We start from the raw sequence: 144179 nt of genomic DNA, 5'->3' as shown, positions 1-144179 counted from the left end.
TTTGGTTAGATGTGAGGACATTTATTGAATCAATGCTTGTGTCTGTTATTACTGTGGGTGACCTTGGTTCTTTGGTTCTGGGTTGTTACCTGCTCAATTGCAGATGGGTCACATGTTAAACCATTTATTTATAACCTCCAGGCTTTTAATAGATCAGATGTGCTTCGGTAAAACGTCAACTCGTTTTTCAGAATTAATTTTAGGAATTAAGCACATTTTAACAAGGTTACAGACGGTAACTGAAAACAAGGACCCGCAAGATTGTCTTGGCATTAAAACTATACAAAAATCATAAATCAGTCTTCACATTTTAATATTCTATTTATAAATTACATTAATATTTTTTTTATTGATATTAACATCAATATTAATATAGTAGTTTCTGAATATCCAGTAGTCTTCTGAAGTATTTACTTTTCAGCATTCAAACAGACAAAGCTTTCTTCTTGCAGATCCATTGATTCTTCTCATCACAGCTGACTGATTTAAATCCTTGGTTTTGGAGAGAGATTGCACAGTGACCATCAGAAGGAGATGACTGGTCGATCCAGGAGCTGAGGAAAGTAACAAATTTGCTCAAGGTTGATGGACACTGGTACATTGTAACTAATTTATTCCAAATTTGGCAAATATTTTAATTGTCTCTTACTTATTAGTCAGATTCCTTCCATCCAGCCACTTCCATTTCCCATCTTCAACTCTCAGGCCAATCCAGTATCCTTTGTTTTCATTATTTTGCCAACTCTTTTCACGAATAATTTTCTGAAAACAGAGGGAAAATGATCAGAGATATTTAAATACTTTGCTTAAACCGCTGACTGAGTTCAGATCTATTTAACTAAGTCTGTAATAAAGAGTCTCTCTGTGCTGTCATTACCATTTCTTCTTCATTAATTGCAACAGCCAAATCTGAAATCTTTCCTCTGCAGTCTTTTCGAGCTTCTTCCCAGGTTTTCCATTCACCTTGGTCAGCATTATTAGTTGCATAGCAGCTGGAATTTAATCCCCAGCCCTTCTGACAAGCGTTACACTTTCTGTCTGCAAAGATGGAGATCAATTAATAAACATCACTGCATATTGCTGTTAAATTTGGTATTATTGTAGGTAATGTAATTGGAACATACTGTTATTTTCTCGGGGACAGTAGGCATCAATGCTCCACTGAGCTCGACTAACATTGAGCTCATCCCATGGTGTCGTCATCTGTTGCGTTTGTTCTGTTAGGTTTTTCTTCTCTGCCTCCAGGTCCTTATTCTGAGTCTTCAGCTCCTCATTTTTCCCTTTAAGTTTCTGGTTTTCTTTTGTCAGGTTTGTCACCTCTTTATCTAAGACATTAAAGACTTGAGTCAGGTTGTTCATCTGGAGTGTGAGCTTGGTTTGGTTCCTCTTCAAGTCTTCATTGTCTGAGCTGAGTTGGTTGTTGAGTTTTGTCAGGTTATGATTGACAGCATTTAAAGTTGTTTGGTTTTCTTTCAGTTGGTTCAGCTCAGTTTCATCAATCTCATAAATTAATGTGACATCTGCAAAATTAAAATTTGTTTTTTAGAATATGGTGGATCTCAATTTATTTATTTATTCATTTATTATCATTTTACTACTGTTTAAAGTATTTCCTCTTCTGTTCTAATTAAACGTTTTTAGTTTAGTCTTTTTTAGATTTATTTAAATCTTTTAGTATGAATTAAATCCACTCAGATAATAAAAAGTATAAAATGCATTTTTATTGGGAATTCATTTTTTAAATGCAGAGTCCACAACTACATTGGTTGTGTCACCAGTTACAGCATAAAGACTTCCCCTATGACTGCTGTTGTATTTCCTTGTGTATCACCTCACCTTAAAACCAATTATGTTACTATAGAACATTTCCAATGTCAAATAACAGCTTTGTTTGGGATAATTGTATCTTTAGATACATTTTGAAACATTAAATTGAATTAAATGAAACATAAATTGTAAAATATTGTTTAGCATAATTTTCTGTGAAATTTCTTGCTAACAGATCTGCAAAATCAGAAAGAGAAAGTACCATAAGTGTGACTGATGTATGAATGTTTTCATACTTACGGTAGACACTGACTGCTATGATGCCCAATGCCAAAATTATACAAAGCATGCCCAAACAACAAGCCAACTGCTGATAGTGGCGACATCTACGGTTTGATTTCTTGTCGGGCAAGAATTCTGCAGAAGCTAAACAACAGATAGAAATATATAATTTTAGCTTTCTGAATAATTTTAAGTTTTATAAGTTTTATAAGTTTTATTCAAAGTTACAATTTGGTTTTGTTTTGTTTCCTTTTGTCTCACTGTCTCACAGCAGAAAAATACAAATCGCAAAGGTTTTGATGAGGCTATCTTGAAAATTTTCTGTAATTCATATGAGGCAATCAAACTGTTAAAAGCACTTGTTTTTAGACTTTAAAAACACAGAATAGTTAGCTTTTAATAATGCACTTCATAAGCACTTAATGCTAACTCAAAATCTCAAGTTTGTCAGACAAATAGGCTGACACTTCCTCATTCTTTAAGGAGTTGGACTTGATTATCACTTCTTACATATGTAACAACAAGAATCCTAGAATCTCAAAACTACATCTACATAAATCCAAATTGAAGGGAGGTCTGAGTTTACCAATATTCAAACATTATTATTGGGCTTCAAATGTAAAAGTGCTGACCTTCTGGCACCAGACATTCCCATCATTTAATCAGCTTAGGCATTTTGTCCAACTTAACACAACTTTTTTAATGTGCTCCTGAGCCCTCCTTATTCCAAACATCTGATTTCTACAATTGTACATTTGTTTGATGACAGTGTTGAGGCGTGGATTACGAGGATAAGAGACGCTTGGAGGGATGAACTGGGTATAGAAATATTGGAATCAATGTGGGACAAGTGCTTATCCAAAATTAATTCCTGCCCTTTTAACAGCCGACATCAATTAATACAATTTAAAGTTGTCCATCAGCTACACTACTCCAAGGTTCGACTACACAAAATGTATTCTTCAACTTCCCCCATATGTGACAGATGTAAAATATCAGATAGAATACTGGCTCATGCTTTATGGCATTGTCCCTCATTGACTAATTTCTGGTCAAGATTATTTGATTGGTACTCTAAAGCTTCCGGAATCTTCGTCTTGCAGTTTTTGGTTGCATACATTCCAGAACTATTCCTGCAACTACGCGGGTACCAGTCGATCTTGGAATGATGGTTGCGAAAAGACTTATCCTAAAGGAATGGAAGTCTGATGTTCCTCCCTCCTTCAATGTCTGGCTCAATTACATGCTATCAGTCATACAAATGGAAAATATTCGATACCTACGAACTTCTGCAGTAAATGTTTTCTCAAAATCCTGGACTCTGTTTTTTAATTACCTTGGGAAAGCCCTGGTTATATGAACATGTGTCATGGCACTGTGGTTTCTCTGTTTGTTACAAATGCATGATATTTGATTTACTCTGGATACTGGTAGTTTTTATTATTACTGTGCTATTTCTTGTCTTCTTGCCCTGCCTTAGCACCTGAGCTGTATTTATTTGTTTGTTGATGGGGTTTTCTATATTGAAAAATTAAAATAAAATATTGCAAAAGAAATGTTTTCAGTTGCATGGGTTTTCATTTGACTACTCACCATTTGTGACAGGAGTTTGTTCTGTTGCCTTATTTTGCACCTTTACTTCATCATATACTGTTTCTTCCTTTTTAACTGAAAGGTTTAAAAATGAATTAGTAATCACAAGTTATCAAATAACAGGACATTCTAATGCTTATTTCATTATTTGGACTTAACATTACAGTATCTTTAATCCATGTTTTCCCCCTGTCTTATAACTATTGCCTAAGAGGAAGAAAGGATCAACTGCCTTAAAAACCTCTAAATATGCTTCATTACATTCTTCTGAAATCTTTTTTCTTTTTTTGGTCACATTGTAATCTTTGGTGGAGGTTGCTTAAATGGGAAGTGAAAATATTAGTGTGTGGCTTCACATCCATTATACTGAAAATATTACATAAATACCCTGAGTTGATTAATCTCTTTTTCTTTCGCTTTTTCTTTCTTTTCAAATGGACCAATATGGCAAGGCCGGGATGGTCCACTTGGTAGAGTGAATCCATTGGGCATCTTTCTTGGCCTTTAGACAACAATTCTGATGGCAAAAGAACCAGGCGGGGAAAAATGAAGAAATGCTTTCATGTTTTTCATTTGACTACTCACCATTTGTGACAGGAGTTTGTTCTGTTGCCTTATTTTGCACCTTTACTTCATCATACACTGTTTCTTCCCTTTTAACTGAAAGGTTTAAAAATGAATTAGTAATCACAAGTTATCAAATAACAGGACATTCTAATGCTCATTTCATTATTTGGACTTAATATTACAGTATCTTTAATCCATGTTTTCCCCCCTGTCTTATAACTATTGCCTAAGAGGAAGAAAGGATCAACTGCCTTAAAAACCTTTAAATATGCTTCATTACATTCTTCTGAAATCTTTTTTCATTTTTTGGTCACATTGTATTCTTCGGTGCAGGTTGCTTAAACAGGAAGTGAAAATAATAGTGTGTGTCTTCACATCCATTATACTGAAAAGACTACACAAGTACTCTGAGTTTATGAATCTCTTTTTCTTTACGCTGTACATTTGAAAGGCTTAACTTACCTTCTGATCTTTGTTGTTGGTTAGGTTTAAATACAACTGATGCGTAGTTAACCTCGTCCTCTGCCATCCTTACAGTCTTTCTGTTTGGTTTTTTGTGACTCGTAGATGGAGAAGAGTATTGTATTTGAACCACAGGGCATACATGAGAGAAGTTGTTTTTTCCTGAGTTATGTTAAGTCTGTTTGTAACACCAACTTCTGCTTTTGGCTTTAAATGTAATTTGCATACATGTCTGGCTGGAAGAACCTCAAACACTTTACAGTGTGATGAAAGGATAATACTATTACTGTGAGCGGTGAATATGTTGTTAACAGATAACTAATGTGTACCTTAGACATTAAATTTTGATTTTATATAAACTGTGAAGCAAAACAATTCAATTTATCGTCCCTCTGTGCTGTTATTAGTAGGTTTATTTCCAACTTGGCCCATAGACTATATGTTTCTTCCTGTGGTTCGGCCCAAGAAATTTTTTTCTGGCATCGGCCTAATTATGATTTCTTGTAGATGGTGACAGGCTCTCACTATTTTGTAGCTGTAGAAGTTCATAGTTACCAAACCAAAGCTTGATTCAACTTTTGCTAACACACACATTTTATCTTTGATCTTCCTTGTTCCATAATAAGGTTATGGATTTCATAAGCTCATATTATTTTTGCATTATCAGGGTTAACGATTCATATACGTCACTGTGAATTTAGTCAGATTTATTTAAAGAAAAATGTGTATTAACTGTTGGTTAGGGTTTTCAAGATCACTTGTTTCAGTCTGCTTAATACTGTGAAGTCTAAACTAAAAACGTATTGACACTGAGTCCTTTAAAGGTTTAAATTCCTAATAAAGTGGGATACAGAGGAGAGGGAAGTATGGAAGGTTCCATGGCTCAGCTCAAATTCAGCTAGAAAAAAGTGCCAGTGGTGAAAGAGTTAATTTTATAAATTAGATCACTGCTTCTCTCTCTGCCCTTTCACTGCTATATCCACCCCTGCTACTCCAACCCTCTATCTCATTTCATATCTGCTTTCCTTCATCCCACTTAGTCACTCCATCCATCTTCCTCTCCTCTCCCCTCCCCTCCTCTCCCTTTCCAGCCTTGAGTCTCCACCCCCCTCCCCTTTTGTCCATGTGCCCGGCCCCTTCATTAAGCCTAGTATGAAAGGAAACCCTCTTGCAGACAGTCACATTTCAGGGGTCTCCCAGAAGCCTCACTCTCACGCTGTCTCAGGCCTGGATACAGGGATATAGGCAGTTGCCAATTTCTAATCAGCATACCTTTGAGTGAGGCTTCAGTTTTTCATATCTCTTATTTTTAACACTGACATGGAGCTCCACAGTTTACAAAGGACCACCCACACCAACCACCTGGGTGAGGAGAAGCAGCAAATGCTGAACCTAAATCGACGACTCGGGACCTACCTGAACCGAGTTAAACTCCTAGAGGAGGAAAACATGCTGCTTGCAAAGGAGATACAAGCTATGAGACACAATAATCAAGGTGCTTTGACACGCAGAAGAGGCCTGGAGGAAGAGTTGCGGCAGGCAAGACTGGAAGTAGATGCAGTCTGGAGAGATAGGGTCCTCACAGAGCTGGAAGTTGGCAAGTTGACTGAGGAACTTCAAGCGCTGGACTTGTGGAGACAGAGGGAGGCTGAAGAAAAAGTGAAGGCCAAGACAAAGCTGGAGCAAAGCAGGAAGGAGTTGGAGGAGGAACAGAGGGCACAGATTTGGCTTAGAGAGAAGGTCAACCAGCTGGAGCATGAGATGAGACTCCTGATCCAAACACATGGGGAGGATGTAGCCCACCTGGAAGCCACACTGACCCATTCTAGAGCTACATTATCTTACACATTTTCTCAAAAGGGCAACCATACACCGAATCTCCTTCAGCTGGGGCATGAATACTCTCAGAGTGCCACCAGAGCATGGCAGGAGGCAGCAGAGGCTTATCAGGACCAGCTGACTCGGTTAGAGGAGTCACTTAACCAGGCCAGGAGCCGTTTGACCCAAGTGGGTCAGGAGAAACGTGAGAGCCAGCTGAAGCTCCAAGCCCTGGAGAAGGAGATCATCTCAGCTCAGGAAATCAGACAGCATCTGGAGAAAACTGTTGCCCAGCAGACAGACAAATACAGCCAAGAGATGCAGCAGCTCCAGGTGAGTGAAACAATCCATACATGTTGGGATGCAACAGTTATTACAACAGTTGCAATAGTTGAATGTACATGATATTCAATCCAATTATTACCCTTTGAAACTGAAAATTGTTCCGCATATTCACACATTAGGCAACTTCTGACTGGTTGGAAAAGAATGCCAACAAAATCATTGGGTGTTGGTTGTGAAATATGCAATAAGTCATTGTGGTTAATGTCACAGTCTAAGATAACAAATGGACAAACCACAGTGGGATTTGAACATGTGACTCGTGACAGCTGGACAAAATAGAGTCTGTGGATATCTACTGTCACTACATTTGACTAGCCATGTCCTAAGAGATCAAATACTCAGTAAAAAGAACAAGAATACTAGATACATTTTATTTGAATATAGATTTCCCTGGAAATATTCAAGGCCTCCAGCAAAATACGCAAGAAGCTCCACTAAAGGCTTTTGGAAGCATTTATGAGTCCTCTCCCCCCCAAGGGATTTTGCTCCCTTGGCATCCACATTTTATATGCTGATGAAATGAACACATTTGGTTATGAAAGCAACTGGGGGCTACGTATTTGTAGGCTGGGGTTGATGGGATTAGTTCTGGGTCACAGTTAGGTCTGAGGGGTGAAGCACCTACACTAAATACTTTTTATGGCATTTCTTTTTCTCTCACTGAGGTCCCAGATCACTAGCAGGCAGTTATATTGCTTGTAACAGTGTGTAAATCTAAAAGCACGCTAGTGTGATAAGTAAAACAGGTTGAATAACTTAGATGCAGTAATAATAAAAGCCTGTAAACAACCCACCACATATAACAAGCAAAAGAACAAGGAGATTTATTCCTGCTTAATATAGCACAACACTGAATTCTTTTCCAATGCTTTTTTTTAACCTCTTCCTTTTCCTCTTCTGCTTCCTGTTTTGGCAGGAGCACTTGGAGTCCTTAGAGGTGGAGAAGCATGAGCTTGGTCAACAGATCAATCATATCATAATGGAGAACCGAGGCCTGACGCAGCTGAAAATGTCTCTAGGTCTCGAAGTAGCAACATACAGGTACACTGAACTGCCTGTTGCACTGTCAATTCTAAAGCACCTTTAACACTTATTTTTCTACCCGATAGTAGAAGTAGAAGCTAAAGTGTACTTTACCTTAGAATTTTTTTTACTATTTTTTTCATGAGTGTGTAATGTATCAAAAAAAATGGGTTACTTTGCACATGGAGTATCTTTCAAAGTGAAATAAAGTTTGTCTTGTGTGCTTCAGTAACAGAATATAAGATTAGTGGTTACAAAATTATCATATTTATCTCTGTCAAATTTATTGTGAGTCATTATTTCATCAGCAGTACTACCTGATTTCGCAATGCCACTATTGCATGAGGTTCACACAGTTTGCAGAAGGTCTTCTGTTTTATTTATTAATAAAGAGACTGTCTAATGCTGTGTCTGCCAGCCCCCCTTCCTTCTGTATTATCTGTGGCTGAAGATGCTTCATGCTCTTTGTGATTTAAAATGAAACATTAGACTGATCTGCATACGTTTTCTATTTAAAGAAGTCGGCCTGTGCATTGACTTAGACGTCCCGTATCCAGGTTGCTGTTATATAGCATCAGTGCTTTACAGTGCAATGTAAAAACAATATTGCTTCACCAGGTAGGGTGATCTGAAACACTGAGCTGCTTGATGTCAGACAGTTGGGGCTGCACCTTGCAGTTGATTTTGACTTGCTTAGAGGCAAGTGCAGCTTCATGTGTTTTTGATAGGTGTTCGAAGAATCTCACTAAATGGCTAAATTATCATATTTCCAAAATCAGTTTTCAGAAAGAGTCTTTGTCTGTAAATTGGTTATTAATGCACAAAACAATCAGTGTTTTTGCTTTCCTGCAAAACTCTAAGAATGAACCAAACTGACGTGGAAAAAATATGATTTAAAGATTTACTTAAATAGGTTTTGAATTGCAAACCGACTCAAACTCCACATGCATACAGCTTAGCTATTAGCTCAGTTTACCATGTAAACGATGAGTTGCATGATTAATTTAACCCACTTAGAAGCTCAGTAACAGGGTATATGTTGTCTCTTCCAGTAGTTAGAGAAACTGACAAAGGAAAAGATGCCCACGGAGGGAGCAGCCTGTCTGGAAGGTCATTTCTTTGAAGCAGCAGCCTCTGTTGCCTTGAACTGAGTAACTTATCCATTATGAAGCTCTATAGCCCACATCCCCACCCCACCCTCAAAATATTGACCCTCACCCTTTAGTGAGAAGCTACCAATTTCTCAGCTATGGGAGTCTAGAATTACAGCGTAGGGGAGCAGATGGAGACAGGACATTACTAGAGGACAAATCTGAATGTCATTTATACCATGTTCAATTGTGATTCTATGCCAAAAAGAAGAAATTATTTTGTAATAGAGCTAATTATTTAAGTATGTGTTGGAATGGAAACAACAGTGGTTCAAACATGAGAATGGAAACAGTTGTATTAGTGCTGCATGAGCTGCTTGTAAAATCTGCTGTCATCGTATGTGTGTTCATGAGAGTCCCCCCTGTTGTTGTGTATGTGAGGAGGTTTGTGGACTGCAGATGGCTCCTCAATGGCACTGCCTTTCCTTCATTACCATAACAACAGACCTCAGTCTTTTCTTTCTGCTTGAGAACAGCTAGAGTCTCCCTTCGCTCCTCTTCCCACCCACAGCTCAATGTGCAGCATCATGTTTGCATCCTCCAAATCTTATCCTGGAACCTCAGGACGTAATTGTGTCTTGTTGTCCATCTCCACAGAGCTTTGCTGGATGGTGAAAGCCTGAGGGGAGACGTGTCTGTGTTAAATCAGCCAAGAAACATTTCCATCACAGGTAATTAAAGTAAACTGTATTAACACATCCGCAGCATCATCACCACTGATTTTACCTCTGGCTTGTTTAGAACCACAGCATGTCACATTAATCCTCTTGCTTTTGTCCACTCTTCTTACTACTTTAAAACTCATCATTTTTCTCTAAGTATAGCTGAAATTATTCTAAGTAAAGGCTCCTCAGAGAGGGAGACATGTTTGATTCAGTTGTAATCGCGTTAGTCTCACTGGAGACTGGTGCTGGTGGGGGAGGGGGGGGGGGGGGCTTGACTAAAAGGGCTGAGCTGAGGTAGGCACTTTGGGTCTTGTAATGCAAGCCAGCTATGACAGTCCCCAAAGGTTATTGAGCCATATGGCTTTGCTTTCCAGTAACTTAGACAGCAGAGAAAGGAAACTGCGATCAATATCTCCCCATTAGTGTCCAAACCCGGTTGACAACACACAATACACATACTCAATACACATTTAAAAACGCATTGTAGATGCCAGTTTTCCTCAGAAAAGTACACACACTGACTAATGTTTTGTGGAGATACCTCAGCATGTAGAAAAACTGTCAGGATTAAAGGATTAGGTTAGTAACATTTAAATGACACGTGTTGAAATGATTGTTGTACATCATTATTATTACAGTAGCTAAGGTCATTGTGTATTCATGAGCTGCGCTCTTGTCTTCCACAGATGCAGTTTTCAGTTCTCAAGGGGTTAAAAAGAATTACCAGACTCAGCTGTCTGCTAGCCGCAAAACCACTTCTCTCTCATCAATTCGCAGCATAGCAGAACCAACAGTAATGTCTACCACTCTATTTTTAAGTAGAAAACCTGTAACGTCAAATGAAACACCAAAGACTTCAGAGAAATGTCCTGATGCAAGAAAGGCAGAAACATGGGAAACCCCTTATCCAAAAATAATGCAGGATGGAGCTGTTGAAAATTTCAGACCACAGGAAGTTTGTGAAAAAGTCACGTATGCTGAGCCTTTGTCGCCTCCTAATGAGCCAGAAACGAATGCTAAAGCACCATCAGGGGACGAGGAAGCAGACTGGAACGATGTTGATGTTAAATGCTCTGATGAAAGGCCAATTGTTGAGTCAGTTGTCAGTTGTCAGGTTGAATCTACCCTCAGCACTGAGCAATCCTTTAATGATGAAGTTGGCCGTCACCAGTTTACAGCACCCAGCTATACACCATATCATGCAAATTTGAAAGAAGAGCCCAGCAGTTTCCCAGATGAGTCTGATGAGGATGTAGCTTTGTTAGGGGAAGCTGAAGAGCAATATAAGCAACAGGATCCACTTGATGCATGTGTAAGGGAAGTGTGTACAGGCAAAGATACAGGGCATATTCAAGAAGAGAGTTCAGATTCTGAAACAGAGGCAGTGCTTGAACCGACACCCGAATCCAGGCCTTGCAGCCCAGAATCTCAATGCGTTTTTAACCAAGCTGTTGATAAAAATTTAGATGAAAATGTTACAAATGATGTCGATCCAACTGAAATAAAACAAGAAATAAGTTGTTCTATGATAGAGACAAACCAAATGGATGTCGAAGATAAATTATACCCTGATGGAGAAGAGATGGATACATGGGATAGTGTAATAGAGAGGAAGACTGATGTAAAGACAGACGATTGCAATACAAATGATGAAGTAAAAGGACAACATGCTGAACCAGAGGAGGACATATCAGCAAGAGAACAAGTGAATGAGCAGAAAGGAAGCATTATGCAGGATTTTGCTACAGTTGTACAGCAAGGCAACATTATGACTTCTTCCCTGATTGACAAGCAAGCAGATGACCAAGAGCATGCTGCATTAGAGCAAGAACTCGTTCCACTTCCTGATAATGAAGGAGATGATGATGATGAAGACTCTCAAAATGTTTCCATGTCTTGGAAGACTGAGGTGGAGGGTGACAGTTATGCTCAGGATAACACTCTGGCTGATACTCGTCCTCTGATCCGATACAAAAGCGATGAGACTGATGCCAACACTCAGGCGTCACACATGGATGAGAGTGAGTCCAGTGAAGGTGAGCAGGAAAAAAAGATCGGAGAGACAGGAACTGGAACGTGGAGTGAAAGCAAGGCAAAGAAATTTGGAACAATGGAAGATCTGTGTGAAGAAGTTGAGGGAGAAACAATGGATGATGAATATAATCTGAGTTACACTCATATCAAAGATGGGGATGATGATGACGGTACAACTGTAAGTGAGCGCGTTATCCAGGTGAATGATAAAGAAAGTGCAGAAGAAGGGATCAGAGATGGCCGTGAGGGACATTCAGATGAAGAAACTGAAGAACTAACAGAACACATGGTACCTGCAAATGTAGCCTATGACGAAGAGTTGGAAACGGACAAACTTGTGGAGCAGGAATTAGAAAATCTGTGCACAGACAGCTATAGTGCTCACTTTGCGCAGCAGCAAGACGGCGACCAACTGCTATACACGAATGACGAGTCTGACCGTGAGATAACAGAGGAAGAAGAGGACATGTCTTACTGTGAGACTGGAACAAAGGTGAACCATGAACTTGTATCTTCCACTACAATTATAGATCAAACTTCTGAAAACCCAAGTGTCAGTGATTTGGCGGATATGACGCATCACATAGACACTGTGGATGTAGAGGACATCCACTATGAAGATCAAGAAGTGAAAGATACCCCAGAGAAAAGAGAAGAAGAGGGTGGGCCTAATGTGTCCATGGTGACGCATGCTGATATAGCAGAAGATCAGTCTGGATTTAGCAAATTTATGAGCAGTCCTGAGATGGAAGAAATCAACAACTCAGTGGATCCAAATTCTGTGTTACTCGTGACAACAGATGAGGAAAATGTGCAGGATATGGCAGCTCAGGATGAGGTAAAAGATGCTTTCCCTCTTGAAGTTATCGGTCAGTCTCAAGAACAAGATGAGAGTGATAAAGATTGCCAGGAGCTTCCTGAAGCTGAATGGGAAGTTCTAGGAGACCCAAGAGAGGATTCTGAAGCCAGGGATGAGATTGAATATGATGATAAATGTCAAAAAGTGCCAGAAACCACAAACGAGGGTGATGTTATACACCAGGAGGAGCCCCTTGAGATTCCCAATGAAAGTACAGCTGATGAAAATGGTATTTTTAAGGCAAATGATCCAGCAAACAATGGGCTCAATGGTCTCTTTTCCTCTGGCATAAAGAGTGACTTCTGGGTGTCCTCTTTAGAGAGCGGTGCCACCGGTGAACCAGCTGATGCCTGCAATGAAGCAGCTGAGCAAACTAATGAGAATCTGGGATTTGTTGACAACCTAGTCTGGGAGATTACAAAAAACCAGAATGCCTTTAACGGCAAGTCCAGGGTGGATATTGAGTCAGCGCTCACTACTAAGAGCGAGCACGAACAAATGGATAAACAAGTAAAGCAGGTGTTGGGTAGAAATGTTAGCGAGGGGGAGTTGGTTCATTCTGAGGAGTCTGAAGCTGAAGCTGAATTGTGGTCATCTGGAGAGGAACCAGCATAAAATTGTGTGAAGTTTTAGATGTAGTGTTAGTCAAAAGTGTGTTTTCTTTAAAACCAAAGTTGTGCCTTGGTGCGCTCCTTAGTGACGCTAACCACCAATGTGCCAATTCTGTCTACAAACATACTGAGCATTTGCTGTGTTTCACGTTTTCCTCATTCCTAATTGTTTAAAGGTTTCAGTCAATTAGTGTGCATGCTGTGGAAAAAGATTGGGGGCTTTTGCATGAGGGAACGGCACGATGAAAGAACAAAGAATGTCATTTGAAAGTCAAAGCATTTATTGATTGTTTGCTAATCTGATTGTACTGACTAGTGGGAATCAATAATAGCAGAAGGGTAGAATTACTTGTCGAGCTACTATTCAAAGAAACGACAGGCAGCTAGTGTTTCTGTTAGTGAGTTATTTCATTTAACTAGACCAGAGTTGACTTGGTGCATGTTTTACACATGTAAAATGAATAACTGGTGGTAAAATGGCATAAATCAGTTTAGATAAGCAGATAGTTGTGTTTGTATTTGGCTGATCTCAAAGAATAAAGGTTTTTCCATTCATGAAAATATATAATGCACTACGGTACAGTTCCAGTTCCAAAATAAACAATAGCTTCTAGACATTCTGTCTTTTTGTCTTTTTGAACTTATTTGCTTGCACAGTGCCCCTCATCCATGTATTTAATTCCACATCACAATGACATTTTTTACTGGTGTAAATATACTCCTACTTATCACTAGTAAAGGTTAAAGCTAAACTGAAATATTTTAATGGTCAAGTTTGTTTTTGGTAAACATTATTAACATCTTATTAGCCTTTTACAAAAACATATCAGTTAGCACCTGAATTTATTAACTTTTTACACATTTTTAAAGAACCTTCCTGCAGGCTAGAATCCAACATAAGAAAATTAAGCTTTTAATAACAAATAAATGACCAGTAGATTTTATTTGGGTTTAAATCAGATCAAACAAAAAGCTGTTTGATGTGAATGAGACAAGCCTCTCAAAAGTGCTGAACTTTTCCTTTAGAGTACAGCTGTATTCTTAAGAGAAGGTCAAGAAAAGCAGCTGCTTGCCGCCTTCCAGCAACATCCATCTCCATTTCCTTTGGGGTTTGCATAGAAGAAGGGAGTAAAGCTCGTATGTGCCTGGACTTGGCAACAGCCCAGTTTTCACTGACCTCGAAGCAGGCGAGACAACAAAGCACCACCGAGGGTCTCCGCAAGCATGCAGCCATCCCATGAGGCGACCAGGGGAAAAGTACGAAAGAGAACAATGTATGACCTCATCTCCTCTCCTTCACAACCCCGCCCCCACTCCCCCTACCCCCCTCATGTCTTTCATTAGTCAGTTTACCGAACAATGATGGCTATTTCAGTGGGTGCTCGCCTCCTCACTGCCCATATCTGCCCAATGGGAGATTCAGTTAGGAAGGAAACTGCGGACGGTTGCATTCAGGATGACAAAGCTGAAGAGCTGGAATGGCATTACAGCAGCTGTCTGGCATGCTCCTATTCTCCACCCATCAATAGAGCTGTTCTACCAAAGACATTCTCTCTTCAGTCACTAAATAAAACTAGAAGAAATGTATTAATCTGTTAAGAGGAGAACAGCAAGAGCAACTACACATAAGCTGAGACATTCGCTAAATGGAGTTGATTTGGGCGTGTGTCCCATCTGTGCATTAATTTCACTTATTTCACTATTTCATTATTTAAGATCTGTTACAAAGCTATTCACATAGCATAGTTTTTGCTATTTGATGACTACAAACCACATTATGTTTAATAATTAAAATGTGACATATTGGTATCTCCCCTTTTTAAATTTTGACGTTGCACATATGCAAGTGTCTGTGTAGTTAAAGTAAGCCTGTCTCTGTTTTCAGATTTGAAGAAACTTGGCACAAATCAGCGGTGACCACTATTCATCTTCGTGGTTGGATTTGTCTTTTGATGGCAGCATGAATCATTATATTCCTTGGCAGCTTAACATAGAAAAACCTTGTTGCTGAGGGTTAAACATACTGTCAACAACATGTGTATACTCCATTCCAAGTTTTGACTAACAAGCTCCCTAGTGATCACAATCTGGGCTACTAATGAAGTATTGTTGTGTTTGAGGTAAGTTATCAGCACAACTACAGCATGTTTGGGTACCCCGCAGACCATAAGAAACACAAAATACTTTTAGAGCCAGTTGTGGTGGGTTTAATTTGTGCTGTGTTCCAGTTTCTTGCAAACTGAACCACAGGTACTTTCTCTGGATTTCTGCCATAATTTTATTCTCTAAAGGGCAACTACCTTAAAGGAATACATACAATTTGAGTGAAATTCTTTGTTAGTTTTAACACTGGTAACCAAAGGTCCAGCTGTGACCAATTATTGATTATTGGTCACTGTTGATTAACATGGGGGAGGTGTGTTTCTACAAATCCATTATAAGAGAATTGAACTCTTTGTGGTAGTACTTGCACACATGTGCCCCAGTTGTCATCTGCTAACCACCATCCATCTCCATTGATTTACTCTTGATTGGTATGAATAATGGAGGAGCCAGCTACAGAGCCAGACTGAGAAGGAAGAGGTTTCTCCCACTTCAGACCACCTTTACATCATGAAAGACATCATGGACATATGAGCCATATAGCCTAAGTAAACAGATGGTGCCAATGTTAAAGTCCAGCAAGAGATAAATCAACACTCATCCATTGTGTCACATGCAGCTGTCTTTAAAATAAATGCATGAGACACAAGCCAAAGAAATTCAAGTGTCTGTTTTCTGAGGTCATAAATTTGCTTTTCAAATTCAAACAATCAATTTAATATTGCTATTAGATATTATGCTATGCTATCTTTAATTTTATCCTTAATCAATCCCCCAAATGGAAAATGGTGATGTGCACAGAGCGTTAACTTGCATAGTATCAAAGGATGTCATCAATAATATCAATGAATAGTTTTTCTCTGGGGACCATAAATATAAGCACTGAATCTTGCTCAGTTGTGAGATGTCTTGCTGTGTTATTCAGTGCTGAATAAATTATCATAAAACAATGAAAAAGGTGAAACTGCTGGTTCAGATTCTCAACAGAGAATCTCTCACCCACTTTACATTTTAAACACTTTCTCTACGCAGTTGTTTTTTTTATTGTCACAAACTAAAGAAATATTTGTCCTGTTAACACTCAGGCCACTGACCTCATAACTGTAATTTATTAATGTGCTACAATAATTTAGAAACCAAAGCTAATTTGCTTACAATTAGTCTAACCTGATCATCACATAAAACATAAACTAAATGCTTAAAACACAAATCCCCACACGTCTCTGACAAGCTTAAAACCCGACAACTGAATAAACAACAAAATCATGTTACCGTCAGCAGAGATGAGTTCCAGCATGAACTTCCTGTTAATTAACATATACAACAATGCCTGTATGCAAAATTTAAATGGTAAATGGACTAATTCTTATATATGATGTTATATAACACTTTTATACTCTGAGCACTCAAGGCTCTTTACACAATTTGCCTCATTGGAGAGCAGAATGGAGCAGCCAGGGATCAAACTACCAACCTTTAGTAGATGACCTGCTCCACCACCTGAGGTAAACCTACCCCACTTATACAAGCTAAAGTCATGCAAACCAACTCCTTAAACCCAAACTGCAAACTCAAGTTGAATGTTTTTAGCTGGGTGGGGTCAGTATTGTGCTGCTACTTCTTGTTACACTTCTGGAGATCAGACCATGCACAGTATGTTAACTTTCTATGTTTTGTTACATTGACTAACTCATAAGACCCTCTAAAGCCAATATTATTAGTAAGTCATTAGGTTCTTGTTGCACTCCAATGATCTATTTTTTATCTCCTCTAAGTATTACACTTGTTTTTCATTTTCTCCACCTTGTTCCTCTAAAACAAATATTCCATATGCATCTCAACCCTGCTCTGTCCTGCCTAAACAGAAGCATCTATCTGTGTGTGGACAAGGCTTAAAGACTCTTGAGCAAATTATATCACTATCATATCCTACCTATCAAACCATCAGGCTCCAGGCAGTGTTAAAATAGAACAGAAGTTGCACCGCGCTGTGCAATCTGCTGATGACAGCTGCAAGTTGCTTTAATAATCTAGGATGAGTGAGACTGCAGGAATGACACAGGAATCAAAGCTCTAAGCCTCCACGAGAACAATATTAGCAAAAGTTGTGACCTGTAGTTCTGAGTTCATATTCAGCTGGTTGAATAGTAGTAGAAGCTATTGTAGTCTTCACAAAATGACAGATTCAAATGTCCATTCACTTTTTAATAAAATTATATTAAATGCTTCAGAAACCATTTAATGTGATCTCATCTGATATTATACATATATACAAGAATTATACAGTCCTACAAATTACATCCATATCTCCATATTCATTTCATGTTTCTATGAGTTGATTATTAGATATTATAATATTTTATGTCCAGTTCAGAGTTAGGTGAATGAGGCGTAGGCAGAGGAGAGGTGGTTCAGTTCCTCTATTGATATAGCTTTGTGTGTTTCTGCCAGATGTCCACACAGTAATTCAGTTAGTGCGCAGAAAGGAAGTTAGACTTTAGCTGCCCGACAGTCCACTCCCATAAACACAGAGACACATATAAGAGGTAAAGGGGAAGAAGCTGAGTCATAATTCTTTCACTTCTCATTTTCTGATCAACCTCAAATTACACTCTGAACACAAAATTTAAAAATCACACGTATAGTTTTTTTTTTACTATACATATTCAAATCACACAGTGAACAGTAAGCTCTAGAAAGATATGATTACAGTCAGAAAATGGCTGCCTTCATGACTCAGCAGTAGGAAGTGGGGTTGTATGTCTCGCAGACAATGCCTGGACTGTCCAATATGACTTTTGACTGATCTGTCTGAGGGCGTGTGTGGTTATTATTAGCAGCCTCTTGAGCCAGGAGAATATGAGTCTATCTGAGACATGCACCTGATCATTGCTGTGGACAAGCCAGCTGAACGTGCCAGATGACAGCCTGCGGTCAGTTCAAGCAGTCCTGAGTTGGGTTGGTTGAGCAATTGTGTGGGTATCCCCTTTTTGTCTCACATACCCAACCAACTATTTAAATGTCTTTTTGTCCTGAAGCCCATTCGTAAGAAAAAAGGAATGCTACGACTAATTACAGACATCACTACTCTACCCCCTGACAGAAAAAGCAGGCTGTGATCTTCCTCTTTATCACTTTAGTGCTGTACTGTACATTCATATAAAGAAACATCTTAAAAAACATATTTAAAAAGAGAGAGAGAAATATCCATATTGGGGTTTATAAAATACACATTTACTTGGTTTGTACAAGCCTGGTACTATATATCAGCAATATTAAATACTGGCATAGTTTCTTTAACACTTTGCTTGGTACAAATTTTTGATGATTTCATGTTAATGTGAACTAAAATCACCTTGTTGAATCTATGCCACAAATAATTAAAGGAATTCTAAAAGCAAAAGAGAATCCATCCCATTATTAGCAATGTGTACCTCATAAAGTGTCCAGGGAATGTAGCGATCTGTTGTGCAGACCTGTGCAGACTGGATTTCTTCAAAGTGGAGAACACTAAGGCTTTTCGAGTGAGGAACTACAGGTTTTGGCACTTCTGCGATTGCGTCATTTATCCCTCAGGTTTATTTCTTGAAAAAAAAAAAAATACTCAGAAAAAAGTTCATGTTGGCATGTTTTCACGTTGAAATCATTTGAATTCGTGGGCACATTGTGATCTACAGTTACATAGCTACATGCAAATGCTCCTGAAAGCAGCTGTGTAAGATGCTGCTATTCATGGAAAGTAGCTCCACATATTTGACCTGGCAGATTTTTATGCCAGATGCCTTTCATGACACAATCCCCAAGGGAATTGGATCTCCTCTTGAGACTGAAGCAGGTGTGTTTTTGTTAGGCGAATGTGTGAATCCATACAGTATGGCGCCACCAAGTAGCATTATTGCTTTCCAGATACAGATGTTAACACAAATTGTTAACTGTGGGATATATATGTGCAAAGCAACAGCTGACTATGGATAATATAGACATGTGTAGAAACATTTATTTAGCTGTATTGTTAATTTGTTTCAAATATAATTTTATACGCTCATCACATCTTCCAGATGTACTTCCAATCGCACTTTTGCAAATCACTCTGCTGCACTCTCAGTTTGTAGGCTGCGAAATAAAAATAGACTTTAACACACTGGCAAGTAGAATGAGCTTGGGAAGGTGTGCGTCTAATTATTTCTCTTGTGTTTCTGAAGCTCATTAAAGTTGTCATACATTGTTTTTCCTGTAATCGCCAAATAATCATCCTTTGATACCACATACTGTAAAGCTTTGTTTACCCATCATCACAAAGCAATTATCTTTGATTTTGAGACATATGTTGAGATGAAGGAATAATTGCTTGTTATATTAAGATAATTGGACAAATTGTTTTCTTGCGATTTAACTCCAGGAAATCAGCATGTTGTTTTAGAAAGTCAAGTAAGTTCAAATGTACTAACATATTTTTAAAACCCTCTTTAGAAGTAGATTGCATCCACTAGGCAGGCTGCTTCTTATATTTAATGGTTAAAAGCTTCAGCTCAGTGTTTAGTGTATTGTGCCACTTTTCTTGGAAACAGATGACTTCACTTTAAACACTAGACTGGAATCAACAGGGAGCAGGAAACCACCCTGCCAAATTGTTCTTAAGCACCATCCATCCATCTTCTTCCGCTTATCTAATTCAGGATTGTGGCTGAGCTAGGGCCTGTCCCAGCTGTCATAGGGCAAGAGGTGGGGTACAGCTCGGACAGATCACCAGTCTATCACAGGGTTAACACAGAGAGACAGTCAACTATTGAGGCTCTCATTCACACCTACAGCCTATTTAAAATCACTAATTAACTTAACATGGATGTCTTTGGACTCTGGGAGGAAGACAGAGTAAGTTTCCTATTCATGTATATATGCGATTAGTCTCAGATGGCTCAATATAAATAAAAGAAATTTTCTGAAACATTTAGCTTTATCTGTCCTTTATCATTGGGTTCAAATGTGGAAAAACCCCACAAAAGCTGTGAATATTTTTCCTTTGCGGAGCAGTCACACATCACATTTTATTGCTCTGCACTTAGTGGCAGTTACAGCACTGTGCAAAACTCTCAGGCCACCCCTCATTTCTCTATATATACACTTTGTCGCATGGAGTCACACAAACCACCTGCAACTCAACACCTCAAAGACTAAGGAACTGGTTGTGGACTTCGGGAGGTCTAGAGCAGGTCCACTGCCGGTTCAGATAGAGGGGGAGGAGGTGGAGGTGGTCAACAAGTACAAGTACCTCGGGCTGTGGGTGGACAATAAACTGGACTGGTCATGCAACACAGAGCACCTGTATAAAAAAGCCCAAAGCCGACTGTACTTCCTCAGGAGGCTGAGGTCTTTTAACATCTGCAGGAAGCTCCTGAGGATGTTTTACCAGTCGGTGGTTGCTGGAGTACTTTTCTATGCTGTGGTGTGCTGGGGGAGCAGCACAGCAAAGAAGGACTCATCCAGGCTGGAGAAACTGATCAGGAGGGCTAGCTCTGTGGTCGGCATGAAGCTGGACACTCTGGTGACAGTGGCAGAGAAAAGGACATTAAAGAAACTGATGGACATTATGGACAATGCCAGGCATCCTCTGCACACGGCCATTAACAACCAGAAGAGTCTGTTCAGTGACAGGTTGCTTCTCCCAAAGACAAGAACTAACAGACTTAAAAACTCCTTTGTCCCACACGCCATCAGACTGTTTAACTCCTCTCTGGAGGGGAGAGGGAGGGGAAACAGGAGGACAAAGGAGGGGGGAACAACTAAGCTGTAGTGCCTCTTCACCTCACTGTGCAATACCTTTTGTGCAATACTTTTGTAAATAGTCAACGGTGCAATAGACTCAATACTTGAAATGTGCAATTCACTTGTATTTTTATTTTTATTCCTATTTATTCTATTTATCCCCTTCGTATATTTTATTTATATTGTCTCTGTATTTATATATATATATATATATGTGTGTGTGTATAACTCTGTAACTTCTGTCGGTGCTGTGCTTTTTTGGAAATCGAATTTCCCAGAGGAACCCACCCGAGGGATTAATAAAGTTCTATCTTATCTTATCTCAAATACTCTTGTATTTTTTCTAACTTTTGTACAGTACTGTAAGTCCATAAGTATTTTGAGAATGACACGCACTCTGTATACTGTCACATTGTTTTTAAAATGAGAACTTAAGATGTGTCTGAAACACAGACTTGTAGCTTTAATTTAACAGGTTTTAACAAAACTGTTGCATTAACTGTTTAGGTATTACAGCCATTGCTATGCAGACATCTACACTTAATCAGTCACTGATAACAAAGAAGTTTCATCCAAGTGTTAAAATCACTCCATATATTTAAAATCATATTGGTCTGTCCTGTTACTTTTAAGCCTCTGAAAACTGGAGACAAACACTAATACCAAACACTCTGGTGCCCTCTAGTGGTGGCAACACCATGATGCATCAAATCAGACAAAAAAAAAAGGAATCCAAATAAGTTACACAAACTCAAACTTTTTTCTGTAGGTCAACTCGTCTATTTAATATATAAAATACGGTAAAACATACGCAAAAAGGGGAGGGTAAGAGGGGACCAATGGATACTTTGGTACAATAACAAACACTTTTTTTTGTAAAAGCAGTATAGAATTTGTAATAACATATCAGTGCATACTTTATTTATGAAAATATACACAAATTGTATATCATTCTCCAAAAACAAAAACAAAATTATCTTTACAACAAAAAAGCAGACTAGCCGAACACAATATATTAGCTATAATTTATTTAAACTTTTTTTTCTTTAATTTCACTTTTTTTTTTTATGTAATCCTGTGTGATGTGTTTTTGTGTCAATATTACATTTTATTTCCTATAACATGATTCACACTTCTGTTGTTTTGAAACGCCCATGCATTGACATAATTGTGTCTGGTCAGAAATAAGTTAGACGTGTCACGCTGCCCCACCCCCTTTAGACTCAGAGGTTTGTACATTGGACTCAAAGTTTTGCAGCATTGAAGCGATTTGTCGACTCAATCAGCGATTCCATCCACAGCCACACGTGGAAACTAATATCACTACTCGTGTGTTGCTTGTTACGTGTTATAAAAATCGTGCAACATTAGTAACACCCTTGTTGAAGAAGAAAGAAAAATCCCAAAAAATGAAAACAAAAATATATTTATAGAATATTCTTATATAATAAAATAAAATTCCAAAGAAAACAAGAGGTCTAACCTACACAAAAAAAACAAAAAAACAAAAACAACAACAAAAAAAAAAGAAAAAGAAAATGCAGAAACCTATATCATCATGACAGCTACTATCAGTGTGGCTGTGGTAATGATGATAAGAATAATAATAACAATAATATCAATTGTCAGAGAACAATTAAAAACAGACTGTCACCAGCACAAATTAACACTGGAAAGTGAGTGAGACTTCTAAACATCATTGTACAGGAGCATATATCTCTCTTTCAGGGGGGGATGCAAGTTCTTAGAACGGCTTCTCAGCACGATTGTCTGTTGTGTGATTACAGCGACCCCTAGTGTTGTTCTAAAGAACATGTTAGGGCTTCACGAGGGCTCTCACCTGCCTGCTCACAAACAATCTCATTTCTTGGACGAAACATAACAACTTGCAGACTTTTTTTGTTTCTCTTTTTTTTTTTTTTTGTTCGAAGCTCAGGGCACAACAGTCTTAACTGTCAAAGTGTTTACGCTCTGGGGATTTATGTTAACTCTGCCAAGCACTCAGAAAAGCAATATTGACACTCAGACTTGTCACAGAGGATGAATGTGTGTGTGTGTGTGTGTGTGTGTGTGTGTGTGTGTGTGTGTGTGTGTGTGGGGGGGGGGGGGGGGGGGAGTGAGTGAGTGAGTGACAGACGGAGAAAAAGGAAATGAGAAATCACTGATGAACTGAAGGGCGGATGATGGCAGTAGTGTGTGGGATGAAGCTGCAAGTCGAATAGAGTTGGGAGGGGGGTTGGTGGTGGTTGTGTTTCTCATGGAAATGACCCCAAAATAATTTGACTTGTCATTTCAGCGCTGACACCCGCTATCTGGACGGAGTAAACAGAAGAGGAGTGTGTAATGAAATGTGTGCGTGTGTTTGTTTGTCTGGGTGTAAGATTAAGCTTCCAGAGAGGAGGGGAGAAAAAAAAAAAAAACCAAGTGAGTGACAGGGGTGAGAGAGAGGTGACGAGGGCCTGCCCATGAGAAGGATGTGGTGGCTGGATGCGGTAAAACCTAAAGTCGACAAGTCTGCGTTGGATTTGGGAGGTAGTCATTAAAAGATCAAGAGTCATTCTGAAACCTCCGGCTTAGCGACGAACGACACCCAAACGCCAGTGCTTTTAACAAGCAAATGGACGGAGGCTGAGAGTGCTTTTAGGAAAAATAAATACATGAATTTGCACTTTTGACCACCACGTTTAAAAAGAAAAAGAAAAACCTAAATCAACCGTTGCCACCTTTATAGAGTAGAAAAATTACATCCTTCACTTCTCTTTTCCTTCATAGTCTTCTTAAACTCTCCATAATATAAAACTGCAGCCAACCAGTGACAGGCGAAGGAGAGATCCTTTAAATATAGAAACATGGCTTTTAATTGGAGGAAAAGGTAAACCTCTAAAAGGAGAAGAAGGAAAAAAAAAGAGGGATCAGGGAAATCCTTGGCTTGCTTAATCATAAACTATGTATTTATTCTAGAGTTTGACTGATATGGTGGTAGCGGATAATAATCTTTTGCATCAAGTTGCACAAAATACCCAATATTTGGCAGTCGCTGCACGAGGAAAAATTCCAGTAAAGTTTAATTTAGCTAAATGATACAATAGGAATGGCATTTTTTTTGTTTTTTGTTTTTACTAATCTTTAGTTTTTAGCAGGTTTCAAATAAATGCTTCCATAAAAGATTCATTTGAAAGATGAAACTACATCAGCAATGACTTTGAAAGATTTACAATTAGTAACTGAATTTGACGTAGACAGTGCTACACAGCTATAAGAAAATTTCTGTTCCAATTTTTATACAACATAACTCTTTTGTTTGAAAAAAAAAATGTAAACAACTCCTTAAATTGGACTTATGATCCTTTTCCTTGCTTTCTATCCAACGTATGCAGCTCACACTAAACATATCCAATCCTTTCAGCCCTAAATGTTCGATTTTTGTTTTCTACTCTTGGTTCTTTACAAAGCCAGTTGCAGCAGTCATTTGAGACACAAAGCACTGGCCATGGCCACCTACCTGCTATTCCAAGTCTTTTTCTTGTGAGGGGCAGGCAAATAGAAAAGAAAAAGTAGTTGGCTTAAAGGGAGAGGTGAGGCTGCTTTCACAGAGTTGATAAACTGAGGGTCTGCAAAAAAGATATACAAGGATTTATTTGAACTGTGAGTCATGCAAAGCTACCCTGATAAACTTTAAGTTTGAAAATCTGGAGCTGGAAATGGGAATAAGAAGTCTCATTTAAAAAACTGCTTCAATCTATTAACTTAATATATTGACTCTTGCAATTATTGAATTATTAATTTAATTAATTAAATTGCTCCAATTAGGCAACCACACTGAGACCCTTACTGTAGCTTGTAAATTACTTAAATTAAACTACATCAAAAGAGAATTTTGAGAAATAAATAAAAATTGCAATATGTTACATGTACCTGCCATTTTTAGGTTGTTATCCAGCCAAATACATCAGTCTAACTCTAGTGTGTGCGTGCTGTGCGTGCGTGTCAGAGGTGGGAGTTAAGGTAAAGTGCCCTCCATCAGCAACAGAGTCCTAATCATTGCTCACTCTAAACAGTCCGAGTCACCACGGCTACGTCTTCCCTTCCTGCCTCTACAACACCCTCTCTGGGCTCGTCCACATATTACACTTTATATACACACATAAATAATAATAATATAAAAGAGACAGATCCACTGAGAATCAATGTTTGTTTGTTTTTGTTTTTTTCCACTTCCTTAAGGGATATCCTGCCGAATATATAGTTTATATATACAATCCCTGTCGTCTGGTCTAGTCTCTTGCCCCAAATGCAGAGCTGCCCTTGCTACCGCCTGAAGCTGTTTAAATATATACTTGAATATGATTTTTTTTTTTAACCTTCAAAAGAAAAAAAGAACCTTATCCCTGTCACACAAAAGCCACAAAGGTTACAGATTGCTTATATACATGGTACCTCACGATTCTCCTCTTTGAACATCAGCTATCTATTCAAAACATGAATTGCTCACAAAAATAATTTCACCTGTGTGCGTTGCAGGTGTGTGTTCAAGGATGAAATTGAAAGTGAAGATTTATCCAAATTCACTTGGTTAAAAAAAAAAAAAAAAAAGCAAAAAAGAAAACAACCAGTTGAGGTAACAAACCCGTATACACACACACGCACACAAACAAACCAAACACACACCTTTCTCAGCATCTGTAGTTGACACGATGTGGGCGAAACGAGGAGAATCTGCGTCATGTGTCGTTGAGCTGTGGCAGCTCGTCCCTGATTCAAAGAAAAGCAGTCTTTTACCTCGGCAACAAATCGCGTTCCTCGTTTTACAGCTGGTCTGCGTGGTTCTGATTAAATAAAGACCCCTGGTGGTCGCCATTCTTGTACAGGACCCAATGCCGGCCATGTTGATGGAGCCGCCGACTTGACTGAGAAGGGAGGCAAGTTATTCTTTTAGTGTCTTCATATTCAAAATGAATCCAAACTCTAAATGTCAACAGTCAAGACAGAGGGACAAAACTCCACGCTTTAAAAAAAAGAAAAGGAAGAAGAAGAAAAAAAAAAAAAAAAAAAAGAGCACAGCTGCTCCTCTTAGAAAACAAACAAAAATCTAGAGTGATAGCAATACAACTGTGGATGGGCGGATGTGTACATCGATGTGGACTCGTTGGTGGCACCGTTTTAATACAGCGCTGTCATATTTGATCAAAACCTACCAGACAGTAAAGATATGAAGGTGAGAGATTGCCACCAGCCGTGAATCATGGCAGGGGCATGCTGGGAAACCAAGTTTGGCTTGTCTGCTTTTCCAGAAACTGTCAAGAAGTCCATGTGGCCAAATTTAATCAGGCCACAGTTCCTAACCACTGCAGCCTGATTACAAACTCATTCACTTCTATCCGAATCCAGCTGAATGATGCGCAGCATGGTCTTTTTTTTTGATAAATAATTCCTGGTCTTGTTGGGTTTGGTGTATGTCAGTGAGAATACATTACAGTTCAAACGTGACTGCACATTGCTATACGAGTGAGTGTCCACATGTGCGAGTATGTTAGCATGCTTGTGTCATGTATGTATCCATGTGAGGTTTACTGTGTAGACAGCAAGTTACTGGGTTGGTGGTGGGTGGATTTTGTCTGTGCGTATGCAATGTGGATATTGGGGCTGCTGGAGCTGGTGGGGCATGTACACAGTCCACAAGTACACATCTCCATCCTCCATCTGTCCATCGATCCGTTTATGTGACCCAGGTGTCCAGTCTCATTCTCTTGACGTTGGTCCCATCCTGTTCTTGAGGCTCTGCTGATGAGGGCCGCAGAAGGACCATGGTGGGCTGCTGGGCTCCGGCGCCGACCTGGTGGTGATAATCCAGACCCCCACCTCGACCCTGGGTGCCATCGTCTCGGTCGCTGCCTTCATATGAGCTGCCGTTGCTGCTGAGACTGTCAACAGGTGAGCGGCCTTGGCCTCCCGCTTCAAGACGCAGAGTACCAGGGTAGGCGATGGACACCAGACCTTGTCCCTGGAGTTGACTCTGGCCCACTCCAACTCCAGCCACCCCACTGGTGGAGCTGGGAGTGCTGCGGTCACGGTTTGGTGAGACGGGTTCGGACTTGATATTGACGTTGGGGTTTGTGTTGACTGTCAGCGCGGCACCCTGTACTCCCACTTGCCTGGAGAAATGACGGATAGAAGAAGAAAGAAAAGAACAAGAAGCATTATGTCAGTATGAAATTACACAACTACACGTATTATCCATCAAAAGTACATGAGAGCAGATCTTCATTAGACAAAAGTTTGCAGGGATGGAACACAGAGCTCAGCCAAAACTGTAAAAGAATGGTCGCTTTAAAATGAATGGATCAAAGAATTCAGTAAACATATGCTGGACTTGTAAAATGAAAAGCAGGATTTTCAAGCAAAAGGCACCCAGGTAACACTATACACTCGGAACACGAAGGCGTGTGTGGACTTAAGCACATGGAGAACAAAGACACAAAGAACAGATAAGGCTACATTTAAGGGCACATTAAAGCAAATTCAGTAAGCCATGCAGCTGAAACACTCGGATATTAGGTTTGATCCCATAAGGTCTACAGCTGAACATCATACTGGAGCATCAAAAAAGATACTCAAGTCATTATTCAGTGGATGCAAGTAGCTAAACAAGAACATCTGCATTTTGTATTTGCTCTGTTTTATATCTTTGTTTGTGATACAACAGCTATTAAAGGGCCTAAAGAACATGTTTCCTAAAATAAATGAAAGAATGACACATCACACATTTTGAAGGGTTTAAATATGATAAGAAGTACGACAGAAATTAAATATATTTTAGTTGTCGTTTGCTAAAATTATGTTTATTAAAAAAAACTGGGAAAATCTGTTGCAGTGTAAAAATATAAAAATATTGGAATTGAAATGTTTTTACATGTCTATTTTAAAGTTATATTTTGTCTTTGCTGTACTTTGTATTTTATTCTTATGGGAAAATTTTAGGCACACCAAGGAGCAGTGCAAACCAAGACTACAATTAACACACAACCTGTAAGGCTTTTGGTTCAGGGTTTTTTTTTAATTTATTTTTTTAAACACTATACTGTTATACTATCCTGTCATACTTGATCTGGTAAGGTTGCTTTCCTCCATGCCTGGGCCACTTCCACAGCTCTTTAATGAGCAAATCTCCCTTTGTGCTTGTGGATTTTTATCTCCATCTGTCCATTTTTTCTGCCAGGTGCGCCCCTGATTCCTTCTCAGAAAGCAGCTAACTTTTACTTTCCCTTGTACTCAAAAGAGCATCTTTTTCACAAGGTCACAAATTACGCATCCTCCACTCTTCTATTCTGTTTTCGTGTGCAAGGTCATTGCCATGTTCGTTTTTAGCTGCATATGCCACAGAGCATCTTTCCCGGCCGATATGGTCCATGCTATGAGAGCGGCATCGGTATTATATTCAAATAGACAACTAAAGCAGCAGCGTGATCTTCCTTCCTTAATGGCTTTTTTTCATGCTGTCCATAATTTTTTTTAGCATTAAAACCAAAATTTATCTTGTGCTGTTCGTTCCCCCCGGAACATTTTAACATTATGTCACATTTGATTTGACTTGATTATTATTAGTTTACAAATCTATCAGCAGTTCTCTTAAACCTCCAAGTAGCGCCAACCAAGAGCGTCACAGTAGAGTGTAAATTATGCTCTATTGTTATATATGATAAATTGTATTTACTTGGTGTTTTGTAAGTTAGATCAGCATAAAACGTGTTTTCCAGATAAACAGAAAATATTTAGATTCACACGTGAAATGTTCACAGGTTTTCAAATGAACCAATCCACACCTAACTCCTTGACTGCGCTGCCCTAAGATCTTCAGGACAATTATATGCCAAAAAGCTTTCGTCTTTGTCACCATCTCTGCTTTTACCTGCCAAAACTCTTTGATCAGCACCACCTCACCCTCCTCCGCTGGCTGGAGGCTGAGTCGAACCTGTCACTGTGGCTGACACCGACTGTTGACGCTGCGGTGTGGCTCGCTCCTTTTAACGCAGTCGACATGATTTTTTGGATTGGGCTCGTTCTATCTTTCCCTCTCCTCCAGCTTGACATGGTGGATCTGAATTTGAAGCTCCCAATTACTGCGTTTCGCCCCTTGGGTGTGTTCTAATATGTCATATCATGAGCCATCTGCACCACTGTATCTCTAATATTCCCTCAATTACTGGCAGACTGAGAGGGGAATTTAAGATAGGACTCCTCCAGGCGATCTGGGTCCGTGGCACTCAAATGTGCTCGCTGTCTTCCTCTGTCTGACACACACTTAAAGTTGTGCACTCTTCCTGCCTTACATAAAAATGCTCCTTCCCTCCCGTACTGTCTTACAAACACACCTACACACACACCTACACACACACACAACGACACAAATCCCTTGGTAGGACGATGCTCACGCCGTCTCTCTCGTACCCACTTCATCAAACCTGCGTGTCGTGGCTCGGGACGGTACAGGTAGATGGATGATGGTGCCACAGGGGTGCCGTTGCTATGGCGAGTGAAAACGGCTGAGTCAACAGTCCAGTGACAGTGATGAAGGCGAGAGCGGCAGGCTACCCCCGAGCACTAACAACATGGTGAGCACAGCCAGAAGCAGACACTTGGTTACAGTGCGGTTTGTTGAGCTGCAGCCGTGTTTCCCAAAATGCTCTGCTTTTCTCAGGATGAGAATTGGGAAGAGAAAAAAAAAAAGTTCATCTTTTCAAGAATTTTAACTCCAATCAGACTGTTGACCTGTGCACTATCAATGAAATACTAGTCTATTAATACTGCTGATCTTTTTAAGGGGTGTTACAGATCAAGATCAGTTTACTAATCACGAGTAGGCCTACTCATCAGCTCAGCAGGGGCTTTTTCAGGACTGAGAAATTAGCCCTGGTGATGTAACAGTGATGCTATCAGTATTACTTTGGCTTAACAGAAACATTTTACAAACTGAAGTACAGAATGAAGGAATAAACAGGTACTGGCGTAGCTGACTTCTTGACTATTACTTTTGAGTTCAGCTTTCTAAATGGTGTTCTGCTGAGGATGTCCATTACTGAATCTTAGCTCCTCAGTTAGTAATTGCAAGCAGTTCCTTTGTCAGATTAGTTTAGTTGAACCATCTTGGTGGTACATTAAAAACAAAGGAAATATTATCTGCTTGACGCCATGATACTTTTGTTTCTTTCTTACTACTAACCACTGCTGTTTTGGAGTTAAAGTACCAAAAGGTTCCTTTGTGAAGCAGATATTTTGGGAAAGCGGCATGCTGCAGCTGTGTGGCTTAAGTGTAAAGAGTACTATACCAGCAGAGGCCCTCCTCCCTACCAAAGAGCAAGTTGGGCTGAGAAGCCAAGCTGTGGAGGGAGGTGGAAAAAGAGACAAGCAAGTTTTAAAAAGCTAAAACAGCAGGGAGACAGTGGGACGGAGACCAGTCATGGTCAATCCAGACACGCTTACGACAAAAAACAAAGGGCCTTAACAGCTGCTTCGGTCAGGCTGGGATGTTGTTAGAGGCAGAGTCGTGAAAAGCAAGAAGTGCTTAAGCCTGTGCTGAGAAAATGTGATCCACATGCAAAGCACTTTTACAGACACTTTCAGTAAAACTGAAATGGTTGAGTTTCCTAAAATGGGATCAGGCAAATTGGCAATCTGTAGTACAAACTCTCCTTAAAGGAATATACCACTAATTTTCTGTGTAGTTTGCAGAGACCTTTATTCTTAAAGTCATTTTTGAAATTCTATTCTTCTTTAACTTTCTTTTGCCTCTGCGTCAGTTGTGAAATTGTAATAAATTCATGCTAATTAGTCTGTTTATTAAAGTCTGCTTATTAAAGTTGAGTCCACGTGGTGCCAAAAATCAGCTTGCTGTTGCTAAATAAAGATTTCTGAGCCCCATAAAGTAATTCTGCAATTTAACAATCTAACATGTGACCATCTTATATAAATGTAATGGATAAATAAACAAATTACCCACATGGCACACACTTAATAGAAATAAAATTGTATTTTTATTGTACAGGTAGAGGGATGTAAAATGAATCCCCCGTGGTTTCTAATCTAGGGTTTGAGAAAATACTGATTCCCACCAGGAGGTTTAACTGCTCATACTCTGACAGCATGTACACACCATGCCCTGCCAACAAACAGTGTGTCCTCTCAGCAATTTATCAGAGTGTGCACCGTCTCCAAAAGTTCTTCCTTTTTTTCAGTTTGTGTTTACGAGTTAGGAAACAAGTATAACGAAAAAGAAAAGCTGGGCACAAAAAAAAAAAAAAAAAAAAAAAAAAAAAGAGTTGGAAACCAATAATTTTTTTTAAGCTCCGTACTGATTGATTAGTAGCTATGTACATTAAAACATCACTTGTGTACTAGCAAACAGCCACCCCTGAAAGTGGGTCTGTTTGTTTCCTGTGAATGTCCCAAACGGAGGCTGTGTCTGCTGATAACACATCGACTCAGTGAGGAAACAAACCATGGCGACATGTCCTGCAAAACCAGTATGCAGAGACCACTTCTCCATAAACACAGACAAGCTGAATGCAAGGCTGCGCAGCGAGGGGATTTAGGGGCAGCCGTGACATTAACATTTAGATTAGGAAGTCAGGTCGAAGATGAGAGTCAACAGGTGTACACCAAATTAACTGAGCCTGACCAGGAAAGCAGGAAATAAGCAGAATGACAGAACTAGTGGAAGAAGGGATGATTAAAACGAGGGAAATGGAGAGAGTAAGTTGACAGGAATCATTTCCTTGTGAAGCCTGTGGTGAGGAAAAGTGTGGCCGACAGCGAAGGCGAGGCTCGCAGCCAAGCTGTCAATCACCATTTGATTGGAGGAGCTTGTTTGCTCGCTGTGAGGCTGCGGTGTGATGAAATCAGAAACAAAGCAGAGCAGTCTGGACTGCAGAAGAGCCCACGTCTGCTCATGCTGTCCTTAGGAAGGCACGATTTTCCGTTTTGCCGAGAGAACAGTTTGGCAAGCTGGGAAAGCATCCCACATTTTCTGTGGTGCTTGCTTGTTTTCAGTGGCAATGATTCTGTTATTCTGATCCCACACACAACACTGTAAATCCGCCTGGTGTCAATTCCAGTGTCACACCTGAGGTTGCTGAAACTCTGCCACAGTCAGCATCTGGGCGGCATGATTATGCAGAAAATGGGAGATCCTGCTTTTTCGTATTTTGAGGAATGTCTTGGTTTTTTTATTATGAAAGAAATCCTTTGTTAGAGTAGCTCAAAAAGCGATGAAACATGGCGATCAAACAATTAAGGAATAGAGCAAAGCAAAAACGCCAACTTTCCGCAGTTCCATGAGCTCAAACGTAAAACTTCCTGCTCCTTCTGTTTCTTTTCTTTTTGCAAATACTTGAACATACTTGAACTTTGAGCTTTTATCTTCCTACAAAATTCCTGAAAATCATTAGTATGTTAAGAATATTTTTGATATGAAAAATGCTCCATATTGCTGTCGGTATAAGAAACAGTTGTTGTATTATTACAGCCAACGCTCAAGGAAATCACTGCTGGCTGCTTTTTCAGGATCTCCAAGTGGTTCAATTGATTTGTTTGCAGAAGGATTTCATACAATCTGGACTGCCATTTGTTAACATTTACAAGGCGATATGAAGAGTTCTGCTGCATATGAGCTGGTGGTGACTGTTAACTATATGCTGCTTTTTCAAAGATGCTCAACCCCCTGGAGTCACAGCTGTTGTATACACTAACAAACAACCCATTATCATATTTTCCTGGATGATTTTCAGCTTGTCAGACAGAGGAACAAATAACAATCTCTTTCCTGACAGCTAGAATTATTCTAAGTGTCTTTAAAAAAAACCCAAAAAAAACCAACAAAAAACACATTTCTCTTATTTGTTTTATTTTGAATCTGTTTTGTGATCAAGATTCGAAGCCAATGTTTAATTGAGCTACATACATTTTGAACAAGAGGATAGCAGCACTTTAACGCCCTTGTCTGTGTGTATACGAGTATTTTACAGGGAATTAAATATCAACTGGAAATAAACACGTCTTTTTTTTTTTTTTTTTTTTTTTTTTAAAGAAATAGCTGCACTTGACAGTGATTCTATACCGTCGAGCTCTAAATTATTCTTTTAGTCCCACTAGTGTAGGAAATTCAGACCAACGTGTACCTGAGCAGTTCAATCTTCTGTCTGACTGTCAGCTGAGAGTGACAGCTAAATGGCTGAAAAGTAAAATTTTAATGCACTAACAATGCTGGTGGCGCAGAGCTGTGCGCTGGTTTTGTGTTAGGAATTGAAAGCAGCACCCAGAGACTACTTCCATTCAAGAACATAGCAAGTTGCTGCTGCTGTCACACTGAAGCTTCTTCCTCTTTGTTGATGACACTTCCAAAGAGCTTCAGATCTAAGCTTTAGGTGGCATAAAAACTCCTAGAACCAGACTAGTCAAATGATAATCTGAGAGGGAAAAAAAGGTGCTTTTGCCTCAGCAGAAGTGAATGAGCGGTGATACACGGAGAGAGCAAAGCAACAGGCATCACATCAAACATACAAATGGAAAGAGAAGACTGGCTGATATTGTGTTTGTCATGTAATTGCATCAATTTTGTATTTCTTTTGGTTATTTTGGTCACAAACTGTCAAGTTATTATAGACTCATAATTCACTGTGGGAGTATAATAATTTGACAGATAAACAGTGTGGCAGAGCACCAGATGCTATCATGTCATTCACCTCAGGTTAGCAGCAAAATTGGAGATGCAGTTAACCATCTCCGCATTCTGTTTCTCTGCACCCCACATGCTGTGGAGAAAAAGGGGGGGAGGGAGGACAAAACAAGAGGCAGTTACAAGCTGCTCCCCCACCCGCACATTAACCTAGCAAACCCAGAATGGTCACATAAAGACTTAGTTGTACCAACTTAATTTGTAAAGTAGAAATGCAGTTGATTAGACTCAGGTAAAGGTCACATCAGTTCTGCAAGTGTAAAAATAATATCGTGACATTTCACTTTTTAAATCACTTTCATGGTCTTGCAAAGCACCAACAAAGGGAAGATAGGTTAAAAAAAAAAAAAAAAAAAAAAAGCTAACCTCGGTTAGAAGGACTTACAAAGAATGTCTCAATAATAAAGAAACATACTCCCAAACACAAACACTGAACTCAAAGAACGGACCCACCTTTGTAGCTGTGTTTGCAAAAGTAAGTTAGTTGTTTTAAACCTAAGAAACTTTTTAAGGAGCTGTTTTTCTTCATCAGTTGTCTGCTTCCTGTACTGCACTGAGCTGTGAAAAAAAACTGTTTACAAAGTAGCTTTTGAGTGCTGTATAATCAGTTAAAATATGATGGCTTGATTCAGCTACTAATGGTGTGTGTCTGCTCTGTAATGACCTCGCTTGTTTGGAATTTATAAGTTCGTCTGACTCGTTATAGATCTGGTCATCTGAAGGAGATAAGAACGTCCTTAGAGCACAATTTAACCATGCAATGCAAATCGAGCCTAGTGTGTCTGTTAATACGCACCAACATACACATTATTTTTGTTTTGTTTTTTTCAAAGGCAGTCTGTGGTTTCACAGATGCATTAGAAGTATCCATCACTGGATAGCCATCAAGACACCAAGAACAATGGGACTACTAAAGTAAGAAGACGGACCATCATTCTAGTGATGATTCCAGGCTTTTTTTGCTTTACAGCAAAGCAAAATATAAGGTCTGAGGGCACTCAGACCAGCTGCAGGGATTTATTTTTTAATTACAAATTAGCTCAAATTCTTCAGGGTAAACTTTGTTCTAAGAGTAACCTATTAGCTGGAAAATTAGGAAGACTTGAAAAATGGGAACGTCCAAGAGTGAGTCCACCTTTAAAGTTTTAAATCTAGAGTGCCACATAATGCAGCTAGAAGCAAAGCCTTGCAACCAGAAGCTAAAGACTGGGACCGCAGTGGGAGGTGGAGCTGAGCAGGGGGAAGTATCTAGGTCACCACGAAGATGAATAAACCGCAGCTTGGGTGATGTTACAGCTTTGTATACGACCATGTGCTATGGTTTGTGTAATGGATCATGTGACATGTGTGGCTCTTGTAAAAGTTTTACTGCTCAGGTATTTCAAGGAGAAGGTTAAAGGTTGTAAGATTAATGGATTCATCTCATTAACGGTGTTTTATAGTAAGAAAAGGGAGCTTACACCAAGTTGCTGAGTGATGCCAAGCTCAGTTGCTGTTGCTGCTGTTGCTGTTGTTGCTGCTGAGAGACTGCTGGTTGCTGTTGCTGTTGCTGTTGCCAAGCAGCCATGTTGCCAGGCACCAGCCCCGGTGGTGTGAACGTCTGGAGCGCTGTGAGATCTGCGCTCGTCAGCTGGTACTCTGAGATTAAGGGATGGAGGGGGAGACGCAGAGGGAGAAAGGCAGAGAGAGGAGACGGAGAGGAGGGGTGAGGGGGATTGTTTTACATCATACAACTTTCGGGTGCATCAATATTAATCAGCGCTAATCCATATTAATGGAGACCTTTGAAGTAGAATCACTCCAGAAGCTCTCACACAATGAACAAAGTGAATATTCATAGTGGTTTGTGGCATCACACTACAAGACTTCCAAGTTTTGCTGCCTTCCACAACTCACCAGTGTTGTAGGCCGTCTGCATGCCGGAGAAGGGCGCTAGGAGACTGGGTGTTGCCACGGAGACCACTGGTGTGGTGAGTGGCTGTGCCACCTGGGAGCCGCCTAGTCGTTGAGCATTCTGGGAACACAGAGAGATGGACAGAGGAAGCTGAACATTGGGGCATGTGAAGTAGAAGAAGTGATTCTAAAAACAAAGTCTGCATTGAGCTACTGACAAGTAGCAAGTTGATTTTCATATGCAACATTTCCTCTTGGTATAAACATCTGCAAGTCTCTCTCTGCACAGTGTAGTTAATCCATGCTAAAACACTTGCACTGTTAAATTCACAACCAAATCCTTCTGATGTTTTTCATGTTGAGGAATCTCTGATAAGACACGCAGTATTTGAAAGAGAGGGTTTGGTTATAAATCTCAGATGGATGTTTTAGCCAGAATGGTTTCATAGATCCAGTGTTGCGGCTCCATGTCGTGAGAAAACCTGGTCTGGATCCACAACAAATCATCTCTTTTTCTCCTTATATGGACTGAGTGTAGAAGTTCACGGCACATGACTTCATCCATTTTCAACAGCAATAATGATAATGGTTAGCATGTGCTTTTCACTGTACAGCAGAGTGGAAGCAGAGACTGTAATGTACCCAAGGTCAGCTACTACTTAAATAATTTTACTAAAACCACAGCTTGCTCTACTTCTATTTCAAATAAAAACAGACACATTATCTCCTGCATTCTACTCTGTGCTTTACAAAGTACAAGTGCAGCAACTCTAATTAACTTCCAGCTCTGAGTTTTACTGACACTTTAGAGGTTTTATTAAGAGATAGAAGCAAAGAAAACCTAATAACTAAAATCTAATATAATAAACATTTAGTTGATTTCACTTGCGCCTGTGCAGGGCATTGGAAGATTCATTATTCACCATGCCACAGCCAGAAGCATATCCGCTTCCAGCAAGAAAATCCAAGCACCTCAGTTCTCTCTGAGGTGTTTTAACTTTTCTGTGACACTTTAACATCGGCGTGCAAGATGAGAAATGTCTCGCTTCTCAAGGTGGCGTTGGCACGGCAATGCTGTCGCCAGGGCCGGGTGCTTGTGTTATGTAGCATCACGGTGGAAGGTGTTATGAGAGGCATCGCTGTGCCGGAGAATCATGCTGACAGGAACGCATGCATCGACAAGGCTGACAGAAGAGAGACGAGAGGGGCTGAATGTGTGTAAGGACGTGTTTTTATTTAGTGCGTGCATGTGTGTGTGTACAGAAAGGAATGCAAGGCATGAATAAACAATGTGAGGTGTGCGTTTGCTCTGAGGGGTGGGTATTGGTATATTTATGCAAGGAAACACCCGTGAACCTGTCAACATGCATGTGTGTGTGCGTGTGTGTGTGTGTGTATGTGGACTGAAGAGGTCAGCGTATCTGAGTCTAACACGTCCATCTGTGTTCCAGGTTGGAGACTTTGTGAGCTTTCCTCACTCTGATCCTCAGAGCATCGACACTCGGATGAAACCAAACATGCACATGCTGAGCAGCTTTCACACACAGCAGAGAGTCAGGTGGTTGCTCCGGTTCCCTTGATGTTTTCTCTCTACAGTCTATTTGTGCTTCACAAATGTCACTTTAGGCTAGGCTCAACTGTCCCTTAAATATACACATTTTAAAATTCAATTTGCTTTCAGGTTTTCCTTCGCAATAATTCGCAATAATACTCCATCAATAACAAAAACTGGAAATCGTGAAAATGCAAGTGCTAAAAGACCAAGACTGTTTTCAATATATTTCAATTCAAAGGATAAAAAGCACAGTCTTTGTAAAAGAAAATACCTGGTCTCAAATGTTTTGGTAATATTTTACAAAGAGTACTGAGATTTAACCCTTTAAAGAATGAACCATGAAAAAACTGTCATGAAATTGTAAATTTTTTTATAAAGAGTGATTATTGAACCTTCAGCCAAATCAAAAAAATATAATAAATAAATAAATAAATATATTAAAATGCATTATTTATTTACATTTTTATTATAGTTGCTATATCTGGCATTTTCTCCACACAATCTATTGCTTAATCGATTGCTTTTCTTCTATACTATATATAAACTTTTTAAAAAATTATATCAAACACTAAGTTCTAAGTTCATTTTAGGTTATGTTTCCCAGACTCTTACGACCTTTGGTAAATACACATTAATTTGCAGTCTTCCAGAGAGTTGTTTAAGGAGACGGACAACCTGTCATGTTTTTATGAATCTTATTTTAGCTAAGAAATATTAAAAAACCCTCCTGTTAAAAGAAGATTTACACTTTTATGATTTGTGCACAGATTAAACATACACGATAAATTCTATAACACAGCTTTAGGGATGTTTATCACTAGTGTGCAGCTAAGCTTAGCTGATACCACCTTTTTCCAGTCTTAATGCCAACCTAAATGGAAGCTTCATATCACATCTTAGAAAGCAATACAGAGATTATCATTAAGCAGCTTTTGGATGTAACTTTATATTTACATAGCATCACATAGAAATGTTATCCATCTTTTCATCTGACTCTGAAAGAAAGCGTTTTTTTTGTTTTTTGTTTTTGTTTTTTTTTCCCCACTGGTCAAACTCTGCCTCGTGATAAGCTTGTAGCTAATAAAGTCTAAAGACGTTTAAAATAATTAAACAGTGCCTTTTAAAACTTTATGTTCTGCATAATTGAGAGCGCATCTCATGAAAAGCTTTTCAGTCTAGTCGTATTGTAGCCATCAATATGCATTTAGTTCTCCGTTTAAGAAAATGATGTCTGTCAAATAAATGGAATATTAAAGTCATTTCAGTCCTTGGGCCTAATGAATTAAGCATGCAAGGTATGTGGTTATGCAGAGCCTGCCTTTCTTGTATTGTGTATTGTTCCGAGACTTTCCCTGACAAACTTGAAGTTCAAGTCAAGTCTTGTAGGATTGAAACATCACAAGTTCAAGTCTTTTCATGACTTTAATCAAGCCATAAACTCTGTTGGCATTTACAAATCTTGTGGTGAAGCTTGTAGTGAAGCATAACCCTTACAGTCAAACTCATCCAGGAAAAGAAGCAAACAGATGATTTCTCCACCGTCTGTGTGTAGCTCTGATGCTCCAGTGGCTTTACACCTACTCTTCTCATAACACCAGTGCCACTGATTCAACCCTGAAGTGATGCGTTTGCTGACCGTGTCACACTCATGCTCGGTGAGATCACACACCACATCCATGAGCCTAAAACTCTAAAAGTCTATTCACCTCACTCACCAACTCCAGCTCTTCCTCAGTCTGCACGGCCGGTGGAAGAGGGGAGAGTAAAAAACAAAGGGCTGTTAAGTTTCTATAAAATCTAACTGGTGTAGAGATATGAACATGTTATGGTTACTTTGAGAATAATTATAGAGATGCATATCATGGTAATAAGATACTGAAAAGTGAAGGAGAAAGACTGGATCCAGAAGTCAGCTGCGGATCTGTCTGTCTGCCTTGTTAGAGACTGTACACCATGTATGGATGGACATTGTTGCTTTATTGTGTTTACAGATTTCTGGCTGTAGTAATAGAAATTATGTAATAGTGAGAAAGTTAGAACCATATTTAGAGAAGGAGAGCAGACATTATTATATTTTAAATTACATAAATTATTTCACTTTCTGGCCATTAAAAGGCACAGTGGCCACAGCAAAAAAGGAATCTGTGAACATGTCACACATGTGAGAACCACGTGAAACATTTTTATTTTCATCTTCTAAGCCTCTCAGTTATTCCAGACTACTGCCGAGTCCATCACCTGCACAATCTTCTTGTAGACTATTTTCTTCAGCCTGATGAATGTGGACAGGTTGTTCGCATCGCTGGAATAATTAATAACCAGAGTTTTCATATAAAGTAACTCCTCATCTTTATAGTTAGATTTAGAACAAAGGAATCTAAGGGTAAAGTGTTTTAAACACTTCTAATTCCTGCTGTCAGAACTCAGAAATGTTCAAAGTTGGGTTGTGTCAGTTGTCGTTTTTAAGTGACCCAAATAATTATTACTTCAGCTGCCAATGGCGAGTCCCCGCAAAGTTGTGCAGCAGCAGAAATAAAGATGAAATGGTTTGGCAGTTTCACTGCATGACTCAAACTGGAAGTGGCTAAAGAGAAGTAGCAGTCGTGGAAATATGTTTTCATGATATGACACATACTGCTGGAGGCAGACAGGAGGTCCTCCTGGACAGTGACTTGCACAAAGATCCTGACAAAAATCTCCCACTGTAGCATTTATGTCATTTTTGTAATACATTTAAAATCTAGATTCATCAAGTTGCTCATTCAACATTGTGGAGGTTTGGACTATCAATGCAAACTGAATAGGATAGAAAATATGAATGGTTCACCCACGAGGCAGGCCCCTATTGTATATATTATAGGCTTCATCAAAAGGCACCGTAACAAAAAGAAAGGAAAGATTACTGATACTCATCATTGAGAGACTGGCTGTATTACATTTGAGAGATTAAAACACCTGAAGCCTTCATCGCATAATTTTGACTAATTCTGAACTGAAGTGCTGCTTCCACTCATGATCTCCTTACCAGCTGCATGAGGCTCTTGCCACTCTGTGAGGTGATGACCCTCAGGTCCGGCTTACGGCTGTTGACCATCTGAGGGCTGGGTGGAGGTGGAGACTTAGCCGGGACTACTTTCCCCAGGCTGTTGCCATTGGATACAGAGAGGAGGCCTGGGGAGGCCCTGGCACTGATGTAGCCATTAGCTGGAGAGAAACAAATAAAGAAAGTGAGGTTCAGTGCAGAGGAAGTGTAGAAGAAGGTTGTGTGTTTGTCTGTTTTGATGCTTTTTATGTTTCTACCTGTGAACTAGTGACTTTTTGTGCTTGTCTGCCTGGATGTGTATATTCAGCTCTGCATGCGTGTGTGAGAGAGCTCTCATTAGTGAGTTGATCGCTCTGTCGCACCACATGCTCATCATTGTTTCTGTACCTCAAACAGCTTTTTTCTTTGCAAGATGATTCTCTGCAGCTTCTTCACATCAAAACCATGTCATGATCTCTCCAGATCTATGTTATTTCTTTATTTCCATGTTCACACTCACTCTCTACACATTTCCTCTTTTACTTTTACGTGTCTTGGCACTTGGTTAAAAGAAAAACATGCAAATCTTTCTGGACACCTGCCATCTGTGAAACACTGTGAAAAACCCCCACTTCCTTAGAAACTTAGCTTTCATTGCCACTGAATTATTGCTAAATTGGTCTCTATGACACAGTCAAAAATCTTCCATGCAGTTTAACGATTACACTGTACTTTCAATACTGTGACTGCATATAATGTACATGTGTAAAACCATTATATTGTATTTACACACATGTAAATTATTACTTGTAGCAATACATGATATTATAAACTGTTTTTTGAGAAAAACAAAATAAAAATGTTTCTTTTATATAAACTAAGGTCCATAAGGTTTTGGAAAATAACAGTTTTTGTCATTTTTCTTCTGTACACCACCACAGTGAATACTCTGAAAATCAGATGAAGGGACAAGGCAATGTATACAAATGCATTTAATGTCCTTACAATTCATGCAGTAGCTTTTTAAAAAACATCTTTTTTGCATCTCATTCACCAAAATTGGAAAAAATGATCATTACAAAAATATTTACAGACCTAACTATTAGGGGTGCAACGATATTCGTATCGATATTGAACCGTTCGATACAGTGCTTTCGGTTCGGTACGCATATGTATCGAACAATACAACATTTGTAATTTATTTTATCAATTTTCCTTCTGACGATGCTGTCTGTGTTGAGCGCTCAGTGAATCTGTGTTCGACTACTCCGCCTAGGCTGCACTGTCGAGCGCAGATCCACTGAGCGCTCAACACAGACAGCATAGTCAGAAGGAAGAGCGCAGGGCAAGCTAGCGAGACAGAAGTTAAGCTCTCCTTGCAACAGGCAAATTGAACGTCATTCAGATCTGGCGTTTGGAATTATTTTGGTTTTCATGTGACGTATGACCCTGAAGGTAAGCGCGTCATGGACTAAAGTAAAACAGTATGTTGAATGTGCCATGCAATGCTCAATTACATTGGTGTGAACTAGTGTGTTAGCGCAGTTAGCTCGTTAACGTGTTGGCCGTCTAGCCCCATGCACGGAGTGATCGGCGGTAGCTCGTTAACGGAGATTTGCCGTGTTGTGGCGTTAAGGTCATTTCAACGAGATTAACCTGAAAGCACTAGCGGGAACACAACGAATATGACTGCACATTTACGCCGACATCATCCTAGTGCAAAGACAAAAACAACAAGCATGCTACTAACTTTAGCCGAGTCATTTAGACAGCTGTTAGCACATGATTCTCCTTATGCTGCTGAGAATATAGCCCAGAAGAAGCGGATAGTATAGCTTTTATTTTGGAAAGAGACATTTCTCTGTAATAAACTCTCTTTTCCAAAGATGAGTGATTCCTCAATCAGATACAGGGCTCGCAATATCGCTAGCCCGACGTCCCGGAGCTAGCGATTTTTTCAGTCGGGCTACCAAAATCTATCTCTTCCCTGCCCGTCGGGCTATTGTAGGAAAAATATATGTCAATGCTTTTGCATTCTTTCGGAAATGTAGCTGGGTAATTATGTCATTGGCATCGGTGAGCCACTGTCAATATGTGACATATTGAAGTCGCGTTTGAATTTGCGCTTGTTTTTTTGCTTTCACTTTGCAATCGTGCAAACTGTGTATAGAGAGCGACAGCACTGATCTGTGAGTGATGATAATTTGTGCACCAATTCCTCTGACATCGTCTTATTAATCGTTAGCTTACTATGCAAACATGACAAGTGAAATCTCCCGCAGCTTACACATGTGAGAGGTTGGTCGCGCAGAGAATCGCTGAGCTTATGTGAGTGAGTGTGTAAAAGCATTTCAGTTCTGCTGAGCCAAATAAGACAGGTCAGGGTGAAGAAGTGACAGCCAAAGAAAAGCTTACCACAAAACGGAGAAGTTATGACAAATCAGACTATGAGGCAAAAAGAAAGTGCAGCTTTATGGTTTCATGGACAAAAGAATTTCTGTGGCTGCAATATGATGAGCTAAATAACCAGGGCTGCACATAAGTGGTCCGCAGGTGCGCATTCGCTGTCAAAATAAAAAACACGCACAAGGGTTAGGGTTAAATTCAAAAACTGTACTTTTGAGTTAAAATATATATTTATAATTTTAATAAATGACAAATTAAAAAGGCATGAACATTTTTTTGTATCGAAAAAATATCGAACCGTGACACCAAAGTATCGAACCGAACCGAACCGTGAATTTTGTGTATCGTTGCACCCCTACTAACTATGTGTAAATTGATCTAAGGGACTTTATATATAATATTTAACTTCATCTCTTAAGGCTTTCCTTCCAAATCATTTATTAAAATGAACAGATGTCAATTTGCCAAAAAATGAAGAATTATCCAATACACAAGATGCTTAAAAGAGTGCATATTAAGAAATTAAACCTGTTCTGATCTCACATGGAAGTCTGGTAATGTTTGTTTTGTGTTTTAGTTAATGAGAAATGTATGAAAAGTCAAAGATAATTTTTTAAGGCCATCTAGTCCAGATGAGTAGCTCACTGATAAGTTTTTAATAATTTCAACAGTGGAGCTTTACAAGGTCTTAAATATGCACAATACATTTAATTACGTTTAAGGTTAAATGAACTGGTTTTAGTCTTTTCATGAGGCTTGTTGACAGTATTCAAAGATAAAATAACTTCTGGTTTGCAGTGTAAAAGTTCTCTCCCCCTTGTTCTTTTGATCTTTAACGTCGATCAGGGCATTCCAGTAACATGTCTGGCCACATTACAGCATGCTACACCTGTTGAACGCACCCTCCTTTGAAATGGCACAACTGCCACATTCCAAACCTGAACACTGCCACACAACAGTTACTCTAAGAAACAAAGCCTGATTCGTGACGTGCTTCTGTCACAGAAAAACACTGCACGATACAATCCTGCTTCCTCTCCCATATTTACGTTCTTTTCTATTAGTAGGTTGTGTAGTGTATTTAAGATGGGTGTCGTTGGGGTTTTTTGTCTACTGTGTTTACCTTTGTTGCCTATTCATGTTAAATCAAGTTTAAAAAATTAAAACAAACGATGGATTTGGTGGTGATGTGGAAGATGGAGGATATCTGCTTGTCATAACAACAAGGCTCCAGCAGACAGCAGCCTGTTCGAGGCTAAAAGACAAGTAGGCTCAAACAGAGACTCAGTCACAGAGTATATAAAAAGGGGGACAGCAGGGACTTTCCCAGCCCTAACACACACACACACACACACACACACACACACACACACAGTATTCCCCTTGGACAGACAAGGGATATGTGTGATAGCAGTTCTCCATGACGCTGCCTCCAGACACAGTGGCATGTGACTCTGCTTCATCTCAGTCTCACACACACACCTCCCATAAACGAAACCTCACAACAACAACTAGAAGCGAACACTACCTCTGTTATCAGCTCAGCGGGAGGGAGACCGGGCAGAGAGGGAGGAAAGAGGAAAAGCACAATAGGAGCAAAGGAAGGAGTAATAGAGGGATAAATGGTGGAAAAGGGAAGGAGGCTTGAGAAGTTAAGGCAAAGCTTCTTAATGTGAAGCACCTTTAGACATCATGTGAGACAAAGAGACAAAGAGCTTTATAAAAAAACAAAAACAAAAGAAAGATATGAAGATGAAAAGTAGACCCTGACAAATAGATTTTAAAAAGAGTAAAATATGATTAAATATAACCTAAATAGGATTAGATGAACATTATGAAAGAAAATAAAGTTACAATACAGCTATAGTGCAGTACATGATAAGACCAAATTTACCCAAATTAAATTTAATCAGAGGCAGAGGCAAATAGAAAAATCCTCAGACTTGATTGAGCTGCCGTAGACTTGAACTTATCTGAGACTTTGTTGAAAATATATGAAGGAAAAAAACCCTGAATGCTGAGTCTTCATGTTTAGTTTTGACTCTGGGGATATTAAGCAGACCTGTTCTTGTCCTAGAAGATTTGACAGGTCTGGATAGTTCCTGACAGAGCAGTATCAGATTTGTTCTTTGGCCCTAAAACATGATATAGACAAAGAAAGAAAGCTGGAAACAAAAAGAGATAAAGCAGAGCTTAAATAATTGCACTGTATAGTATTACCATATAGTTTATGTTATTTCCTCCAAGTAGGAAAACAAAACAAATCTTCAATAACCCCTCAAAGAAAAGAAAATGATCATTACAAGAAAAAAAAAACTATTAGCCTTTAAACTGAATTTCAAGTGTGAAGAAGGAAGGCAAGAAATGATAGAAAAAAGGAGAATTAAGAAATTACTCAGAACTGTGGGAGGGAAAAGAGAAAGGAGAGAAGGAGGAACCAGTATGGTCAGGAACAAAGGAGACAGGGAACAACCAAAGAGTAAGGTATATGGAAAAAATCATTAGGAGGGAAGGAGAGACAGGACAGAGAAGGTACTGGAAGGACATGTGAATGCTGGGAGGAAAAAAAGATGTTGCAGAATGCAGCAAGGTAGAAACAGATGGAATGAGACAAGCCAGGAAGATAACAGTAGAGGATGTCAGAAGAAGGTACTGTAAGTCAAAAGACAAGAATGAGATGAAGCAATACGAGATGATAAAAGAAGAAAAGGATGGTGGAAGAAGTAGGACGGGAAGCAAGGAAGTAGACAAACTATGACCACGACAAGAGGACAAAGGAAGCTAGCAAGGAAGAAAGAAAGTGGGCTTGAAAAGTCATTTGTAAAGAAAAGACAAAACAGGATAAGGATGGAGATACTGAAAGCAACAGGGACAGAAGAAGGGGGGAAGAAGGAGGAAAGAAAAGATGCCAGCAGGTAATGAGGTAATGAGACAAGAAGCAGAGGGCATAAAGTGACCACATATTAGATATGACTGAAACAGAAAGGGAATACAGGAGGAGTGGCAAGAAAGCTACTTAGGAAAAAGGAATGAAGCACATAGGGATGAAAGGGTATCTGGTTACAGAGGCGGGGGGGTGGAAATAAGTAGCAACAGAGGAGGAGAAGATAATAAGGGAGGAGTAGAGATGAACAGAAAGGCTAGGAAAGGAAAAAAAAGCATTTAGGAAATGAGGGACAGAAGGTAGAGAGGTAATGCGAAAGGAAAAAGAAGAGTTTGTTTTTCAGCATCATCTGACCAGTGAGAACACCTGTGTCCTGTTGACGCACAGTGAACCCTCATTACATCAGGTGACTCGGGGAAATTCTGCGATCCTCCGTGTGTTTCATGCTGCACAATGTGCACCGAGCACTTGTGCATGTCTCTGATGGAAATCTGTTGCTGTTCACATTGTGTTCATGGCTCTGTGTAAACAGAGAGGGTGGTGGAGTCGTGGCGATCCAGAGTCAGGAGTTACAAACAATGTGAATACGAGTGTGAGCCTCTGCTCGAGTTTGTGACGCGTTTTTCACTCGCCCTCAAGCCAACTCCAAATCCCCTTAGAGAAAATAAAGATGGAGTGCTGAGATGCTTGTGTAGCCCTGTATGTGCATGGATATCTGCTTACACTATACTAGACAAGTGTTGGTTTTAGCTGGAATTTGGAGATGCAGATTACTGACACATTTTTGTGTTTACTGAAGTCATTTTTACAAGACTCCAGACGCATTCTTGTTTGGACACTAAGGGATGAAAAATGGTAAATTGTGGAAAAATATGTAACAGCAAGGAATAAAACACAAAGACAGTATAAAACATGGTCCCCCATTTCCTTGGAACTCTGAATTCTGAAACATCAACATCAGCTTTTTGAATGCTGCCATGCTTTCTTTTTTCATTTTGTTTTTTTTATTTTGAACGACAGAATTTAACTATTCAATTCTTTTTTTTCTTAATTACTGGAAAAACAAAATTGAGAAAATAACTTGAAATTTCGAGTTAGGCATCTTAAAAATTTGTGTTAGCTCTGCCAATCAGGAATCTCAGTGAAGGAAGTAATTTCCTTGTTACACGGAAGCAAATGGTGCAGACACGCACAATCAAAATCCAGGTAACATGGAGATAAGCTTCCTTATTGGCAGCACTAACTCGAGATTTCAAGTTTTTAACTTAAAATTTTGAGATACCTTAGTGAAATTTTTCAATTTTCTTGGAATTTGGAGTTAGGCATTTCCAAATTTTGAGTTATTAATTCAAAATTTTCTACTATAGATATAAATATATATATTTTTAGTGGTGGAAACAAGCTTCCATATTTACCTTATGTGGATTAAATGAATTAGAGGAGCAGATTCTGATTAGGAAGCCTATGAAACAACATGGCCACACCATAACTCATTAATTCAAGTGGATGAGTTACAAAAAAACCACCCCAATCAGAGCTGTTATAAAGGGGGAAAACAATGCAGCATCTGCTATAGGCATGCTTTCAATTGTTGTAAAGTCTGGCAATTTAACACAGCAGTCTATAGCAGACTTCCTTTTGGAGTTAGCCGCAAGTGGTCAAAAGAGAAATGTCAGTTTTTGCCACGTCCTCTTGCCTTCACTTTTCAGCTTTGGAGGTTGGCCCTGACCTTCAAAATGTACTTTTAAAAAACTGAAATCTACAATACAAATAAATCTGACTTATTTTCTAACATAACCAGCAACACAAAACAACTTAGCTTTACACGTAACTGTGAAAATCAACCGAAGAAGTAAAGGATGTATAATCCCATATTTCTAGCTGTATCTAGTAACAAATAGAAATTTGTCTTGATCTGCTGAGGTCTGGAGCTTTCTGCCTTGCCCACAGAATGCATTTGAATCGAGGGCACAAATGAAAATGGAAAAATGAAAAAAAGATAAAAACCTACAACTAAGGTAAGGCAAAAAACAAACATACACATTTTTAGAGGAAAAAACTGCCCTACTTACAAAGAAATGTGAATTTTGAATAACAGAAAAGAAATTCTTTTGTGTTTATCTCTGGTCTTTGTTTTAATTCCATGCTTGCTTGTTTTCTACCCTCTCAGTATCTCTTTTACATTCTAATATAATAACAAACAGAAACTAAATAATTTTTATGTTTTCCTAAAAAGAACTACAAGAAAAATGTTAGACTTAACAGAAGAGTTCAAACTTGCAGATTTGTTTTTGTTTTTTATTCCAAGCAGTTAAAAATAGCATACGCTTATTGAGTTGTGGACCCCGTGTTTTCGTGCCGAGTCGTGAAGTGACTGTATTTTAATACTTCGTGTGTTTATATTTATTGTTTACACTGAGCATCCAGAAGCTCACATGAATATAAGTCCTATTCTGAGCATGAGTCACAGAACCGCTCTGAGACATCTGTGGCTTTATTTGTGTACGTTGACTGTTCGAATGCACTTTTCCATATACTTTACATGTGTTCTTGTCAGTGTCCGGGTGAACATGTGTGACTACCGTCAGTGTGTGTGTGATGTCTCTTATTACGCGAGGCTGGGCGTGGGAATGTGTGGAATGCTGGGTGACGTCAATGGTGACATTCCCGTAGCACTGACTCCCTGGACAACAGCTGAGAATGACAGATTCAAGAGGAGGGGAGGGGAAGAGGAAAAAAAAGAGGGGAAGAAGGGAGGAGAGAAGAAGAGAATGGAGAAGAAGAGATAAAAGGAGTAAAGCAGAGAAAAGAAGAAGATGGGAGAAAAATCTGAAGAAGTGAGGAACTTGAAAAGAGTGGGTTGTACAAAAAAGTAAGAAAGTAAGCAAAAAATAAGACTCCTAGGTATAGAAAGAAGACAGAAAAACTGGGATGAGGAGAGCAGCCATAAAGTGAAAGAGGAAACAAAAGATCTGGAAGAAGGGAGGGAAAAAAATAGGTAACACTGTCAGGATGGTAATGGGAGACACAAAAGATGAATAAAAAAAAGAAGAAGGAGCAGGCAGAGAGTGATTAATGAGATGAAGGAGTGAGATGGGAGGACGGAGTGGAGCAGCCATCCGGGTGGATCAGGTAACCTTAGATGAGTTCTGGTACAATGAGGTTTCATATTTCGACACACGAAGGAGTCGTGATGTGTTTACAGAAGTCCTCGTGGTCACATTCATCCAAATCGAAACACAGATATCCACCTACCTTCTGAGGGTCAACTCAGCACAGCCATTGACAACTAAACAAAGGCTTATTCTTACAGGAAAAATACAATGTGTGAAGAGTTTAATAAAGTTAACAATGACTCATTTCTGAAATACTGTTAAAAACAGCTCTTTGATCTTCAATAACAAGTCCAATTTACAGCATTATTAGTCAGGACATGACTTTAAATGCTTATTTATTGAATGATGACTTGCTTTTAGCAACACTTGGTAAAAAAAGAAAAGTCTCCACACTTTCATTAATAGCTTTGAAAAACTAATATCAATATTGAGCCTTGGCTTTCGAGTATTCCTCTCATACAGTGCAGGGAAGTTAATATAAATGCATTGATTCATTTTGGCCCACCTTACCCTGAGACAATGCGTTTATCAAGTGAATATAGACAGGAAAAAAGCTCCACACCTTTCCACCATATCTATTACTATGGGTTTGCTGGCAGTATCTTTCCCAGCTAATGGGATTTAAGGGGAGAGCTCTGGCTAGTGTCAAAGTCACCTCTGAGGAGAGTCCTTTGCCAAGACAGGGGACAGTTGGATCGGGGGGTGGGGAGGTGCTGAAGGTGGTGGTGAGCGGGGTGGGGCGGTAGATTATTCTAGAGAGAAGATGAGGGGGAACAGCTGAGAGAGACAGCATGAAAAGGGGGGGAGGGAAGCAGTGCAGCTAGAGGGTTGAATTGCGGGTGAGGGGTGGTGGGTAAGCACGGGAAGTGGTTTAAGTGAGGGGAGTTAAACAGGCTGCTCTTTTCAGCGCCAGATGACGTTGGAAAGGTGCGGGGTGGACGCCATTAATCCTATTTTTCAGATTTCCAGAACAAGATTTGACTGGTTGTTCATTTTTTTTAAGCTTGCCTCATTACAGACCATTGAATCACTCCTACGATTTGTTCAGTGATTAAAACAGATCTGGTCTTGTGATCACTGGAGTCTGTTTCCCTTGGTTGGAGAAACAATCAATCAATCAAAGCTTTGTAGGTCAGGATTAATATACAGTACAAATGCTGAGCAGACGTCCGATTCCACTTTTATATTAAGAAGACGACAAGAAATGATCCTAAATGATAAGAGTCTTAGTTTTGCATGGATGGAAAGAGCTTCATTGACAACGACTGTTAAACTGGCTAGTGCTTAAGTTATTACACTCTAGCTCCCAGCTAATCACGTTCTGACACTTTGCTTGTGTCCGTATGTGACAAATACTATTTTAAAACAGTGGCTATACTTTTATTGTTGATTTCTAATATTAGAAAGAACAAAAACAAAGAGAAGTGATGCATGGCACAATCATTGTTTTAATTTTTTTTAAATTTGATAAACTTTAGCTTTGTTTTGGTTTGATTTGCTTCATTTCCTTGGTTACCGTCTCACGCCAGTGACAAGATCAACAAAGCATTTTTGCCAGATGCCGAGGGACTCCTACTGAACTTCACTGGACTAACCCGCACAATTTAAAGTGGCATGCAGTTTGGCATATGAAGTCTGTGGGTGTAAGTGCGTCACAAAAGAAACAGTGACTGATGATGTCTACGTTAGATACTAAACAGGAAACGGAGCTGACAGAGAGAGCTGGTCAGTATATGTTGTTGTTCATTTCTTTCACTGTGATCCTCTGATGCACTGAAGGGTCAATAACAAAACAGAAGATGCCCGTATACACGCAGCCTCTGTCCACCAATCAGGATGCAGCATTAAGTGGCCATAATTGGTGTCGCTTAGCATTGCCAATCAATATCCAAGTGGCAGTTTCGCCCATTTTCAATGACACTTGTGTTATGTTTAGAGGGACATAAATCTCTAAACTCTCTTCTCAATGTACCACAGTACTCACGATGATGAAACCAAAATTAGTGAGACTGACTATTGATCGTTTGGGTCAAAATAAAGTAGAAATAAGACCCTTATCACCCTCACCAGGTGACATCAGCACAATGTCAGGCTGAATAAATGAAGTGAAACAACACGGCACTTTAGTGCGATTAGCATAGCTCACACCACCTTTTAAAAAGGACAGTTTACCCACAGCAAAATAATATCGACAAGAAAAAGCATCACATTCAGTACATAAAAAATAGTGGAAAATTTTAATTCAATTAAAAACTCATTAACAGTATCATAATTTGAGTATTTTAACATGCTATCGGGTGTTTTACATTTCTTTTTTTTTTTAAATATCAAAGCTGCCAATTAAAAGTGAATGACTGTCATAATAATAATAATAACAATGACAACATATTCAGTAGTGGATTCAATCTTTTGTATTCAATACCTTGAGTTGCACCACAATTTAAGCTGCCATAGAAATCATGAATCTGAGTAAACCTGAACTTACAGTTTGCTTCAAATACATTTATCAGTACTCGGCTCAATTTTCATAATTCATTAAACTGGCACTAAAAATGAAATTTCGAACTCACTTTGAGATTCATGTGTCACATTAAAGCCGGTAGACCCCAGACTGGCTTTCTAATATTGCCGAAGATTTGAATTTAAAAAACAGCTGAGAAGCTTCACAGAAGTTATTCTGTAACATCGACAGTTTCTTTTCCTCTTTTTAAAGTCTCTGCTTGCCTTTCTCCCTCACAACCTGAAACCCATTCTGTTCTTTGGACTGTTGACAAGCAGCTTGTACTGTGACCCTCAGCTGTCGCCAGTCAACAGGTGTTTCATGCTTGTGCTTGCATTTGTGAGTTCGTGTGTGTGCGTGTGTGTGGCTGTTTGAGTTGGCGTCCGAGTTGTGTGAGCCTGCTGCCACACAAAATATTCTGCATTGCTCTGTCTCTACGTCAGTTTCAGAAACCATGTCTCTTTAAAGAGTCCAGCCAAAATACAGAAAGCAAAGAGGTGTGTGTGTGTGTGCGCGTGTGTGTGTGTGTGTGTGCGTGCGTGCGTGCGCGCATCTTTGTACCAAAACTGGGAAGAAAGGTAAAAAGATAAAAGAAAACATTTACTTACGGACTGGACTCGGGCACGCTCCATTAGAGTTCCCCAAGTCTCCCCCTAACAGAGCACCTGGGATAATAGGAAAACACACCACGGTCACATAAATAACGCTAAATATTACCTCACATCAAACAGTTAATCTGAGTAGCACTAATCTAAAATGATGCATGAAAAATGAAATCATTAAATCAAGTATCATTAAAAAGTCCTACTGCAATCGATGCTCATTTCACTCACTGAAGGACCATAATTGGTTTCAATTCTGCATTTCCAGTTAATGTTTAAGTGTTAGTTTCATTACTTCTCAATGGCACTTATGTGATATTTTGAAGGGAAAAACTCTGAAAGACTAAATGCTCACCTAAAGCTAATATTATTTAAAAATGAAAGCTCTTCATTGGGAGGAAGACAGTCCATGTTTACAGTGTATTTAACTGCCAGTCAAACTCTCTTGTTACATATTTAAGATCATCAGAATAAACAAAATGTTATATCCAAAGGTATTTCCTCATTCTCCTCATAGGATTACTATGAGGCTACTGGAGTGCTTAGAGACATTATTCTAATGTTAATTTACTATAAATGTGTGAATGTTGAAGCAATTCTACTTTAATCATAAGTAGATGAGTTCTCCTTCTCACGGTTATTGATCGGCACAAACCCACAGTGATATTAACAAAAATCCTGACTTTGGAAAATAAACATCAAACACATTTTACCCTTGCAGTGTAGGTTTGAGAGATTTATCTTCAGAGATTCACAAGCCGGTCTTTAAAATGCTCTGTGTCCGATAACACCAATGTGCGAACATCACAGCATCATATGTGCTGCCTCCTGCACGCTCTATCCAAGCAGCTCTCCCGCCTAAATCACACAGAGTATTTCCAGTAGCGCGAAGGTGTCTGAAGCCGACCATTTCCTGCTGTCTGTCACATGTGAGCAAGGACAACTGTGGAAAATACTTTGCTCTGATTCTCCTGAAATGTGCATGTGTGACAACTGATTTTTTATTTTGTTTTGTTTTAGCTTAGCCCCACCAACAGCGCATCGCATCAAAGTGAATATCATTAAAGAAGCTGTGTTGCTGCTAAATGTTTAAAAAAGCAGGTTTGTAATAACACAAACTTGTGAGAGAGTTTTTCAGTATTTTTCCCAAATAACCAAAAGCATAAAACGCATAAAATAGTAATTTCACTGTTGTCATAAAATTAAATCTCATGTGCTTTGTCTCTAAGCACAGGAAACCGAGACATTTTTATACACTGCAACAGCTACATACATTTATCTTCATTCTAGCAAACATTATGCTTGCTTTTTCCTCACATCGCAGGCAGCATTTTTTCTGCACTGACACTTATTTTCCCTCGGTTGGTGCAATTTCAGTTCTTTGGCTCCAATGCGCTTTAGAAATTTGGGGTCATTAGGGGTGACTGAAAAAAATCTGGCTGGACAGACACATGGAAAAACACCAATAAGCAAAGACAATGAACCCAATGCAACTCTGATAATGTGGGATGCATAAAAGGGTACAGCGATGTATTTGCACTGCTGAGGTTATGAGGAGTAAGGGGAGGGGAGGAAAGGGGCGTCCATTACTGCTACGTGAAACCCACTTGCCTCAGAGAACGGCATGTTATGAAAGATGCTGTAACTCGCAACAAATGCATTACATCACCTAATTCTGACTTGCAATGAGATTACGCTGGTCGGAACAAAGCTTGATAAGTAACCTTGTCTGAGTCGCAAAAATGGGGCACAAATCCTTTTAGTCAGAGGTTGAAGGATTGGTTTGCCACACAGAGGCAGCGGGCGCACGGTGTACCAGCCAACCAGTCATAGAAATGATGGATGTCTGTCATTATAGGTAGTGTGCACTTATTTCAACAAGCAGAGGAGTTATTTAGACTGATGGAGCATGCAGGCTGCACAACACATCACTGGTCATTTTGCTGCTTGTCGACTCAGAAGATTCTCTATTAAAACGCTGCTGTTACATAAACCGTGCTTCTGCATAGACCGAGGGCACTTTATGAAATGGTCTTTAAGTAACTACATCACTATGACAACCATGAGTTTAAAAGTGGTTCAAATCATTTCAGTTACAAGAGACATTTAGAAACCAGTACAATAACATGTTTGTCCACAGACTGACTGCTTGGGATGCAAAAAAAAAAAGGAAAAAGAAAAAGGAAAAAAAATACAATTATTAAATGTCAAAACGAAACATTTGAAAACCGATAAAAATCAACTGTACGGAAAGTAGGCCAAACATCGACGGAGAACCACCAGCCACAGGTTTACACGGGGATTTGAGCCTCATATGCATAACACAGAGTGTTGACAGATGCTGCTAATTAACATTCAATGTGGCGTGACCCATATTTACAACAGTTTGCAGGTCATGTAGTTACTGAAAGTCCTTTTTCAAAATCCTTGAGACTAAGTGATTGTTTAATGAAATCAGCAATGTCTGAAAGACCTCTTTGTTCAATAATGTTTCCCTTCAAAATAAATAAAAACCGCTAAACTGTATTTCAAATGTTCAAAAAGACATAATTCAAGGCAAACTATTTTTGTCATCATGCAACGACACTAAGAACATTTTCCACTGACATGGCGTTGGTGCCAGTGTACGACTGGTTTCTCGCACTGTCAAGACTAAATAGCCCACAGAAGCACCGCACCATAAATCCGGCGCGCCCCATCATCAACATCGGCAGAGAAGGGAAATCATCAACGTCTGGCAGATTCAGCCTACAGAATCTGTATGCCATATTTTACACCCATGGAAATCACCTCAAATTCTTCGAGTAACAATGCATAATGACCGGTTATCAAACCTGACAAAATGTGGGCTGATTTCCAAAGACAGCAATGCAAAACTGGTTGTGAAACTGCACTGGCACCACACCGATAAGAAGAAGATGTATAATGACACCGTGGTTGCACGGAGTCTTTCTAAGAGGTTCAATCTGACTTGGACTCTATGACACAGGGGCAGCTGCAGTGGTCAAAAGGTTTTCCAGTTACTGTTACTTTTGTTGCATTTTTCCCCTCAAAAAACAGTTTTTTTATTTTTGTCTGTCATTAAATATGATAATCTCTTTGTGTGAGCTTTCACAGTGAACATGACTACACTTGTCAGGTTTTACAGAACTCTAAGGTTACACAAGGTTACGACTGAACTGCATTAAAAGCTGGAACACTGAATGTCAAATGGTTATCGGCCATTTTACTGAACAAAGAATTGCAGAATTTTAAGAATGATGTATTTCTGGCATTATTTAGATTAGGGGTACAAGTATGCACACATTTGAGAAACAGTGGCAAGCTGCAGCCACTAAAAGAAGAGGTTTTTAGTGGGTGCAGCCGAAAACAACAAAATATGAGATTTTAAAAGTTTTTTTTTAAAATGTAAAAAATAAATATATATATATATATATATATATATATAATCATATTATAAAGACTTAATGTAGCCAGAAATTTCTAGTCTGTTCATTTTCTTTTTAAATATTGTCTCCATGTTTTCTCCAATACTTGTCAATCAAGCAGTGTGGGTGGCAGTCTAATGGCTTTTTTTCTTTAGTTATCTTTTGAAGAAGTTTTGAGATTTTGTCAGTTTGTCTTCTTTGTTCTTCAGTCTATCTCAAAACTGTCGATGTTTTCAAAAAAAGTAAAATTCATCAGTTGCCTAGCATCAGAGGATCCTTCACTGACAAAACCCAATCAATGTTTAGAACTGCAAATTGAAAACCTACACTGTTGATCGATCAATCAGCTGCTGGTATTAAAATTGGAAGTTTATGTATGAGAAGATGTTTCAGATGATTATTATAAGTTCACATTATCAATCCACACAGAAAACAGAGCATTTTATTTTGTTCATGCTGTTTCTTACCTGCACTGGCTGGCCGCTGTGGTAACCCTGGCGACACGGTGTTTCTCTGCAGAGCGGGTTGCTGTGGGGAAAGGAGCCGAGGATCTGTGAGGGTGGAGGTGACAAAGGAGGTGGTGGTGACCAGGGCGCCGGAAGGGTTGTTACTGAACTGAAGGGCCGCCGCTGCCGCTGCGTTCTGGTTGGATACTGGCACGGTGACTGGCATGGAGAAGGTGGGCTGTGGGACTGTAGACTGGTGGAATGACAGGAAGAGGGCAAAGATTAGAGTGTGGCCATGTTTATCCACCCTCACATATAATTATATATTATAAAAAAAATAATGAACAGGTGATCAGTTAGTGATCAGCAGCAGTGCAAACAAGCCTGCAGGTCACACACACACACGCACGCACACGCACGCACACACACGCACGCACACAGCTGCAGCAATAAAACCGATCACAATGAGAAGAGTCTTCCCAAAACGAAACTTTAAAAAGTTACACAACAAAGGAGAGTCCTACTTTAAAGCAACAACATAAAAAGAAACGCAAGTGGAACATCTTCTGTTTTGCACGCTAATTATTGTTTCAAGAATTTGTAGCTATTCTTTCAAGCTTATTTCACCTTGATAAATATATTTTTCATTTAAAGGGCAATTTGTTGTGAAATAATAAAGTAGTGAATTATTTCAGTAGTTCAGAATTACTTGAAAAGTAGAATTTTTTTTTTTACCCCAAACACTTTATCTGATTTGAATTTGGCTCCTCTTCAAGACTGTCTCCTTTTGCTCTGCTGGGCAGCTTTCAGTGCTGTTGCAAAATTTGATTTTAATTAAAGAAAAATGTTTGTATTGTAAATTTTATTGTACATCCAATATACATACGAAGAAGGAACTTTTAATCCTTGCATAATGACTGATGTCTCCACTTTTTAAAGTTAAAAAACAGTTAATAATTAAATAAATAAATACAGAGGGGGGGAAAAAATCACTCTTCCCAAAACTAGAGCTTTGTATTCCAAAACAGGTCAGTGCACAAGAATAAAAATAGTATACAAAAAAAATTGCAAAAAACTGATTAGCATTGGGAATATTTGTTTCCTACACTGATAGATATTTTCACCTGTTTAAAGAAAATCAGATTCAAAAAGCTCAAATGCTGACACAAAAATAACTTCTTAAGTAGATCTTTGTTTTTCAAAGAAATCATTTATCATCATTAGCCTTAATGGCTAAAGTAATGAACAATAAACAGGAGTCCATGAATTCTGAATATCATATCATATGTTTCAGATCTAAAACTTTGCAGTTAGTAATAACTTTTAAATCATACCCGTAAGATATTAAAAATGATCCTCAATAACTGAAATCTACCTACACTGCATTGGTATTCTGTCACGGTGAAGATTTTTTGATTCTTTGCTTGTTTGTCAAGCTTCACTCTTGAGGCAGGAAATCAATTCAAAAGTATCAGACATGTCTGATGTTTGCTGTTTCTACTGTGCTTTAAAAGAACACAATTTTGTTTTGGAAATAAAACTCTTCAAAACAACCAAAAACACACACATCAAATCTCAAACACACGCAGACGCACCCAAACGCAGACACACGCACACTCACTCACTCAGTTGTCATGCAAGGTGACTTGGTGAAAAGGCCAAAAAGCTGTCTCGCCTTTCACTTTTCATGCCAGGTTAAAACTTGTCGCAGCAGCAGCAGGTTATTGCATCGGGTTATTGGTGACATTTCATAGCGTGCTTGTCACATTCCAGCAGCATCCCACCACCCCCACTGACATGTGCTCATCACTGGGGATTTAAGGAAATATTCAGCAGGAGCTTGCCTACCAAAATGGGCTTTACAATATTACTCTTGTTCTCAAAAATCCTGAAGACAGTCCACCTTTCTGTTCAAAAACGTATCAACTGCACTTTTTTTTTTTTTTAAAAAAAAGAAATGATCAGTCTCGTCACCTGAGTTGATGAAGTGTATGACCAGACGTCCCCGAGTGCAAAAAAAGAGAGAAAAAAAAAGGAAAATCAGGGGCAAGGACCTCGGGTTGTCCAGCAGTCCGACCCATTTCACCCTGTTCCAACTCAATCTGAAATAAGGACTTCTATATATAGAATATGGGCCACCGCTGCACTGTACTGTACTCAAACTGCCTGGGACCCAGTTTAATATCAAGGAGGACGAGGGCACCTTCCTGCCCTTGATCTCTACCTCTTTTCCCTCTGCACTGCATTGGAGATCACACGAAAATAAGGGAGTTATGGGACTGAAACCAAACCAAGTGCTAGTTTATTCAGTCAAATCTCAAAAATTGTTACTTGATCATAGGTTTTCCTCAAACAACTAAACAACTTTTTCCCAACTAATAAAGTGGTCTTTTTATATAAACCTCAACAACAAAAATAATCATCTTTATTCATTATTTTATAATTAGGGTTTTTTTTCGTCACACAAAGTCTAAACAGAGTAAAAACTGGCCCTTTTTTCATAAAACAAATTATAGTTCCACAAAAAACCTTTCAATTTATTCGCTATGTTAGCCTTGAAAAATGACTAATCTTTATTAAATCTTCCAAATACATGAAATGTAAAATTCACTCTTCAGCCTACAAAGAGGAAGTTTGCAAAGCAGGCTGTACAGAGAGAGCTGTAAGTGGCTAACAGGGAGAGTGAAGAGAACGGCTAACAGCATTGCACCACTGCACACAGGCCAAGCAGAAGGTAAAGGAAGGGCATGGATAAATGGGAAAGGGTGGACAGAGGTGGGGTTAATCCAAAGTGGGCCAGAGGTGTATGAACGCAGAGCATAAGGATCCAGAAAGAGTTTATCCCTACAGTGCTTGGGAATGTTTTTTTTTCTTTTCAGTAATAGATTTCATTATATATTTTTTCTTACTGGGAGAACAACTACAAACAGAGGACAGAGCTGGAGTCTTTGCTGACGGCCATTTTTACCGAATACAAAGCAATCAAACTGTCACCTTTACCTGAGCCTGAAACGCTCTACTTTCCCATTAATCAAGTCTAAAACTTACTAAGCTACAGTTAAACTACGGTTAGAGAGAGAGAGAAAGATGGACTGCAGTCTGTATTTACAGATTTAAAGTTGGAATAATGGAACTGTGGTTTTAAATAAATTGACAATAAGTAATAGCATTCAGGACAGAAAATATCACTGAAGACAATGTGACCTTGATGGTATATTTGTGGTGATTTGGAATTATGAAAAATAGGATTTGAAAAAATCTAATTAGACGTTAGAAGCAGAGTCAATTTTTAATAATAATATAATAATTATAAATATCGTTTAAGCCACTTTAAACTGACCTATGAATCATTCAAACACAAGGTTAAGCCAAGGTATGAACCAGTGTTGTATCAATCAACCATCTATCAGCAGTCTTTTGCAAAAACATAATTTGTTCCCAAATTTAACAGTTGAACTACAGAAGATTCTCAAAAGTAATATATTTGGCAGGCATAAAACAGCATTTTTTCACAAACAAGGTGATTCACCAAAAATTTTGAATGTAGGGAAAAAAGGATAAAAGAGGGATAAAAAGCTGAGGTATAGCAAATAAGACAAGGACTGGACTGAAAAATCAGTGGCCACAGCTTTTATGAATCAAAACTTAAAATCTTTGCTTCAAATGTATGTTAGTTACATGTACGGCCATCTGTAAAACATGGTGGACACTATATCATGGTTTGGGGCTGGATTTAATTTCAACTAAAGAAACAAAAAAATATGACCCACCATGCAATACAATCTAGAAAGCATCTGATTGGTAAAATCACTATTTTTCAGTAGAATATATCTACAGTAAGCGTCTAGCTGAATAGAACAATGTACACTAGAACACTATAAGTCAAGGATTGGCCTCCAAACACCTAAACACTGCTGAAGCAGTGTGGGATCATCTTAACAGAAATCAAAAGGCAGAAAACATTCAAAGAAGAGCTTTGAATGTCCTTCAAGAAACCTGGAGAACTATTCCTGACGACTACTTAAAGAAGTTCTAAGAAAGCTTGCGTAAGAGAGTTTAGTAGTTATACCAGATATTGCCTTCCAAGCTTGTAATTGCATGTTTCTGTACCAACTTCCTATTATCCTGACTGAATATGAAAAATGAGAAATGACTCAAGAGTACCATGCATACCTTAAAAAACAATCCTCTTCAGCTGTCTGTCTCTTTATTGGTACTTTGTAATACATTTAGCCATCGACTGTTTGCTGCTCGCCACCATTCCACAAGACCTTCATATCTGTATCAGCCTCTGGTTGCTAGGAGATTGGTGACATAACTCCAAAACCTCTTCATTTATTCTGTAAATATGAATTTTAAATTTGTCTTGACCCTGCTCTCCACTGTGCTACACTGAGAATTAATCCATGTCTTTGGCAAATTACAAGAGAATTTACATCTGCCCACTCTGACTCCATTTAACACTGCTGCTCCTAATTGCAGAGAGGAGGGTTAACTGGGTACTGCTCCTCATCCTGTGGATTTAGCACAGAGGATGGGAACCATAGAAAAAAATAACAAGAACCTGTTAGGTAAATAATTGACTAGGAGCTTTTCCAGAGGCTCATGTGAGGAAGCTTAAGGCCTCTTCTGTGTGAAGAGAACAAAAAGAGGGGAGAGAAGGCTAACCTATTTTCCCTCGGAGGAGCTCTCTCAACAAGGGTGTGTTTCCTGGATGCAAGGGTAAATCAGAATGAATTAAACTCATGGCCTAGTTTCTCTTTTCCTCCCTCTTGTCCTGAAAGCCTTTGAAAGTTTTCTCTTTTTTCCCCTTTTTCAACTGTAGGATTGTCGCATCGTATTTGTAAGAGGCTGCAGATCTGAACACAGATGCAACATTGGAAAAGTGTTTGACGGACCTTTAGATGTCCCAGCAGTTGACCAGTAAATTAGCTTTAGTTGTTTAGTTCTATGTCCCCCTCACTCTAATTTCTTTCTGACGTCACCAATATTTGATCCTAAATAAATAAAAAGAGGCTGAATGACTCGCAGCTCACCTTCTCCAAAACATCTGATTCTCACTGAAAATTGTTTTATTTGCAGCTCTTAACAGAAACTATTAATAGGGATGCTGAGAGTCCTCATGCTTTCATGGCATGAAATTCAAAGCTAAACTAATCTCAAAACTAAATTAGATGTGATTAAGTGTGCAGCAGTTTCAATAACACCATGTTTCACTTGACATTCATACCAAGCTTATACAGGAGACAAAACATTCAGCTTCTTGCTGAAAGGCACCATGGAGGTGGTTGTTAAAAGGCAGAAATCTATTTCTTATTCAATTTCCTGGCCCAGAATCTCAGAGCCAGAAAAGGATCAAACCAGGGGCCCTCCGGTTAGGAGAAAAAAAAACAAAAACCCAAAGCTCTTTTCTCTTGCCTACTACAGTGCCAGTTTAACAGGAAAAGATACATTAGCTGGGGGCTCGTTTAGCCAAGTGTCCTGCCCGTTCTCCCTCACCACTCTCTTCCTACCTTGGGAGGTATTTGAGTACAAGTGGGATTAAGCTTGTATATCCCGGCCCCTATCTGTCATGCTGGGGATTATGATGCTGAGGGGAGGAGTGGCAGGTGGTGCTGCATGTTTCTGATTACTGGTTGACCGTGAAAGGTGTGCTGGAAAACCAGACAGGTAGGCAGGCTGACTGGGACACCGAGGGGCAGAGTGATGTCGGGGCAGCTTGTCGCTAGAGTCATTTGCTAGCAGCGTTACGCTAGCATACAAATGGCATGAGCCAAGAGCTGTAGCTCTCTAAGTGCAGTAGATTGAATCCGCTTCTTCTTCTTCTGTGGTTTTCTCTTTTGAGAAAGTCTTTTTAGAGCTATTTGTCTCACACAGCACAGAGAGGCTGATGGAGGCAGGGTGGATATCAGGAGGGGAGAGATTCACTGAGCTGATTAATCTGAGAGGCAGCTCATTTTCTCCATTATGCTCTGATGTATGTGAGATTTTAGTAAATTAATATTAACATTAGCACTTGATGTCATTTTGAAGAAAGCCTTTTCTTCCCTCCAAACCACCAGTGTGTTTTTTATACTAGTTTTGTCCATAAAACTGCTTTTAATTTAACAAATAGTGTGTTTCAAGCCTTTAAACTGAAAACCAGGCGAAGGCATAGTCTTTCCATCGCTCTAGCTGTAAACTAGATATGTAGCTGACAATGCATACATTATACATTGTTCATAATTATATTGCTTTTCACAGTCCTATTTTCATAAACATATGAACAATTACAATTACAATTACAGCATGATTATGAGACTAGTCATGCATACCACAAAACAAGCCTAATACAGTAAAGAACAACAATAAGAAAAAAGAAAAACGCCTCCACCCTCCATAAAGGTGTAACACCAAAGGTGTGACTGTAGTAAACAACTACTGCCTAACTATTCTGCAGAACCTCAAAGTGACTGTGTCCCATCCCAAGCGACCAATCAGGGGGCCGGCAGACAGGAAGAGGAGCTGTAAATTAAGTGCTAGTCATTAAAGTGACATTAATGGCATTATTGAGCAGAGAGGAAAAAATGAATCACAGAGAAATTGGCAAAGAAGTAGAGCGGTAAAAGGGGATTGGCAGAGCGCCAGTCAGGAGGCAGAACCTGGATAATGTCAGGAGCCCATCGGAGGAACAGGACTACACTGGGACTAAAGTGACCTCAGTAATGCTGCTAATAACAGCCGGTTATCAACTGCACTCTGGCTTTCTATGTGTTATCTGAGAAACAGACACAGCCCTGGTGGATACAGACTATCTGAAATTGCAACGCTCTTTCTTTAATGTTGCTAAGTATTACACAATTGGTGCATTCAGTCAAAAAAAAAAAAAAAATCTGACTGCTCGAAGGCATGCTCCAAACGTGTTGATTATTACCATAAAACATGATTTCCCCTTGCAATATTAGTTGCTATGCCAACTTTTGTGAGAACCAGGGACCTAGTTATCGCTCCTCTCCCTCTGTTGTTTATTCTTGTACGTTTGCGAACTTGCAGAGGCATCAGAAACATTGTATTAAAAGCCATAATACTCCTGAGAATGTGCTTCACTGTGATGACTGTAACTTCAGATGAATAATCACAGTTAGCATGCCCTATTTGGTGTCATGCTGCTTTTTTAAGGATCACTTTCTGTCTTACACATGCGCAGCGCTGCAAAAAACAAAACAAAACAGCAAAAAAAGAATATTATTTGTCTTTTTTATGAGTCCTAGGAAATTTAACTGCAGAAAACGAATCTCCATGTACCCCATAAATTATGTCTATCTGAGCTATGTTACTTTAAAGTTATTATATTCGTGTTGGTTGTTGAAAAGACCAAACAACATTGGGAACACAACTTTAGGCTTTCTTACAAAAAAATAATACCATTCCATTAATTAATGATGAATGTGAACATTAGTTAAAATTTTACTTTTAAGAGGCTTCCCTTATGAACTTGGCTGCTCTTATTTCTTGCTGAAGCACACACCATCAGTGGGGTGGGGTGGTTGTGGGTAGTGATTTGGGGGATGGGGATAGGTGCTATTGGTAAGCGGTGAAGTAGAGAAGGTAAAGGAGTGGGGAATGGTGAAGGCGAGTGCTCTGTGAGTAGTCAGGCCACCATCAGCAGCCGGAAATCTCCGGTTGTCCGGTCAGCGGCAGCAGCAAGGTACCAACATGAAGAGGGGGCAGGGTTACGCAGAGTGGTGGGAGGTACTCACTGACAGCCTATAGTTCTGCATCATTTTATCAAACTCCTCGTCAATTTTTTTGTATTTCTCTTCAGTGCGGGGGGTGAGGGAGAAGGGCTCCTCGGGGTCTGGGCTCTCAGAGTCCCGGTGCTCTTTCTTGTTCAGAGCCTTCGATCCCCAAACAAAAGAAGAGAAGGCAGACAGGGAGAGAGAAAGAGAGAGAGAGAAAGAGAGAGAGAGAGGAAAGTAGAGAAAAAAGGGAGAAGAAGAAAAGGGTAGGTTAGATAAGGTGACAAAAATGTGATTGTACTCACGCCGTAGCGCTTGAAGAGGCTGTCCAGGTCCTCGGTCTTGCGGTCATTTAGCGGGCTTTGGTCGATGGAGTCGTCGCCGTCGGGCTCAGGGCTGTTGCAACCGTTAAAGCCTTTCTTTCGCAACGTCTGAAGCGGTTAAAGAGGGGTAGAGGAGGAGAAGGAAGCACATTTACATTTCATTTTTCCATGCACATATTGAAATTAGCACACAGTGAAAGATTTTCATTTCTCAAACACAAATGAACATCTTGATTGCATAAAATGTGCTGACTCCTACGCTATTCATTGTATAAACATGAGCCAGCTAAGGTCAGATGGAACAATTTGACCCTGATGATGACATAAAAAGAGTTTGTCTTTTTTTTCCTTGCGGCACCTTCTGTGAGCAGAAAAGCTGCCTTACAGAACACACATTCTCAACTTCAACCTTTGAAAATCCTCTGTCGATTTGTGAGGTCAAAGTTCGTAACATCTGCCACCCACCTGAAAGCAAGTTATTAAGGAAGAAACTGTACTTGCTTATCCAGCAGGTGCACTCAGGAAGTTATGGTTTAAAGGGCTGAAAAACTACTGAGTCTTATTCCAACCGCAGAAAGCTTTCAAATCGGAGGATGTGGTCTGAGAGAACAAGGCCAATAAACTATGTGCATGTCAGAAGATACAGCGAGGCATCACACTTGTGCACACGTTGGCTAATCAACAGTGTTAGTAATTGGTGTGAAGCTTTGCACTGAGGAATGTGGTAAAGTAAAGCAAAAGGGTAAAGGGTGAGCTAGGAAGCATGTGCTGGTATTAGCACTTCAGCTAACGGCAGACAGGTTGCGTCAGTGTTCGCACACTTTGGAAAGGGCGAGAAATGGAAGAGGGAGACCGACGGGCGAGAGAGGGAGATAGAGGCTCTTATTTTGAGAGGATTGTGCTAAACAAGATTTGCTGTTAAGTAGCTTTGCCTGGTGGGCCCTTGACCACAGAGCCAAGCAGAGAGATCCTCGTAGCAAAATGGATCTTAAACTGGAGCTGGAGATCCTACTGTGGTCCAAATACAAGCTTTAGCCTTGAGTGGTGCGAAAAGAAAGAAATCCCTCGCCTTGAAATCTATCCCAAAGGAAAAATAGACTATAACCATGGCCAAAAAAAAGAAAAGAAGAAAAAAGACTCTAGTTCTCACTCCAGCAAGTCATTCCATCCAAAACATTTTTTTATTGAATAAAAAAAAAAAAAAAAAAAAAAGAAAAAGGAGGGGAGGGGAGGGGGCATCTGTCTGCGAAGCACTATATTTTAAGCAGCACTCTGTAGAAATCAACTGATTTCAAGAATTATCAAATGACCTTCAGTGTCTTACAAAAAAGAAGCATCATTAAGTCATAGGAAAGTGGCTGTTTAATGAACAAGCAATCACAGGAAAAGAATTTCTTTAAAAGCTCGTAAATCTAGTTTCTAGTATTAACTGTAATGTGCAGTCATGTGAAAAAAGTGAAAAACTAAGTAAGCTCTTATTGCTTCCATTGGTATTATGAGATTAAGGTGCTGCTAATCATATGTGCTTGATTAGATGATCATCAGCAAGTGTGAGCACCTCTATAAAAGCAGGCATACAGATGTGAGCATCCCAGCGAATTCCCCCCAAAGTGAGACCGTGGAAAGCACAGAGAACAACAAGAGCTACATCTCAGAGTCTACAGGCCAAAGTCACGACTTTACAATTACAAAGACACTGAATGATTATGGTTGGTTTTGAAGGGCTGCTGGGAGAAAACTACTTAGGTGTGGAGATGTTTGGCCAAATTGCACCACATTTGTAGAAAACCAAACACAGCATATGAACACAGAGCAAATACTAACAGTGATGATTCTGGCTTGTTCTGCAGATATGGGACCAGGGCATTTTTCAGTGATTGAGTCGACTATGATTAAACAGCTAGAACTGGGTCATGCAACAGAACAATGATTCCAAGTACACCAGCAAATCTGGTGTCTCGATGGTGCAGTAAAACCAGACCTCAAGCTCACTGAAATGCTGTGATGGAACCTCATTGAAAGGTGTGAATAAACAAATGCCTTCGTACCTGAATGAACCCAAGGAACACTGGAAAGAAGAGTGGGCCAGAATTCCTCCACAACGATGTGAGAGAATCATAGTCACACGGAAAGTGATTACTTCAAGTTACTGCTGTTAGGAATGGCTCTACAAGCTACTGAATCATAGGGTTGGGCATAGTTTTTCCACAGTATTGTGAAACAGTCCTTTTTCATATGTAAGTGTAATTTGGGGGTTGAACAAAAACATGTAGTCTACCTAATTTGTAGTTCAGTATGTAAAACAAATAAAACCACTGGCATCTTTTGACATTCAATTACACACAACATATAATGCAGGGCACTGTTACATGTATCACCCAACAGATATTATATTCAATATCTCATGCACCCTTTACTTTCTTTAATTAACAAGCACTTGCCGTGTCAGGTGCGACTATAGTCTAGTGGCGGTCTGATTAAAACCTAACCATGTGTTACATGAGTGCACAGCACACAATCATTGTTAAGTGAGAATGATTCAACTGCATGCAATTCAGCCTCTAAAGTGAAGCTGGCGGGAAGTCGTTGTATCGAGAGCTCCAGACTAAACCCCGAGGAGGAAGAGACAGAGATTCTTTTCATTTTTGATGTATTAGCCTGAAATCCTAAAAACAGGTGAGGGCAAGAGGGTAATGATGCCATTTGGATGTAAGGGTAAAAAGACTTTCAGTGTTAATAACAATACTGCTCTTTGATATGAATCTCATTAAAAACCAAAGCCATTATTATTATCGCAGTGTCAAAGCTGCTTTTTTATCTACCCACAGAAACGGGTTATTAGAAAGATTTGTTCCAACATGGAGACAGTCTCCTGATTCAGCTGTTAACTCTCACCAGAACAAGTAAGTGCTCTGATCTGCAGCTTAATGTAAATTTCACACACAGGAGCAGCCACCATGCGCTTTGTTGTGCACAGTTCATAGAAAACACACTCTGCTGAGGCAGATGTGTGTGCGCACTGACCTAAAAATTGAGAGAATAAAAGAACTACATAAAATAAATAAAAATAGAACAACTTTCAACTTGAAAATGACGGCATGTGACAGAGGGCTGTGTGGAGGACGTGATAGAAGCGTGGACCTCCTGCCCTGACTGTCAGGACACAAAGAGATAAAGAGCCTGCAAACAAAACTGTGATGACACTGGAGCCATGTTGGTGCACTGTTCACATGTAGTGACACACATTTGTACTTTGATACTTGTGAGGAGAGACAAAGTTCCAGTTTTGCATTTCCTAAGCCTAATTTAAAGGTAGATGGTTACACCAACCAAAAAATTAATCTCCTTCAATTTAAGCTTTAGTTCAATTAAACCTTGATCCTACTTTCATAGATCTGCGACCAAAACGTCGTCAAATATCAGTCCTCATTAGAGTTGATATGATGAACAGGGCCAAAATACAAATGGATTTGGTGATCATATACTTTTTTTTTTTTTTTTAAATAATAAGAACAAAAATAATGACAATAAGACCAAACATGCAACTGTCTTTGGGGTTTGGACAAAATTCCCTAAATGCCCTCGATCTTCTTAAAATCGTCCCATTTTAAGTGTGATTCATTTGAATTTCTGTACTTGATTAAATCTGGCATTATTTGTCATAAAGATGCAGCTATCATGCATATGCTATTAAGGCGCCATGTGTTATTAACTCTGACACAAACATCATTTCCCCCAAAGGACAATAAAAACATTTCTTACAATGCTTCCACTAATGCTTCCAATAAGGACAGTGTTCATTCATTTTCATTGTCTTTATGCCATCGTGGCAATAGATTCACCAGTTAGTTGGCATACAAACTTACCTTCATCTGTAACTTCTTCAGCATGTAGTACTGAAGTCTAAATGCTTCTGCTTATTGCTTTTCCTAATTTGAGGCCGTAATTATCCACTGAGATTGCTAGCTTACTCTATTTTCTGCCAAAGAAGCAGGCCATGGAATAAGGTCAGAATGACACTGCATTTCAGTTCCACTGAAGTACAAAACGCCCGACCCATAAATCAAAAATCTGAACGGATTACCACTGGTCAAATATTCCTTTGTTTCCTCTCCATCTGACACTTTCAAATTCATATAAAAAGCAACAATCCTAATGGACACACTGACATATGGATGCAAACAGACGTACAGTAGGCTTCCTTCTCACACTGTCTCTACTTGCTTTCACACACACTTGATATTTTTTGGACATCACAGGCTTGCCTCTCTGTCTTTCTCTCATGTAAACTCCACTGATATTTTGTGAACATTACAGTGTAAACATGGGCATCTTTCCCCCTCTCTCACTCTCTCTCACTTTCTTTGTTTGTTTTCCCACTCTCTCTCAGACTGAACATTTTGTGTTACATTGCATTACATTCACATTCTCTCTTTCGCTCACACTCACACACACCCCTCTGTTGTGCACTGATCAGCTTGTCTCTCAGTCAGCCATCTGTTCACCTGTCCGCTGTCTCCCTCTCTCCCACTTTCCCTCTCGCTCTCTCGCTCTATTGTGTTGCCAGGGTAAGATTCACCCTGCAGAGCACCACGCCAGCCTCTAACTGGCTATGACTGCTCGCAAGCCCCGCCCCCACCTCACTCTCTTCGTTCCCCTCTGGCTCGCTCGTTCGCCCACCCGCCTGTCCGCCCGCCCTCTGTTTCCAGCTCTCCATGAAACGCTGCTGCTGCTTTGTCCTGTCTCTTTTTGTCTTTCTCTCAGCCTCTCATCTCTCAGCCCACCACCTTTAACGTAGCTCTCGCTCGCTCACAGTGCAAGTGCAAACTCTCGCACTTGTCCTTCTGTGTTTTTCCACCCTTAACATCTCTCGCCATTGCTTCCTTGAAATGTCTCCATACGCAATACTCCCCAGTCGCTCATTTCCTCTCATCAACCTTCATTCTCTCCTCTGTTTCAGTTTCTCTTCCATTCCTCTTTTGCCCTGTCTCTTGTTCCCAGAGCTTTTCCCATCATAATTTCCTTCCCTTTTCCTCTCTCTTTCCTGCTCCAACCTTTTATCCCTTACTCTGAAAATGTGTTTGAAGCCTCTATGTGTCTAAGTCGTGAGTGAACGTCACTGTACGACTGCATGCATAGTGTCAGTATTTGACGTTTGATAACAGTGGCAATAATACTTTGAGTGTATCAGGTTCCCTTCCTGGTTTTTTGCATTTCCTTTTATTTTTCTCACTTTTGCCTCTATCAGCTTTATCGTCACATTCATTTGGAAGGTGCCAGAAAAACAGACCTTTACCTAAAACATACATGTGTGTTTGGGTGTCACCATATCTAGCCATGTATAAGTTTAACAGATACACACACTGCCTCTGAAAGCAACTCTGGGCTCTGTGACTTGCCCAAGGACACTTTGGGAGGTGGGAAGGCCCAGATATGAAACTGCCGAACAGCACAGCTTGCACAGTTTTCCTGTTTAGCCACTTTAGATGTTTAAATTCTTATCTATGATAAAGTAATTGTTCAACATGGCAAAAAGACCATGAAACCTATCTTTGTTATCAAGAAGAACAAAGAGTCTTGCAACTGATAGCGTAACCTCTACACAAACCTAATCTCAACATCATCAAGTTAACTTGGAATCAGCTGTAATCCACAGAAACTTTGGCCAGTCCTCCAAAACAACTGGAACAATCACAACTGCTTTAAGAACAAAGGAGGGTCGGACTAATCACTGATTTGTACTGTACTTTAACTAAAGTTAAAGGATGTGAGTCACCAAACTATTGTCTGGTGTTCATAAGGCCACTGATCACTCCTCATTAGAAAAATTTATCTGAGAATTACAAACCGATTTCAGTGCTATGAAGGCAAATAAGACAGATAAAAATACAACTGACTTCTAAAGTGGCATTTACTTTACATACGAGTACCAAATTCCCCACTTTGACTTAGTGTTGCTGCGCTGCAGGTCAGCACAGAATCAAAATCTATGTAAAAGGAAGGTGGCCACTTGACTGGATGAATTTTGAAATCTATTCAGGAACCAAAGACTGGATTTTGTTCTTCATCACTTCTAACAGAAGTATATTAGGAAGGGATGTTTTAGTGACAAACATGATCATGAAGGATAAACAGAATATTAACAGAGACATGTAAAAATCTTTCCTTTAACTGATTATTATAGTTTTCTAATCTCACTGTCTAACACTTTTATTTGCCTGGTACAGTATGTGCTGTTTATTGTTAGGCTTTCTTTTGGACTATGACGGTGCAGGTTATATGGTCCCAAAAGTACTTAGGTAGCAGGCAGAGTCCCTGCTGTCTAGGCCTGGTAAGTGCAAAGCAAACTATAATGTCACCTCCCATTGTGGCTTGTCAAATACAGAAATGCAGAAGAAAGTCTCTCCCTCTCTCACGCATGCAGCCCCCTACAGTCAGTCATTTGGGGCATCGTATCCACAGTCTCAGCACAGCAGTGGCTGCCAGGCTCCTCAGATGTTGTATTATAGATCAGCACTTGTTTTTTCTCATGTCAGTAACCTGCCAAGCCGTGAGACGTGAGGAAGTCATGTCCTCGCTGCCCACAAAAAAAACCCAAAAAAAAACAAACACACACTCGCTATCGTGCGGGTTCAGAATGTATTTTTTTGAACGCCTTGTTAAAACAGAAAATCAATAAATAAAATAAAATAAAACAGAAAAGAACGTAAATGCATTTCCTCGTCCTGCTCTCTGTCACTTTTGTATTTAGATTAATTATGCTTCCTGTTCCTAGTGCTCCCCTGTGTGAAGTATTAATTATGCATTAATTTCAGGGTCAAAAGCGCATTTAACATGAAAATGTAAATGAAAACTCAACTATATGTTATGCATTGTGATGGTCAAAGTAAGTGGGTTTTTTTCTAATTAAAGTATAAAATTCAGGAAGTTAGGTTGGAATAATCATTTAAACATTTGGACAAAGTTTAGTTTATGACTTGTAGACTTCCTTTAATTTCTAACCATTTAGTTTATTAAAAACCATCACTGCATAAACAGCCATTACCCCTCCAGCTCTCACTGGAATTATTTGTCCATGAAAATAATGGACTTCTCTCACTTAGCCCTCAAGAGGCCTCTGGATGGTTTGCTATGTATCAGAGGAAGCTGATCGTGCATGATGCCCTACGTCAACTACAGATGACCTGTAAGCCAATCAGTCTTATTGATATATGACCGCCTACACTAATGACAACTAAACAAAATATTTCGAAGCCTATTTTTCTGCCCTCTAGGAGTACGTGTTCCTCATTCAGAATCTCCATAACACGCCTCATTCTGGGAGTGAGTCACATATTTTATAATCAAGGACTTCCAGTACTTAATATTGTTTTAATGAAATCTTGGCCCCTTTTCAGCACAGGGCTGTTAATTATTTCATAAGGTCAGGATCTCTGTTCTGAACACAATGCTGTGAATGTGTGGTATAATACTGACCATAACTGAAGGCATTGTATTGCATTCCTTAACCTTGAAGTTCAACTGCAAAAAACAGTGAAGTAATAATAAGAAATAAATTTGAATAATTTTGAGGCAATGACTAAACATAAGACAAGTTTATATCTTGGTTTCAAATCAAGTTGTGTGAATGTATCAGGTCACAAACCCCCAAAAAAATCTAATTTAAAAGGGAGAACACATTACAATTCTACTTGTAACGTAAAACAAATAAATAAATCCAAAAATCCTAATTATGGTTGAGCTTTGGGCCTTTCACACAAGTTTTGTGATTCAGAAACTTGGAAGAAACAAATCCCAGTAAGAGTGGTGACCACTAATGTAAGCACCAATAAACCTTCCTATGACCCCTTCTACTCCAGATTAGGACCTTGGGCATGGCAGGTCTTAGCAGGAGGACCACAGAGTTCAGACAGCAAAGAAGGATTATATGAGGAGCATCTACGGGACAACACAGGCATCAGCTTTCTGCGAGAGGACGTCAGAGGAGAAGTGGGCATGCAACTCTGCAGAGGGGTGAATTTCTCACTGTGCACTAAGTGGGGTAATCTGGGGTTGTATACTATTTGTTTGAAGCGCTATGGGCTATTGTAGCAACAAACTCAATCTGTTGCTTAGTAGGAAAATACTGACAAGTAATGTTTCGCAATATGTGAGTCTCCCCTGGCTGCAGCCCAGGAGGATCAGGGCGGTGCCCAAAGTCCTTAAGCACGAGCATTGAAGCTCTTGGTGAGATCTGTCTTCCCTGAGCCGCTTAAAGGAAAAAGGGCATCCCCCTTCTCCGCCCATCTTGCTTTCTCTCCTCAGCTATTCATCCCCACTCTTTTAGCATTGCGCTCACTTGTGTTCCCTCTGTCTCTCGCTCACTTCCCTTCTTTGCCCTGATTGGGATCTGCAGTCAAGCGGATTAACACATTCTGACAGGAGAGGCAGGCTGCCCACACACACTTTCAAGCAGCACGTGCATCTCAGAGAGAGGCTGTGTGTGCATATGCACAGCCTCTCAAGCTTGCACTGAAGTGAAGGAATGTCTAACTGTGTGATGAATAGAGTCCACACACCCACACACACACCTCAATATGAACTTAAGTGCATCTAGGCATTTAGGCCCAGAGGTGCATGCATGTACAGCATAGACAGAGCAACATACACGAAGCATAGACTGTGTACGCACGTGCACGTATCAGTTTGCGTGTGCCTGCGTGACTATATCCACACTTCATAATTTATACTCAAAAGCACTTGCAGAGGCAGAGCAGCAAATGGGCACATTTTGAGACTATCCAATTATCCCCTCTCTCTTCTCCCTCTCCCTCACTCTCGCGCTCCGTCACTCGGTATGTCTCAGCTCTGTCCTTGACCAGCGATGTTACACCATGTGCCAGTGCAGATAATCTTTAATAATTATTGTATAATTCGCCAATCTTGTCACACTGACTGTTCGACTGTACAGGGCGCCACTGAAAGCCCCTCACCCTCTATGTCTAGCATTTCTGTAACGCACGTCCAGTCACAGTTGCGGCATTTAAATGTACAAAATGTACAAAATGATAATTATCATTTATTGCACATGGAGATAAAAAGTATTTTACAATATTCACAAGTCTGTTCAAGCTGTTTAAACGGCGGTTCTCTTTTGGACAAGAACATGTTAACAGATTTAGGTCATTTTTACTTTGCAAATTTTCTGCATTTCTTTACAGCAATTATTTAATAAAACTAAATAATTCCTGCTAGTGTTTCACAGTAAGAGCCCTTCAGAGAAGTAAAGACATTGGGCTCTTGTCCCTTATAACTTGCCAAGAAAATATCTAATGAAATCTTAGTCAAAACTGAGTTATTAAAAGGATACATGTGATGATCTTCTTTATTTTTGTTACAGTCAACAACCAACACTATATTTATTCTAGTAACAAGTACTTTGAGGGCATCCAAAGCCAGATCTATCTTATTTCGCTGTGTCACAAAGCTCCATTGTTTATCCAAAAACTTTCAGCAAACCACACATTTGTACTGGGGAACTTTTCCTTTCATTGCCACAAACACAGACACTGTTGAGTACTTTCTTTTGACCAAATTCTACATGGACATTCCTAACTTGAGCACCCAGCGTGTATTTATCTGCCAACAAGTCCCCAACAAATACACTGTTCGTTACAGACAAATGTTTACAATAACTCTGCTTCCAAAAAGGTGATTACACTGTGTGAAACAAAATTCAATGATTTGCAAATGATTAAAAGCCTGTAAGTGATTTAAAAAAGTAAAAACTAAACTAAACTGAGAAATGCTATTGTCAGTGATGTTCATTTTGAATTTTATGCCAGCAAAAATGCTTTAAAAACGTAGGACCAGGGGCATGTTTACCACTGTGTTGCATCATCTTTTTTTTTTCAAATGTTTTGTCAGCCAAATGTTTTCCAATTCCCAGCTAATGCAGAATATCAGCTCCTTAACAGCTGTCAATGGTTCTGCTTTTCAACAACCTGTTTTGGAGCTAAATATTACACATTTCCCTCCACTACGTTTATGCAATGGTTGTATTTACTCATTACCTTGGAGATTTAGGTTTCCCATACAAAAAGTGACAAAGACACATTTAAATAAGCTGCAGTTTTACTTAATTGCTATTTTGTGCAGCTATTAGCAGTACACTATATAACGTATTCTGAAAAAGGTTCTGAGGGTTTTATTTTTAATACTGAAATGACTCATGCTACTCTACTGGTAATGTGAAATAGCAAGAATTCATGGAAAATGTCAGGGGCAAACGACACTGATACCTGCCCAACAAGGTGGTGTTTAATGCAGTACATCTGTGGAAGGGGACAGTTGAGGACAAATGCTGGCGAATGTTGCTTAATGCCTCCTGACTTATTAAGAGAATGGGTGGCAGGCAGTATAAAGGCCGGTATAGGCAGGAAGCTCCCATGTAGGACACACACACACACAAACACACACACAGAAGCTGACACAACCAAGAGGCTCACCAAGCCTGAATATTGTATGAGGCGTTCTCATGGGCCACTGCAGAGCGTGCAAACAGAAAGAGGTGGACTTATGCATGCACACATACACACTCAAACACACACACTAATGAACACACAAAAAGAGACAGAATGAGACAGAGTGGCACACTCGAAAACACAAACACATGTACGCACACAAACAGAGCCAGTGGAGCTTGAGCTGATGTGGCCCGGAGCAGCCCAACACACACACACACACACACACACACACACACACACACACACACACACACACACACACACACACACACACACACACACACACACACACACACACACACACACACACACACACTTAAGAGCCATCTGCAGCTGAAGATACAGCCTACAGAAAGGCTTTACTGCTGACACTCTGAGACAGACAGAAAGAGAAGGACAAGAAAGAAGGGAAAAACTGTCGTGACCGAGTGAATCAGGAGATTACGAGGAAGCGAAGCCAGGAAGGGTAGAAGGAAGAGAGAAACTGACAGACAGAAAGGTGAAGGGAAAATTATGGCCTCAAACTCTCAGTCTTACCTTCAGCCCACTCAAACACAAAACTGCTTCACCAACACTTTCACTGAGATTTCAGCAATTACTGAATGCAAGCCCTTATTGGATGAAATTCCCCTTAGGAGCATTCTGCTCAGGCCCCAAAGATTTCATGCCTCTACACAACCAAATAATAACCAATAATGACAAATCCCAAAACTCAGGAAGTTTAGGAGTATGTTCAGACAAAGTCCCCTTTGTGAAATAAATTAGATAAATCTGTTATTCATTGCATTTTCTTTAGGCTTAATGTAGCTAGGCTGGCAAATTCCTTTTTGTCCATGTGTGATTTTAGAGTGCTATTTTGGCCATTTCTGATGAGAACCAAATGATCCCATCAACAGAAAAACAGATGGAAATCAGATCTAGTTGAATGTGGAATTTACTTTCTGCTATATATGAAGTAATTCAAGCTTCAAGTATGACTCTCTCTTGTATTCAAGGAAAATGGTTTCCCAACAGTTCTGGTCTGAAAAGCTTTTTATAATCAGAAATTCCTCAGGAAAACTGTTGGAAAGAGGATTTAATCTCACAGCCAGAGAATACTCAGATGCAAACCCAGAGCTGGGACTTTTGTGATCCAGGACCTGAATTCAATCAATGAGTCCTTCAGGTAGGTTCCTACAATGGAAAATAGCGCTCTCCATTCAAAAACACCTTTAGCACATAACTGTAGCTAGCCATTGATTTAGGTGTTTGTGGACAGTTTGAGAGAACTTGAAAAAGAATTACGCCTTAAAGCAGCAGTTAGAGGTCAGATGAGCTTCTGAGCGCTTCATAAATCGAATCAAACAATGTTTGCAGCCTGTGGGTTTCTTCCAATAACGTATTTGAAATAGCCTGAAAAAGGGAAATAAAACTCATCATTTGCTGTCAAAGTTCATCACTCCAGGGACACAGGTTGGTATCGCTTACTTCATAAATGTAGTGAATCAAAAACTAGTGGAGAACAAAAGGTTCGAATAATATTTATTGCTGTAGCATCAATCTCAATTTTATAGGACTACGTTCTGCAATTTAGAAGCAGCTGATAAAAGAGGGAATCACTCCCACTCTATTATGTTGTTGTTCTCAGGCCATTGCCAACACAAGGTTTTATTCCAAAATCATAAGGGCAATTTGACAAAAAATTCAGATTGGGAAATTGCTGCTGACACAGATCAGGTAATGCTAGTGCCCAACTAATAATGGCCTAAATCCATTCATGAGCTAGCCATCTCATTTTTTCAAACCTTGCTGTTTTGCTGTGCGTTGTTTGAAATACGATTTAGCCCGAGCATTCAACATGACAGTAAAGCCATGGCGGTGACTGCATGTTGACAATGTTTGTGGTTGACTGATCGTGAACTCCTGCAGCAATATTCAGTGAGAAAAAAACCTCAAAGCCAGGCGAGATCCAGCTTTAAGTCAACGCTCCATATGAAGCGTAAGTGCTGTACTGCAGTGCACACGGCTCGCTGAATCATACCTAACCATCTCATGTTGAATTCATAAGAGGGTCCTTATGTATAAAAGGGTCAGCAAGGCATGTGAATATGTTCCATGTTCGCCTGACAAGCTCCAGCGAAGCCTTTTCCCACAGGGAGGAAAGACGTTAGGAAGCAAATGGATTCCTATTACAAAAACATAAAAATGGAACTGACGGACTGCCCTCACACTTTCTCTGCTGACCTAACCCGTTGACCTCTCTTCTAGTAAATATGTAAATGAACAAAGATTTTTTTTCTCAGAAGTTTCTTCCTCTAACTGGTGGGCATTTTATGCTGAAGTGGTTTCCAACTGGTTCTAGGCGTTGTCCTTTGGCTTGTTGGTGTTTTGTTGTTGTTGTCAGAGAGGTCTCCAGGTAACAATACGACCAAAGCCAGAGTGTTAAGGGGGGCGGGGGATAAGATGGGGAGGCCCAGCTGTTCCTATCTCTCTACTCCCATTAAGCTCAAAGGCACCGAGCCAGAATCCAACCATAAACAGCACTGGGACTGACTGGACTCCACAATTCTGAACTGGGCAATAGTAAAGAAATACTAAAATATATAGTTACTTTTCAGTAACAAGGGATTTCAGGAAAGAACAGTGGGTTATAAAAAGTTTTTTAAAAAATGTAATGACACCTCTAAAAATGCAGTGTTTAACCACTTCAGTTTCTTAAAGCCTAATTTATAATGCATAACAATTTAGAAGAAGGTTAGATTGCTACAAACACTGAAGGTTAGTGTGACTTTGGCTTCTTTATAGATTAAACATGATGTAATATATCACATCAGCAGATTTTTTTTTAAGCTAAGCTACCTTAATCACCCTCTGCCTCTAACCTGCCTACAAGTAAACAGGCATGACAGTGATATCAATCTCTAATCTTATTCTTGGGAAGAAAGTTAATCAATACACATCTGAAAATGTCCAGCTTCCCCTTTTAATGACTTGATGTACAATAAACTATGATACTCAAAGCCTTATTGCAACAGAAGGCAACACAGTTTGTTCAGGAAGTGTATCTAGGTCAAGATTACTTTAAGCCTAGCATCTGCTAAAATAAATAAATGTATTAATTAATTAAAATAAAGGTAATCAAATGGAAAGTGGACCTTTTAAGGATGTTAAAAAGATTTTGAGGTGTTAAAGACGCAGTTGTTTCCTGCTGTTTGACCCACTGCCCTCCCTCCCGTCTCCACGCTTTACCTCGATAATGTCAGCGTTAGTCCGGCTCTCGTGTGGCTCGTTGTACTCGGTGTACTTCAGCAAGACCTTGTCCATGTCAGTGCTGGCATACTGGAACAGCTTGTTGGAGTGGTTAAAGATGATGAGAGCGATCTCGCAGTCGCACAGGACGCTCAGCTCGTAGGCCTTCTTCATCAAACCAAACTTCCTCTTGGTGAACGTCACCTGATGACAAAAACGAAAACTGAGCTGAGAGAGCTCTAACACAATCTTAGTAAAATTATTCATAGTTCCCTAAAACAATTGTAATTTTATAACATTATAAACGACACTCTATTAATGAAGTTAAACTGAAATGAAAACAAGGGCATTATCTACATATTCTGACATTTTATTTCTTGTTCTAAGGCAAGAAGGTTTTCATGGAGTCTCTTGGTCCTGAATGATGATGTGGGCCACGGAGCTAGAGTGTGGATCTGGCAACAAGCCACAGATTATAGATTTTTAGTGAAAGATCTATTTCAATTTTCACGAGAGGAAAATTTTCTTCAGGGTCTGTTTAGAGTAATGTTCACTTACGAAATTAAAATGTCAAAATGTACAGGTCGCAACCATTTACAGAAAAAAAGAAAGAAAAATACATGCTGATAACCATATTTCTTTCATTCAACCCAAATCGCATACTAACGCTAAGACAAACTGGATACTAAACCTAAACTAAAGCCAATATTTTGAAAAGGATGCAGGCGGTGCACACAAGTTCTACTCAGCATTTTTTTTTTTACAAATAATAAATAAAAGAAATGAAGCAAGTGAAAGGGATTTTGTTATTTCAGCTTGAAATACAACACATTTTGAATGTGTTTGAATAAAAACATATAGATATAAATAAAAAATATCTGTTCACCAGAATTTAAAAAACCTATAATCTGCAAATAAGACACAAGGCATGATGAAACTGAAAGGAACACAGTGGGAAATCTGTCAAATGCTGAGAGTAAAACTGATACTAAATATGACTGTAGAATAAGCGACAGCTAGCATCTGTCAAAGCTCCCCTAAAGCTCTCTAATTGTCATGTTATATCCTGTTTTATCTGATGAAAAACCAAAGAGTAAAACTGACAACTTGCAGCTTTACAGTAAATTATCTGACCTCACTGTGACTCTCAATCTTGGCAGGAAAGTAAAAAAGCACATTTACGCAAATGTTGAGCTTTTCCCCCTCAAGACCTGACTTAATATCATTTTGGACCAGAGCCATTCAAACCAGCTTATTCTCAGTTAAACTGAAAGTGTAATTTGAGCTTTTTGCACTTCCAGACTCTAATGACGGCACAAATCGTGCTCTGAAGCGTATGGTTTGGGTATCTGAGACAAAGCAAGACTGACTGCATGGAAGCACTGTGTATTAAACATACAAGATAGAGACATTTTTAGGAAAAAAAAGACTCCTAGACAGAATGTCTAAACATGCTCTTTCAAGTACTCAGATTGTATTTTGTGCACAGACTTTCACTTCAGTCCGTACACTCCTTTCTCTCCCGTCACACTCGCTCTGTGTCACTTTCACACTATGATATGCTCTTTTCCATGCTCTCTTTCTATGTCACACACTCTCTCCCGCTCTCTTTTCTGCACTTTCCTTCTCTCACACGTTATTTCTCCCTTTCCCTTATGCACACACACACACACACACACACACACACACACACACACACACACACACACACACAAGCCCGCTCAGTTGTGAACAAGCTGAACAGAACTGGGAGTGTTGCTAAAGCACAGGGTCCCTTGTTGTCTGCCGGTTGGCTTTAGAAGCGCTTCCCCGCTATAACCAACTGGTATTTACAATCCAGAGAGATTTGGCTTTGTTTGGATTAAACACACAGGATTGCACAAACACAAACACATGCAAGGAGAAGAAGATTAGCAGAAGAAAAAGAAGAAAAAGCTTCAGGTACTGCTACAATATCGAGCATTTGATATGGGAGAAATGGAAATAAAAGTCAATGTGTACACAGATGGTGTTGAAGAGGCAGAAAGATTTCAAGCATGCTGCACTTCAGGCCACACCCACGAATGACATCAACACATTTTCCATCAGACGTGCAAGCCAAAAACCTGCTGTGACATCAATGATTGTGGCTGTGACCTGAAGTGCAGCATGCTTACAAGTTTCCTGCAGTTTACTGCACTTTCTTATGTAACCTTAAGTCCTAAAGTCCCTTTAAATCTTTGATTCTCATTCTAAGAAAGCTTTTTGTTCTGTACATCTGGAGATTGGTGACGTTTACTGAGGGAGAGGGAGTCACATGTTTGACCTTGAAGATTTTTAGCTATTTTACATTAATTTCAGTAATGGACTGATTGGTTTACTTTTTTTGCTTTTAAATTGGAAAAAAAAAAATCAAGAATATTTCTGACATTTTTAATATTAAGTGAAGTGTTTTTACAAACGTTGCACTGATTTCACTGCAATTTTTTACAGATATTCGAGACCTTTAAAAAAGTCTTCATCAAAATGTAATCGCATTTACTAGGCTTTTAAGAGCAAAACTGCAACCCTAATGGAATAACCATCTTCTGGTTTTATGTTTAAGAATGAGAGTGTTGAGCTTTTTTTGTCCATTTATGGTAATTACAATGCATTATAATATATCTGTCGCCAAATAAACGTATTAATGATATTCTGATACTGCCTCTAGGGTTTACCTGCATCGACAGAGGCCACATTTCTGTGGCAGAAGGCTGCTCCGCTGGCAGCTGAGTTCTGAACTGAAACTATAATTGAAATGAATTGAATACAGAAAGAAAGAGAGAACAAATAGAGTGGTAGAGATAAGATAGAGACACTGAGGATGAAAGCAGGAAAAGCAGCAAGTGAGACCTTCAATCTGTGCATCGTTCTCTCCTACAATCACTTCATCTCTTCCATCTCTTGCTCCTTTCTGCACCCGACATGTTTAAGCCTCCCTCATCCCTCCTTCTCCTCTCTTATTTTCTCGCCCTCGTTTTCTCTTCCTCTCTTCTCTCTCTCTTGCTTTTTCCACATCCTCCCTTCCTCCCTCCCTTCGCACTCGCTCACTCATTGCTTCCTGCTGCCACAAATCAAATTATATCGGGGTCGTATCCATGGGCAACCGACTCCTCTCCTCCCCTCCGCCCCCCATTTCCCACCTCATCACACACTGCTACCATCATCTCACCCCCCACACCCCCTCCCCATCTTTATCTCTCTGCCTATCTACATATCTCTCCACTCCTCTTCCTCTCTTTCTCTCTCTCTGTCTCACACACACAGACACACACACAGAATGAGCAGATAAATTATGTGGCGATGTTGGTAAGGGAGGAAATTACAGTTGTGCGGGATGACAAGACTGGTGATGTAGAGAGAAGCCACTGCAAACAACAACTGCTCCCTAAAAAAATTATAAGGTCATCCACCAGTGCTTAAAGCAAACAAAATCAGTCCCACATCCCAAACAAAACCTCTGTCCGTCTTTCTTTTTTTAGAAAAAAGTAAGCAGTGGGGTAGTGACTTTTGGTCTGAGCTTCAATCTTGCTGTTTACCACAAAGGATAAACAAGCTGGAGGTAATTGACATTAAGAGCTGAATTGCCAGGTAACCAATGGCAACTGAAGAATAAGACATCCTCAGTGAGAAGAGTAAGAAAGAAAGGGGGCGAGTGGTTTCATTTGAGTGCGTGTGCGTGCGTGCATGTGTCTTGGCGAGGTTGTGGTTGTGTGGCAGATGGATGAGGAAACCACCACTGACAACCACAACCTCCTCTTGCTGTTTCCTGTAGCCAAAACCCTCTCTTTCATTTGCTAGCTTACAGTCTCGCTCACACATACAGTTTGAACAGTTGAGGAAAAAATTAATTAATAAATAAATAAATACACCGGGTCTCACTATACTAATCAGTACAGGTACGAGCTTTCAAGGATCTACAGAACAATGATATGCTATTTTTATTTTAAAATGTTAAGCGATTCAAAAGTTATTGTAAATAAAACTGTATCTACTGGAATTGCATTTGTTGTGTGTAAAAGAGAGACAGAATTGAACTGTAAATTGCCATTACAATATCCTCTTCACTTTTAATTAAGGTGCTCCTCTAGTAATATTTTAATTGCCAAGAACTGTGCTACAAACAAACAAATGAGCAAAATAATCAGCTGCTTCTCCAGAGTCTCTCTTGTCCTATGGTATCGCTACACTGTATTGTCCTTCATTTTTTTCACATATGAATTCTGGAAAATGTTGGGAGAATGATGCTGGACCATTTGTCAAAGCTCTGCTTTTCCACAGCACACCGCAGGAGATAGTCCACTTCAGAGAGAGTTTTTACTACTGGAAATACTGATTTAGGCCAGAACGCCGCCTGGGTTGAGTGTGCAGGATACAGTACACACAGTATCCCTCTGCTAGCTATGAATTCACCAGACAACTATGTGTGCCATCGGTGCAAATCGGTGCAATAGCTGACAGGTAAAAAAACAAAAAACAAAACATCAAGTGTCTAATATTAGTGTGTTAGAGATTTGTTTTCTCATGTGCTATTCTGTTGAATAATGCCTAGAAGTTTAGAGTTACAGTGCATGTGCAAAATTGAATCTTGATCTGCTTTCCAACGTGGGTTATCTCAGCACAGGGGTTTTTCTGCACGTTGGACTACAGTTCACGATGAACTACAGAACAGGATGAGAGCTACAAATTGCAGTCTAAGAGAGTGGCATTGGATCCATTTATATGCAAGATAAGAAACTATGGAGAATAATTCAAATGGTATCGAGATTGCTCTTGATAGTGCTCGGGTCAACTTGCAGTTAGCTTCTTTCTCTTGCAGCCTCTTCTAGCTCTTTTTGAGGGGAGCACTAAGTGTTCCAAGCTACCCAAGCATGTTTTGGGTATACCCTGGGGTCTTCGGCCAGAAGGACATGCTCAAAAAAATCCCACCTCACAGATGCCTTAAGAGGCTTCCTAGTCCGATGCCCAAACCACCTCATCTGGCTCCTTTTAATATGGAGGAGCAGCAGCTCTGCCCAGACACCCTTCCGAGGAAGCTCATTTCCACTACTTGTATCTCATTTTTTCGGTCACTACCCACAGCTTGTGGCCACAGGTGTGGGTAGGAATGGAGATCAACAGCTTTGCTTTCACAATCACTTCTCACTTCAAGAGAGCAGGCCGATACAATGTCCACATCGCTGCGGACACCACACAACAGATTGATGCTTAATGCTTCATAAATCGTTAGACTTTTAAATACTTCTTTATGCATGACTATATTCCAACAACTACTAAAAGTTATCTGTTCTAAAATGTTAATCCTGTGGACTCTCAGTAAATTTGCTATAACTACAACTACTTCAGTTAGGAGACTGATTATTCTTCAACAATGGGCTACACTTGAAAAAAATTTAGATCAGCTGAAATGCTGAAATTCAACTTATTTAGCAGTGAAAGAAAAAATTCTGCACAATTACCTTTTTCCATTCACAGATATTTTAAAACATTTATTGAAAGCTGCTTCAAGGCTCATAAAAAAGTACTGCACATGAGATTTTTTCATGTGTAAAAGATCATGCAGATTCAGAAACATGGCTTAGAATTGTATGTTTTGCTAGATGGAAGCAAAAAGCAAATGCTCAACTTTGTAGAACAATCTTTAGCTTGGAAAAGTTCATGTTCAGATTTTAGCTGAATTATGAACGTATGCATCAAAGCTGTAACGTTGGCTGGGGGTGCCGCTGAGGATTAGTTTACACCTGACTCATATCTATTTTTTTTTTCTACAGATGGGTATGTGAATTCCCACTGGAACATTTTGCATGAAATTGCCCCAATAATTGATCTACAGGCCTACAATTAATTCAACAGCGATGTTAAAAACCCCCCAAAAAATTAATGGCACGACAAGCTTAAATTAGTTTACTTTTAGAGTCAGCGACAATACAGAAATACTCATTACAATATGCTAAATCTGTATCAGGAGCTGGTTTAAATGTTAAAATCAATAAATATTTGCATAAATGTAAAGAAGTGCTTTGATGTGTCTAATAGCTGATCATCTGAATTAACCATAAACTGATAAAGTCCCATTTGCTTACTGCACATGCATGTTTTATTTAACAGTTTCTAATCTGAATGATCAGAAAATGCTTTGCAATGGGAGTTGAGGCACAAGGGTTTCTTAATATTTGAAACTACACATCATAGAGACGTCTGTGAAATCACGTTTTCTCCAATCAGTTTGGTATGATGGACTAATAATAGTGACGCTAAATGCACGACTACAATACTCATTAGACTTAAAGAAAAACAGATGGAGAAGCAGTGTACTGGAGAGCAACTGCCCCAAAATCTGATGCAAAATCAGAATCAAAATATCATCTCTAACTTTGGGGTCAGTGTTAGCAAAACAAAAAGATAAATCTTAAGCGGATAGTTTATACTAGCATCCCTGGAGTAATAGTTTTAAGTGAGTTTTCTTGTTCCTTGAAATTTAATTTCCAAAACAAGCCGATGATGAATGTAATTCTTGCATTGCACTATGCACTACAGCTGTTGCTTAACATAAATCTGATTAGCGATTCAGGATTCTTTGATTTCTGGCAGCGAATCTTTCTTCTTCTTACATCTTCTTGCTAAAATGGGTCACAGTGTTAATGAAAAGTCAACTCTTTCTGTGTTATCTTTGATGTGACAAACACTCTTCCATAAAAAGAAATAAACAAATAAATCAAAGCATTCCAACATGCCAGTCCTGTTCTTTTTCATGCGTCTTTGTCTTTGTAAGAAATGTGGTATTTGAGATGTTGTCATGTTTCCAGCCGGGGCCCACACTCTGAACGCTGTTTATTTTGCAGAGCTTATGGCAGCATCTCTGAATCAACATGTAGGAGGGTGACGGGCTGCATGTACTCCAAAATTCATTTGATTTCCTTTCAGAAGCTGCACTGTTCATTAGCTGAAGCAACACAGAGAAAGCATCTAAAAACCACTTATTTCATAGTCTGTTCCATATCAAACACTAAATGTCATTGAGAGAATAACTGAATCCTGCTTTACTGTGTCAACTGCTCTCACTGAGAACATCAGATAAACAAGAAAAAAAAGGGGGGGGGGGGGGGGAGAAGGTGAAATGTAAATGCTCACTACAGCTTCGGTTCGATAGGAGCATCAGAATGTCATCACGCTGACTGGTTTGACAAAGTGATTAAGAAATCATTTTCTGCGGGGAAATCGCTTGATCGCAGTCAATGATTAATTTGGGATTGTGACATTATGATCATGTATTACCACAGAGTTCATCACCTTATTGATAAACTGTTCAACACCTGACACAAACACTGGCTGCTCGAGCAGAAACAGCTACAACCCATTCCTCCTTTATGTCCAATTGTGTACTGATGAATAACAAGTCATCATACTTCACCGACCCCCTGCAGGCACTGCTTCCTCTTCTTTATCGAAATGCAACCTGCTAAGATTGATGAGAAGAAAACTGAGGATGATTTTCCAAACCCTACGGCCACCTCGCTTTTACACTGCTCGGGTCTTATTCAGTCAGGCACCTTGTTTCTCTCCCTACGCCTGTCTCCATCTTGTTTTTCTTCTCTCTCTGTTTTTGAAGGTGGGCACGTCAAATCCATTACTCAATCTGCTCAATGGAGCGAAGCCCATTTACCAGTTGACTCATTTTAGATGGATCATTTACCCTTTCATCCTCTCTGACAATGCCACTGATGTAACCAGAGGGACCGAGTCTGTTTTTTGGGGAAATATCATACTTTTTTTTTTCTTGCCTTTTTCCACTGTAGGAAGGGGAGGTGTCAGAGAAACCCCCCGACACATATGAGCCTCATAAAACACAATGCTATTATACTGTTCTGTTGTGGCACTCTTGAGAGAGCTGCAACTATGTTGTTCATGCTACATGGGACATATGAAAAACGGAAAGGATCCCTGTGGGAATTTCTTATTGCCTGAGCTAAAGTATTCTGTCACCACAATGGAATTCAGTGCTGGAAAAGTGAAAATGATCATTTCTTTCTTAGATCTGAGCAGGACAGATGAGAGCTATACAGAGAAATCAGCTCAGTGAAAGCCTGCATCTACTGGCTATATATGGGTCATTTAACACTCCCGACTGGATCGTGAAGTTTAGCTCAGAAATTAAACAAATATGTGTGTGGTTGTTAATTTTGTCTTTAGCCTTCAGTGTAACCATTTAGCTACAGCATAGCTAATGAGTGCATTAACAAAGTTAACAACAATGTCTGGACTGTGTGCTGCCTGTGTTTTCTGCTGCAAGTTTCTCAAGCAAGTGGAAACTGAGACCGAAGAAGATAAAGTAATGACACAAACTGTCCCACGATCACTCCAGATGGGTCAAATACAACTGCCTTGTGGTACAGTGGTGCTATCAGCAGAAGAAACCCACTCGGCGACATATCAAAGTCATCTAGTGTTGTCTGTGCAGAGATACTTACCCCATTTTAACAACTGCAAGGTCCAGCTTTATTATAAATGTACATCATAATGTATAAGCTGTGCAATTCATTTCTTATATGAACAACATAATGTCTATAGCAATGGACCACATTTGCAAACAAGCTATTTAATGTGTTCATTTTATATTACAAGTTCCTTACAATAATTATGCCAGTTTTTATGAAATTAAGCTCCTGAAAAAATTAAATAAAACTCAATATTAAATCTTGATTACCTAACACTGCATGACATTTATCATATTCTTCACTACAAGGGCGTTTGGGATTTCCTTATGCATGCACATGAAACAGGGTCAATACAGGATTCATTTTCAAATACCACAGGACTGATCCACAAATCCAGCTATTTATAATTATCCAGCTACTTATATTAACTTTGTTGAAAACTTTAGTTCTTTAATTTTGGTTTCTGAAACAGGAAAGTTTAACAGGAGTTTCTTTCCATATCATGACAGTTCAGGTCATTTGTTCTAACCTGTTTGTTGCGTTCGTCAGTGATCCTCTGAATCTGGATCTTTTTCCTCCCCATGGTTCTGGTGTTGCAGTGGGAGGATCAGGGGAAAGTGACAAGATGTGAGGTCACGGATGGCTGCTGTTACTTTTCCTCCTCTTTGAATCTCTATTCGCTTTCAGTTTGCCCTCGCTGTGCACACTGACCCTGTTTGAAGGACCCAGGCAGGGAGGCTTTCACCAGCAAGATAGAAAAAAACAAAAACAAAAAAAGAGGGAGAAGGAAGAAAGGAAGAACGGGGCTCTGTGTACAGCACGCTTTTCAGATCATGGTCCTGTTTCTGGGGGCAGGTCATCCACACTCAAGCTGAACTAGGATCTTCTGCCCTCCCCTTCACCTCAGCTGGGCAGCTTCTGGAAAACAACACAAGAGACATTTATCAGGCTGAGAGAGACAGAGATTCTGAAAAGGGCAAGGAGAGCGAGGCTTTGTTTGTATATTATGACCTTATTTAGCTACTACAAACCCAACATATACAAGAGAATAAATGATGCAGCAATCCATTTGAGGCACTATCAAATCAGAAGCACATTTGGCTGAAATGAAGAGTAGGTGAGGGGGGTGGGAGTGTTTGTGGCTCTACATGCAGAGCAAGAGGCCCTCAGGGGCCCGCGAGTCGGGAGGCTGTGCTGTGTCAGCTTCATTAGAGGCATCACCGCCACATCACTGATCTGCTGGTCGCCCACGGCAACCGGCTGCCCGGCCCAGGCCGCCTGACACGCCGAATGTGAATCCCCGATCAGAGGCACATTAGAGAGTCTGCGGATTCTGCTCATTTCCCATTTTCAAAACACCGTCTTATGCATTGATCATTTCTCTACAGGAAGCTCAGTAGTGACAAGACAATATGACGATCTGCACTATGCTAAAGGGAATTATTCTCCCTTTAAATCCATGAAATATCCATATAAATAATCAATGTGGTTAAAATGCAATTTTCAGTCTTTTCAAACAGATTTTCTCACGAAAGATACCAGACACATCTGCAAACAAAATGAGTGTGCAGATCTCCAGTGACACTTCATATTTAAAAGACAGGATGGCGAATGTCATTTTCTGACCATTAATATCATTACGCCTTATTACCTAAACTGAATGCTGACCTAATTCCATGCAGAACAGCGAAAGATGACGAGTGTAAAAACGTGGGTCTAATTCACTCATACGTCTAACTAACCATGAAATAAGGGTGGTCTGGGATACGCTACGGTGCCTGATCAAAAACAGAGGATGGGTACATCACGAAGTCCATATTTTAAAAGGGCAAGTCAGAGCAAGAAAGCCCAGAGTGTTTCTGCAAATTCATGCAAACTCATGAATGAATGAGACGGCAGCAGCCCAGGAATGGCAACAGAGGCAAAGACCGTTTTAGGCCCTGTTACTACTATTTACGGTTCATCTTTAAAAATAGCACTCATATATATATATATATATATATATATATATATATATATATATATATATATATATATATATATATATATATATATATATATATATATATATATATATATATATATATATATATATATATATATATACATACAGATTGTGTGGACACACAGCACAGCCTGCACGTGCGCACACACACACACACACACACACACACACACACACACACACACACACACAGTGGCAGCCAAGTGGCAGAATTACAGAGCTAAATCATCTGGAAAGCAGCAAGTACACACATCAGGTCCGCAGCATTGTTTGCATTCCCTCTACCTGGGAGAGCAGCAGCAGAAGAACGCCCTCTATTTACATCCATTCTTATGAAACAAAGAACGTGAAATAGTCTGTCATGAGACTGACATTCCTTTTGTGCTGCTGTGGGAGCTGCACTGCATGCTCGTTTAGAGAGGATGCAATTGGCTTAGCTTTGGAGATGAGTTGCCTATGAATTATGCACTGATGGGAAAGAGTGGAAGGGGGCTGAAGAAAGAGTGTTATGAATGTCATAATTGCTTTGTAAAAAGGCTTGATGGAGAACTGGAGGCTGCCTGAGCCCGATTTTTTACACTAAGCATCTACAGTGAGCTGCAGGAACTGAATGTATTATACTGGCAAGATCTTTCACATATTTTGTTCCAGCCCCTTAAACAAAATTATTTTATAAAAATCCATCTCATCCACTTTCGTTCATCCTCCTCGTCTCCATTTTCAGTATCACCAATTTAATAGGAAAACTAGCAAAGGATAATGAATTCTACCTGGATCACCTAATTAGTGTACTCCTGGAAAGAGCAGGCATTTCTTTATGTTGCACATTCATTCCTTTCATTCAGCTTCAAATGAAGGAAAGTAAAGAAGTGGTGGCGAAATATTTTAATAAAATAATAGGGTGTGCGTTCATTCTCTCTTTGTCAGCCACAGAGAGAGTAGGGGACTCACTGCAGTTGCAGTGAAGTTCAAAGGCAGCAAACTGAGGGATTTGTCTTTAGGCTGTGGGCTGATCACACATGAAAAGGCTGCTTTATCTGCCTGGGGTGGTCAAGTCTCGACCTTTTACCCTTCATGCTGCTGCAGCTCGCTTCCCATGTCTGATGTCAGGCAGAATCTCTGCTCTCACATGGGAAGCGGAGAGCCTGGAGTGTGTCTGTTACTTCACTGAGCAGACACGAGTGATAGAGAGGCTCTGGACAATGAAAAGATAAACACTGATAATTAGGAATCTACCGTGGACCCAGATTAGCACCCTGGGGAACGCCTAATGCGTTTATATGCTTTATTCCCCAAGAGGCCATTGAAAGGCTAGTCTTTAACAATTTATTATGGCTGGAGTTAGGAAAACTGAATAAAAGGAATATAGAACTTTTAAGGAAACTGCAATCATTGAAAGTACAGCTGTGCTACATTTCTATAGTTTTTAAGCACAAATATCGGCTGTTCAGGTTTGATGAAAAATTCATCATCTCTTTAGATAAATTGGGCAATTTGAAGTTGATAAAGCTCTGTGGCTTCTAATGCGAGATGTTTTCATACACTTTGTACCAAAGCAGAGACACCCTACCACACAAGAAATCTAGAAATGAAAAAAAGTATTCGTACAAGATGTCAGTTCTTTTCTGTTCTTCTTAATTACATCAGTTTGGGGTTGTCTTCAGTGTCCTTTGAAGATGCACACTACATTCTATAGTATGTACCAAAAAAAACCCACCAGCCTCAAAATATCTGACAATTAAAAAAAAAAAAATGCAATCCATTATAATGTGCTGTTTCATAAAGACAAAAAAGGCACAATGCAGAAAAGTAAGCCAACTGAGAATCTGGTCATCAAATTAAGGAGCCTTAAGAGAGCATCATAAAGAGCATAAAAATGAAAAATACTGTTACTGTAGAAATGTGTCAGCTAAGTTCTAGAGAGGGCACATCAGGTCACAGCCTTAGGACAGTCTGTAACAAAGATTAGTCCATAAAAAGAATGGTTAGAAAATATTGCAGTGCATCACCATCCCTGACATCTACTACTGGCTGTTAAACATTTCAAAGCATCAAATCTTCTATTCCAATGATGTGGGTGGAAACCCACGAGGTACAGGGGCTATATTATGATTTTAACATTTATTCATGAGGAAAAAGTTGACAAGAATGCTCTATTCTGCAATAACTTGCTTCACTTTTATGCAGAGCCGTAGCTGGAAGCTTCATGTTGCAACTGTCTTTTACAGTCAGACAATAAAAAAATAAAAGAATCTTCCTTTGGGCAATCAGGGGTTAAATGACTTGCTAAAGGGCATGCCATCCAGATTTTCACAGCCAGTCAAGGTTTGTGAACTACTGACCTTCCTTCTGACAACCTGCCTGGCTGCCCCCGAGGCTAACACTGCCCTCGATATTTCCAATTCAATACGACCAATGTTTCTGCTACGGGCTTAATGTGCCAGAACCTGGAGGGAAAGAGATACACTTGCATGCCACAAAATGTAGCAGGAAAAGAGGGTGTTTGGGTTAAACATGATCTCTGTCAGTATAGCATTCTGTTGGCTTTTACGATGGCCGGCATGATGTAATCAGATGATGATCCATCTCTGTGTGTGCACACTAAAGTCTGACAGCTACTGTGAGATATTTGGGTCAGAAATGAGTGATAATTCAAGCAGAACAAAACCTGAAACAGGACAGTTTTAATTAAAATACACTACAAGTGCTTTATTTCAGCAGTTTTTCCCTGCTGTTATGGGTTCAGGCACGGGTTTTTTAGTGTCGCACTGCACCCTGCAATGTCAGCTAATAACTACAAATGTATGTTATATGCCATTTTCACTAGTGTGAATGAACATAGACTGCGTGGCATGTAAGAAAATGCTAATTTAGACATTGCCCCAACTTGACTCTTATATCATTGTACTGAGTTAATTTTTAAAAATGAGTTTGAGACAGAATACGCCTGGTTAAAAAGAAACATGATGATCCTAAGAAAAGTTATGACCATTGTTTTCCCCAATGATCTTTAAGCTGATGAATGTTTACTCGCTCATAATGAACAGAAAATACATTAGTCATTAAGCTTAAAACATTTTTGGGGGAAGGTTATCGGTATGCCCATATGATAAATCTCCAGTACAACACTAGCGCGTCTATATTGGTCAGGCCTGAGTATTATCTGTCTCTGTGCTTGTCTGTGTTTGTGTGTGTTTTCCTGTATGTCCATTCTTTACCATCCTGGTGTGTAAAGTGGCAGTGGAGCAGCCTGGAGCAAAGAGATAACAGTCAGCGGTAGAGGGTTGGCCGTCAGGGGGAGGAGTAGTGGTGGTGGTGAAGATGGTTCTCGGCTGCTGGAGCCTTGCCAAAGGACTACAGAGAAATCCATTACTTTTCCCACTCAGCACCAACATCTGCTAAAGCTGATCGCAACCAGCTCCACTGCAGACACCCACTATGTGCTGTCCATTCGAGCCCAAGCTATGATTACATCAACCTAGACTAAAATCAGTTTCTAACGCTTTATGGACAGAAAGCTGCCAATGTCATGGGAATTGTCTGAAACCTATATGTATGTGCTTATACCAATTGTAATGAGGGTCAATTTAAATACCCAGCAGACATATAACGTTTAATGGTTATGAAAAAACTAACACAAATCCAGGAGTTAAACCAGCACAAAAATGCAAGCTGAGAACAAATTCAACACAGGAAATAAAATAAGCTGTAAAAACAGGCTGTTCTGAACTTAAGGACCAAGTAAAATAAAAAAAAAAAAAAACCCCAACAACACTAGCACAATGTTCACACAGTTGTTCAAAGAAAATTACTGAGGCAATAAACTCTCTTATTGTTGAGAAAAAGCATCCATTAAAGTTGCTAAAAAATGTCTTTTTCAGACAACAGACAGTGACCCTGAACAGAGGTACACAATCACCAGCCAGTGGCATTTAAGTGAAGAATACATAATCCAAAAAATGCCCCATGAATCACTGGCTGCTGTTTACCAATGTTGATGTAGCTGGCACTTCGGGGAGGTTCATGTGACTTCTGGCTAACAACACAAAGTGGAAAAGTATCGGGTGTTTTAAAGCCACAGTCAAGAAACACGAATTTTAAATAGCGTAAAAGATTCGATTCAAATTACACTTCGATAACTCTTACTGATGCTGGGATTGATAGTCAGTTTGTGTCAGACAGGACTGTCTGGTCAATTGATGTCAAATGTGTTTTGTTTTTTGGTCCTAAAATAAGTTTTCCCAGAAGATCTGACAGGAGGGAAATGGTAACAAATGGTGGCTGGTGATGTGCCAGCCACAATTTACTATGCATAATATGCTGACTATAAGAGAGTACCTCATAGAACTAAACTTAAAAAGAAAAAAAATCAGTAGAAAGCTAGGTATCACAAATTGCTCTCTGTAGCACAGCTTACGTGAAAAGAATCAAACCAGCAAACTTGTTGGTTTTTGCAATCACTGGCAAAAAGATACATGATCCTCTAAAGGAAGCTAAGCTAAAGTGCACTATCAGTAACAGTGACTGTTTGTCATGATATAAATATAAGAAAATTATATTGACTGCTAATGAAATATATAAAAATATCATTAAGCAGGCCCTGCTGGCAAAATATCACAGACATAGCCTAAATATCTGCACAGGAGTTCAGGGCTTCATGTTTCAAGATGTGTGCAGTTTGCCTGGATATAGCTGTTGAAGTCATGACCTCTGCACCAGGCTTGGAAAATGACTGATCTGTGGCTCACTTTGAGGTAGACATGGATCAATAATTTACCAATATTCATTTATCACTCAAGGTTCCATCAAAATAGGTCTGACAAGTTGGACAAAATACAATTTGACAGATGATCCAATCAGATGCGCTGTTCAACTGGGAATCAAATGAAATCAAATCAGCAGGTGTCTGAGGTGGTCTTGCACCTGTGGTTTAATTTGACCAAAAACAGAAAAGATGTAGCAGACCAGAAGAGTGATCAAAATGAACATGCTCTTCTGCCTCATTAAAAACAGAAGGACCAGAAATAAACTCTCCAGTGTTAGGGGCATTTAAAGGTTGAAGGTTAAATGGCAGGCTGAGCTCAAACCAGTGTTAATCGGTTGATTAATTCGTAAGTTGAAAATTAATTTGAAGACATTTCATTTTTCTTGCACAAATGAAAAGCATCCACTTGGGATTCTAACCACTTTTTTCCCCTGGTCTTTTCCAGTCCCCCCCCCTCCTGTCTTAATTGCAAACACATATAGGCACTGAGACACTGACATCTTGAAGGCATTAATGCCAAGGTTCATGCATTGCACACCAGCTTCAAGATGCATTACAATAATGAATCGGGTTTTGTAAGAGGAGGAGGAAAAGTCTAATAGATTTGCTCCTCGCTGGGAAACAGATAGAACCATCAATGGGGCTGAGAGTGAAGGGTTGGGGGTTGGGAAAAGGTTGGCATGTAACTGGGCCACTGAAAATGTGACCCGGCGAGCCCAACCTTGAGGGTGTTCTGCCAGCACCAGCTGTGTGATATTTACAGCCTGTTGCCTCATGTTCCCGGGCAACTGTTGGACACAGCTCCCAGCACACTCAAGCTTCAGATCACCCAGCATGCATCTTTACAATATCAACAAAACCCTATGGCTGATTTTGTGGAATATCAGCAGGTGGAGTAAAGGGAGGGCATGGTGACAAATAGTGGAGGAGGAGAGGGAGATGGACGAGGAGGAGGGAGCTGCTGGCCTCGTATCTGAAGCCTGGCTTATGATTGTGATTGTGCCTGTGCTTCAGCGCTGCCAACCCTGGCAGTGGAATATGATCTCCCCTTCCCCCCTCTCCTCTTAACCAATCATGGGTGAGACTTTAGAGAGGTGGGAAAGAGTGGGTAGGGCTGATGCAGTGCAAGGGCAGCACTTCTGAGGTGGTGGTGGTTTGGGGCAAGAGATGAGATGGGATGGGAGGGGTAGTAAGAAGATCTGTGCCTCATGGCTTGTGAATCACGCCCGCACTGCTGGGTCGCTATCAATACTGCAGTCTGCCCGAGCACGTACACACACTCCCAAACACGTATACAAAAAAACAAACAACAGCACGCACAAAAAGAAAAAACACACCTACGCACTTAACACAGGGCGCCCTAACGGTCACTGATCTGCTGTTTGTGCTCATAGCCTCTGGCATGAATACAGCAAAAATATCCCGATAATACCCATAATGCACGTATATACTGTATGCGAGTGCAAACACAGATTCACAAAGATGTCTTTTGTGCTGAATTTTAGAAACCATGTGGAGTATAGGGGACTTGTTGGCAGGCCATACAATACTTTAACTGTAATTTGTTGTCGATCTGAGACCTACCCCTGTCACTGCATCACCAACATGGACAATGTGGTTTGGCCTGTTGGGTTACATCATGACCAAACGATAAAACCTCCTAACATGCTCAGGGGCACTCCTGTTCCTGAAAGGTGTGGACTGATTAGAGGAGCCAGTGGTAAGAGTTTAAAATGATAAACTGTAACCGCGTAAGAACTGTGACAAATAGGAAAAATGTGAAACCGTTTCTTGATTACAAATCCTTCAGATTATCTAATAAGGGCTTGAGGCATTTTTTAAATGTATTTGAAGATCTGCTGTGGCCTTGCATGTATAAGAGGTCACTACAAGTTCTAAAGTTTTCGTGCATCGATTTAAAGGTGTATTACAGTCACTTAAAGTAAATCAAATTGAGTCTTCTAGATGCTTTTTCAAGAACTGAAACCGATGTCTAAAATCTCAGCTAAACATGCCATTGATGGTTATTTTTGTTTGATCAAATAACCTTATCTAAAATGACTTAATCTTCAGATACGTAGTGCTTGGAGATACTCAAATGTGCATAATTTGCTTCTTCTTACTGTTTGTGTAATTGTAAGTTGGATATATTTGTTTTTCAGACATGATAATTTCCCCTCAGGCTGAGAACTCCTGTGATCATAAATTTCTTTATTTACTGACAGTTTTAGGACATAAAAAAAAAATGACATGATAAACTGGTATGATAATGACTAAATAAACAACTAATCAATCAACGCTGTGCCATTACATTGAACTAGCTCTTACATACAGTGTTTTGTTTTGTTTTTTTGGATCACAGCAAATTAAACAGCTGCAATTTGATTTATAAATGAGAGTTATTCTGGCAGCGGCAGTATTTAATGAATTTATTATTCATTCAAGTACTACCCATTACGTTGGGCTTTGTTTGTCTTTGAGATCAGATCATTTATAATCTATAATCTGCCTCATTAGGGCAAATAGTTTTGAAATGCAACTCTTGAGATGTCTGGTGGAATCCAGGTTTCCTCCCTGAAAGCTTTTCCCATCGTTTCAAATGTGCTGCGGCACAATAACAAAAGGTATGTGACAAAGAAGAATGCCCGCCAGACAAAACACTAATGACATCAATGTGACACTCGAGGACGAAGGGCGTGCATGCCCGAGTCAGCGTGCGTACGATAGTTTGACATCACTAGTCGAACATGTTTTCATCAATGAGACCTTATGCAAGAGCCAGACAGGTAAGATCAAGACAACCGGCTGGCTCTAACACATAGTGCTTTAACGCAAGTGCTGTCAGGTTTATTTTCATGAATGCAGGTGAGTGGGAGGAGGAATTCTGTTTTTTTTTTTTTTTCAGCACGAAAATACCTACCTATTTTTATCATCCACCACAAACGTTATGTTTATTTATCTGTCATTAACTGTGTAATGTGGGCACCGCAAGTATGCTAAAGGTACTCGATAATAATAAACACTCCACGGAGTGTGGCACACACACAAACACCACTGTTCTAAGAAGTAACTGTAGTCCTTTCAACAATTTCACTCTCCCTATAGAAAACATTTTTGGTAACAGATATACACAGACTCAGTCATGATTGCGTGTGTGTGTGTGTGTGTGTGTGTGTGTGTGTGTGTGTGTGTGTGTGTGTGTGTGTGTGTGTGTGTGTGTGTGTGTGTGTGTGTGTGTGGTCATTAGAAAGCACAAGCTCCTTCAGCTCAGAGAGGCATCTTTCAATCTAGTCACAGGAGATCGAGCCAGGTCGGCTTTGTTGTCAAGAAACCTTTCAAAACAAGTGCGGAGCAGCTGCTTGGAGACCTGCAAGTCCATCCACTCTTGTTCTGACTGGTTTAAAAAGCAGAAGGCACCAATGCAACTCAATAAAACTTGTAGAAATGAGAAAAAACATCACAACCATGTTGAGAAAGGAAAACTTATTTCCTGTCATCATCCCAAAATTAAATGATGATCACTATGGAGCAACCAACAACAGTGCAGCGCACGATCCATGTAATAATCTCCCATCTGTAGAACAAGACCCTTCAAATTCCTGATGTAATTCTTTTTCTACAAACAACACAAAGGCAGACAAATCAATTTAAGCCTGGAAATCAAAATAAGCCTATTATTTCTAGGATAAAACAACCTCCTGCTATTAACCTTGTGTTTTTCCTTTTCTTTTTTGGGAAAAAGCACAGTAAAAACAGGGTAATCGCAAAGGTTAAAGAACCCCAGCAGCTGTATTCAATGCGATATATCTCACCATACGTAAAGTACAGAACATAGTTTTAACAGGTGTCAAGGGCACAAGCGTCATGGCACTCAACTCACCATTAATGGTCATGCAAGCCTTCAATTCAAGGAAGAAAAAGAGCAGGTGTGACGTTATGAGCTTCACAACAACACAAGCTTTCAACCATAAATCACTACAACAGACCCTCCCTCCACTCTTGAGCCTCTCTCAGCACATTGGGGACTTGGGTAGATGTCAGTTCAGCAGCTGACAAAGGACAGCCGGCCACACAGCAAGTCACCTCGCACTCTTCCATATCTACCTCGTAAAGACCTACTGATTGCTTCCTGGACTGATTAGAGACCCGATAAATCTCTGAATGTTCATGAAAAACATCTTTTTTCAGAACTTCAGCTAAAACGTGACTTTTAAACAGAGACGAGGTAGTGTGAAATCTTAAAAGAAAAAAAAAAACGACTTTCTCTCTTCATGGTTTTAAGAAACATAGCATTCATTTCACATCAAATCAATTTAATCAAACCAACTGTAACATCTCTATCGACTGCTCTTACCAGCGAAGATTTTTGGTGCCAAAAAGTTGTTTTGGAAGTTCTATGACACAGCAGAAAACAAAACACAATGTTGAGGTCAATAGTTCCAAAGTAGTCCAAGTCAAAGATTGCAGAGGTATACAAAGTCCTGAATAGAAAGACAGTCCGGCTTAGAGCAGCACATGTGCCACTCCACCCACCATCGACTGCCGAAGTGACAACTGCTGGTGGAACACCTCACTCTGGACGCCCCAAATTACCCTTCTTACTGGACCCCAAGCACCACCAAGCCCCCTCCTCTGCTGCTGCTTCTTGTCACTCTACCTCACTCCTCACAATTAAACAGTACACTCATCCCCCTCTCTACCCATAAACCCCTCCCAGGTCACCCTTTGCCCTAATATGCCTTCAGCAACTGCCACCAATTCATCATAGTCTATGTTAGCAAATGAGGTGTGTGTTGGTCAGCTCTTTAAAGAATTTTTTTCCCCGCATTTCAGCACATTTAATGCAAATCCTTGCATTTCCAATTTTTTAGTAGGTCAAAATTTAACTTTATTGAATTATAACTAATTGAACAATAGATTATTTTCTAAATATAAATCTCATTCCTTGAAGTTTAAACTGATAGTTAAAATACGAAACTTGACATTATATGCCACAGCAAAAAAACAAAAACAAAAAAAAACAACAACAAAACAAAAAAAACAGTGCAGTACACTATCAAAAAAATCTGCATTTTTGTTCAGCATAAAATTATTATTATCTCATATCTGATCTGATTATTTTACTCAAACTTTCACTTTAGTGATCATCACAGCCAGATTGATCTGCTCCACTATGGTAAAATAATACAGTGAGATTTTTTTTTTTCCATGTACTGCCAACAAACAATGGAAAAATATGCCCCCCCCCAAAAAACATGTTGGAATGCTGAAATCGTCAGCTGACAAATGCAAAAGTTAATAACTTGTGTTTTGATAACTAAACCTAATTTTACTAAGCTTCTGACATAGTGTTTATTGTAATTCCCAGTTTATAGGCTAAACAGAATATGGCTATATGTATGTGTCCCAAATGAGTGAGGGAGTCACTAGCTGCCTAACTGAGGGTGTGAGATCCTTGTTGCACACCAGTCTATCCCTCGTGCACGTGTGTCTATACATCTTCCATTTGGATCATAAGCTGCTAGCAACAGGGTGGCAGCTGCCTACATACCTTTTGATCCTCTGGACTCTCTGAGGACCCCACCCCCCAAAAATCTGGACACATACACACACACAAAGGCAATGCAATGCAATACACACATATACTCGAATGCTCAGCTGTCGGAGAATTCAACACAGCGGTAATGTCTTGTGCCCTTCTGCCCTACCGTTCAATATGCGATTTTGAAATTCTGCTGTTAAACTTCAACAGCTACACTGCAACATCTCCACCTTCCCATCATCTCCAATGTGGACCACTGCTGACGGTTCTTATCTGATGCCATATCCAAATCCTAGAAGATCTGATCTTGGTAAGATACGGTTGTTTGACAGCAACCACTGTAAAAGGAACGCTTCGCTCTGTGACTTTTTTGCAACAGCGACTCTGCTTCCCAAGACATGAATCTCAGCCCGTGCCCTTTCCTGACCTTGAAATCTCCAAAGGGGGGCCGGAGGGTGTGGGAAATGGGAGGCCACTAGTCTGCTAAACAGTTGTGTCATTGAGTTTCCACACACAGTGAATACATGTATGGGTGCAGGCACGTATGTGCCAAGAACCCAACGGGTTAAACAAGGGGCAAAAATTCCAAAGGCCATATTCATCTTGCAGCAGTAACTTATATGGATAAATCTGTAAAAGGAGAGAAGAAAAAATATTTTCCCTTTGTGTATCTGGAACAGGAAATCTGCCCATGGTTAGGAAAATATACACCACTACTAAACCCAACAATCCTAATGTCAGAGTATTGAGGGCACAATTACTTCAACAACAAACACGGTTGCTCAGATGGCCTTATCTTTCTGCCCCGTTCTCCAGGTTTTTTCCCCCGCTTGCCATCCACATTTGTCATCCGTGTGCACGACTGCCTGGGGGCTCTCCGTGTTGAACACACGGTGTTGGCCCGGAGCCTAAAATGGGGATCTATGAGCCTACCTCCGCTCTCACTGACAACTGACTGCAAGCGCGGGCCAAGACTGTGTGGTGCTGGCTACATGTGGTGGGGATCCGGCACTGAGGAGAGGTGGGGGAGGCACAAACACTAAGCAAAGGATATCTATTCTCTCCTCTTTAGCAGAGCAGTAAAAGAAAGCAGCTCCTTTGCCCAGAGGCAAGTGTATTTATGTTTAAAGGAAACACAAAAGCATATAAGCTTCAGCTCTTGCAATGATAAACATCCATCCATGTAACTGCAAATCCTTGGAACAGCTGCAGAGAAGGCAAAAAGATTTGTTTTTGCGTATTGTTCAATGTGAAAGGTGTGCCACCTGAGTGATGTGCCATGACAAAGAAAAACTCAAGAGGTTTTGTTGAAGACAAGCTTATTTGGTACTTTGTCTTTGTACCAAATGACTAATAGGTTTGTGAATAAGCATGATATGCTTTCAAGGGTCTGACAGTGAATACCCTGATTATGCAAATCTGCCTCCCTCCCGAGGATGGGGTAAATAAAAAAAAAATGACAAAGCTTTTCTTTGGTGTGGCACTAGTGTGAGCCATTTTCTCGCATGTGACCTACATTATTAAGGAATTTTCCACATTTTCACATCCTTACGACAAATCTCACAGCATAATAAAGCTCAGAAGATGAACATTTCCAACAGAACGTACTCATCCAAACAATGAGGCTGTCTAATTACTCCACATTATCTGTGCCAGCATCCAGAGCCAATCTTCGTTTTACTTACATTTCATGTTAGAAATCTAGTGATTTCAAACCAGCAGGTTTTCAGATGCCCTAAAGCATCTTGAGTGGATCAAACCAATTTCAATTCAATTTTCACCATTTATTTTCACGTATGTCTATTCAGAAAATATAAGATAAGCACATTGAATTTGCTTTCATTTCTTTGCATCTGATTTTAGCCATTAAGGTAGGGATGTGATGCAAATGAAGAAGTACAAAACAATGAGGCAAAACCATTAACTCTTCTAAATCCTTTTATGTCATAATAAACTGGTTAATTGTTGAGATCATAATGACAAAAACAGTTGAAATCTGTTGTTAGAATTCCCACAGCCATTGACGTCTCTTTTTGTGGGACCAATAAAGATGTGCAGTTTAACAATGTAAATCAATATATCAGTCAAGAAGTTACGAAAAAGATAAATGATTTGTAAAGCAAGTAATTGTTTGCCACTTAATAAATCAATAGATCCAGTTTGGCACTCTAGTATTTAGAGTTCTACTTTAATTCAAAACTGCCTTCAAAATGAGCAAGTTCCAACTGAAACACATTAGATTAGCAAAAATTTTAAAAATGTAATTAATTAAATGAAGCTGGAGGAGTTCTGTACAGAATCCAGACGGATATGATCACTGTTCCAGTTTGTTGTGGCTGAGCTCAAAGGGAATGCTTTTCATTTACTGATCAGTCTGCCTTCCTTCCTTTTCTCACATGCGGCCACGTAGATCACAGATACAGAAGTTGCAGAAATGAGCTTGCTCCGATAGGGCCCTGAGCTCACCCTTAAGGCGCGTCCACACAGGAAGTAATTCGTTCGTCATGCATTGCTTTGTTGCTGACAGCTGGCAACCGTGTTTGCCAGACATTCCAGACTCCAGTCGCCTAGGTAACCCTCTAATACATTTAAAACTTTGCTATATGTCAATCAATGGTATCCTGCACTCTCACTAGCAGTCGCTTCAATCTCTTGCTTTCAAGTCATAAAAAAGTTTAACTCGGGACCTGCACACTTTGCGTCGCCAGCAATTGCTTTCCATGGTCTCTGCTAGCTGCGAAATTAAAGTCATCACTTCCTCTGTGGACATCTTCAGAGATAAGCCATGGAGCTTCTCTGCATCAGAAGGATCTATTTGAGGTAGTTTGGGCACTACCAAAGTAGAGTCAATGTCCAGTCTACAACCAACCACAACACCATAAATTCACTGGCTCTGGTGTCAGAATTGGCATCGTCAGTGGTTTTGGTAAGGGCGTGTGTAAAAAATTCTGCAACGACCCAACGATGTAGCCCACAGATTGTATCTGCCAATATTTTTCCATGTAAATTATCCCATCTTTTGCTTTACTCTTCTGAAAATACACCAGAGCAGGAGTGACTGTACACCAGCACTGTCAACATGTCAGAGGAAAGTAGGGAGAAGCGGCCACCCACTGAGGTTTTTCAGGCATATCCATGGTTGGATAAGCTTATAACATTTTCAAAGAAATAAATCTAAACTACACACAGAATGTGAGCTACTTAAAAATAGCACGAGACTGCACTGGAACACCTTTAGGGACTGCTGTATGTCACAGTACCGACCAGTATTGTATTTGTCTTTATCTAATCTAGCCCTTGCTCACTCAATCTGGGGAAATTTGGTATCTCCTAGCCCCTGGAGCTGTCGCAGCTATAGGTTAGAAGTCAAGAGCAGCAAGACAAGCCCCAACAGACGCAGCAACCTGTTCCCTTCAACTGTCTGCCTCACTCAGCTGGCTCCACAAAGGCTGCAACCCCCCCACCCCATAAAAGCCTCTTGTTGCAGCTCCAAGCGCACCGCTTTTCCAGGCTGTCACTGCCCAACACAGGAAAAGTTTTAGGGACAGATTATTAACATCAAACTCCCCTTTGAATCTGTCTTTAATATAACACGAAGCACTAAATTAAGCAGCGCTCTGATTTCTGCTTATTTTATGGAGTAATCAATGAAGTACCATTGCCTTCGTAAGGGAAATCAATCCCTGTTGACTAACAACATGCCTTCCTGTGTACAGTATACATTTTAATATGTAAAGTGTAGTAGTAAGCTTTTTCCATGTCCCTGCCAAGCGATTTAAAGTAAAATTACAGCTGGCTCAGTTATTCTAATTAATGACCTGTGCGTGAAACTTTATCATATTTTAATCTATCAAGTAAATTAAAGCCATAAATCACTCAACACCTGTGACTCCCACACCAGCATGACATAGTGCATTGTGCAGGACAACAGACATTCAGCTTACGCCCTGAAGGAAAAAAAAAAAACAAAAAAAACAAAAAAAACCCACACAACAAGAGCAGACATCTGGAATCAAAAGATCACCTATGTTAATTTCAAAGAGCTGTTGAGATCGAGAGGTCTGGAGGAGGAAAATTATCTCCTAAATGGTCATTCTACATAACAAGAGACCTTTATTACCACAGATTTCAAAGCTCACTTGCTCTGACCTCCTGTAATCTATACGATTGGTTGTTAGTGATGTTGGTGACTTGGGAGCTTATTATATGTCTGTACTTACTATAAATTATTATTTGGAAGCCCATCAGCTGAGTGAATAGAAGGAAAAAAAAATCAGAACACATGGAGGCGTGGGGTGTGGTGTGGGCTGGTTCTTCTGTGACTCTCTCAGCCTGTGGATAATCTCACAACTTCATACACCGCTTTGCTCTGCAGCTGCTAATGGCAGTCTTTGTTCTGCTTTGAGCTGCAGTGAGCACATAAACCAGCCCCCACCTGCTGCAGGTTCTGGTTAGAGGAGCCCTCCAGATCTCCAGAGCAGAGCTGCAGTCCATGCTTTGGACTTGGTGTAACCACAAAACAAGATCCTCTTTGGAGAAGCAAGTAAAGCATGCCTGTGGTAAACACTACATGTTGCCATATAATTACCTGTAATTGTACTACTGAAATGTTTGAAGTGTTACAAAGCCTTTTGTCAAACACAGAGAGGATTATTTCATGCCACCTGGACTGACAATAAGCTCAAACTGGCTGATATAGTGGCCCAGCCCTCCATACCAATAGCAGGAGGAATAATAAAAATGAACCAATCTGAATTTACTGGGCCAAATGTAAACAATGTCTTCTTACATCAGGATAAGCAGAGATATAGTAATGTGAAAATAAAATAGTGATAAGTGTTTCAGGAGCATTCAAATCAGCTTAGATCTCGAAGGTTACTGCTCCTAGAAACTACTAAAACCGTTTCTTCAGCTGTGGTTTGTCGGTTCATTTGCTACTGATTGGTTAGGGGAAAACGAAACAAAATAAGCCCCCTTGCACAAAGAATCTATCAACACGCAACTACTGCCAAACAGAAAGAATAAAGGTAAACAGAAAAGCAGTTCAAGATGAACATTAAATGTGATTTAATTTACCATATTTTTTAAATGATACATGCAGCTATTCTATCAAGCACAAAGATGAAAGAGTGGAAGTTAGCTGACGTGGTCAAAATTACTTCTCGACACTAAAAGATCAGTGTCAGAGCCAACAGCTGAAACCAAAGCGCTATCAAAGTTTCCACAATGTCAAACTGAAACACAGTCTGCTTAGCTCTAGGACCACGCTGTCAGGTCATGAGTCACACCTTTGAAAGTTGCTACCACATTCTTCTTACTGTCTAACAAATAAAAGTTTAGATAGCACTAAATATTGAAAATTACTTTCCTAACATTTAAACTTGAAGTTTTTTGATCATGACTGATTCTTTTGGACTCATTTTTGTACAGTAAGATCTTAATTATATTTAAAGTTTTAGGGTTTGGTTCAATTGCAAAAAAACAAACAAAACAAAGACATCTGTCATGTAAGGAATCAAACTTGCTGCTCATAAAGAGACAAAATAGAGACATTGTTTCAGAGATGCTTTCTGATTCTGATTTTTTTTTTCTTAAACTGAACAATTGAGTCAAAGTGCAATGAACAGAAAAGAGGCAACGTAAGCACAAGCCGCTGTGTTGTGCACTAACAAATCCCCAGAGGGGACAAGGCGTTTGATGTGCAATGGGGCGGTGAGTGCCACACAGAGCCAGCCCTCCCCCCAACCTCCACAAGCTCCCTGACATTGACTAACAGACATGCACACAAGCGCACACACACATACACACACTTCTCCTCAGAAACAGCTGACGTTTTAACAGGCTTACAACAGCTGACAGGCTACAGGTGGGGCAGAGGGGACCCTTCATAAGTCCTCTAACCCACCCCTCCTCCTTTTAGTACCCGGCTCATAATTCCCCCTTTGCAATCCACACACACACAGAGACGCACACACCTGTTGTGACTCCAGAGGAATTGTCCTCTGTGAAAACCCTTACTTCATACTGTATCACCCACCTACTCTCACAGACACACACTCTGTCTCCCCCTCAGTACATTAAAAACAGGGCTTTATGACCCTTCAGCATGTGTTTGAGTGGTTCGAGTGTGTGTTTGCTCTGTCCGACTGTAACAACAGATGCTACCAGAGAAGAGAACTACGGGCTAAAAGCACTAAGCTCCTTTGCCTTGCTTCAGTGAAGCCGGTGCTGGCATTACAGCGAGGAGAAAACCATGCTGTCATGTTAATCCATAATCATTTTAACCCACAATAACCCTGGTTTTCACTTCAATCACCACTGTGTAAAAACAGTTTGACTGTATGTGGATCTTATAATCCTAAGGTCACATTAAAGTCTGTTTATTATCACAGAGTATTAATATTCTTTAGATTGTTGAGAGAGAAACTTTTCGGGCTTTTAGATTCTGCAGCCACACAATGCAATTCTTCCTTTGATGGAGACAGAAAAGCTCTGTCACACAAGCCTTATTCAGGAATTTGGAGATACCACCCCTCTTGAACATTCTCCAAACGCTTTTGTCAGACATAGTTCTCTCCAAAGTGAATTGTGGTGAAGCGCAGCTGAGATATTTAGGACGAGTATCTGTTTGTAAAAAGGAGGAAAGCTGGAAAGAAGAGAGGGGATTTGAAAGCGCAGCACTTCTTTGGATTGGATGAGAAACCATGGGGTGAAAGAGAAAAAGAAAAAGAAAAAACACATATCTGGATTATGTATTCTTGCTGGGTGTGCAAAACAGAGCAGAAAACAAGTTTCCATAACTTCGAGTGCAGAGTTTTTCTTCTCTTTTCATCCAAAAGGTTCCACTACAACAGGGAGTTATTTACCAATATTCAGTCATATTTGATTGTATAACTTAATAGGAGAAGAACACATAAGATAGGAGATAGCTGGTAGACTTTTCTCAGGCTTCAATCAGGAACTTTAAGAGAAAATTAACAAGTAACAGAACTGATAAAGAGCTGCTCAATTCAGACATTAATTTTATCATTATATTATCAGCTATACACCCTAGCCGGCTAATGTGAGTTACCGCCAATGGCTAACGTTAGCGTGTGTGCTGGCCAGGTTAACATTTATGATGACTGTTTAATCTCTGTTATTGAAATGAAAGCTTTACTGAGCTACCAAGTCGCTTTCATAAAGGAAGCGACGTGCACTGACTGAAGGTGGGGGGAGTACTATGTATTTTTTTGTAGCCACTCATGATTTTTACATGTACTAATCATGCCTGCTCCATATCATTCTGCATTTCTATTGAATGTATAGCAAATGGTGTGATGCACAAGTGTTCCACAGGCAGCCCACTTGTGCTGTGCTTTGCTGGACACAGCAGGGTGCCGCTATTGCACAGTGCATAGAAAAGAATTGGTTGCAAAGTCCAACACAGCACATGCATCCTATGTGAAAGGCCCTCAGTCTTTAAGATGCTTTGCCAAGATACCTGCGCTACTGTTCATGTGTTCAGCTGCTAGTGAGGGAAAGGGTTATGGGCCTTCTTGCAGCCGTGTTTTATGAAGTTCTGTGTCAGCAGGAGGAGGCAAAGGTGTCACTCCTGGTATTTATACTGTGGCAACTGAGTATCTAATCTGACAAATTTTAATATAAGTCAGCGTCAGAGTATCAACTTTTCTGACACACATACTCAGTATGTCATGGTCCTGGGTTGTGCGACCCAGTGTTTTGTGTTTAGTCTATTTTGATGTTTATTGTTTGTTTAGGTTCATTAAGTTATTCCAGCTCATTTGTAATTATATTACCCTTGTATTAAGCCTCCCTTGCCCTTCATGTGTTTATGTATGTGTGTCTTGTGTTGTCAAGTTCATGCTGTCGCTTCTGTCATCTTCCCCTGTACTCCGTCTCCCTGGTTCGTGCGTCTACCTGTCATGAGTCATGTCTGCGTGGTTATGTTTAGTTCATGTCATGTCTAATCTCCATGTTTCCTGTTTTACTTTGAAAGTCTGTATTCAATGTCAGTGTATTTAATTTCACCTCTCCTGTCCTGTCGTTAGGTTCATGTGTGTCAGCTGTGCTCCCATGTGTGGCCACTTCCCCTGATCATCCCTCATGTGTATTTAGTCTCGATGTTTCATGCAGTCTGTGTCGCGTCGTCTGTGTTCCCACCCTCCATGTTGCCACAGCCAGTCTTTTGTATTCATAGTTATGATTTCCTGTGTCTTCATAGTTTATCCTGGTATCACTTTCCCAGTTTAGTTATAGTTTAGTTTTGTCACTGCGCTTCTGCCCTGTTTGCACTCCTTGTCTTCAGCCACAATAAAGGCTCGCTTTTCGTTCAACTCAGTTTCGTGTCCACGCCTGTGTCTGCACCTGAGTCCTCCACACACTCTCTACACGGTCTGCCACTGCGACCGTGACACAGTACACATACGAACTACAGTACAATACAATAATATTTTTGAGCTGTATCTGTTGTATGTGAATTATGACAGTTGCAAGCACATAGAAAAGCAGCTGGATATTATTATAGATCTACAGCTACTTAGGAAGGATGGATCAATGGGTGATGAATGATCAAAATCTGTTGCTTTGACATCAGACACTAATATAGAATTCCAGTTTTGCTTCTTCTGTCATTAATTACAGTCTGGCCATAACAACTAACCAGTGGATAAACTCATTAGAACTTTAACTATTGCAGTGGTAATTCAGTTAGTCACACATCTGGTTATCCAGTTTAGAGGAAGTTAAAGGCTGTTGTTAAATCACTAATAAATGTAGTTAAAGTATTCTGGAAAGATCACAGACAGACATGGTTTCTGTTTCCACAAAACAAGTAAAGAAACATGGTGATGCTGATGAGTGCACTGCAAAAGCATTTGAACATATTCTTATCTAGTCTTCCCTCTGCTCTTGTTTTTCCCTTGCACTCTCGCCGCCTTTCTTTTATTTCTTAAGAGAGCGGGAGGACTCTTTCTCTCTGAGCCTGGTGGTGTTCCAGCTGTAATGTGATAACCAGTTCAATAACATAAACAACTGCCAGAATCCTCCAGAGGAAGGATGCAGAGAGAGCGGGAGTGTGTGTTTGTGAGTGTGCGTGTGTGTGAGTCAGTGGGTGGATGTCTGTGTGTTTGGCTTTACATGGGAGCGCATGTGGGCTGGAGAGCAGGAGAGGCCTGGGCGAGAGGTGAGGACGAGTCAGCCATTGAACACCATCAAATAAAACGTTATCTAATGCATGCACTGACACGGCCCGCCAGAAAACAAGTACACTCTCTATCGACTGAAAACACGGCTGTGCTTTTGCCCGCGAAAACACTCCTCGCTGACGCCGTGAGCTGGGTTTGCACATCAGAAAAGAGACATGGATTTCAGCTGCACTTAGAAAAGCCATCAGAGTATCTGAAGCCTTTGTAAGAACAAATTTAGTGACTTTTAAGACCTTTCTAATATCTCCAAAAACAAGAAAAATACTATTTTCTTACAAAAAGATCCAAGAAAAAGAGCAGCATCAAAAACTGTTCCTTTGTGCAAAAGTGTTATTACAGAATGGCTGGCATCAGCACCTCTTGAACTTGATTTAAAATTAATTATCATGAACAGTATATTATACATCAATCCCCCACAGTGTATTTAAACCCAATGATTACAAAAAGTGTGCAACTAAAGCATAAATAGCTTAATTACCCATTATCTCTTAACCAAATCTCACCATCTTCATCATCACGTGGAAACATCTTATTCACTTCCTGTAGTTTTAGCCAGTCTCCTATAGTGAACTTCAGAGGTGGTATGAAAGTACTAATCATTCTGTCCTTTAACTGGAAGTTCCCCATATATGATTGAGTAGAAGTGACTTGGTTTTTCTTCAAGTGTGTAGCTAATGGATTTTCTCATGATCATGATCTCATGAGACCTCCGCTGCCTCACAAGGTAAATTCTGCTCCATTGCACTTCCCCTTAGTAAAACAGTATAAAATCTTAAACGTCATAAAAAGATGAAGCAGCACAGTTTCAATACGAAGATATATTTTGAACCTCATGCTCTCAGTCACTGACAGATACCAGTGTTTGTGCATAAACACACACACACACACACACGCCTGAAGCCATAGCGACATCACATGCAAATACACAAGCAGAAGGAAGTGTGCAACTTTGGAAGAGTGGAAAGGGGATTTTTCAAGCTCCTCCTTCCTCTACTTCTTCTCTCTCTGGAAATAATCCCAACTGGGGTAAGGCTGTTCTACAGAAAAAGAAGAGGAACAAGGATGAATAAACACCCCCCCCTCCCTCCCTCCCTCCATGCATATTCTTTCTCCACATTAGCTTATGGCTATCTTAATGAGCCTTGTGCAGATGGTCCCATAACACTGCCACAGCTGTGTGACTGTAAAACGATGCCACGCCCCAGCAAGGAGGAGGCTGTTATGCATTCATATATTCAAATGAGGCCGTAACCTCGCGTTGGGCTTTACTGGAAGTGGATGAGAGGTGTGGGAGGTGTCTGATTAAGAGTGGGGAGAATGGGCGATGAGATAGAGGCTAGATGATAATGACGGAGAGCAAGAAAATGGCAAGATTTCAGATTAAAGACAGACAGAGTAAATAAGAAAGATGATAGGAAAAGACCAAAAGAGCACGAAAGAGAATGGGAAAAAGAAAGAAGGAGAGAGGCTTAGTGAGAGACGAGGAGAGTGTGAGAAGCCTGGGTGTAGCGTTTCAGCTCCTGGCTCTTGCTGCTTGCTATTTCAGCTGTGCTGGAGTGCTGGCCAGCAGCCCCTGCTCTCACGCCATCGTAACCCCGTCAGTATGGTGGCACAGCAATTCGGTTGCATTCACAACTGACAACTGAGAGTCTCCCAATTTCTACTTCCCCCCCGTCTTACAAAGATCACATTTTTCCCTCCTTGGTGTGACTGGCAAAAAAAAAAAAAAAAAAAAAATGCTGACTGGAGTCACAGTTTCTTTCCAATCCCAATTGAGACCACACAGATCTGTGCCACCAACTCAGATCCCCATGTGTTATAGCCTTCACAGACTCTGATTAGAATCCTCAAAAAGGACCATAGAGACCAAGTTAATCTCACGTCATTTATCAGTGATGATACCCAGACCTTTTGGTAACATGACAGCTAAACTGAGCCACCAACAGCAAAGACAAAACAAAGCAGGAATGAAAACCAAAAACTTAATCAGTTTGTAATCATGGAGTTGCCTAAAGGTAGAAACTAAAGGAATGTGGGGAAGCCCAAACAAAATATCACCCAATGTCCTCTTCACAGCCTGGTACAATTAAGTTGTCTGGTCTTTTTAGCTAGTTTCTCTCTTCAGAACAACCTTATGGGGTGCTTAATCTTAGGACATACTAGCACAGGCAGCTATAGCCCAGAGCTTTCTGCTAGGCTTCTCATCCTCTAATTTAGGTTACTGAACTCAACCTCTAAAAAGTCTTTGTGATATTGCTGCCTTTTGGAGCATTTTAATGGAATTATCTTACAAATAATGTAGAGTGTTGTCTGGAACATCCTGTCCAAGAGGTTTGTGCTCCAGTGTTGTATGTTATTAGTCTGTTGCACCTACAGTGGGGCAAAAAAGTATTTAGTCAGCCACCGATTGTGCAAGTTCCCCCACTTAAAATGATGACAGAGGTCAGTAATTTGCACCAGAGGTACACTTCAACTGTGAGAGACAGAATGTGAAAAAATAAAATCCATGAATTCACATGGTAGGATTTGTAAAGAATTTATTCGTAAATTAGGGTGGAAAATAAGTATTTGGTCACCTCAAACAAGGAAAATCTCTGGCTCTCACAGACCTGTAACGTCTTCTGTAAGAAGCTTTTCTGTCCCCCACTCGTTACCTGTATGAATGGCACCTGTTTGAACTCATCATCTGTATAAAAGAGACCTGTCCACAGCCTCAAACAGTCAGACGCCAAACTCCGCCATGGCCAAGACCAAAGAGCTTTCGAAGGACACCAGGAAAAGTATTGTAGACCTGCACCAGACTGGGAAGAGTGAATCTACAATAGGCAAGCAGCTTGGTGTGAAAAAAATCAACTGTGGGAGCAATCATCAGAAAATGGAAGACATACAAGACCACTGATAATCTCCCTCGATCTGGGGCTCCACGCAAGATCTCATCCCGTGGGGTCAAAATGATCATGAGAACGGTGAGCAAAGATCCCAGAACCACACGGGGGGACCTGGTGAATGACCTGCAGAGAGCTGGGACCAAAGTAACAAAGGTCACCATCAGTAACACACTACAACGGCAGGGAATCAAATCCAGCAGTGCCAGACGTGTTCCGCTGCTGAAGCCAGTGCATGTCCAGGCCCGTCTGAAGTTTGCCAGAGAGCACATGGATGATACAGCAGAGGATTGGGAGAATGTCATGTGGTCAGATGAAACCAAAGTAGAACTTTTTGGTATAAACTCCACTCGTCGTGTTTGGAGGAAGAAGAATACTGAGTTGCATCCCAAGAACACCATACCTACTGTGGAGCATGGGGGTGGAAACATCATGCTATGGGGCTGTTTTTCTGCCAAGGGGACAGGACGACTGATCCGTGTTAAGGACAGAATGAATGGGGTCATGTATCGTGAGATTTTGAGCCAAAACCTCCTTCCATCAGTGAGAACTTTGAAGATGAAACGAGGCTGGGTTTTCCAACATGACAATGATCCAAAACACACTGCCCGGGCAACAAAGGAGTGGCTCCGTAAGAAGCATTTGAAAGTCCTGGAGTGGCCTAGCCAGTCTCCAGACCTCAACCCCATAGAAAATCTGTGGCGGGAGTTGAAAGTCCGTGTTGCTCGGCGACAGCCCCAAAACATCACTGCTCTCGAGAAGATCTGCATGGAGGAATGGGCCAAAATACCAGCTACTGTGTGTGCAAACCTGGGGCCCGTTCTTCGTACGTCGCTTACTACATCCAAGATCAAATGACACATCCAAGATCAAATCATCGCGCTAACCGTGAGCTCGCTAATCCGGTTCCCCGAACACACCTGCTGTTGACGATTACTACAGCTGGACGCAGGAATGTGACATCACTGGGTGTCGTAAAAGGGGCTACGCATCGATAGTAGAAACATTGATCGGCAACCCGCTGATTGGTCGGCGAAAATGCCGAAGGGGCGTGCTCGGTATTTTCCGGCAGCAGAGCAAGAACTCATGAGTGAGGGATTTCAGGAGTTTCAGAGTTTAATTAAAACGCAAGAGAACACTGCAAAGGCTGCAAAAGCAAGGAGAGAGGGCTGGCAGAAAGTTGCTGACAAATCAAACTCGTAGGTAATTTAATAATAATAATAATAATAATAATGGATTGGATTTATATAGCGCTTTCCAAGGCACCCAAAGCGCTTTACGATACCACTATTCATTCACTCCCACATTCACACACTGGTGGAGGCAGCTACGGTTGTAGCCAGGCTGCCATATCGCGCCATCGGCCCCTCTGGCCAACACCAGTAGGCGGTAGGGTAGATCTATCATATGACACTATATTGTCCAATATCATATGGCATTATATTATATTATAATATGTTATATTATATCCCCTTTCACATTAGAGCCACAACAGGACCCACAAGAAAATGGGAACAAGTAAAAGTGGAATACAGGAGTATTCTACAGAATGGTAATATTTATCTCTTAGATTGCTTTGCGTCTCTTGGCAAGGTAATACTGGCCTGTAATACTCTGTTAGTTTGTTCATAACAGCAACCAAGAAAAGGGCAGAGGAAAAAAAGACAGGTGGTGGTCCTGCACCCCCTCGTCAACAAGTTGGTTAAGTAAATAATACCCTCACGGGAATATCGATATCTCTCTATGAGCACACTGTCGCGCTGAGGTAAAGGATCCTGTCTGTCCCGCAATATGCGCTGAATTCTGAGGACTCTCCTTATCAATCTTGCACCTTCCGCAATGGGTTGGTCGCGTATACGGACAGGACATGGCTGCGACAGACTTCCCAAATCCACCTTCGCTTTTATAGCCGTGGTCTCTCATCTTGATTACACGAAGTAATTTACAATTACTACTCTGAAATATGAATTACATCTGTAATAATCACATACATGTAATAGAATGTTAATAGTTCATTTCCCTTTTTTAGGAAATGACCTGTATGTATCTGTGTGAAATCAATAAATGGATCAGGTGCTGCATTGTCTTTAGTTACATTGATGTTATTTATTTATGGTGAAACAGTGGTGGAATATCGCTGTTGCTTTCGTATAAATGAAGCGGACATACCTGCGTGGCCGCGATCTAATCCTGTTTACATAAAGTAAACCTGCTCCCGAGCAGGTTTACGCTTACGGCTCTGTTGCTATGACAGCAAGTCCCGGATGAGCTTCGGGGAACCGACTGATCCAGGATCACGCGAAATCGTCAACAATCTAATCCGGCTAACCTACTTAGCGAGGTACGAAGAACGGGCCCCTGGTAAAGACCTATAGTAAACGTTTGACCTCTGTTATTGCCAACAAAGGTTATGTTACAAAGTATTGAGTTGTATTTTTGTTATTGACCAAATACTTATTTTCCACCCTGATTTACGAATAAATTCTTTACAAATCCTACCATGTGAATTCATGGATTTTTTTTTCACATTCTGTCTCTCACAGTTGAAGTGTACCTCTGGTGCAAATTACTGACCTCTGTCATCATTTTAGGTGGGGGAACTTGCACAATCGGTGGCTGACTAAATACTTTTTTGCCCCACTGTATAAGGTTTATGAAAATCAAGCTTACAAGGTTGAAGCCAAGATAGTGGGTTTAAAATTTAGAGTATGGAAATCACTGGGTATCATCAAGGCGGTTGTGTCACTTCAAGTTTATCGTTCATACAATGAACTCACGCATGATTCCCCCTCAACACCACCAAATGCAAAATAGTTCAGGGTTAAAAGTGTATAGTAAATTCAACTATTCAGACGGTACCATGAAAGCCACAAGTGACTTTATTTCTTTCTCTTTTTTTTACCCATTTCAACTGCTTCCTTCTGTAAGGCGAAGAGTTTGAAAAATCTGGCGTTCACTTTAACAAAACAGTTCCTGGCAAAAGTTTTGAGTCAGCAAAAGACTTCTGATTATGAAACATTTCTGTTTCTGGAGGCAGAATGATCCGTGTTTCTGAATACTGAATGATGCATCTGAGGTAGTACACTTTCCTAAAACAGATGCATGACATTTGAAACAAAAATCTCTTCTCTTATACATCTTTTTTTTCCCTCTTGTAGCTTCCTCCGGTCTTGTAGGTGTGCTCCTTGATCCATGTCCCAACTTCATCTTTTTTTCTGCTTGCTTCTTCCTTTTTAATCTTTTTGCGAGGGATTGTTCTCAGAGTTCTCTGGCAACAATACCAGATAGACCTCCAGTGAACCATCAGTGTGCACAAAGGAGACTGCAGCTTGAGTCATTCAACAGAGAAGCCTTAATCTAAGCTAAATATAATGCTGTGGATTGCTGGCCATTGTTGATTCTGATTCTCAGTAATCCTCCTGGTATCTGCTGCTCTTACTGGATTTCTGGCGAAGTCAGGAACCTTCGATTCCAGCTGTGTTATAAAATGCCGATTTTGTGATGCTATGAAAGCAAGGTCCATTACTATGAGACAGAAATCCAAACTAGGACACTTGTTTTTTTATTTCCTTTAAACATCAGTAGGACACTGGAGTGAGTATGAAAGCATTAAGTTTTGAATTAAAGTCAGAAGCAAGACAATACAGATCAAGTTGACCTTATTTAATAAAGTTTCACTCATTAGAAGTATTCCAGTTTATGGATTTAAATCAAATGTTCATTGATATTAGAGGTTTAAATATGTTGAGTCCAAGTCATCTAATTTTTTGATCTCATAAACACAAAAATGTTATTTAGATTAAATAAGCAACAGTGCAAGCAGCTTATTTGATTATTTCTGCTTTTACTAAGTGCTGTTTGTTTAGTTTATCATTTCTCTTCTTTTCACTTTCTTTTTCTCTGTTTAAGAACTCCAAGCTTACTAAGTGCATAGGAGAATTTTTAAATAAAAAGGCTGTAATGCTGAAGGTTGTCAGAAGCTGAACTAAATGGATTCAAACTGAACGCAAGTGGATTTTGATAGTACGGCCTTGTCAAGGTCAAACCAAGATTGGTTTTCTGCAGTGCAACCCTGAGAGTGCTGCGAGTGCCCATCAAGCCCTGTTACTAAAGGTTAATCCTGCAAATTGTGTTGGGTTTAAGTTGCATTAAACCTACAGAGAAGCAGCGGGCTGTGTCTTGATCCAGGGCCAGTGGCCTTTGATCCCACTGAACACTGTACGATATCCATTTGGCTAGTTTTGCATTAGATTATTTCTTTGGTAACAAGTGTATTAAAAGAAGGAAAACACAACTTAATCTGGATAAAGTGCTACAGTGAAGCACACTGCACAAGGCAACAGAGTGGGATCACAAAACACCACAGACTCCAGGAGATGAAATGTAATGAGAGGGGCAGAGACCTGCAGACTCCAAAATCCCTGATCAAAACAAATGTTACGTGCATTCAGTGTTTTTATTTTCTCATCTGCTTCTACCTCGTAGTCAAAACGAGGTCAGCCCAGATTTCCATTTTGGCTCCAAAGCTGGTTTTCCAGCAAATTCTTCAGAGGCAGACCAAATATATTTAGCACCCTGAACAAGATATTTTTAGCCAAGAAGGAAAAAAAAGCCAACAACTGAGGGATTTACCATTCAGTTTTTTTGTTTTTTTCCCATTTCTCTTCAACTTTTATGCACCAGACCTTCACATAATAATTGCATCTCACAGAGCGAGCAAACACGGTATACATCAACAACCTTTGGAAATTATTGCACATTTTTATCAGCGCTGAAACCAAACTTTTTTTTTTTTTTTCCCAGTGCTATTAAGTAGTTCAGGATTCAGCATCTAGCTCAAGGGCACTGGCAGAACACTCAGGCTCCTGTGACCTTTCAGATTACCAGAAGGTCTCTTTAAAGTCCAGGCCACCCTCCTGCTCTACTTCCCCAGAATCTGTCATCTGAGGACAAGGAAGAGAAATTCTCTGCTGCTGTTGATCAGGGAGATGAATGGAAAGTCTGTGGTAAACCACAGAGGGCTGATTATGATTTAGGTCATAATTAGAATCAACAGAGAGCAAATTTTGTCAAACAGGAATTTGGGATCCAACTTTCTCTATAAGATCAGAGTCCCTGAGTGACATATAAAGGTGAGACCAGCAGTCACCTTCCATATAGAAAGCCACAACATCTCAAGTTGTTTTCATAGCAACAAAACTTCCAAATATTCTGCATCATATTTTGCTGATCAGTATAGAGCAGAGGTATATCTCACAGGTTTCCTCTTCAGTGGACAAAGTGTAATGGCCATATTGATTAAATGGCCCCGGGAACTAAATATCCCCAGAACCTTATTCACAAACCAATTCAGGAACCAACACGAGAGCATTAGCTCAACTGAAAACACTGATTGGTTGGCAAATTGGATCAATAATGGATTAAATGAACTCCCTTTCATACTATAATGACACTAACTTCTCATTATGCCACCTTTGCTTGTTCACAGCGAATGGAACAAATGGCACTGAGGCTCCAGTGTGTTTTCAGATAAGATGCTGATGTACCCGAATCAGAGGTGTGACGTGAAACAGAACAGAGTCGTGGTGTCTGGTGTAGAGTGCACCATAATACTGGATCTCCCTTTCCCACAGACATTGATTCAGTCTCTGGGACTTGACTCTGGTGCCGGCTTAAAGGTGCAACAACAATATCTGCCTATTCCATTCCTTTACCTTTCACACAAAACACATACAGAATATAAGCACAACAGTCCTGCACTGAACACACTGTATGAAACTGGTCATTGTCAGCATGAATATTACCTTACACCTGCCATTAAACCTAATTCAGTGCTAGAAAGTTTTGGTATCAACTGCAAAGAAGTATCAAAATAGTCTTGTATCCAAAGCTACCATTAAATACCTGATGGTGTGATTTTAGGATGGATCCCAAATTAGAGTTTTGCCAGTTTTAATCTATTTGATGGAGGCAAAGTTACTTTTACTTCAAAAGCAATTAGAAAATTGTTTTTGTAGAGAAACAGGCATTAAGTTACAAAAAAAATCTATAAATAAAAGGTTAGTTTTGGTATTTGTAACAGCAGTGGCATTGATTTTTTTTCCTAGCCGCCTGCATGTAGATGAGTCTGTAGACATGTCATTGCAGTTTGGAGCTTCTGTTTCATATGTTACTGACAGTGAGAGCTCCAGAGCCCCAGAAAGTCCATTCTAATAGTTCCAGTCATTGATATACCTTTTTTCTGATGGTCACTTGCACTTTTCTATTTCCTGTGGCAAATAATTTTTTAGAAGATTATAGTTTGATTCTTGATCCAGTTGGCCAATCAGAATCAGAACCTAAAATATGACATTTCTGCCCACAGCACAAGGGTTACTAATGCATTTAAACTTAGGTTAACCAGCTCTTGGATATACTGAGATGTCTGGTTTTCATAACTGAAAATGTTTTCATTTTTTGGAAAGTAAAAAAGATAGAAACTTCACTTCTATCTGATTGACTGATTGCAGTTTTGCATTCAAAACTATAACTTAAAACTTTAATTCTAGAAAGAAATGTGGTTGCTGTTTGAACAAGCTGATGTGAAGCAATAAAAAATGACTGCTGACATGAAAGAAAAGCACATTCTAGGATTCTTTTAAATCTACAAGTGAACTTAAGAGGTCTGCTTATAAAATATTTATGTATTTTGAAGATTGAATCATCTGTTTTATTAAATATTGAATGGTGAATTTAACGGGGCAAAAGTGTTTCAAATGAATTCTTGCAGACATGTTTGACATTTTATTGACCTCTCACATAGTGATACAACATCTTCTCACTATTCAGTCAAATGAAGACAAGTAGAAAGACAAATTGCAGTATATTACTGCATCAAAAGCTTAGAATGTTTCTCTAATGACCATCTCAAGTATTTAGGTTTTAAACAGGTTTAATGCTAACCTTATGCAAATGCTAGCTTCCTTTATCAAAACAAAAATATACCAAAGGCTTTTTGGGTTCCTTTCTAACATTCATGGACTACTACTCAAATAAACAACCTATAGTATTAACACTTTGAGGAGGAGATGGACAACACTCCTAATCACATCCCTAGTTACATACAAATGTGAAATTTTTTTTTTTACAATGTAGCTAATAATTTTCTCAAAAGTACTAGACAATGTTATACTATTTTGGTACTCTTTGATGAAAAATGGTTTTTCAAGTAGTAACTTACATTTTAATTTTATATCCATCTTGTCCTGTGCCTTTTAGATATCATCTGTCAGTCAAGCAGTATGGATGGGAATGATGTCTCCTCCTCAATGAACTTTCAGAGAGTATCATAAAATCATCAATCAAATCAATTGTTCTTACTGGAATGTTTCTCAGAGGAAAAAACAGAATAAGTAAATGTTTAAAACTACATAGAAGAAAATATTTGATTCCAAAATTACAAGACATCTCTGAGTAAGGAGCAATAAAATAATTAAATAATTTATAATACTCAAATTAAAAACAGTTAGCCAATTGATATTATTTGTCATATTTTGTACCTTAGCTCTTAACTTAATTAAGATTTTTACATCATTGTTATTTTAGTATTTGCATTCTGAAGAGCAGATTAGACATTACTGTCCTGAAACATGCTGAGGATCTCACCCAGACCACAGCCTGTCCAACACAAACACAGCTAAACTAACAAGAAGTCTCCATTGAGCTGTTTGAAGCAGCCTCCATCCCGCACAGCCATAATCAACACTCCACTCCACGACTCGAAAATCACTCCACTCGTTAAGCTACCTCTTCACAGAAACACACACACACTTCAGTCTTCCTCAGGGTGGGCCCTGATCACCTCCCTGCCCTCCGGACTGACTCCCCCCACATCTCCCCAACCCGATCTTCTTCCCTCTTCTCTATGTGCTCATTACCTTAATTGATGTTTAACCCATAGATCAGCAGCTGATGATGGCCCAATTAAGAGCTTGCTGGAGGACAGGGATTAGTCCTGTGTAAGTAAGGGAGTTTGTTGGCCTGCAGTTACAGCTTTTGTGTACCCTGATTTTTCACTTTGGCCTTAAGGGTCAAATCAGAGAGACCATGTTGGCAAGTACTTACAGGCTACATGAGGAAACAATTACAGTATGTACATTAGGGAATTTTCACCAGTCACGACAGCAAAGCTGGTAATATTTTCAGCTCGTGAGTCTGTGTACATTTGTCTTCAGTGCCAAATGTGGCCCTGAAGGGGACCTGGTTCTGGTTTGAGTACTTTGGCAGGTGTTTGTATGTCTGTACAGAAATTTTGTCAACATGAGTGAATTACTCCAGAAGTTGGGTGGCCAAGGGGACCCACAACTGTCTGTTTGTCCGCATGTTGACAACATAAGAGCTTCAGTACCATCCAAGATTAATTTAAAAAACAAACAAAAAACACTCATGTGTTCGAACCATATGCATCATATACCGGTGGAGTCCAGTGCTGCCCAAAGTGACTAGTTTCATTATCAGTGAAAACACTTTTCTCTGTTGCCCCAATTTTTTTTTTATATATATATATATATATATATATATATATATATATATATATATATATATATATATATATATATATATATATATATATATATATATATATATATATATATATATATATATATATATATATATATCTCGAGTTTTTTAAAAATATCGATATATTTTCATACGAGATATAAGATGTGACAATATCGTTTATATCGATATAGTCTATGTTACGTTATAATTATACTTGTGGAGCCGCAGGTTTGCTTCTCTTTCGTCCACTTTTATCTCTACGCAACGTTACTCGGCCTCGCCTCTCCTTCACTGAACACAACTCCGCCTCCCCCATAACTTCACCTGCAGGCAATGACAAGATGAAAGCGGAAAATCTCCGTTAGCGAGTTACCGTGCGTGGGGCTGGACGGCGTCAACGTGTTAGCGAGCTAACCGCGCTAACGACATGCAGCCAGGAGGGGCTGCACGGCCTAAAATCCTTTCATTTTCTCAAAAATCGACAGTGCGCCTTATGTATGAATTCTGGTTGTGCTTACTGACCGCGAACCGATTTTATGTGGTACACAGCGCTCAGCAATCTGTCAAAAAATGTTTTAATATGACTTTGCTATTCTACGGAGCTGCACCGCTTGATGGATTGTCGGAGGATTACGGCTACCGAGGAGGAGCCTCGCGGAGTGATACGTACTGTGTGTGTATAAGGACCACAAATGGCACCTGTTCAGAGACGTGGTGCAGCTGTGAAATCTGTCTCTTTGTTATTATGCTCAGCGTCTATTAGTTTACATTTTGACTGCACAATTGTGAGCTTTTTGTTATGCACAAAAACAACATTGTTTTCTTTTATTTATGGACCATGATTATTTAATAAATGCTGATAATTTATTTTTGAGTAATTTCTTCATGTACATCTACTGTATGTAAATAAAAGTGCCCGTGTGACATCTGGGACACAGTGTGACTAAGAACTCTCTTTTTGTTCTTAACTTATGGCTTTAAAAAAAAAAAAAAAATCGAGATATATATCTTATATCGCCATCCAGCTAAAAAATATCGAGATATGAATTTTGGGTCATATCGCCCAGCCCTAATATATATATATATATATATATATATATATATATATATAAATAAACGTCCAACACAGACTCCACCAACCATATCTTTTTCAATTTAAGAAGCCTACATCAATTTAATTTACAGGTTGATGATTTTAATTTGGTGGTCAACCAAAACACGCCATTGCTGCAGCAGCTCTTTTCACCTTCTGGCTTCTTTAAATCGCTCGTGCATAAAAGCCCAGTCTGTTCTGAGCGACATAAAAAAAACATTGTTTGCATATTTTTATGAACATAGCATAGTGAGGTTTAGTTACACAAAACTGGTAACTAAACCTCACCATTCATGTGCACACATTCAAGCCAGAGCCATAAACAAGTCACAACATTACAGGATGGCGTTAATATTTCCTGGATTATATGTGTTATATTGTCATGGATTACTCACAAACAAGCCATCTGAGGACAGGTCAGAGACATGAAAATACAGTAACCCAGACACTGATTTCCATATCAGATGTAAAGTTTCTGACAGTCTGCCTGTTTTGCAGTTATTTCTGTTTTGTTTTGTTTTTTTTAAACATAGCTTTATGGACATGCGAGCAAGGCAAAGGTTAACTACATACATATTATCTTTTGTGACTTTGCAGACCTTTTGCATGCACAAAAAATTATGTAAAATGTTAAATGGTACATTAAAGATCGTAAAAATTGATATGGCTAAACAAGATATTTCAGGTCTTAAACAGTTTTAGTTCCTGCCAATAAAATAACTCAAGTTTAGAAATATCTCTTTTCCCTGATGTATTCAGAGGTTTATTTTTCACTGCTTTAACATCGCATAAAATAGAAATTACAAAAATCTAAACAATCTGTGACGATGTTTGAAACCAAATAATAAATGCATGCTTTTATGGGGTGGTATAGTACTTTTAACAAGGTGAGACAGATGGTGTTCTCACTTCACTGAGATCCTGGAACACTGATATTCAATGCCACGTGTAAACCATGAGGAAATATCCTAAATCCCACGTAAATGTTTCAAAGAGTTTAAGAAATACAAAGGTGGATCCTGTTTTTTTTTTTTTGTTGTTTTTTGTAAAAAAAAAAAAAAAAAAAAAAAAAAAAGGACCAAAAGATAATCATATGCTGGACGAATAATCAGATTTCTTCTCTTCTTTTTTTCGTCCAAGTGTTCCCAGCTGGTATGAAAACAAAAGCTGGTAAATTACAGCAGAGCTCAGAGCCGAGCACGGTCATGCTTTGCCAAAAAAAGCATTTCAGATCTCCCTGATATCTTTATCGCCAGTAGTTCTTGTCAGGAGACGTAACACTTCTTGGAAAGTTTGTTTAAATTCAAATTTTGGCATAACCAAACCCACGATCGCAGATACTTACCGTTTGTCCTGATATCTGATTTTATTTAATCATTTTAAGAAATACAGCAATGTTCAATTGATAGTTTTCTGTAATTCAAATTCTTTGTCAGTTGCACATAAAGGCTGTTTTCCAAACCACGACAATAGCAATTTGACAAAAAAAAACAACAACAAACAAAAAGCCTTATCTCAGGGTCCGCATGTTTTTTTTCCAGTGCTTTCAGCCACATCCCGTGGTCTTCCATTAGTAGACAGGAAATGTTCCGCTTTAATAAAAGCTATTTTGGTATTCCATTCGTGAAGTTAAAATCAATTTTAAATATTTCACAGCATTACTACAGAGAGATATACACACAGATTTGAAATTTTGCAGTAGATTTAATTTCGATTTACTACCACTAAATTGTATTTCAAGTATCGATGCCCCCAGATTGCCAAAGAAAATGTTGGCTTGATTGGTTAAATGGATTTTTGCAATACTTAGCGCAAGTAACAGCAAACTGTATCCGTGTCATGTAACATTGTTCGATAAGTCCTATTTATTTTGTTTTGCTTGTAATCCGAGCATGTATAACTAAAAATAAATCAAATCTAAAAATCTAACACACTGAACTCTTCCACTCGAGGTCAGGGGAAAGACAACAAACAGTAGGCGCGATGAGCCGCGGCAAATCTCGCCTGGGCTGGTTCCTCCACTACACGTGGGGCTTCTCTGGCTGCAAGCACAGAAGGGAGGCCATTTTAAAAATCACAGCAGGGGGAGAGTGGATTGTGAGGTGAAGCTTGCTGCTGCTACTTCCCACATTAAAAGGCTGATGGTCTCCTCTTGGTACAAAAACACCTTTGGCTTTAAGTTCCATTAACAGAGCGGGAGTGAGGACATTTTTTTTCCTCTTTCAATGTGCCAGGCTAAAGCATTGCCCTGCAATGATTGAATCATGGCCATAATAGCAGAAGGCAGAGGCCTGCTGTGCGGCTGAGTTCTTCCTGTTCTCCTTGCTCAGCGTGGGAACAGCCATGGATAGAATCTGCCCTGGAATCAGCACACAAAAGAGGCCATGAAAGCAACAGGACCAGAGCAGGTAGTAATTGCTCCTTTCTGCTGAAATGCTCCGTCAGTTTGAAAAGGAGCATGGCTTGTGGTGCAAGGCTTTCAGTTTGACAACGGTGAAGGGGTGACGCTTATCTAACCCAACCTACAAGAAAGGCTTTTGCGCCATCGTGGGATGAGAGCGTGGGTCAGCTGAGGGTGAAAACACAGGGAAAACACATACCCAACACAGATGCTTTACTACTATTATACAAGGCCAAGTCTGAGTTGAAAGGGTAAACAGGCAAATCAATGAGATGGCAGGTGACTTGCCCTGCACAACATGGTAGCTACAGTAGCACAGCTTGCCTCTATTCAGCAACTTTCTTATTTCTTTTCTCTTCAGTTTCCTTGGTGCTGAAATATAAAACAGGGTTTTTAAGTTCCACGGCATGCTGATGTAATTTTCTGCTCTCACTAGCTAATGTGGCCTTGGCTTCAGCAGTGATTAAAGCCCATCAATACCCAGCCCAGCCAACAAACAAATTGATTAATGAAAATTAGACCTCAGACTTTTCCACTATGAAAGTCAGGAAGGTCTTGACTAATGGAGGGCTCTGGAAAATCTGTCAGGGAACAAATGCACTGCTGCTCACTTGTTCCTTAGTTTAATTCAAATCTCTGGTACAGTGTCTAAGCTTTCATTATCCCAACGTAGGTAAGAAGTGTTAGAATTTTGTCGTATTTTATCAAAGCTGCTGCTTCAATTAATGATCAGGTTTAATTAGCACATTAACTAGCAGGCATACTGCCAGAGCCCAATTATCTAAATACCCACATAAATTTAAGAAAACACACTTGCAACATTAGTACCTCGTGCATTTTTTAGTCATATCACATTACAATTCTTGGTAAATAGAAGGGTTTTTTTTCTAAGCACTTTAATGACATTTCATGCCTCCTCCTGCAGTTTAAGACCAACATGCCTCCTTAAAGTGCTCGGAAAGATTACAAAAAGTTATTACTTCAAATCTCCACATGGCATGGTAAATGGGGGCAAGGTAAACAAACATTATCCAACTTGCTGGTTAGTACTGATTTCAAATTAGTCAACCTTCTGAGTCCTTCTGGATAAATGGCAGAGAGTGGTGAAAAGGAAACCAGAGCACTGATGAATGATTAAATACAGAACTCATTCCTTTTAAGAGGCATTTTATTCTTTCTTCATAAAACTGTGATGGCATCGTTAGATAACATCTCTTGATTTCATTATACTGTGAATTATTCCACTAGTCACACCCCTTTGATGTTAACGAACTGAATGTTAAATAACTTCTAGATTGAGTTGACTGGCCAGTTGAAAAAAAAATTTAACTCCGCAGAAAGAGGTGAGGTTCAATCGGTTAGGCATTCTTATTGTTTCAACAGGCTGGTCCTAGAGGTAATTACACAGGAATTACATATGACAGGCAGGTCTGTCAACAACCTTTGACGTTGCTTATCATTTTGAAAAAAATAATCCGCCTAGCGTGAGTCATTTATTAAAAAGGTTGCTGCTGGCTATTTCAACACATAATCCTTACGTGCGCACTAGTGTCTTTAGCAGGTGGCTTGCTTCATTTATGCATTTGCTAGAATTAAACTTTAGAGGCCTTTTCTATGTCCAAGAGATAAGAAAGAATATAACACGTAACATCAGTACCACAGTGGTTCAATGCAAAACATAAATTTATATATTAAAATAACATTGAATGGGTTTTTTTTAAGATTTTTGCCACTTTATTTTACTTTTTGAGTGTTCTGCTTCCTTGATAATTAAAATAAGTAAATATTCAATAATTAAAAGACCAGTTGCTGAAGATGGTCCCCTGTAGAAGATGTGAACTGCTGCTTTTGAGCCTCATGTAAGATTCACCAATGGAGAGCTGTTGAGAGCTGGAGCTGGTCAATGTTGAGCACTGCAGAGCAAAGCGCTGTGTGGAAGTCCACAAACATGCCAGCTATCACCAGTTGTTGGATTGACAGCGGCAGGTTGGAGAGTTTTAACACGTCGTCCAACCCCAGCCCTAATATGAACTAATTAGCTGACTAAATTCAAATGAAATTAATGAATAACTCAGTCGGTTCAGTCATTTATCATCAAAACATTTTCTTCTCACAGCTTCTCCAAAGGGAGGATTTGCAGCTTCTCATATTGAAAATTAAATTAACATTTTAAATTAATTTATTATTTGGCCAATTCACAATTTTCAAACACTTAACTAAACTTTTTTTTTTAGTTAAGTATGAAAAAACAATCAGCAGCCTCAGCATTAATGCAATTGCATGCGTTGATACATATAAGGACACGTCCTACGAAGCCATCAAACTGAATGTTTAAATGCTGTACACACAAGAAACCACAGGGCTGTGTATTTAAACACGTTCAGCTATGTCACTGTGCTTCTGACAGACACCGACAATCTGCAATGTCTGGAAAATGCGCCGGCTGACTGCCTGTGTTTGCAGTTCAGCAGGAAGCTGCACCAGGAGAGAATGATTGTACTTCCTCAAATTTGCAGAAGCAAAGAGAAGGAGGGGGCACACTCCCCCCACTGTGTTTTGACTGTGTCCAACAGAGCACACGATGGGAGCACATGGTAGAGCTCTGGCATGGAAAACCTCAACCAAACCTGGTTTTGTTCGTTTTGTTTTTCCCCATGTTCTCAATCTCAACTCTTAATTTGGATTCAGCAAAATTTATTTCAAGATAATTCATTTCAACAATAAAAGTCATCTCTGTAAGTTCTATCCTAGCTTGGATGGTGTTTTGACTGGGAATGAGAGCTATGTACAGATTTGCCGGCAGTCACAGTTCTCAGGGACACAAAAGCCCATTATGACAGTTGAGCCTATACTGTAAGTTATCTGAAGCATAAGCCTCTTTTCATTGAACAAGTCCGGTTACAAAATAAATTTTGCTCAATTCATGGGTTGTATTCCTATATGGCCACACAAGCATAGGGGAGAGTACTTTGAGACTCTATTGCACACCTAAGAGCAACTATTTTGCCTCCTTTTAAAGGTGCACCAGAGTGCAGCAGTGGAATAAACTTCTGAAGGAGATGGCAATGTTTTATATAGGACCTCTGATAATGTCAGAATCAGGATTACAGCCAGCAGGGTCACACCTCACAATCTCGCATGGAAGTAAAAGGATAAGAGAGATAAGGTGATGCATTAGTAAGGGGGATAATCGCTGCCTGGACATTTTGATAATGTCAGAAACACAAAAAGCATTTCTTTCAATCAGTCCAACTTCAGATTTTACTCACATATCTTTTTAAAAAGATATGGCTGATGTAAACGTTAGTGTTTTTAGCACAAAACCTAAGCTAGAGATTGGGGGAGAACAGCATACAATACAGGTGTTAAGCTAGGGATGCTGCAGTTACACCCAAACCTGTGACCACCTTTACGTCTTAGACTTAAACTATACTAGAGAATTAAACTGGGATACTGGCAGCTTCAAAACAGCGGCAAACTTTCAGGCAGCTATCACATTTAAGATGTTAGACCAAAGGAAAGCTGAGGGAGACCAGGAGAAGATCTGATGTTGGCAGGTCCAGTTTTCTGGATGACGTTCTGACTCTGTTTTGAAGACTGATTTCACTTGAGAGTTGTAATTTGTTACTTCTTAGAACTTAACTTTCATGTCTTGATGCACGACATGTTCATATTAAGATTAAAAAAGCAAGATAAAATCTATTTTCGGTCTTAAGTAGTAAATAAGCAAATTCTTCTGTGAATTTTAACAAGGTTTTTTTTATATATATATATTTTTTTAGCTTTCTGATTTGATGTTACTTGAAATGAGGAATTTAGTTGCAATTCGTGATACTTTTATATATTCATCAGTGGTTTAATGCCCACAGTCAGTTCTGCCCTCCATCTCCATATTACCTGTCTTATCAGGACAAACACTCATCTGTGGTGTAAGCTTCTAAGGCGAACATGCCCTACTGACAAAGACTCACAGAGAACACCTAATCTGTTCTCCTCTGGCTGCTGCGACGCTCGCTAGCACCCTTACCTGGACTGGCTCCCTGGAGAGCCACTGACACCTTTTTGGCAATCTGGACTTTACCTGCAGGCATTGTTGAACCGCTCATCTGCCAGTGTTGCGGTGCATTCCTCTGCTGCACTAGATAATGATGTAATAGATAACTGTTCCTCCTGCCTCCTGACATGCCAGACTCGTCTCTAGGGACATATTCTCATTGTCTTGCTGCCCTCTAATCCCAATCACCTGCCTCTCTGAGATGCTGTGCGTGGGAAAAGAAGGCAGACGGGCCCCTTCTGATGTCAAGCAAAACTCAGAGCTGACTTGACAGCAGCTTTATTTGGGTTTATTGATGCCATCATTACGGGCTGCTTCCACGAGTAAAATGGTTTCCGGGTTTCAGGGGGAAATTAGAAGTTTGATGGCACTCTCTCCCGGGAGAGAAGCAATTACGCACGGCAATGAGAGCACAATTGTCGGAAATGGGCTCATGAAAGAGACATAAAATAATTCAACAGCCGCGATAGCTTAAAGGATATGAGGGAAAGCGTCCGATGTGGTTTTTGATAAAGAAACACAATTTCACCAATCACTACAGTTTTCCTAGAGCAAAAACTGCGCTCTTCTCTCTTCATCTGCCCACTTTCTCCGCAATGTAAACCTGTCATTTAACACGTAAACGAAATTGATGGCGCAATAAAAGTTGCCAATAAACTAAACATGCGTTCTTTTCATGGAATGAAATTGCTTTGAAGAAATGAAGAGAAATCACGTCAAAACCCGGCTGACACTTGTCGTAAATCGTTTCTGACAGCTCTTAATGGAGTGTTATTACTGTTGCGCACAATGCTCAAATCCACCAGCTGAGAGATGCTGTTTACTGAAGGTCTGTGGGACTGAAACGTGCGAGCACGCAGTGAGAAGTGAGCTCTGACTGTGGCACTGGCATTAACTTAGCAAACTACACGAAGAACTGTTTTCTTGATACAAACACTGACAGACACTTGGGAGGTTTTACACGAGCACCGTGCACATCCTCCTCAGAGTTACCACAACCACGGCTCTGTGGCAGTTTTTCAACTCCGACACAAACATGCAAACACCACAACAACAAACAACACGGCGACTGGACACGCAGTTGCCAGAACTGCCCAAACACAGGAAGAGGCAGGAAAAAAATGAGGCAAACGTGAAATGCGGACACAAGCTGGTAAAGAGTGACTTACCCGGGCAGTGTCCACATCTGTTGGATGAGACGGGAGATTCAAGCGTTACACTTCGTTGCATTCAACGCGTTCAGGCGGTTTGGACGAAGATGAACTCTCCGCCGAGCGCGGTGGACTACCAATTAAAACAATTCTTCCTACTTGATGTACAATGTAACTATTTAGTTATGGCAAATGGTGCCTAATCTATCCTGAGTGGCATTGCTTTAAGATTGACAGGTGCGCGACCAATGGGGGGCGGCTGTCCGCGATGCCTCGACCAATGAAATTGTCGGTGCGGAGTTACTGGAAGGTGAGCTGAGAAGTAGGAAGGGCTGATGGCGACATCATGTGTTAAGAGTTTATATCCCTCCGCTTGTCTTGTTTTGAGAGCAAAGACACTCTCACTGCTTGTTATTGTGGGCTACATTAACCGGAAAATTGGAGCTTATGCGACTTAAGCATATTTTGATTGTTTTTTAATTCTTGCTTTAGTTGCTTTGAATTCCCCCCTTTCCCAGATCTCCCACCATTTAGGAGATTTTCGTATAATTTTCGCGGGGAAACGAATAAAAACAAACGTTTTAAATTATCGAGTGCCATCTTTTTCTCTCGCACAATAGATGTTTAGGTTGTACATTTACCTAGAAAGGCCAAAATACTGCCTCTTTTCAATATCCAGTCCCTGGATAAATGTTAGGCTACGTCCTTTATTTGTTCTATTCGCATAGGCAGTCCTATTATACATGTTGCAATTAAATGAATAAAAATTAACTATTTGATTTCCGCGTGGAAAAGTTGTGTTTGTACTGGGTGTCCACCGAGTGGGGTTAACTTTCCGCCGCCCTACTTAACCGTTCTTGGCGGAGGAACACGATGTTTACAGTGGGGACATAGGGACGTTACCTTGACACATGTAGTCAGTTGGCGCTTGTGGCGGAGCAGCGGGAGAAACACCTGCATGAAGATTACTTTTGCACCCTCCCGATTAGACTTCTTTCTTTCTATGTTAAAACATTTTACTCTTTCCAATTTCAACGGCGTGTGTGCGTTAGACCACGTCACGTTACGTCAGCACGGCGCAAATGGCTTGGCTTCGAGAAGTCGGCTAATAAGGCTCGTGCATGAGATAGCGTTACGACTACAAAAGGTGACGTCACGGTCCTGTAAAGTTAGTTCAGCGGTTTGTCAGTAACTTTTTAATACCCGTGAAATTATAAAATGGAATAAAGTCCGACTTAGAGACGTAGAAAATAGACTTTAAAAAAAAAGACCCACTTTGATGAATTTTCTGTGTCATACAAACTAATAAAAAATCTGCAAAATGCCTGCAAAGTAACTGACAGCTAAAATGTTCATTAAAATGTAGTCCGGGCGAAATATAAAGTACTTGGCAAGAAATAATACTTCTCTAAATGTTGGGATGAATGTAATTTGTTACTTTCCAGCATTTAATAAATCAGTGGAATGTCAGGTAAAATAATTTAAAATAGAATAACAAAAAAGAACTGAAGATGAACAAAACATATGATGTAGCATACCAGCATATACCATCTGCATGCCAAGAGTGTGTGAGTGTATTCCTGTACACGGGCCCACACCTGAATGTGATGTGTGGGCGTCATGCAGAGGGAATGTGCCACACAATCTGGACTACACTGTCACATTGCATGGTAATGCCACATATGACAACAGCAGCACACAGCAGGGAGTGGACAGCTGACTTCTCTCACACAGCAGCAAGATGGAAATGCTTCCCACAAGGGGAAGGAATTTGTGTTCAGGAATCTTCTAGTTTGCAGTGTTTTATCTCAGTGAAACTTGCTGATGTTGAGCAACAATATTTCACATAAAAACATACTGAGGGAAAGTAAGGCCGAATAGCTGGTAAAGCTTATTATACAACATCACAAATCTTAAGATGAAGATAAGATTTCCTTGTTACTGATAAAGTTGAATAAGGAAGAACCAAAGTGATGAATTAACAAACACTAGTAGCAGTATAGTGACAACAGCTCAGACACTAAGAGAGGGAGTGACAGAGAGAGAGATTACCCAGTGTTTTCTGCTTTACATAAGAGGCTTATACGGTGGGGTTTTTCAGAGGAGAATTGCAGTAGTCAGATGGACGTCCCGCTGTCCTCCTCTCTTACAGCTGGGTAGTCCAGCGGTCAGCTGCTCGCCCCCGGGGTCAGCGAAATGCCACGGGAAAAATGACAGCAAACAATCGCAGCCAGACTAGAGTCTGGAATAAAAACAGGAAACGCAGCTCATGTCAGGCAGTACAAGTGGCATAATCAAAGCTACTGATCCTGCTGACATATAAGTTACTGCATTATTTAGAAGTTTAACTTTGTCGTTGTTGGATTGCACAGATTCCATTGTAGCGGCATAAACTGCTTTTGTGGGGACTTTTTCTTCTCACAATAATAGAAGTAAGAGCTTTTCATTCAATCCAACTTGTACCTTTAGCTTGGCGCCCCCTGTTGAAGCAAAGATGCTACACGAGGCCCTGTTAACTGTAATTCATTCGATAATTTGAGATCATATATAGAGCACTAAACAGATGAAGCACAAAGAGACCTGCATCACATACACATACACTGAGAAAAGCTGAACAAACTGGCTACTGAGCACTAGTCCGGTGTTAAATGTTATCTTCATGCAGTACCTGTCTGTGGCTGTTTTTTATCTATTTTTGGTCTGTGGTAGATTATATTTTGCAGGGAAGACAAATTGCTGTTGCAGCATGCACTGATATTTTAGACAGTAGTCGTACATGAAAAACAGTTTTCTCACTCTGGTGTTGGAAAAAACGTGGCTGATCTGCACACAGCTGTTATCTCAACCTCACCTTTAGGAGGAACTGAAGTGGGTTTCACTGATGTTCTGAGGTGTGAATGGAAGTAAATCCCTGCACCAGGTTTAACATGTGTTAGAAAGCTTGTATAAACAACTTCAAAGGAGAGAAAAGCTACAAAACTTAAATTAAATTAATTGCTACAACCTATAAGCAATAGTTCAGAGTTGCTTCAATGTATTTTTAATATAGGCATGTCGTTGTCTTGTACTGTACTTGTACTGTAGTAGGCTTCTTCTTTCAAGGTGGCCACCAATGACCGTAAGTAGGTTACTTATGGGAAGGTGGTAGGCTAGTCATTGTAATTTTTGTCATTATTATAAATGAAAGGGGTGGAAAATTGGTGTTGGTGCACTGGTGAGGCAAAACACTGAAGCATGTTTCACTGAGTCCCAGATCCCAAAGAGACAAACAGGAAAACATCAGAATCTCTTTAGTTGTAGAAATGCCTTTATTTTAATGTGAATCTGAAGATTGCAGTCAGTTGTGCCAGTGTCTCAACATTATATTTCATGTTGCCATGGTATTTTAATTGCTTGAGCTCGTGTTTGTGCAAACTGCAGTTGTGGGGGGGAAAGGGCTCAGTTGGGCTCAGTTGGTCTCATTTAGCAGAAAGTTCAGAGATATAAGCAGGAATTCAGTAACCCCTCTACTGTCCATCAGCTTGAATTCCCAACCCACAATGCTCCTGAAGACTGCTAATGTGTTTGGGAGGGCATGAGGTCACTATGGCTGGAGAACACTGCAGAAAATGACCGGTGTTATGCAATCAAAAGAAGACTCTTCTTTCATGAACCGATGAATACTGACAACTGCTCCATGTTTGTGCACTAGCTCCAAATTGTTAACCTCTCAGAGCACTGCATGTTTTGAAGACAGAATGATGAATTAGCTTAGTATTTTTGAAGCTACTGAGCTGGCATATTAAATCTTATAATCAGAGTGCTGAATAAAAAATTAGAATATCTTTTGTGTATAAAGTATTCACAAAAGACGGCATGGACAGCATTCTGTACTGGTGTGTAGAGGTGAGGCTCATTGCTAGTCAGACAACCCCTTTAGTCTGCACTCAAATTAGCTACTGGATGTTATTTTCAAAAGTTTATATCAAGATTTAAGACTTTCTGAGAAAAGTTGTCACTGAGCTTGCTGATCCCTTAACCTCTCCTCAGATTGTCTTAAAATGTGATTTTTTTGTACTTTCTTTAAAATTATGTGTAAAAAGTTTCACTTCAAGTGCAAATGGTTGTCTGTGTGTATGTGTTAGCCCTGCGACAGACTGGCGACCTGTCCAGGGTGTACCCTGGCCCCCGAGACGCTGAAAAGGATAAGCGCTAGAGAATGGATGGATGGAAGTTTCACTTCAAATAGTGCCATCATCAAATCAGACTCTGATCATCTCTGTTTTCTCTGTATTATTGTGGGGCAACTGCTGTTGTGATTTAATGCTATATAAATAAAATTGAGCTTGTTAATATGCAGCCTGGAGCCCAATAAGCACAAGACAAATTCATTTCTGAAAATTGACCAAGACCAAGAGGCAAAAGTGTCAAGAAGCAGTATTTAATTTTAAGGGAATAGTACTGTATTTTCCACATATTCATTTTGTTTTCTTTCTTTTTTTAAATGTACTTTAAGATATTTGTTGTGCAGTAAAAATCAAATAAGAGTTCCATAACAGATGTTTGCTTTGATTACACAAACATTATGTAGGAGTAGGTAATGGAGCCATTCATTTGTAAACAAATGGACTAAATAGCTTGAGGATATTATGTAATATTATACTACAGTATGTTTCTAACTAAGCAGGCAGCTCATTCTCTTTGTCTTGACAAGAACTTATTTAAAGATATGTTTGAAAGAAATGTGAAACATATAAAAGTGGAATCAGAGGTGACATGCGACAATATATTTGGATGCAAACTATAATGTGATATCTATAATCCATGTATTCCAGTATAACTTCCTAAATGTTAGCACCTCCTTAGCACTTATTCAATAAATTTGTTTTGAAGATAAAAGACATTTTCTGATGATTTGACCTTAATTGACCTTGAAGAAGCACTCAGAGGTCTAAAGGAATGATATTTAGAATCCACATATTTCATTCCCTATAGGCTTATATGTCGCCAATACAAACAATGGCAGTAAGAAACATAGTTCTATTTAAAACTATAATAGTATAATTACCTTCAGCTCAATCTATTGGATGTAAGTAAAATTTGAAGGATTATTAACCTGATCCCCTCTACACCCCTGCAAAGTTTTATCAGAATTCATTCAAAACTATTGTGACTACAGACAGAAGGGCATGAATGCAAAATTTATTTATTTATTTTATTTAGGACAGTGCATGTTAATGAACATAAATGTAAAAAAAAATTACATGAATGTAAACATACCAGATTATAGCCAAGGGCTAATTTCCATCTGTTGTCCTTAAGCATAAAAAAAATAGACATAATAATTCATAAAAATCATCATTCATTCATAATAAAAACTCCATCACCAAACTTACACATACACACCATTCTGTTCCCAAATAAAACATTAAAACTATACAAATCATAATCTCCTCAACAAAGGGAAATATTTGCATTCAGTAACACAGTCATGAGTTAGGGGACTGTAAAGTTGAGAGCCTGTGAACTGATGCATGGTTACTATAACAACCCACAGTCTGCCTATGAGGAAATCAAATAAACAATACCAGACATGTCAAGGTCTGATTGTACAGTTATCATTTTCCAAACTTAAAAATTTTATTATTTATACTTTTAATAATATTAATGATAATTGGAGGTCAGAGTCAGATGGTGACACCATATGAGGACCCTGATATGATACCATAACCTGGCACAGCTTGATCTTTAAGGCTCCATTCATTTTCACACATTTCCTCTCACAGTCCTGTCACGCTGTGAAACATCGCTGCACAGATGGACGACTTGTTTGCGTCTGTATAAGTCAAATTTAAGCCGCTCTGCTGACCTTCTGCTTCTCTCACTCCCAGGTATAATTTATGAAAACACTCAGCAGTGTCAATGTAAATGGATACATTAATGGAAAAGGTTGAATGAATGAGTGTAGAAATTAATGAATGTGGATTCCCCCCAGTACACAAGGCAACGATAACAGCAACAATAGTGAATGAGTCATGATGATTTAAAAAGCTTCGCCTAAGATCTCCCACAAACACGATTAAATCCCATATTTGTACAGGAAATAAAATCAGCTTTATACTGGATGATTTGATTTATAACTGACATTATATATGTCCCTTTAACTTTAACTAGAGCTCTCTAATACTATTTTTTAAGACGCATGACCTTTCCAAAGAAATCCAAGTATTAAAATCAACATTGTGCTAATCTGCTTCTTATTGCTGGACCTATTTGTTCCAGCTAAAGATGTAAATCTTTAGAAACATGGGAATGATATTGTTCCAGTCCTCTAAATACTTTCCTAGCAAAGCTGGGCACTATTTCACCAAACTTTACTCAAACAGGAGGAAATGTTGCCTCAGTATTCAGTGGGAGATTAATCTTGTGTAGTCTATTGAACATTTGAGGGAGCCGGATGGTGAAAATAAATGTCATAGTATGGCATCCCAGTTCATCTAAATCAGTATAAAACATGCTATGTGCAGTACAGATGCACAGACCTTGATGTCCATGTATTTACCCAACACGAGACTTAAGCTGCGAGCCTGGATTCTGTGTTGACGCTTCATGGGTTATGACCTCACCATTTGGTCCTGAGAGTACCCAGCTGGTAGATTAGAGTTTTCATCTGCATGTTAGGAAGACATGCTATATGTTTTCCTCTTATGCCCTGAGCAAAGTATCTAAGCACTGTAGGTCCTTGCAATCGAATGACCTTTTAGCAGAATGACTGCAATAATTCATCCTCAGTGACTTAACATGTATTATTTACTGGTACTTCTATGCAGAGGGAAATGCAAGAGTAGAATAAAGTTGCATTTATGTGATGATTTCAAAACCATGAAAAATAGAAAGACACAGTTCTCATCTGTGATCCTTTGTTCCTCGTGAGACATATGCTTGTCTGGTCAGATGCAGCTAAAGCTGAATTATAGTTATATAATAGACATGAATATAATGTGTAGACTCTCAGCTTTCATTTGATGGTATCCACATTCAAATCAAATGAAAGGTTTAGGAGTTTTAGCTTCTTAACATGTGCCACCTTCTTTTTAAAAGGGAACAAGAGTAATTGAATTGACTCAAGGTTATTTAATAGGCTGGTGTGTGCAGTTCCTTTGCTGTGCCATAATCAAAAGGCCTGGAGTTGATTTGAGGTGTGGTGCTTGCATTTGGAAGATTTTGCTGTGAACAGACAACATGCAGTCAAAAGTGCAGCTCAAACAAGCCATCCTTAATCTGCAAAAACAGAAAAATCCCATTCAAGAAATTGCTACAATATTAGGAGTGGCAAAATCTACAGTTTGGTACATCCTGAGAAGGAAAGAAAGCACTGGTGAACTTGGCAACACAAAAACACCTGGATGTCTGCAGAAGACAACAGTGGTGGATGATTGCAGAATCATTTCTATGGCAAAGAGAAACCGCTTCACAACAACCAGCCAAGTGAACAACACTCTCCAGGAAGAAGGTGTATCGATATCCAAGTCTACTGTAAAGACAAGACTACGTGAAAGTGAATACAGAGGGTTCACTGCGAGGTGCAAACCACTCATAGGCCTCAAGAATAAAAAGGCTAGACTGGACTTTGCTAAAAAAAAATTTTTTAAAAATTAAAAAAAGAAAAACACATCCAAAGAAGCCATCACAGTTTATGAAAAACATTCTTTGGATAGATGAAACCAAGATCAACCTCGACCAGAATGATGGCAAGAAAGAAGTATGGAGAAGGCGTGCAACAGCACATAATCCAAAGCCTACCACATCATAGGTAAAACACAGTGGAGGCAGTGTGATGGTTTGGGTGTGCATGGCTGCCAGTGGGACTGGGACACTAGTGTTTATTGATGATGTGACACAGGTGAGAAGCAGCCGAATGAATTCTGAGGTGTTCAAAGACATACCGTCTGCTCAAATCCAGCTAAATGCAGTCAAATTGATTGGGCTTAGTTTCTTTATACAGATGGACAATGACCCCAAACATGCAGGCAAAGTTACCCAAGAGTTCATAGAGCAAAGATGTGGAATTTTCTTGAATGGCCAAGTCACTCAGCTGATCTTAACCCATGCATTTCACTTGTTGAAGACTAAACTTCGGACAGAAAGGCCAACAAACAAACAAACACCTGAAAGCTGCTGCAGTAAAGGCCTGGAAGGAGGAAACACAGCATCTGGTCATGTCCATGAGTCCATGAGTTCAAGACTTCAGGCTGTTATTACCAGCAAAGGGATTTTTATCCAAGTATTAGAAATACATACATACATACATTTTGATTTTTATTGTTTAGCATTCAAATTCAAATCTCAGTGAAAACAGTGAAAAAAAAAACAGTGAAAACAGAACAAAAATCTACCATAAAGAAAGAAAGCATGAGACAAGGCTAATCAAAAGGTATTGGCTGAAGCATTTGTTTATTACGCCAACCCTTTTCACAAAATATCTTTTTGTATGCAGCTCCTGTACACAGGGCTTGAAGAAAATAATAAAACAAAGCAAAAACCAACCAACCAACCAACCAAACAAACAAACAAACAAACAAACAAACAAACAAACAAACAAACAAACAAACAAACAAACAAACAAACAAACAAACAAACAAACAAACAAACAAACAAACAAAAAATGAACATTTTAAGTTATTTCATTTGCCCAATTACATTTGAACCCCTGAAATCAAGGGATTGCGTTAAAAATGCTTTAGATTCTCATATTTTTATGCAATCTTTTTATTCAAACCACTGAAATAAAGCTGAAAGTCTGCACTTCAATTGCATGTGAGTTGTTTCACTTAAAAATCATTGTGGTAATGTTCAGAACAAAATTGGAAAAAAGTTGTCTCTGTCCAAATATTTATGGGCCTAACTGTATATTAAAGTGACAACATTTACACAGAAGCGTCAGCAGTGACTCTACCACAACAGCATTGCTGTGACAAGTTCATGACCGAGTTATGGACAAATACTGGGAAGGGAAAGCAACTTAAGGAAAGACAAGTAAAGAAGACAGTGAAGATTCAGGCACAGAGATGAAAAGGTGACTAAAAAGATTAATCAGGAATTTTGTCAAGTTCGAAACTTTGTTCCCTCTATGTAGATATTGCTGAGTTTCTGGTTATTATTTGCAACTTTGCTCCTGTCACTACAAACCAAAAAGCCTAGCAAATCTGAACTGAGATTAAAAATAATAAAATTTAAGGCTTGTCTTATTTCTTGAACCTGCTTCCAGTCTGACTCCCTACTTTCAACATCCATCTTTTCTCTTTTTCACTCTTATCTTCTTTGCTCTCTCTGTCACTCGTTATCACTCTTTATCTTTTGTCAGTCTCACTTCTCGTGTTTTTTTCCCTTTCCTCTCCTGATCTCTCTCTTATCTGTCTGCCCTAATCTTCTCCCCTCCTTGTTTACTTGTCTCTCTACTCTGTGCCTTTTTACTTGCTTGCCAGATGATGATTTTTGGAGATTTTGCTTTTCTCGTTGGGTCTTCTTTGAACCACCAAGCTCGCTATGCCTGTGAAAATCCAGCCAGATTTCCTCTTTTTCACAGTAGATTTGTTCTTCAGATTCACATAGCCTGCTCAGAGTGATTTTCAAAGCCTTTGGTGTCGTGTGTGTGTTTTTTGTTGTTGAAATTCCTCATGTTGGGTTTTATTTAGCAGTTTTGCAGAATTGTTTGCTCAGTTCTGCAGTGGGAAAACAAGAAATTCTAACTATTTGAACAGAAATATACTGATATAGTATCTTTAGAAATAAAATTTTTACTCTCAGCACAAAGTTCCGATGTTGTTGTCCTCTACATACATGGACATCATCAAAGATTTTAGTCTCTCCAATCTTGCTTCACATACTCGTAACAAGCTACTTTTCAAGAAACAGGTACTGCACCTTTTTACCACGAGATGTGAATTTTTGTCTGTTAATAATTTGTTTGTCTTTCTGCCTGGAAAAACTCTGATTTGCTGAAAGACTGTGGGGCAAATCATTTAAACTTCTGTGCCTAATGTTTGGTCTAGCACCTAAATGTCAGCCCCTAATTATCAGGAAATGTTTTGGGGACTTGTGTAGCTCATACAAATTATAGCCTATACTTTTGTTTTCACAGCACATTTTCCGTGTGACTCAGACATCTCCTTTCAGCAGCCAAGCTCAGAAACCGCCTGTTGACATTGCAAACAGACACAGTCACAGACTAACCGCTGAAGAAAAGCGCTAGAGTAGCTAAATTAAATGAAAAGAGGAGATATTTTTTCCAAGTAGTGTGTGGAAGCAGAACCATAGATCAAATCAGAGAGAATATAGGATTTATGTCCTCCAATAAGTGAATAAGAACTATATTTATCAATGCAGCTTTGGTTTTGAATTTACACAGTCTGACATGGTGGACATTTATATATGCTTAAAACACAATGCACAGCTTTTTCCTGTCTCTTCTATCTTAACTAACTCGTTTATCTTAACTCTATCAATAACTGAGACAATGATCCTGTTTTTTTTTTTTTAAGTGAAGTCTTATTTTCTGTCTCTGCTTTGATTCAAAGTTTAGGCTATTTTGCAGGTTGCAGCTTTAGGTTGAAGTTAAATAACCATTGGCGCTCCTTACACCCAATCAGTTAGTATAAGGGACTTGTCATATAATTTATTTCATCCCTTCATATTTCTTCTATATCTGCTCTCCCTATTAGTCTCCCCGTTCAGCTCTGTGTGCTGGGTGTGGTGCACATCATTAAGCACAGGATCATAAAGTTTGGGGATCATAATGAAAAGGAAATCGAATAAATTTTTGTCTTTTTCTGAACAGAAATCTCACTGTATCTGTTCGATACACTGTGTAAAACTTCCTAGCTCCTCTATACAGAAAATACCAGACTTTAATCTGGCCTGACCGGTTATATGTAGCATCATATGTGCATAGTGTATTCCTTGCAAAAGATGACTCCAGCATCTCTGCCAGTGAAGATGAGGCACTTTTTAAAGTGAATTCCTATTTTCTGTCTCTACTTTGATTCAATTTTACCATATTTTATAGAGTGCAGCTTTAAATTGCAATATTAAATAATCATTGGTGCTCACAGCAGCCAATCAATTAGTATAAGGTACTCTTCATCCAATTTATCTCATCCCTTCTCATTTCCCTCTCCATCCTCTCTCCCTATTAGTCTCCCCCTTCTGTTTTGTGTGTTGGTCTGTGTGTGTGGGTGCACATCCCTCTCTCCACAGTGACCCACTGCTCTGCTGCACTCCGCTTCCACAGCATCCCTCTGGCTGCCTAGCAACGCTCAGTGTCCATGGCAACAGAGCCAACAAACGCCCCCACACCTCTTCAGCTTGCACCCTTCAATTAGGGCTAAAGTGTGGCAATCAGGAGTGAAGAGTCACACAGCAGATTAACAGGGAGGGACATCAGGAACCGGGGTGTACAGGTTGGAGATGAATGTTACAGTTTTCTGCAGTCAGCCTGCAGTCAGCTAATGCCAGTGCAAACAGCAAGGAACTACTAATTTAGGTCTGAGACCACTCAGAGATCGAGATGGGGTCAAGCAGAAATCTACACTTATGGGTGCTGTGCAGCTGTGCATTGTTTTTTTCGCCCCCCTTATTATAAATGACTGACACGTGTAGCGTTCGTCCTTATGGTGAGGAAAGTTTCCAACAGACTTATGTCATTTTCTATATGCTCAGGTATAATATACAAGTTTGTATATCTTCTTTTAATGTTTTTTCTTTATTTTTGCTACTTTCTACATTGTAGAATACTTAAGACATGAAATATATGAAGCACAATATATGGAATTATGAAGCAAAGAAAAAAAATTGATAAATAACTCTAAATTTGTTTTATATTTTAGATTCTTGAAAGTAGCCACTCTTTGCTTTGCTGACTGCGCTGCAAACCTTTGGGTCTTCTCTCACTGAGCTTCATGATCAGCTGGAATGGTTTTCACTTCACAGGTGTGCCTTGTCAGGGTTCATTTGTCATTTAAGAACTGAGGGTCAGTCAGTAAAATTGCTCAGACTTTGAATGTGTCCCCAAGTGCAGTCACAAAAACCATCAAGCGCTATGAAGAAACTGGCTCACATGAGGACCGCCCCAGAAAAGGAAGACCAAGAGTCACCTCTGCTGCTGAGGATATATTCATCCGAGTCACCAGCCTCAGAAACCAAAAGTTAACAGAACCTCAGAATACAGCCCAGAAAAATGCCACACAGCATTCCAGTAGCAGACACATCTCTACATCAACTCTTCAGAGGAGATCAGGCCTTTATGGTCAAATAGCTGCTAAGAAACCAGTCCTAAGGAAAAGCTAAGGAAATTTGTGCTTTGGCCTGATGAGTCCAAATTTGAGATCATTGGTTCCACCCGCTGTGTCTTTGTGCATTGCAGAAAACGTGCATGGATGCCCTCTACATGCACGGTTCCCACCGTGAAGCTTGGAGGGGGAGGTGTGATGGGGTGGGGTGGGGATGCTTTGCTGGTGACACTGTTGGGGATTTGTTCAAAACTGAAGGCACGCTGGACCAGCATGGCTACCACAGCATCCTGCAGCAACATGCCATCCCATCTGGTTTAGTTGGACCGTCATTTATTTTTCAACAGGACGATGACCCCAAACACACCTCCAGGCTGTGTAAGGGCTATTTGACCAAGAAGGAGAGTGATGGAGTGCTGCTCCAGATTGCCTGGGTTCCAGTCACCTGACCTAAACCCAGTTGAGATGGTTCAGGATGGGGTGGATCGCAGAGTGAAGGCAAAAAGGCCAACAAGTGCTCAGCATCTCTGGGAACTCCCAGAGATGCTCATCTCATCGAGAGAAAGCCAAGAGTGTGCAAAGCAGTAATCAAAGCAAAGGGCGGCAATTTTGAAGAATCTAAAAAACATGTTTTTAGTTATTTCACACTTTTTTTACTACACAATTCCATAAGTGTTCATTCAATATAAATAATCATGAAAATACAGAAAAACTTTAAATGAGGTATATCCAAACTGTTGACTGGTTGTGTGTGCGCACACGCGTGTATAGTTAGGTCTAAGTAGTTAGACTCTTCCAAGACTCCCAAACATTAAAGTGATGTGTATCCAGCAACATCACATAAAAATGTTGGCTCTGTACATATTCAGCTTCTGCCTCTGTAGCAACACAGCTGTCACACCTGTGCAAATAACCACAACTGCCATATTGTCTCAAGCCTCAGTATTAGGTTTGAAAACACAAGAACACAAAAGTATAAGCTGTGATGAAACAAATCAAATGCATCAAAATAACTCATTGTAACGTTTTGGCACCTTGATGCGAGAGAAAAAGGTGTTCCCAAGCCAGCTGAGCAATGCAATCTCTCCAGTGTGTCCTTTAAACACCTCACGCCAAGAGGCATCTTATAAGACTGATGGATTAGATACTGTCACAGTCTGGCAGAGACAAGGTGGCAGTGGCGAAGCAGGTATAGCTGGCCACACTCGGGCGGCTTGGCAGGCGGCCGGCGGCGATGTGGATGAGACCTGTTGGGCGGTCGACGGTAGTGTGGATGTGGATGCGACCCCTCAGGTGGTGTGGTGGGTCTCCGTGGATAGACTGTTTTGACAGGCCCCGGAAACAGCCATGCTGGACATGGCTTGGCCGGTGAGACAGGACCAGGGAGTGCTGGACGTGACTTGGTAGCTTGGCAGGCGAAGGCAAAGCTGAAGCAGGGCCAGGCGAAGCCGAGGCGTGGCGTCGCCCTCAGGCTGAGGCGCGGGAGCTGCAGGTGGAGAAGCAGAAGGTGGCCGGACGGGCTCCTCGGGCCCCCCAGCTGACGTGGCATGAGGCTGGACGGGCTCCTCGGGCCCTCCAGCAGACACTGGAAAAGGCTGCACAAACTCCAACTCAGCCCCTGGCTCCAACCTGGATTTCAGTCCCACAGCGGCTTAGCTGAGCCTCATGGCTAGCATTTCCAGGGCAAACAGTCTTATAATTTGGCTTCCTGGACGCATAGTTCGTGGCATGATCAATGCACAGAGAAGCTAGATAATTTTGCAAAGGGATAAGATGGTCTGTGAAAGACTTGGCCGAAAAATTCTCAGTCTTAGTCATTTCAAAATCATAAACAGTCTTTTTATAGCCGGGCCCATTAACTGGTAAGGCAGTGTTAGTTTTAATATTCTCCTTAGAAAAAACATGAGGAGCCAAAATATAGTCACTCACTTCAAAGCTTTGTGAGGTACGTTGATGATGTGAATGCTGTTTTTTTCTAAAAGCAGTGGTTGTGGAGGCAGGCGCTGTTACAGCTGCTATCAGGGAACCAGGGAAATGCCTCAAAACATCCCTGCAGCTGATAAACTTTTTTCTCCCGTGCCTCTTTTTCCCGAGAGCTCCCACCACGCGCCGCATAACTCCTCCACATTCTCCCATCAACACCAAGCCCGTCCGAGGGGCTTGGTGTCGCTGGGTCCGTCATGGTCTGAGCATACTGTCAGTCTGGCAGAGGCAGACTATAGGGAGTGGAGAGGTTGGACCCAAGTGCCTGCACGCAAAATAACAAGACTTAATATGAACTGAAAACGAGCTGTTTATTGAAGGCTGATTTTAGCAAAGAAAAACTAAAGCAAAGACAAAACTAAATCATAACCTAAACTGGGTGAGCTAAACATAACAAAACCCTGGAACATGACCATAGACATAGAGACAAAGCAGGATAGCAGACGCTCGGACAAGGAGTGAATGAACACACACAGACTAAAAGCACACAGGAGGTGATCAGGGGAAGTGGAAACACATGGGGAAAAACAGCTGACACAAATGAACATAATGACATGCAGTAGAAGAGTAAAACTAAACACAATGAACACAGGAACACATGACCTCTTCAAAATAAAACTGGAAACAGAATGAGACAGACAGGACAACATGAACTTGACAACAAATGACATGCAGACATGAAACACATAGCACAGGGAGACTTAATACAGGGGTAGAAAACACAAAGGGAAACTAACAAACAAAGAACTATAATGACAACCTAGGCATGATAGAATGAACTTAGAAAACCTAAAGGACTTAAACATAACAAACTAAAACCAAAACGCTGATCGTGACAGATAATTACTTTTAGGTGTGGTGTGTTGGAAAAAAAGACCCCCAAAGAACAAATTGTAGTTTAATCTCTGTTTACCCTACAATGGATGTTAAATGTAGTAATGCAGATGCATTTGAAGGACATACTTTTGGTTTCAACTCAAGTTTTTTAGAAAATTCAGTGTTAACTTTTTTAAGAATAACAGTCCTTTTTATAGCTTCCATTTACAAAGGGTCAAAATTAACTAAGAAAACTGCCATCATTTTAAATACAATGGTTGTTTTTATGCTCGGATGATAATCAGTGGCAGTCACTGAATTACTGAAGTTTAGAAACCATCACCAAATACTATATTTCCTCCCTTGAGATGCTCTGACAGGCCTTTACTGCAGCTACCTTTAGTTTTTACCTGTTTGTTTGTTTGTTTTCTTTCTGCATGCAGTTTAATATTTACCAAACTTAAAAGCTGCTTTGTTGGATATTGACGAATATCCCCTTTCTTTGCTTTGCAGCATTTGGCTGAATTTCAGCAGAGAGTATAGCCCTGCATGTGCCATAATTTATCCTGGACTTCTATCAGCCATCACACCATCCTGTCCATAACATTGCCCCCACCATGTTTTGCTCATGATGTGGTATGCTTCAGATCATGAGTTGTTTTCCCCTCTCTATACTTTTCTTCCCATCATTCTAATCGAATAAGTCTAATCGGGCTTTCTTCATATTTTAAATTACAATGCAAAGCTGTAGAGTACAAATTCAACACTTTGAATCAACTTCTTATACGATACCTGCTCAATTTTGTCATTAAATAAGGTGCACAGACTTCACCTGACCACACATTTCTGAGATTGCATTAGATTACATTTATATTTGTAAAAGCTATTTAATTAAAGCTGAAAGTCTGCACTTCAATCACACATTGATTGATTTAAAATCCAGACAGAGGCAAAACTACAAAGATTGTGTCTTAATCCAAGAAATTGACAACCTAACTATGTACTATATGAAATTACATAAAAATACTATGAATCTAATTTTGTTGGTGTGCAGAATCTTTTCATCGTGGCATGAGCATCTGGTTTCAGACTACAAGCTGAAAGGAAAGCAGATCCCCTACTCATACTGGAGCTACAACAGAAGTTCTGGTGACGCCAGTATTAGTAGTTGCAATCGGAGTAGTATATAGATAATATTGTTAGCATTAGTAGAGATAGCACTACAGATATAAACCATAAGGAAATTACATGTGCATTTATTACTTTTTCTCAGCAGTTCGTGAATGAAATGACGATGTGTTGTAGTAAAGCCATACATCCACTAGAGGGAGATATTAGTCTTAGAATGGACTGAACTGAAAAAAGCACCAATAGGGGGCAGTTTACACCTGCTGTTAAATGTTTCTCAAGCGCCCGCCTTGTCTTCTACATGCTTCAGTATCATGTATGGCAAAAAGGTGATAGGAGCCATCTCAGCCTTCCCTTTGTGTATTTATTTATTCTGGACTTTTCTAATTATTTTTGCAATGCAACAAATGTCTGCTGTTGTGTCTACCTCCCTGCCTTCTCACTGCTTGTTTTAAAGCTGATTTGTGGTTGGTTGGTGCCAAAAATGTGCAGAT

The 144179-nt window shown here is 39.8% G+C and overlaps 3 protein-coding genes across 12 annotated transcripts in view; 1 reads left to right on the top strand and 2 right to left on the bottom strand.

Moving 5' to 3' along the window:
- LOC146699114 (uncharacterized) overlaps positions 1–4891 on the bottom strand; it is a 5348-nt gene extending 457 nt beyond the window's left edge. The window contains exons 1-8 of one of the 2 annotated variants that reach the window (XM_085472067.1): positions 4672–4891; positions 4228–4302; positions 3643–3717; positions 2068–2193; positions 1125–1520; positions 878–1038; positions 650–762; positions 1–554 (exon numbers count right to left, since the gene is read on the bottom strand). The exon at positions 1–554 is cut by the window's left edge and continues 457 nt beyond it. In XM_085472067.1, the coding sequence (XP_085328193.1) occupies positions 425–554; positions 650–762; positions 878–1038; positions 1125–1520; positions 2068–2193; positions 3643–3717; positions 4228–4302; positions 4672–4738 (1143 nt within the window). In that variant the 5' untranslated portion in view covers positions 4739–4891 and the 3' untranslated portion in view covers positions 1–424. The remainder of the gene's footprint in view (positions 555–649; positions 763–877; positions 1039–1124; positions 1521–2067; positions 2194–3642; positions 3718–4227; positions 4303–4671) is intronic. The other variant, XM_085472068.1, reaches the window with a different exon arrangement.
- Positions 4892–5828: 937 nt separating this feature from the next.
- On the top strand, positions 5829–13785 carry nes (nestin). Its single transcript, XM_085472066.1, has 4 exons — positions 5829–6822; positions 7751–7875; positions 9606–9679; positions 10360–13785. The coding sequence occupies exons 1-4, from the start codon at positions 5992–5994 to the stop codon at positions 13179–13181; spliced, it is 3852 nt and encodes a 1283-aa protein (XP_085328192.1). The 5' UTR covers positions 5829–5991; the 3' UTR covers positions 13182–13785.
- A 12249-nt stretch (positions 13786–26034) lies between these two features.
- On the bottom strand, positions 26035–97297 carry mef2d (myocyte enhancer factor 2d). Of its 9 annotated transcripts, XM_085472065.1 has the most exons (13): positions 96974–97297; positions 86379–86767; positions 77397–77600; positions 63362–63499; positions 55644–55875; positions 51755–51811; positions 40244–40422; positions 38925–38954; positions 35667–35784; positions 35231–35408; positions 33778–33846; positions 30367–30417; positions 26035–27195 (listed from the first exon to the last, which is right to left on the bottom strand). In XM_085472065.1, the coding sequence occupies exons 2-13, from the start codon at positions 86430–86432 to the stop codon at positions 26760–26762; spliced, it is 1746 nt and encodes a 581-aa protein (XP_085328191.1). In that variant the 5' UTR covers positions 86433–86767; positions 96974–97297; the 3' UTR covers positions 26035–26759. The 9 variants fall into 9 exon arrangements, with proteins under 9 accessions (XP_085328191.1, XP_085328185.1, XP_085328183.1 ...); XM_085472059.1 differs by lacking the exons at positions 30367–30417; positions 63362–63499 and adding an exon at positions 63646–63771; XM_085472057.1 differs by lacking the exon at positions 30367–30417.
- Positions 97298–144179: the final 46882 nt, after the last annotated feature.

This window comes from Copadichromis virginalis, linkage group LG11, assembly GCF_057382275.1.
Source record: "Copadichromis virginalis isolate Kocher_CV1m ecotype Utaka linkage group LG11, C_Virginalis_male_GT1.1, whole genome shotgun sequence".
NCBI lineage: Eukaryota > Metazoa > Chordata > Actinopteri > Cichliformes > Cichlidae > Copadichromis > Copadichromis virginalis.
This window is presented reverse-complemented; position numbering and strand designations above follow the sequence as displayed.

Bases quoted from the DNA above. Each gene is read 5' to 3' on its own strand.
- nes (XM_085472066.1), top strand. From the start codon at position 5,992: ATGGAGCTCCACAGTTTACAAAGGACCACCCACACCAACCACCTGGGT. The intron at 6,823-7,750 runs GTGAGTGAAACA...CTGTTTTGGCAG, and splicing joins AAGAGATGCAGCAGCTCCAG to GAGCACTTGGAGTCCTTAGA. The intron at 7,876-9,605 runs GTACACTGAACT...CCATCTCCACAG, and splicing joins CTCGAAGTAGCAACATACAG to AGCTTTGCTGGATGGTGAAA.
- mef2d (XM_085472065.1), bottom strand. From the start codon at position 86,432: ATGGGGAGGAAAAAGATCCAGATTCAGAGGATCACTGACGAACGCAAC. The intron at 51,812-55,643 runs GTAAGAAACAGC...CTATTATCCCAG, and splicing joins ACAGCGGCCAGCCAGTGCAG to GTGCTCTGTTAGGGGGAGAC. The intron at 35,785-38,924 runs GTGAATAGACTT...CTGTGTTCCCAG, and splicing joins AGCTGGAGTTGGTGAGTGAG to AATGCTCAACGACTAGGCGG.